This window comes from Eleutherodactylus coqui, chromosome 1 (genome assembly GCF_035609145.1).
Source record: "Eleutherodactylus coqui strain aEleCoq1 chromosome 1, aEleCoq1.hap1, whole genome shotgun sequence".
NCBI lineage: Eukaryota > Metazoa > Chordata > Amphibia > Anura > Eleutherodactylidae > Eleutherodactylus > Eleutherodactylus coqui.
The window spans coordinates 215,932,704-216,054,599 of record NC_089837.1 but is presented as its reverse complement, the minus strand read 5'-3'; the positions used below and the strand labels follow the sequence as shown (position 1 = coordinate 216,054,599).

General features: G+C 44.2%; 1 protein-coding gene across 1 annotated transcript; it reads right to left on the bottom strand.

Moving 5' to 3' along the window:
• Positions 1-7,859: 7,859 nt before the first annotated feature.
• Positions 7,860-61,096, bottom strand: C1H6orf58 (chromosome 1 C6orf58 homolog). The gene is made up of 6 exons (XM_066590825.1): positions 60,808-61,096; positions 55,902-55,991; positions 43,049-43,233; positions 25,084-25,217; positions 24,700-24,938; positions 7,860-9,274 (listed from the first exon to the last, which is right to left on the bottom strand). The coding sequence occupies exons 1-6, from the start codon at positions 61,094-61,096 to the stop codon at positions 9,111-9,113; spliced, it is 1,101 nt and encodes a 366-aa protein (XP_066446922.1). The 3' UTR covers positions 7,860-9,110.
• Positions 61,097-121,896: the final 60,800 nt, after the last annotated feature.

Sequence of the window (121,896 nt, the reverse complement as noted above, 5' to 3'; positions counted from 1 at the left end):
ACAGACACAGCTGTGCTACATGACATGCGCATGTTACAAACTCAGCTCCACTACATGACATGTGTTTCACAGCACAGACACAGCTCTGCTACATGACATGCACGTGACAGACAAAGCTGTGCCACAGTACATGCACATGTTACAAACACAGCTCTGCTACATGACATGCACATCACAAACACAGCTGTGCTACATGACATGCGCATGTTACAAACATGGCTCTGCTACATGATACCATCCATCCATGCTGACTATACATATTACATGCACAGCACATTAAACAAACAGACACTCGCAGCACTACTGCATTCATCCTGATTCCCACACATGACACACACAGCTCCTGGATACAGTGATGAACCCCTGATCATGTGATCCCTGTCTCCACACCACGATGACATCATTACAAGTCCTGGTAGTTTCTGTTGGCTTATCCAGTATACAGTAATACCAAACTCCAGAATGGCTCCTCCCACAGCAGTGACATAACCACAGGTCCTTCAGCCCGCCAGATCTCTGTGCCAGCAGTAGGTTGGTGTCTTCTCTCAGGAGTGCTGAACTGTGGTGGCAGTAGGTCGGTGTCTTCTGTCAGGACCGCTGATCTGTGGTGGCGGTAAGTTGGTGTCTCCTGTCAGGACCGCTGAATTGTGTCTGACATAATAACAGCTTAGTTGTATTCTCATTGTGTTAGGACCAGCTATGCCGGCACCAGGGAGCCGAACTATGACGGCACCAGGGGGTGGAGCTATGATGCTGCCAGGAGGTAGAGCTATGACTGTGCCAGGGGGCGGGGCTATGATGGCACCATGGGGCGGAGAATGAGAATCACTCACTCACATACTAACAGACAAGTGGTCATTAGTAGTTTGACAGCAACCAGAAATCTCTGCACAATGTGCATTAACCCTTGGCCTGCATAACAATTTGACAGGTCTGACCCTGCATCGCGGCCACCATGCCATGACGCTGTCACGACTGATGAGCCATGACAGTATTCCTTTTTTCTTCTTCCTGAATATAGCAGGAAAGAGAAACCCCGAATGCAGATGTGAAACTACCCTAACTGTTGTCTTTTAGAAACATTATAAAATTATAAGAAATTGTGACAATAAAGTTACAGACTGCTTTTTCAGGGATGAGAATAAATCATATATAGAGCCTGACATAATTTCATATTTGACTGTGGCTGGTTTCAATTATTTTCATATAACAGTAACATAAACCAGGTTGAGGTCACTTAGTATCAAAAACAAATACAAAAAAATGCAATTCGGGAGTTTCAGTTTCAAATTTAAAGAAAATTGTACCTGCTAACGATTTAAAAACTATGCAAATGTTGTGGAACAACCACTGCAAATAGACCTCAAACCCGATAGTACTTGTTTTGCCTTTGGGCTCTGACTACAACAAATCAGCATAATTTCTTTATGACCAAATCTGACTATGAGAAGGCAGCAGCAATATGTGAAGAAATTCATTATCAGAGTGTTACCACATCTACTTTCTCTTGTCACTGGTGGTCAGTGGAGTGGTCAGAATATTTTAACTAGTGGTTGGTGGTGCATTCAGCATCCTGTAACTGCGGTCGGTGGCATGGTCAGCATCCTGGTACTTATGTGCAGTATCTTCAGTGTTATGTAAACCAATACTGCCTTACCTCCAGTTAATAATTATTCATCTGTTCTCATTCATTAGAATCAGCTATGAGAGTTGTAATCTCAGTGGATTAACAATTCTGAATCAACATATTTAGGCCTCATTTACATGGGCAATTTTGCACAGCTACCGTATATTCCGCCGTATAAGGCGACGGGGCGTATAAGACGACCCCCCAACTGTCACCTTATACGCCGGGAATACAGCGGAGCAAAAAAAAAAATCATTACTCACCTCCCCCCGCATTCTGCGGCGCTGCTGCAGGATGTCGCTCCCTCCTGGTCCCCGGCAGAGCATTGCTTTCTGGACGCGGGGCTTGAAATCCCCGCCTCCAGAAAGCTAATACTGCGATTAGCTAACATTAGCTGTCATTGAATGGCTGTGATTGGCTGACGGCGTGTGTTAGCCAATCACAGTATTAGCTTTCTGGAGGCGGGGATTTCAAGCCCCGCATTCAGAAAGCAATGCTCTGCTGGGGACCAGGAGGGAGCGACAGCCTGCAGCAGCGCCGCAGAACGCCAGGGGAGGTGAGTAATGATTTTTTTTTTTTTGACACTTTCTTTTTTTTTGTATTACCGGCGTATAAGACGACCCCCGACTTCAGAGCAGATTTTTGGGGTTTCAAAAGTCGTCTTATACGCCAGTATATACGGTAATTACATTTGCTAAAAAATTGTGACTAATAGAGCCAATAGTTTCCTATGGAAACGTACAGATGAACGTTTTTAAGCTGTACAAAAAAAATCACACCAAAAAAGATAGGACATCAGCGACTGAAATTCCCTGCTGCATGAAAAAATAGGTCTTGACCTATCTTTTGGCAGAAAATCGCAGAGGCTTCCATAGACTCTTATGGGAGTCTATGCAAGCCGGACGGCAAAGGGAGATGAAGGGATTTCCACCTATTTTAGGTGATTATGTTCAGGAATCGCCTAATATTTCCTATTGGAGGAATACAGAAATCACATTACACTTGAATGTTATTTTCATGCCGGTGTGATGCAATTTTGTATTTTTGAAGAAAAGTAAATCACATAAAGCGGCCATATACTTACTAATGTACTAATACAAGAGGGCAGGTAAAAACACCACATCCCTCAAAATGCAGACAGCCAACCTGCTAAATGGAGAAGCCACCACACAGGTGCAAGGTACTGATGAACAACCACTCACACACCCTCGTTATACTAAGTGTGGTGGCTGTTTAGTACTATTTTTGCACACACTGTAGATATAGCATGCAAAGGGTGTCAGGCCAAATGATACATGTAGTGCACTATGTATGATTACGACCTGTTACTGATGCCATATTTTAATCCAGCAGGCTGCCCTGCACCTCATCAGTGAACCAAACTGGTACTGGCACGCTGGGCTCCCCCAGCATTCAAAGCCACACTGTATAGTCCCTTTTTCAGAGATTTTTAAATTGATATTAGTGTAGGGACTCACAAGAGGATTCTTGTTGCGGGCTTGTGAGCTTGTGTATTTTGGCCAAAATATTAACAAATACCTTGTATTTATTGACATTTATCAGTAACATGCAGTATAGCTTTCAACCGCACTGTCACTAGTACTCTGGGCTCACCCAACTTTCAAATCTCACGTATGAGGTGCAGGGCAGCCCACTGGATTAAACAATGGTGTTAGTAATAGGTTGTAAGCCTGCATGGTGCACTACACGTAGTATGTGGCCTGACACCCTTTTGTATGCTGTATCTGTGTGCGAGTATAGTACTAAGCAAACACCCCCCTCAGTATAAGGAAGGTGTGTGAGTGGTTGTTCATCATTACCTTGCATCCATGCAATGCTCCTCCATTTATCATTCTGGCTGTCTGCATGTTGAGGCATGTAGTGCTTCTACCTACCCTCTTGTATCAGTAGATTGGTAAGTATATGGCTTCTTTCAGTGATTTTTTTCCCCGTATGCTCCTTTTTTAATGATTTTTTACTATTGAAATATGTGATTTTCACACGGAGCGATGTGATGTGTTTTTCGCAGGAAAAATCACGTGTTTACAAGTGCGATATTGCACTCACCCATTTTAATATATACTTAGTATGAATTATCCCATTACCTTAATTTACCTCATCTAGTTTCTCTCCAGTACGGGGATAGGGTTGGCATAGTATTTTTTATGCTTATTGTAAATAAACTGCTGACACCAGGAAGCACTGCACAAGACATGCTAGTGCTCCTGCAAATAAACTCGTGCAATAATGAGAATGATAGCTATACCGCAGAGATATGGTAGGTGGTAAGAGCCAATACAAGCAATGCAGAGGATGCCTGGTTGTTCAAAAGTGTTGTGGGTAGCTGTTATCAACTAGAAAAGCTATACCCCACCGCAATGACAGCAGGCATGGGGTATCTATCTATCTAGATATCTATCTATCTATCTATCTATCTATCTATCTATCTATCTATCTATCTATCTATCTATCTATCTATCTATCTATCTATCTATCTATCTATCTATCTATCTATCTATCTCAGATCTAGCTATCTAGCTACCCACATGTGTAACTTGTAGCTTCTGGGCCCCAATGCAAAACCTGTAACAGGGCCCCCAATTATGATGCTTTATTCATAGTACTAGGCTCCCTATATGGAGAAGAGAGGCCTTATGGGCGCCCTAAGGCTCCTGGGTCCTGGTGCAATCGCATCCTCTGCATCCCCTATAGTTATGCCCCTGTAATCAATCTATCTATCTATCTATCTATCTATCTATCTATCTATCTATCTATCCATCCATCCATCCATCCATCTATCTCATATCTATCTATCGCAATAAGTTGTTAAGGATTCAGTGTAATTTTCTGTTACTTCTATGTAAAACTTTTTTGATCAGACACACTAATGAAATAACCGAAAGTTTGGTCTGTTTTGAACAGTGATGTATGCTTGCATAAAATCATTTACTTTATTCCTGTGAATTGTCTGAAGGTAATAAATACTTAATATATACTATATATTTTTTCATCAATGTTCATTTGGTAAGTAAAATGTTTTTTTCTACCTATTAGAAAATGTAAGTTTAGAAGAATTTCAGTTACGCTACTAGACTAAATGCTGGGTGCAACATTAGAAGTCATATAACCTAGAAGCACAGTATACTCCTATATAATAATTTGAATGATATTATAGGCCTACAAATGTCACCTTAATTTGATAACTTTCTATGAGGACATTTACTTTGGAAGTGCAGTGATGATATGATTCTGTTACATTTTTCAGATGCATTTGAAATTCTTACACTTGACTGACTGAAATGATTAAACTGGTGACAGCTGCAATACCTCTCTTTATAGCCATATGAGGCATAGTAAAGGGATATGTTATGCACTGCGTGATTCCTACTTCAAACTAAGAATTACATAAATAAAACAGGTCTAAGAAGTGTTGCATTAATTTTACAAAATAAATGTGTGCAGCAAAGTATTTAAGCTGTAATCAAATGTTGTGATGCTTTTCCATTAATGTGGAAATAACTGCAGAAACCTGGAGTAGAATCTAACTTAGTTTTACAAGTAGGCAGTAAACTAATAATTGGTTGGGAAAAACAACTGCTGTAAGAGCTATTAAATTGCTGGGGTGTACGCAATAAAATGCGAGCTATATGCAGAAGTCTAATACAATTAGGGCTCATGCGCACTCCTGTAGTTTGGCTCTATAAAAATTTCAGAGTTGCACGGAGCTGTGGACTGGACTATACTCAGTAAAAATACTATATGGAGACAATATGCAGATTATTGATCAATCTGTATGGTGCCATAGGAAAGCATGACAAAGAATGATTAAAGCATTTAGTGTAGAGTCACAGGGACTCTATGTGTCTCAATGCGGGCTCCGTGCACTTTACTATGTGTATGAGGCATTTTCCTAATTTATACTCCACTGGTTCCTATTTATTCCAGCAGGTTGAAGAGTCCTGAAAGTGAACTTGTCACGTGATGTTTGCCATAACTGAGAGCAGGTTATGATAAAAGCTGAGTTCTGTTGACATATAGGTTTATGCAATCTGAAGCAGGATTTCTGAGAAAAAATCATTAAGGATAGGACTCCTCGGAGATATAGTGAGGTTCCTGCTGACTCGGCACACACAGGGTGATTGACAGATTTTGTTGTATCAGTGTGTGTATAGAGAAGGCTGCAAATCGACTTGCATGTGCAGGGTAAGCAAGACACTTACTTGTCTCTTGTAGGAGTCCTATTAACCCTTTGCAATCCAATTTTAGATTCAGGGTTTCCTAGGGGGTTCTCTCTTTCTGCCATTATACAATGGCGCCATCTGCTGGCTAGAGACAGTACTGTGGACTGGGACATGCTGGAGAGCTCCCTGACAACTGAGCGGCCAGTAATATACAGTAAGAATACCCTGCCGGACGTCTTCCAACATTGGAGCTGTACAGCCTTCAATCAGAATGTCTTCAGACGTCAGACAGTGGATTGGAAAGGGTTAAGATTTACTCTGCTTTTACTTAGAAATCCTGTTCCAAATCATATACAGTACTGTGCAAAGGTTTTTGTCAGGTGAGGAAAAACGCTGCAAAGTTAGAATTAAAAAAAATAGAAGGTGTTGGCTATAAATTTATTCTACAGCAGAACAATAACCCTAAACATACACCCAACGCCATTAAGAACTATTTTCAGTGGAAAGAAGAACAAGGAGTCCTGAAAGAGATGGAGCCAAATTTTGGAAATCTAACATATGTCACTTTAACATAGAATAACTCCGTAAAGGTTTTGCATATCCAAGTGATCCTGACATTGTTTTTTCGCCACATTTGTACTTCATTTAGGTTGTAAAAATAGAGTAATGGAATTTGTGTATATTTATTGGAAGTGGCAAAATATCTCAAATATGTGCAAACATACTGTACACATTTTTGAAAAGATATATATTTCTATCTGTTTGTTTACTTTATTCTGGATGCATATTTTAAAAACTTTAGGTTTTTAATAGAGATGAGCGAGCATACTCGTCCGAGCTTGATGCTCGTTCGAGTATTAGGGTGCTCAAGATGCTCGTTACTTGAGACGAGCACCACGCGGTACTCGTCTCGATTAAACGAGCACTGACCATTGAAATCAATGGAGCCGGCAATACAGCCGGCTCCATTGAAAGCAATGGGCTGCCGGCGAGTGCGGGATGAATTGTCGGGAAGGTCTTAAATATATAAGCCCTTCCCTGCAATTCATCCAGAAATGTGTAAAAATAAAAGAAAAATATATACTCACCTGGTCTCGGCAGATATCACATGACCGGAGTGAGTGGGTGGCTTCCCGCAGCACCCTATGACAGCTCCACGTAGTCAACCACCTCTGGCAGCCGGAAGCATGGAGCTGTCTCAACCACAGTGGTTTTAATCCTTAGGGGAAGCATGTTTTTATGTCCCTGAGGATTAAAGCCCACTTAGCTAGGATGTAAAAAGGCAATGGGGCCATCACTAAGGGGTTAAGCAAGCCTACAACCACAGGAGATCTGTGGTTAGTCCTCCAAGATATTTGGAACAACTTCCCTGCCAGGTTCCTTCAAAAACTGTGTGCAAGTATATCACATAGCTCAGTTATCTGTGTGTTTTCCCCTGCCACATACTGCTCTTGGATAGGGCAGCAAAAATCACTTCTCAGGTTAGCTTCAAGTTAGTTATTTTACATGATGTTATTGCCATCAATCAAAAGCTCTAATTAAAAAGCAATATGGCTGGTCTCAGGACTTTATTATTATCATAGTTTAAATCAATAAGGAGACTTTACTACCTGAATGTTGACTTAGTAAATGTATCATTTCATAAGCTGTATTACTTTTCTCAACATTTCAAAAACTTTTTGGATTTTGCCTCTATAATAACGAAGTAATAATTGTGCTGTAGTGAGATTACACCCAACTCTTTACCATGTAGTCTGCACAATCCTCTGCACATGTGCTCATCTCTATTGAATGCTGCACTGTCCTTCTAATCAGCCTGTATATATAATGTTAATGACACAAATATCGCTTATGGCAAAACATTTCTTCCGTGAATTAACCTAATTATTCAACAGCTGGCAGCTGCAGTAATTACTTTAAGATTATAATACATGATATCTGTTGAAATATAATTACTCTGATCTATGAACCGAATAATTAAAAGAAAAAAATAGACTTCTTTAAAGCTCATTAATTTATTTCCTTTGAAAATTGTTAAATAATGACACCACATTAGAAGTGTATCCATTGAGTGACACCATGTAATTCAAAGCTGGATCTGGAGATATTAAAGGTCATAACAATACTTAATCAAATTTAGGATGAAAACTCCCAGTCATTTCTTTTATTGTTATTTTTTTCTTGTTTAGGAAAAAATTTCCAGATCTAAAAATATAATTATAGACTTGTAAAATTGATTGCAGCAAGAGCACTCACCAAGCATGAAATTGACCTGTTATGGTGAAAAAATAAGTAGTACTGTAAAGATTTTAATTATTCTCCGAGCCATGTACTTGTGGCATTACCCAATGCTCTCGAGTCTAGTACCTCATTCAGATGCACTTGAAGGAACAGAAAACAATTATTGTTTTTGAACTTGCACAATCACTTGTTATTGGCTGCAGCCTTGCCATCACAGTTCAATGAGGTGGGCTTAATAACATTGCTATTTGCTATTTCGTAAAGGCACAAATCAATTCATTCAGAGGAAAATAATAATTAGCTCATTAAGGCAAAAACACTTGTCCTATTACACTTTACTTTATGAAAAGTGATCACTAGGCCTTATAGCAATCTTTAAATGACTTGGAAGACTAATTAGTAAAGTTTTCTTTAGTACTGTCAATTAGATATGTCTTAGGGCTCTTCCACACGAGCGTATATGTTTTTGTGTACTCTTGGCTGTGACGTTAAATTGCATGAACAACCATATTTCCGCGATCACGGCCAGCGTTTTCTTATCCATTCACAGAAACAGGAGTGACGTTTTTAGCGAAAAATATGTTGCACCCCGGAAAACCCTCACTCTGCAAAAATCCTCACGATGGCTTCCAATGTCTATAAAGAGGTACCTGTAAGCTTTTTGCAGTGTTGGACGCTGCTAAAGTGCCTCCCCCTCCTTTTTTTTCTAGCTCCCACAGGAGTCTATGGGAGCCACAGCTTTATATCGGGCAAAAGATAGTTCCAGGACTATTTTTTTTAGCCACCGTATATATTTCAGTTGCGTATCTTCCATTTTTAACCGTCCGATGTATTTACACGCTGTATATTCGCCCATGTGAAGAAATGCATTGAAAACCAATGCCATAGATTGTCGCGTACATCGATCGTCCATAAAAATGTCGCTGTTTATGTGCTTGTGTGAATGAAGCTTTAAGGGGGTTGAATATGCTAAGGGGAAGCAACAACATTGCTTGATTAAAAGTATCATTTACACTATTACAAGTCTACTAAATATAATTCTAATGATTTTGCCTGTTTTTCTACACTTTACAGCCAGAATTTTTAACCATTTCTATAATAATCCTAGCTATTGTTTCGGGTGCCAGTTTTGGGTCTGTGATCATGTTTTGAAGAAGATTTCGTCCTGCAGCTTTTCCTTCCTCAGAACACATAGCTTTTTTCCATAGTTTCAATAAGTAGCCACCTTTGGGAGAGAAAAGGGAAAACAAATTATCAATAATAATAATAAAACTTTGTATGAGTTCAATTTCTTTAAAGAGAATATGTCACAGGAACAGTTCCAACTCTACCATTTTATGAACAGACTCCTTGAAATCATTGTATCTTACTGATGCCCACCTCCCCAAATGTACTTATAGGCATAAGGGCGCCCACCCACTGGCGATTTTTTTCCCTGCGAAATTCGCAGCATTTTTTTCTCTGCAGGGGTCTATGGGACTTGTAATGTTAAAATCGCGATCGCGCAAAATCGCGATTTCGCGGTAAATTGCGATTTTGCGCGATCGCGATTTTAACATTACAAGTCCCATAGACCCCTGCAGAGAAAAAAATGCTGCGAATTTCGCAGGGAAAAAAATCGCCAGTGGGTGGGCGCCCTAAAGGACACCATATATGCTGATCTGGTGCTGTGTCTTTCTTGCATTTTCTCTGCTGCTTAGAAGATAAGATAAATCATTCTGACTTTTTTCATATGCTCCTGCATTTGACACGAGAGACACTTAAAAAAATGCATAATTCAGATGTGTGAAAAAACACCAGCCAGAAAACATTTATAGGAAGTAAAAATTTATTTAAAAAATAAATCTACCAGTTAAAAAAGTTACAAAGGCATGGAATCAAGGAATGAGAATGAGAAAAACATGTACAAAAAATTGTAATGTTTTAAGGCTTTTCGTAACTATTGACCTACAGGTAGTATCTGGATACAGAGTTTTTTGCAGCAAAAATACACAATGAAAAGCACCTGAAAAATGCAAAAAGTGCAGTGTTGTTGCAAAAAAGCTGGGTTCTCACGGGACGGAAAACCCACGGAAATCTCCCGGCTTGACCGCACTGAAAAAATGTGAGATTTTCGCGGGATAAGCGCAACTTCAAAACCCCCGGCTGCAGCCGCAGGTTTTGAAGCGGCTTTCCTGCCTGCATGCATCTTACCTGCGGCCATCTCTCCCCATAGAGAGGAGAGAGGCCGCTACAGAAATGAAAAAAGAATTGACATGCCGCGTCTTTGTTTTCCTCACGGCATGTCAGTTTCAGTGTGGCTTGGCCGAAGAAAAGATGTGGAAAAGATTTTTGCAAAATCTCGTGCACTTTGCTGGCTAATCCCGGGATTAGGAGCCGCGGGCGGAATTGCCGTGTGGACATTCCGCACGGAAATTCTGCGTCAATTCCATCTCGTGTGAACCCAGCCTATGTGTGACACTTGCCTTCAGGTATTGTCAAAGCATCTTACAGATTACCTAAATAGGAAGTGGATTTCTATTGTCACATTGTCTCATCCTAAAAATGAATCCTCACTAATAAGGAGAGGAGTCCAAGCAATATATTAATAAAGTGAGAAGATAGAAAATGCCTGTACAGTGCCACCTATTGGAAGGTAGCATTCCTGCACATTAATGTCACACTTTTTAGCAAACCTTGTAACAATGACGGGGAATTATGAGCCAAAGGCAGAATCTTCTCCAATGGGAGATTATAACCATACACAGACAGCTGTTTTGAGGTTATTTCCCCTCATCAGTGTGCAGCAGGTTTCTGGCTTGGCTAGTGAGAGGCCTATAGACATGGGTCAGGAAGGGAATTGTTTCTGCTTAGGGGGAGCATCTTGAAGGTGTGAGGAAACTTAGAAGGCCATTCATGCTCTTATAGGTAACTAGCTGATATATTTCTGGCCTTGCCCAAGTTAATTTGATACAGGTGTTTATGTGTTGTTTGCACAGAAAATTTTACGAAGTCAACATCACTTTAGAGTAACCGCGGCATAAAATATGTATACACATAAAGGAGCATTAGATTCTCCTCAGGCTGCATGTACCGATGTCCCACTGCAGAATGTGCGACCCCTTCCACTCTCCTCATTTAGGACTTAAAGAATGCTCACGCATCACTGAGAAGTTACATCACATAGCGGTGCACTGACTTTTGCAATTAGCATTGAATAATCGAGTTGGGACCATTTTGATTTTCCTATTTAGGACCTAAAGAATGGTCATGCCAAATTTCATATTGGTATGACACCGAGAAGTTACATTACATATGGGTGCCAATACTTTTGCATTTAGCATTGAATAATTAAATTGTGACCCCTTTACTTTTTCTATTTAAGACCAAGGCAATGGTCGTGCCAAATTTCATGTTTGTATGACACTAGGAAGTTAGACAATTAGATTAGGTACATTACCTTTATTGCCATTATCTTTGCACTTAGCACTGAATAATCATGCTGTGACCCTTTTACTTTTCCTATTTAAGACCTAAACAATGGTTTTGCCAAATTTCATATTTGTACGACACAGGGAAGTTACATTACATAGGGGTGCCAATACTTTTGACCCATTTACTTTTCCTATTTAGGACCTAAAGAATGCTCCTGCCAAATTTCATGTTTATACAACATTGGGAAGTTAGAGAATTAGTGGTGAGTCAGTCAATAAGTCAGTGAGTGAGGGCTTTAACCTTTATATATATATATATATATATATATATATATATATATATATATATATATATATATATATATATATATATATATATATATATATATATATATATATATATATATATAGATGTGCAAATGGGAAGGTGGAACAATACCTTTGCAGCACCATCTAATGGAAGGCAGCATTCCATGCCAGATCTTGCCATGCCAATGTCAGATCTTTTAACACGCCTTGTAACAATGACTGGGAAAATAAGCCAAAGCCAGACTGTGCATGGTTTATAGTTAACCTTTGGAGAAAACTCTGGTTTTGGCTTATATTCCCAGTCATTATTACAAGGCTTGTTAAAAAGTCAGACATTGACTTGCATAAATGCTGCCTTCCAGTAAGTGGTGCAGTATAAGCATTGTTCTTTCTTCTCATTTGCACAAACGTCCCCATAGCAGAGTGCATGACCTTATGTCTCCTCACTAGGTGCTTTCCCTAAAGAGAAACTATACATTTCCCTAAAAACTGAGTAACATGGTTAGTATAAAATTGTATTATCTGTAATAATGTGGTGAAAATAATACATAACAAGGAAGACAGAGCAAAATAAATTATTGACATTAACGTAAGAACAGACCAAGAAGATTAGGGTGCACAGTGATTCCTCAAGTTGCAATTGCTTCAAGATACTATATTTACATCATATAATGGTCGTCCTGGAACCAATTAATATTGTATGCTGAGTGATAACTGTAATTGGTTTTGCCATATGAAAATGTGTGATAGATTTAACGTGAACTGGTCAATTATACACAGATCCTGATAAGTGAGATGTTCTTAATAACTTATTATAATGAATGCTGAATAAAAAATGTGCCAACTGTAAACAAGTGCAGACAGGAGATGAATATACTCATCACAACCTCTCCACCTCAGTGGAGACTTATCTTATAGATGAAGAGACGTCTGTGTGTAGAGTCTTAGAAAATATGATTATTCCAACAGCTTAGGCCTTAGGGTGGACACTCACTAGCGATATTTTCTCTCCTGTGCTGCGAGAGCACGAGAAAACTCTCGCCTCGCAGCGCAAGAAAGACGCCGATATAGAACCGGCATATTGCTAGTGGTGTCAATGGGGCCAGCGGCGGCAGCGCTAGCCCCATTGAAAACATAGGGAGAATGCCACGGACTTCTGCCACAGCTGTGACATCTGTGGCAGAAGTCCGCGACATTCTATCCCATTGCTTTCAATGGGATCGGCATTGAAAGCACTGCTTTGGCAAGCCCCGCATAATGATTATCGGGGAAGGGCTTAAAATGTAAGCCCTGCCCCGATAATCTGCAAAAAGTGTGTAAAAAAAAATAAATTACTCACCTCTCCGGCGCTCAGCCGCGTCCTCCTGGCGGCTCCCCTGCACTGCTATTAAGTTCTTTCAGCAGTGGGGGATTTAAAAATCCCCGCCTCCTGAAAGGGCTGTGCAGATTGGCTGAGAGCTCAGCCAATAGCAGCTACTGCTTAGCTATTGGCTGAGTGCTCAACCAATGACACTCTGCTCTTAGCTATTCATTCATGAATAGCTATATCTTAGCTCTTAGCTATTCATTAATGAATAGTTAGGGGAAATGTCTCATTGGCTGAGCACTCAGCCAATAGCTAAGAAGTAGCTGCTATTGGCTGAGCCCTCAGCCAATCTGCACAGCCCTTTCAGGAGGCAAAAATTGTGTGAATGAAAAATAGCCATGAACAAGTGCCGACCTAAATTAGCGTTTTCTTGTCCAGTCACAAGAGTGGCTGCAGTGTATTGCTAAAAAAATACGTTGCTGCGTGGAAATCCCTTAGTCAGCAGATATCCTCGACATGACTGCTAATGCCTAAATAAAGCCAGCTATCATCTTTTACCAGCGTTGTATGCCAAGTAACTCCTTTCCCCTCCCTTTTTTTCAGCTCCCATAGAAGTCTATGGGACCCTCCATCATATTTTGGCAAAAGATAGAGCAAGGCCTATCTTTTCACGTACTTTATAAAATCGGTCGCTGTTTTGGGTCATCGATACTCTACTATTCCCAGCGCAATTTTTTATGTGGTTTAAAATCGCATTTGTGAACGAATGCATTGAAATCCAATGCCTCACATGGTCACGATTTCTGTACGAAGTTACAAAAGCTGGGTATATACGGTCGTGTGACTAAGGCCTTGTACTGATATTTCCAGAATGGTCACTGCACTACTATATTATCTTATAGAATTTCAGCTTGTGACACTTTCAGCTTGATGGGCCAATTTGTGAGATAAGTAGTGATTTATCATGTGCCAATGTTTTATTGTCTATGTAAGAAGCGTTTCAGGCAAAACTGATTTTGTATTATGCCTAGTAGAGGGTCTGAAGGGAAGTGCATGGGACAGATATTCTTTTCTTCGAATCCTTGTTTCTTACACCCTCTTCTTCAGGCCCTGCATTAGATATAATAGTGTATTAGTTTGCAATCAAAGGAGTGGAAGCAAAAGAAAGAAGCTTGAGTCTTTCCTATATATTTACTTCCTTTTAGATCTATGCCTGTGTTGGGCTCTATAAGGCTGGGTTCACACAGGGCGTATTCCCGTCGGAAATCTCGCGGTTTGGCCACAGCAAAAACCGCAAGATTTCCGCCGGGAGAACCGCCGCAGAAAAAGCCGCGGCGGCTTTGAAGCGGCCTGGCCGCTCGCTTTTCCGTTGCAGCCGGCACTCCCATAGAGGAGAGCGCAGCCGCGCCGAAAGTAAATAATAAACAGACATGCTGCATCTTTTGAAACCGTGCCTGTGGCGGCTGCAGCCGCGGTTTCAGACGGACTTACCGCAGCGGATTAGCCGTCAGAAATCTTGTCCACACGGCTGGCTAATCCCGAGATTAGCGGCCGCGGGCGGATTTGCCGCGGCTGAATTCCGCGCGGCAAAACCGCGGCAAATCCGCCCCGTGTGAACCCAGCCTAAGTGCACCAAAACCGCCATGTGAATCCAGCCTTAACACTTAGCTGCTCAGATTGCTTTTAATCTTGTACACTAATCTACATAGTTTAAACTAAGTGTGCCAAAAGGACAAGGTGTCTAAATACATTATCAATCACTAAAGCTAATAACCTAAATGGCAAATATTGTTCTGAGCACATTATGAAAACAGCATATCCCTTGATGCTTTGGCAAGTTCCCTAGAAGAGAACCTTGAACTCTTCTACAGGGGTTTTTCAAAATAACATTCAGTAAAGGGAACCAATCTAGTAACAATATTCATAATGAACCTGCAGTGAATTACAGAACTAATTGTATTAATCTTTTTGTATAAAGTAAGCCATGGGAAGTTTGTCATTTGTTACATGATTCGGTTGTATTATTACCATATTTCACATCCGGCTGCACCATTATTTCACACCCGTTCAGGTCTTTGAGAGACTGAGTTAATATACTAAGCACGTTCTAAACATATTCTTTCATATGTACCTTGATGAACACTGAGGGAAATGAGACCTGCATGGAAATATTCTGAGAATAATTCTGGTGTAAGGTTTCCCGTTTACATAAGCATATTTGACTAAATCAATTCTGAAAATTACATTTGAAGTGAAGGCATTCAATTATTCATCTTGTAATATTAAGTCAGCAAACTCTACATTCAATTATCCATCAAAGTACATAAAGTTTGGCAAGCATTATTGCCATCGAAAATGTAAATAGTACATCTTCCCTAAGATTACATGTGACAGCTACATTTAATCAGAGCTACATTGTACACCGAATTTTATTTCTAAACTTAAAAAAATATCTGTTATCGTGCAAATACAAAGGAAATGTGGTCATCGCCTGAGCCCACCACAGAGCTCACCCAACACAGGATGTAGCAAAAAGAATGAAATGTTCCAGTTGTGTTGCTCTTTGTTCCTATGCTCTCTGTGATGTGCAGCATCCCCTCTATTTGTAAATAAATAATGAATGTTTAAAGGAGAGACCACTTAAAATAATCATCTGATACCGTGTAGCAAAAATATATGTTTACACAGGACAGTTGTCAGGTGCCAAAGTGCTTGACAGTCGTCCAAGTGATAATTGCTACCGTGCTTTCGCACAGGAGTGATGATCACTTTGTGAATAAAAGCAGGAGCGGGCTGGAGATTGCTGCGGCCACCCTCCTCCATTAACAGGAAACAGGCAGTCGTTCATGGATCAATGACCAATTGTCTTTCAGTTGTTATGCCTGCCTAAACTGAATGATAAGCAAATGAATTATAGTTCATTGTTCAGCCACAGGCAGCCTTTACATGGAAAGATTATCGTGATCCAGCGAGAATTCCGTAACAAACAAACGCGCCAAGTGAAATCGCTAATTAGTTCCAGATGTGTTGTTTTTCTAGATTATGCAAATAAAAAAGTTGGAATTACTACCTCTGCAACGCCATTTATTGGATGGCAGCATACCTTTATATCAAGGACAGACTCTTTATACGGGTCTTTATAACAATCATTGGGAATAAGAAACCAAGCCAGAAAACCACTGACTTGGTGAATACATTGTGCGGGGAATAGCAAGCGCCCGCTATCTTCCCACCTCTTTTTCCAAACTCCTGTGCTCTGGCATGGAGTTTGAACTGCCAGCGAGGGAGAGAAAATCCCCGTACTGCCAAGCTTAGTTGCACGCACGGCAATGTGTTTTCACTCTAAGACTTAGTCCGACTTTGCACGGATATATTTGTGTCTGCAGTATGCAGTGCAGAGAATCCATTGATTTCAATGGGTTCTTTCCCATGCTGCTGCAGAAAAAAAATAGAACATGCTTTATTTTCCTGCATATTTGCGAACCAAAGATCCCCATACAAGTCAATGGGGATGTGCAAATACACGCACAATATGTGCTGCAAAAAGAACACATCTGGAATTAATTAGCCGTTTCCATCGGTGCGTTTGTTTGCCACGCGCAAATGAACATGCCCTGCAGGCAGAGGAAGTATAGTAAAATACACTGATACAAAACGTGACAAAAATGTTACACTAAGGTGCGCGCAACACACGTAAAGCTGGCCTTATATGTTCCAGTGTTTGCAAGTTATGGATCCAAATCACTGTTGCACCTAAAATAACCTTTAATGGGATACACCTTGTGTGGACAATGAAGCTCTTTACCTTTAAAGGGTTTTTCCGGGGCTAATATATTGATGATCTATCCTCAGGATGGATCATCAATAGTTGGTCAGTGGGGGTCCGCCACCAGCACCTTGAGTTATTTGTACATGTATGCTGGAAAAGGGCCTATATCAAGTTGAAATGAGTCACATTAATCTTGAAGCCTCAACTCAATCATTGAAGATTTTTGCAAAGCTATACATGTATGTGCGTGCTGGTTTTTCTTTTTTACAAGATACATGTAAGGGTGACTACCCACTACAGTTTTTCTTCACTGCGAAATTCGCAGCGATTTTTTTTTGCAGGGGTCTATGGGACTTGTAATGTTAAAATCGCGATCGCGCAAAATCGCAATTTACCGCGAAATCATGATTTTGCGCGATCGCGATTTTAACATTAAAAGTCCCATAGACCCTTACAGAAAAAAACAATGCTGCGAATTTTGCAGTGAAAAAAAAACTGTAGTAGGTAGTCACCCTTAGAAGACACATTGGTGAAATCTAAGATGAATTAAAACCTTTTACATTAGATAGAAGATGAGATAGAAAACGTGAGTAAATGAAAAGCAAAACTGCATTTACTGCAAATCATTTTGTTTTCTGATTCTCCTTGTTTGCAGTCATTTTATAGCTAAATTTAATCAGATTTACATTATACTTTGAATATTACTAATAAGGTAAAAAAAATGTTATTGTGCAAATACAAAGGACATTTGTTAATTGTCTTGCTGAGCACACCACAGAGCTCACCCATTCACTGCAGGATGTGAAAAATAAGATGGCTGCAAACAAAAAAGGTTACAACTGAATCAAAATGCATCTGTAAAGGAAGGAGGTATACATTACATTCCTTCCTTACATAAATGACGTGTATGTTACTTTTAGAGAATTTTTGTTGCCATGTTTATTTGATGTGTTATGCGCTTTGCATGCTCCACATTTGTTTGTGCATTTTAGTTAGTCCTTGTGTGTATAGGACTTGCAAGTCATTGGACGCGTCAGCACTGGTAGTCCCTGCTAGCGTCACTGGAAAACATGCCAAATGTTAGCATTGGCTCACTTTACCAACTGTTAGCCTGTAGCTAGTCTATAAAAGCTATTAACCCCTTAACGACTGCCCCATCGGGAAACTACGTCCTCAGCAAGTGGGCTTTAATCCTAGAGGACGTAGTTTTATGCATCCTCTTAGGATTAATGCCCACTTGCCTGAGGACGTGACAGCTCCATGCTGTCGGTGCCCGCAGGTAGTCGACAGCATGGAGCTGTCATCCCAGGATGCGGGCAGTCACCCCCGGCATTGCGATCGGCGCTATTCAATGGATAGCGCCGATCGCAAAAAAGTAAATAAAACAGTGAAAAAAGTTAGATATTCAGCTGCCCTGATGGATCCGATCCATCAGGGCAGCTAAAAATATTCACCCGGCTTGTCCACGGTGTCCCCCAGAGATCGGGTCCTCCCGGACCCGCCGCCGGCCTTCTGCGCATGCGCGCCAGACGATGACGTCCCGCGCATGCGCAGAAGCCTGGGAGCCCCCGGAAAATTAAAAAACTCCTGGCTCCCGTCTCCTGAAGGTAGCCGGGAAGTAGGAGGTGTTACCGGGGACCGCTGTGAGCGCGAAAAAGTTTAAAAAAAGTAAAGTTTCACCTCCCCTCATGGATCGAATCCCCAGTCACGTGATAAAAAGGTAGCGCTCTAACATAGGTCGGTCTCACATGACCGGATAGGAATTACGGATTCCGCATGCCTCTGATCTGCGGTAATACGCAGATTAATCGCATTGGATCACACAATTCCACTCACATTAGCGGGTCGGAATTGCGTAATCCACTCGCAGAAAAGAGAACGCAGCAGGTTCTATTTTACCGCGGATATCCGCAACATAGAGCCCATTGTGCTCCATGGTCGTGGATATACCCGCAGCCCATACGCAACTACGTTGTATACGGGCTGCGGGTACCCGCGTCATCGCTAAGCGACGGTGCGGGAAATGCAAACAAAAAAAAGTACTGCGCATGACCGCCTGTGTGAGTAGGCAGTTATGCGCAGTACATTACGCGGCCATACGCAGGGTCACGGCCGGCTCACAGCTGGGATCCGCTGCGGGCCTCCACAAGCGGATTCCGCCTATGGTTGCGAGAGGCCGGCGTTATTCAGACTGCTACCTGTAATACGCAATTTACAAGAAGCCCCGGGAACGTTTGTCTTCCTGCAGTTCCAGGAGCAGCTTGTGGAGCGTCTTCTGTGTGAGACCGCCGCACCTCATCAAGCTTATGGAGACTCACGGAGCGCCACTTTTTACACCCCATACCCGCTACTGAGGTCATGAAATATTCCCCAAAAAGCATGAGAGGAGGGGGGATACACGGTTTTATTGCCCCATGTACCTATCCCAACCAGCCTCCGTAATTACCCCTGTTTTCGGAAATACCACACAGTTCACATTATTACTTTTATCTAAGATTTGGGGAACGCCGAAAAGGGCGCGGAGTGTGTGGGGAGGGGATATTTTTTTAAGGTGTCAATTTTTATTCTGTACAAGTGGGCAATGGGGCCTGGAATTTATTCAGTTGTGCCCTGCAATCCAACGGGCATTCCCTCCATTATGGGCCTAGCCATGTGTCCTGTAAGTAAATTAGGGCCACAATGGGTATGTTTTTGAACACGGGACAAACGGGGGTATCCATTTTGGGGTGAATGTCTTAGTTCCTATGTACACTGTACAAAAAAAACAGTTTTTAAATTGACGAAATTGCCAAAAAAATGAAAATCGTAATTTTTTCCTTCTGCTTTGCTTAGATTTATTCAAATACTGTGGGGTCAAAATATGCAGTACACCCCTAGATGAATTCGTTAAGGGGTCTAGTTTTTAAAATAGGGTCATTTGAGGGGGTTCTTTATTGTTTTGGACGCTCAATGGCTCTATAAGTGGGCAATGGGTCCAGGAATTTATCCCGTTGTACCCTGAAATCCAACTGGTACTCCTTCTATTATAGGCCTAGCCATGTGTCCTTTAAGTAGATTAGGGCCACAAGGGGTATGGTTCTGAACACGGGACAAACATGGGTATCCATTTGGCGGTGAAAGTCTTCATCCCTATGTGTCTTGTACAAAAAAAACCAGTTTTTAAATTGATACAACTGCCAAAAAAATGAAAATTGTAATTTTTTCCCTACTGCTTTGCTTAGATTTATTCAAAAATTGCAGTGTAAAAATACACAGTACACCCCTAGATAAATTCGTTAGGGGGTCTAGTTTTCAAAATAGGGTCATTTGTTGGGGTTCCCTGTCATTTTGGCCGCTCAAGGGCTCTACAAGTGTGCTATGGGGCCTAAATCACCTTCATGCTAAATTTCTGTTCTGAAAGCCACCGACTACTCCTTTCATTTTGGGCCCGTTGTGCATCCAAAAAAAGATTAGGGCCACAATGGTTATGTCTCTGAACACGGGACAAACAGGGGTATCTATTTTGGGGTGCAAGTCTTCATTCATGTGTGTGCTGTACAAAAAAAGCAGTTTTTAAAATGGCAGAATTGCCAAAAAAACTAAAATCCCATTTTTTCCTTTTGCTTTGCTTGAATTCATTCAAAAACTGTGGAGTCAAAATGAGCAGTGCACCCCTAGATAAATTCGTTAGGGGGTCTAGTTTTCAAAATGGGGTCACTTGTGGGGGTTCTCTTTGGTTTTGGCCGCTCAAGAGCTGTACAAATGTGCTATGGGGCCTAAAACTCCTTCAAGCAAAATTTATGTTCTGAAAGACACCGACTACTCCTTTCGTTTTGAGCCCCGTTGTGCATCCAGACATAAGATTAGGGCCACAATGGGTATGTCCCTGAACACGGGAGAAACAGGGGTATCCATTTTGTTGTGCAAGGCTTCATTCATGTGTGTGCTGTACAAAAAAAGGTGTTTTTTAAAATGACAGAATTGACAAAAAAACGAAAATCACAATTTTTTCCTTTTGCTTTGCTTGAATTCATTCAAAAACTGTGGGGTCAAAATGGGCAGTACACCCCTAGTTAAATTCGTTAAGGGGTCTAGTTTTCAAAATGGGGTCATTTGTGGGGGTTCTCTTTGGTTTTGGCCGCTCAAGAGCTCTATAAAAGTGCTATGGGGCCTAAAACGCCTTCAAGCAAAATTTATGTTCTGAAAGACACCGACTACTCCTTTCGTTTTGGGCCCCGTTGTGCATCCAGACATAAGATTAGGGCCACAATGGGTATGTCCCTGAACACGGGAGAAACAGGGGTATCCATTTTGTTGTGCAATTCTTCATTCATGTGTGTGCTGTACAAAAAAAGGTGTTTTTAAAATGACAGAATTGACAAAAAAACGAAATTCTCAATTTTTTCCTTTTGCTTTGCTTGAATTCATTCAAAAACTGTGGGGTCAAAATGGGCAGTACACCCCTAGTTAAATTCGTTAAGGGGTCTAGTTTTCAAAATGGGGTCACTTGTGGGGGTTCTCTTTGGTTTTGGCCGCTCAAGAGCTCTATAAAAGTGCTATGGGGCCTAAAACGCCTTCAAGCAAAATTTATGTTCTGAAAGACACCGACTACTCCTTTCGTTTTGGGCCCCGTTGTGCATCCAGACATAAGATTAGGGCCACAATGGGTATGTCCCTGAACACGGGAGAAACAGGGGTATCCATTTTGTTGTGCAAGGCTTCATTCATGTGTGTGCTGTACAAAAAAAGGTGTTTTTTAAAATGACAGAATTGACAAAAAAACGAAAATCACAATTTTTTCCTTTTGCTTTGCTTGAATTCATTCAAAAACTGTGGGGTCAAAATGGGCAGTACACCCCTAGTTAAATTCGTTAAGGGGTCTAGTTTTCAAAATGGGGTCATTTGTGGGGGTTCTCTTTGGTTTTGGCCGCTCAAGAGCTCTATAAAAGTGCTATGGGGCCTAAAACGCCTTCAAGCAAAATTTATGTTCTGAAAGACACCGACTACTCCTTTCATTTTGGGTCCCGTTGTGCATCCACACATAAGATTAGGGCCACAATGGGTATATTTCTGAACATGGGAGAAACGGGGGTATCCATTTTGGGGTGTAAATCCTCATTTTCATGGGCACTATAGGAAAAAAATATGTCTTTAAAATGACATATTTGCAAAAACATGAAATGTTATTTTTTCTCCTCTAAATTTAATTAATTCCTGAAAAAAACTGTGGCGTCAAAATACTCATGACACCCCTCAGTGAATACATTAAGGGGTGTAGTTTTTAAAATGGGGTCATTTGGGGGGTATCTATTATTCTGACACTAATGAGCCTTTGCAAACTTGGCTTGGTGCAGGAAAACAAAGTGTTCCTCAAAATGCTGAAAAGTAATGTTAAATTTGTACGTCATCTAAATGGTTAAAAAAACACAAAAGTTTTTCAAATGTGCATTCAGAATAAAGTAAACAGATGGAAATATATATGTTATTAAAAATTTGTACAGTATGTTTGGACATATTTGAGATATTACAGTTGAAAATGTGAAAAAAATGACAATTTTTTCAAAATTTTCCCAATTTTGGCGCTTTTAATAAAGATACACAAATTATATCGGTCACTTTTTACAACCAAAATCAAGTACAACACGTGGCGAAAAAATAATGTCAGAATCACTTGGCTATGTAAAGCCTTTACGGAGTTATGCTACATTGAACGACGCATGTCAGATTTCCAAAATTTGGCTACGTCACTAAGGCGCAAACAGGCTTTGTCACTAAGGGGTTAAAAAACACACCTGTAACATAGGTATCCCAGTTCTGCTACAGAAGTTTAAGAAATTTAGTGAGGTAAGCAATTTTAAGATAAATCTGCAAAAAACTGAAATTCTCAGTATCTCCCTGTGGCAGGCCGAGAGGTCACTCCTTCAGAAGCAATTCCCATTTCAGTGGCAAAGTACCTCCATTACATACCTAGGGATACAACTCCCAGCTGACCCTGCCGAAACATTTTCACTCAACTTCAAACCTTTCTTGTCCAGTCTCGAAAAGGACCTGAACAAATGGAATCCTCTCTTCTTGTCTTGGTGCGGAAGAGTTAACTGTAAAATGGACTCCCTCCCCAAATTTATTTATTTATGCCAAGCTTTACCAATTAGATTGCCCAGGATATACTTGCTCCGCATTCGAGCCCTAATAACCAAGTTTGTTTGAAAGGGCCACACGGCAAGATTAAAATATGATATCCTCACCCGGACGAAGGACTCGGGGGGACATGGTCTTCTTGATTTCTCCTTATACTACAAAGCTAACATTGCAAATTGCATATGGAACTTGCTCAAACATCGAGTGACCAAGCTTTGGGTTGAAATAGAATATACCACTGATCCCAGGTTAGCTTAGGGGTTTTTTTGGCTTCCAGGGAGGGGCACATTGACGAGTCTCTTAATTTGTACCCATTACTCTCACAACTAAGGTCCGCTTGGATATGCTTTGCCACACAGATTTCATTGGTCTCTATCCCTGGACCTCTCACCCCACTTCTAGCTAATCCACAATTTAAGGCCTTTGAAGACAGTACGCATCTCCTGTCTATGCACTCGGACCCCATTCCACGTTTGAGGGATGTTCTCGTACCTGGTGGGCTGAGGCCTCTGGTGGAGTTCTTTGAGAGAACTCGGATTTCTCCAGGAGAATGGCTGAGATATTTTCAGCTGCGGGGGGCCTTGGATTCCCTGACCCCCCATGCAGGTTTAAACACCTTTCGTCCTTCAAGGTAATTTGCACCTCCATAGATACTCCTAAACCCCTATATCGTACTTATATCTGCTGTCTCAAGAGGTGGGGGACGAACGCCCGGAGCATGCTGGGGCTTGGGAAAGGGAGCTGGGTCCGCACCTTCCCCGGGATCAGTGGCAAAAAGCTATCACTTTAACACACAAGGGGACGGTGTATTCTAGACTCCAGGAACTTAACTTTAAGATATTGTCACGATGGTACAGGACACCGGAGCACCTACACAGAATGTTTTCCCAAACCTCCCCCATATGCTGGAGGTGCGCTTGGAGTAGGGGTAGTATGAGTCGCATATGGTGGGATCGTTCCCTGGTGGCAGCTTTGTGGTCGGATGTCTTGGCTCTGTATAACAGGATATGTGGCACTCCCATTGTTCTCACCTGCGAGATGGCTTTGTTGTCTATGTTTCCAGGGTTCATAGCAAAGGTAAAGAGGGGTTTGTTACGATTCTTTGCCCAGGCCGTTAGGCAGGTCATCCCAAGATTGTGGAGAACCAATATTTCTCCAACCAGAGTTCAGTGGGTGGAGGCAACCAACACACTGGTGCGTTATGAAGAGATGAGAGCTGAGGAGGACCAAGATCTTAATGCATTCTATGTGGTATGGCAGCCATGGCTGGAATTTAGGTCATCTCCCAGAATGGAAGAATAGTTGTCTTTAGGTTCGAGCATGGCACAGTAAAAGCTATCTTTGAGCTTGACCCTGGTTTCCCCGGACTCACATGAGAGAATGTCAAAGATAGCCTGGGTTGCTCCCATTTCTACTCGGCAGGGTTGATTTCTCTTTTCCAACCTCCTCTGAGGCCCAGATGTCCCTTCCCACCTTTCCCTCCCCTAGATTTCCCTATCTTACCCTGTGTTCATCTATTTTACTTTGCGTTGTATTATATTGTCTGATTTGTCTGAAAATTTGTGACATGGGTGTACTCTTTGGATGCTTTTCAAGATCCATGGGCAGAAGAGATATGCTGTTAAATTCCCTTTTATAGAGCTTAACCTGCCAAAGTTATACAGCTATATATTATTATTGTTATTATGTTTTGTCACCCATGTCATAATAAAATATTTTTGAACAAAAAAACATACCTGTAATTTTGTTGTATTTATTTATAGCATGTAATGTAGCCAGAACCCTATTTTCTTCTTCCGAGAAGTCATCGATATGGGGAGCTTGATCATTCGCAAGCAGAACCCTATGTGGTAGAAATTTCTGAAAATTATTTGTACTCTGAAAATTAGTGGGGAAGTTAGTAGCTGCAATGAATTCAACTGCTGTTGCCCAATCTTTTCCAAAGTTTTCTTCCGGATTCGAGTGGTAGTGTAACCTATGTAGACATATGAGATTCAAATTAGAGATTCAAATGTTATCAGACTTTAAATCAATATTAATACATAAATACATTAATGCTTGTGAAACTTGCAGGGCTGGCATCAGTTCTTTGTAACAATTTTGCTTTTGAGGGACTCTACCTTTTTGAGCAACGTGGAAGTCCAACGTTAATAGAGTGGACATGAGCTGCCCACATATAGGATAAGGCTTTATCTTCCTCTTTGGATAAGGATGGTACAGACATTTCAACTTCTTTATTAAATGTCTTTATTAACTGCATTCAAAAAATAACAAAACAAATATTTATGATGTAGGAAATACGTATTTCTTCATTATACAACATAGATACAGCTATCAAAATATAGTAGATATTACAGCTATGTAAATTGTTGTTAATATTTGTGTAAACAGGATCCACTGGGTTTTCCAGTAATTTTGGTGGCAAGACTAATGTGGTCTGCAGAGCTATTCCTATGTCTAAAAAAATGCTGTAACGCTAATTGACCTCTATTAACCCCATTATCGCTGTAGATAGTTTTGCCCTTCCTAACCAAGCCCCATTTTTCAAATTTGACATGTATCACTTTATGCGATAATAACTTTAGAATTCTTTACTTATCCAAGTGATTCTGAGATTGTTTTTTCACGACTACTTTGTAATTTCTATTAGTGGTCAGTTTTCGGCAATACATTTTACTTTTAATTATAAAAAAAAACCCTACATTTATAGAAAATGTTGAAAAATTTGCAATTTTCGAAGCCTGAATTTTTCTGCTTGTAAGGCCTCATGCCAACAGCCTCGTCGGACTCTGCCAGCGGACTACTGCAGTGAAGTCCGACATGGCACCCCCCAAGGACCCCATACTCACCTCTCAGATCCGCCGCATGAATTCTGTCTGCTGGGCCGGCACGCATGCACAGTACAGCGCATGACGCGCCGGCAGTGGCGGTGGGGTGGGCGAAGATGTGTGCTTACAGCGGAAGTATAGCATGGTGATCGGCTTCCATTGACTACCAATGGGAGCCGGACGCGCGTTTTTCCGTGGCAAATAGAGCATGCCGCGGTTTCTGTCATGCTGCGGAATTCCGCAGCCTGAACATTTAGCTATTAGATTCAATAGTACTTAATAGCTGTGGGACAACGCCGCGGTTTTCTGCCGCGTAAAACGTGGCAGAAATCCATCCGTGGGCATTAGCCCTAAGATAGATGCTCATACCACATAAAATAGTTAGCAATGTGGGCATCATTTTGTCCTTTGATTTGTTTTAGACGTCAGAAATCTATAAGTATAGAGGCAATTTTTCTAAATTTGAAGGAATATCCAAAAACTATTTAGTTCTGAAGTCACTTTTAGAGGCCTGTATATTAGAAACTCCCATACATCAAACCATTTTAACAACTGCACCCCTCAATTAAAAAAAAAAATGCTATTTACATTTAGGCATTTTACAAGAATTAAAGCACAGAAGAGAAAAAATTAAAATGTTTTATTTTTCTTATAGATTTTTGATTTTAATATTTTCTTTGTAACCGGGCAGGGAGTAGCAAACAAAGAAAACTGTATTTATTTTATCCTAAATTTGCAGGTTTCAGAAAACTCTCACATGTGGCCATACTGTGTGCTATGACTTAGGCTGCCTCTCCACGGGCGTTATTGAATTGCGTTCCCAGCGGTGATAATCCGTTCGCGGGGATCGCAGTGAACGCTCTCTATACTGTTGCTATGAAGAGCGCAGTCCCCCTGTCCATGAGTGGAGAATCATTGCGATTCTCCTCTCGCGGCTGGCAATTCGTAGCATGCTGCGAATTGCCGCGATTCTCCGCGGTCAGCCTATCTGTCAGATAGGCTTACAGTGGAGATCCGTCTGCCGGCCCCTGCTTGCAACGCCTGTGGACAGGCAGCCTGACACGCTGGCCTCAGATGTGAAGGAAAACTTTGTGGATTTTGCAGCCTTCCTTTTGTTCGGACATTTTCCAGTAACCCACTTAGATATGCAGAGGGCTTATGGTGCTAAAGGATAAGAAATATCACTCAAAAGGTCACATTTTGGAAACTACATCCCTCAAATAAAGGAGTATATGGAGTATTTCATCCCACAGATGTTTTAGGTCAACTTCTAATGGGACAACAAAATCACGTGAGATTTGTGTGTTGCAAGACACACAAATATGAACCTCATACACATGAGTGATGTCTTCCCACATGGCACTGTGATGTGATTCTATACAGGAAACAAATGACGGTGTGTTCTATCATGCTGCGTGCTCTTGTATCGCAGCACTCATTGTGTTCAATGGGGCCGGCGGCAGCATTGCACCACGTGCTAGGTGTTTGCTATGCGATATGAGTTCTCTTATTGAAAACAAGGGGAGAAATTTTGCGATCCTCTGCCACAGCTGACAGCCATGGCATAGGATCCCTGCATCCCTGAAGTGATGCAAGGCTGTTTTGACATAAAAATGCTGCACATCCAGAGGGATTTCACATAGATAATGAGTGCAATATAGGGTAAAGCATTTAAGGCCCCATATTGCGCTCGCTTGTGTGAAGCTAGCCTTAGTATTGGGCTTTGAAAATGAATAACTACAATCTAAAATAATTGCAGGTTTGACCCCAAATATCAGTTTCACAAGGGGCAATAGGAGAAAATTCACACTACAATTTGTCACCCAATTTTTCCAGAGTATGGATTGAATCGCCTCATATGTGGCTGTAAACTGCTGGCTGGGAGGAGCATTATTTCTCTTTTGGATTGAAGATTTCGGTTGAATAATTTTTGGATACCATGTTGTATATGCAAGGCCCTGAAATACCCAAAACAGTGGACCACCCAATAAGTGACTCCTATTTTGTAAACTAGACCGCTCAGGTAATTCATCAAGGGTGTATTAAGTGTTTTCACACCACAGCTGTTTGGTGGTAGTTGTTAACATTGGGCCATGGAAATGAATAAATATTTTTTGTTTCAAAAAGACAGATTTAACCCCAATTTTGTTATTTTCATGATGGACCAACAAAATTTGCTAAGAGTATGGATATGTCTCATATGGGGACATAAAGTGCTGTTTGGACGCATGGCACAGCTCAGAAGGAAAGGAGTGCAGATTTTACTAGAATAATTTTCTACTAGTACAGTGGGACCCCTCAAAGGTGACCCCATTTTGGAAATGACATCCTTTATGGCGTTGATGGCTAATCTTTTAGAGACCGAGTGCCCAAACTGCAATCCAAAACCCACTTATTTATTGCAAAGTGCCAACACGTCAGGGGGCGGGGCTTATCAAGACGTATGATTTTACCTCCGTTTTTATAAAAAGAATAGGGCCACTTCAAAATGAACAGGAAGGAACACCCTGTGTTTTGGTCCTCGCTGAAGCACTGGAGTATCATTGGTGCAGATTTTGACTGGAAATTAGCTGCATGCCCGCAGCTGATTTCATACTACGCAGCACTCCTCCTTAGCTCCTCCGCAGGCTTCCTGTTGTCAGCACTCCCTGCCTTTTGATTCCTAGTGGTCTGTAGTGGCCTCACCTGACCAGCATCACCTGACACACAACGCCACACCTGACTAGGCTGCTGGGAACCAGAAGCTGTGGAGCGATGACAGCGGGAAGCCTTCGGAACAAATGAGGGGAGTGCCGCATCTAATATAAATAACCCTACATGCTTTTTCTTGCACTACACTTTGACCCCTTTGCTGTAACTTTGGTGTATGATGTTGGTGTCATTAGATGACACACACGCTCACCACCATCGTAAAATCATCAAATGTGAGTTTAATACATTCAGGCACCTGTCAGACGGGTTGAAAGTTACAATGTTAAGTCTATTGGTGGCGCTGCTGTGCCTCAGGCATGCACTGGAATGAGTGAAACGCTGCTAAACAATGCAGCATACACTGCTAAGCTGCACCATCCACTGACCAACCAAGAGCGATAGAGAGACAGAAAGAGATAGTGATAGAGAGAGACAGAGAGAGAGTGATAGAGACAGAGAGAGAGAGAGACAGCGATAGAGTGAGAGCAAAAGAGAGACAGTGAGAGAGTAATAGAGACAGAGAGAGATAGAGAGAGTGACAGTGAGAGAAAGAGCGATATAAATACAGACAGAAAGCGATAGAAAGACAGATAGAGAGAGATGGACAGAAAGAGAGTGGCAGGAGAGGACTTGCGGTCGCTGGTGGTGGTGCGCAGTGGGGGTGTGGCGTTGTAGCCCGGGGGTCGCCTGGGGTGGTTAGTGTCCGGGCCGGCATCGGGTGTAGGGGTCCGCGGCGCTGCTGGGTGGGGCCTCGGAGTTCCCCTGTTAGGGGGCGTGGCCAGAGGAGTGCCGGATTTCATGCATTACCGGCTGGCGCGTCCGACAGAGTGAGATTGATAGACAGAACGAGAGCAATAGAAAGACAGAGAGAGAGAGCGATAGAGAGACTCAGAGAAAGGGATAGAGAGACATAGAGAGAGCGATAGAGAGACAGAGTGCAATAGAGAGAAAGAGAAATCAATAGAGAGAGAGAGAGACAGACAGAGAGAGACAAACAGACAGACAGACAGATACAGAAAGAGAATGAAATAGACAAACAGACAGAGACATAGAGCAATACTGAGACAGAAAGAGAGAGAGGTAGACAGAGAGAGAGAGAGACAAACGGAGAGAGACAGACAAACAAACAGAGAAAAGACAGACAAACGGAGAGAAAGACAGACAAGCAGGGAGAGACCTGCAGGCTTTTTTATATTAGATATCTGCTCCAAATACAAAGTGACATTCTAAATAATCAACTAACCAAGCAGATTTAGAAGTTCACAACCACCAGTTTTGAAATATTTTATGCTCGTGTAGCGAACATCAGGGTCAATCTAGTCTAGCTGCCATGTGCAGAGTGGCCTCACTGGTAATAGTAAGCCCCACAGTGGCCTCACTAGTAATAGTGTCCCCAATCTTGGCCTCACTAGTAAAAGTGACCCCCACAGTGGCCTCAGTAGAAATAGTGTCCCACACAGTGGCCTCTGTAGTAATTGTGACCCCCACAGTGGCCCCAGTAGTAATAGTGTCCCACACAGTGGCCTCTGTAGTAATTGTGACCTCCACAGTGGCCCCAGTAGTAATAGTGACCCCACAGTTGCCCCAGTTATAATATTAATCCCTTAGTAGTTCCAGAAGTAATATTAACCTCACAGTAACCCCAGTAATGATATTAATCCCACAATAGCCCCAGTAATAATATTAACTCCATAGTAGCCCCAGTAGTAATGTTAACCCCACTGTGGCTTGAGTAGTATTAGCCCCCTAACCCATATAATTGCCTTCTCTTTGTAGTCAGCGCTGGTCCTCCTCTTTTTTGCACTGATCCAGGGTGCACATACTGTTGGAAGTGTGTGTACCTGGAATGCTCCTTCCCTTCTCATCTCCTGCGAAACCAAGGAGGAGAGGTCAAGGGAGTATAATCCCGGGCGCAAACACTGATGTCAGAGTGTACACCCGGGATCAGTGCTGCTGAATGATTACCATCCGGGGAGCCGCGACACCCTAGCCGGTAATGACTACCGTGGTGAGCACCCATCAGTGCGTGTGCCAGCAGAGCGGGCTCTGTGTGCCCCTTCCAGCATCCATGTCATTGTTTTTGCCACCATGGCTTTAGGACATTCTTCTAGGGTAGCATTGTAGCATTGTTTGGGGTTTTACTTATAGGTCACTTTATGATATGTGGATGCATGTGAACTGTGCGGAGTACATCAGGGCTTAATTTTGGGGGGGTTGGAGGGAATCAGTAAAACAGTAACTCCATCATTGTATTGATCTGATCTATATTGCAAGTTAACTTTTATTCTGCTGCTCAGTATTATAGTGATACCAAATTTATATAGGTTTTTAATGTTTTACTATTTTTGCTCAATAAAATAATTTTTAATCTCCATAGTTAGAGAACTTTGCACTCGTACCAGCTTATTCTACTTTTTCCTCCCGTAGGGCTAGTTCATTTGTGTGTGGCAAACAGGACACAAAGTTTGAAATGGCTAATTAGTTCCAGATATGTTCTTTTTCCAGCAGTACTACGCAGTGTATTGCGCACATATTTGCACACCTGTATTGGCTTCTGTGGGGACCTTTGATGCATAAATGCACAGAAAAGTAGAGCATGCTACTTTTTTTACACAACCAAAATGTGCATGCAAAATACTAGTGGTAATACCAGTAGTAATATTAACGCTCTCAGTAGCAATATAAATTTCACAGTAGTCCCAATAGTAATATTAACCACACAGTAGCCCCAGTATTATTAATTAACCCCACAGTAACTCCACTAATAATATTAACCCCACATTAACCCCAGTAGTAGTATTAACTCCATAGTTACCCGGTAATAATATTAATCCCACAGTAGCTCTAGTAAAAATATTAACCACACAGTAGTCCTACTAATAATATTAACCCCACATTAACCACAGTAGTAGTATTAACTCCATAGTAGCCCTAATAATAATATTAACCCCACAGTAGCTCCAGTAAAAATATTAAAATATTAGCCCAGTAGTAATATTAACCCCTTAGTGATCAAGCTTTTATCAGTTTTTCTATTTTCCTTTTTTCCTCCCCTTCCCTGTCTTTCTATTGGCCAGAAAAGCGCACTAACGTCTCAGAGATGAAAGTGAAAGTAACTCGAACATCGCGTGGTACTCGTCACGAGTAACGAGCATCTCGAACACGCTAATACTCGAACGAGTATCAAGCTCGGACGAGTACGTTCGCTCATCTCTAATAACAACACCTCAACCAGAAGCATGGAAGCTGGAGAGAACATACTGCAGAATATAACAGCAGTAAAAAATGTGCAGTTTTAGAGACAATTGAGAGTGGTAAAGTATTTACTTTGCTGGCTGACGATGAGTCTTGTTAAATAAATAATAAATCTTATTCCGTAAGGCTTTCAGTTAATTTATATATTACACCCCCCGGCAAGCTGGGTACTCATTTTACCGACCTCAGAAGGATGGAAGGCTGAGTCAACCTAGAGTCGGCATCCTGAACCACACAGGGATTAAACCTGCACTTCATGCAATTTGTCAAACTACTCCACACTGATTTTTGTTCAATTTTTCAAAATTTCCATTTTTTCTGGAAAAAAAAGGGAAAAAACTTTTTTTCTCATGGCTTCAAAGTTTCTAATCACTTGCTCAGCATCTCCTCATACATCAGAGCAACTAAAAAATCAGGTGCTCACCACACCCGAGATCCCTATACATACCCAGTGGAACTGAGAGAGAAGCAAGACTGAGTATGTGTGACCACCTTGGAACAATTACTGAGGTGGACACAGAATAGAAAGAGCAGATGGCCTATTCTAACATTAGTTGAGGAATATCTGGGGATTTAATCATTTTTCAATAAGTTTAAATACATAAAATGTTTATAATTATGTGTTTTTTATAATTAACGATAAATAATATTTTACGTGCAACTACCCTTTTTAAAGGAAAACTTGAGATTTTCTGTTAGGTATACTAGCAAAAGCAGCTTTTTAACATAAGTGGCTTCTTTGAGACCTGAAATATCATGCAACCTGCTGCTCATACATATAATGCACCAGACTATTAAAGGATTAAGTCACATTTTCAATAGCTTATCTATGAGTTTTTTATGTAGAACTATATCAAGGGCTTTACTGAACTCTGGATAGTCAATATATACGTTACTGCCTTCATCCACCACCTTTGTGACACAGACAAAGAAATCAATGAGATTAGTTTGCTATGATCTGCCCTTAGTAAAGCTGTGCTGATTAGGGTTCAACAGGTTGTCAGTTTTTAAGTGGTCAAATATCCTCTTTTGCAGGATTCTTGTCTACTTAAATAATAATGACAATTATATATTGCTTAGATTCCTGCGTGAATCTTTTGTCTATTTTCCCTTTCTCTAATTTTGAAAAGCTTTAATAAAAATTTAAAGTAAAAATAAAAAAAAATGAGATGACAACTGAAAAGTTTCTTCTACAAAACAAGACATTTAAATTTTCAGACTTAGTTTCCAGAAAGAATACTGCCAGATATCAGGATTTTTTAAGGATGTAGAGCTAAAATAGTGTGTTACTGTGTTAGCGAGAAACACATATGTGATGTTAAATACTCATATAAAAAGATAAACTTATTATGGAGATGATACCTTTATTGGCTTACTAGAAAAAATATATATACAAGGCTAGTAGGATTCTTCATAAGGCTGGTCAAAGAGGTCTAGTACCCTTGAAAGCTTATATATATAATTTTTCTGGTTAGCCAATAAAGATATCATCTCCATAATAATAAGTTTGCTTTTTATACGAGAGTAGTTAACATCAAGGATTCATTTTAAATGTACATTGTGACAACGAAAATACAAAAGTCATCAAAATTTGGAAAAAAACCCCTAGAATTAAACAATAGGTCATTTTTAGAGATGAGCGAACGTACTCGTCCGAGCTTGATACTCGTTCGAGTATTAGCGTGTTCGAGATGCTCGTTACTCGAGGCGAGCACCATGCGATGTTCGAGTTACTTTCACTTTCATCTCTGAGACGTTAGCGCGCTTTTCTGGCCAATAGAAAGACAGGGAAGGCATTACAACTTCCCCCTGCGACGTTCAAGCCTTATACCATCCCCCTGCAGTGAGTGGCTGGGGAGATCAGGTGTCACCTGAGTATTTAAATCTGCCCCGCCCGCGGCTCGCCACAGATGCATTCTGACAGAGATCAGGGACAGTGCTGCTGATGCTATAGGGAGAGCATTAGGAGTTATTTTAGGCTTCAAGAACCCCAACAGTCCTTCTTAGGGCCACATCTGACCGTGTGCAGTACTGTTGACGCTGCTTTTAGCAGTGTTGCACTTTTTTTTTTTGTATATCGGCCGTGCAGAGCATTCCGTCCTCAGTCTGCAGTAATTTTACATAGTATAGGGCCAGTAGTGGTGAGGCAGGGACAGTGGGAAAGGTGAAAGAGATATACTGTCTATATAGGCAGTGGGCTTTTTCAAACAAATTTGGGGAAAAAAAATATATTTGGACTGGCTGTGACCGTCCTCAGTGTACTGTGTCTCTGCTGGGGGTAGTAGTCCTAATTAATACGCAGCTAAGTGTTACAGCAGGCTTGCGCAAAATTCTTTCCTGGCTCTGCGTTGCCCGTTACATCACCGCCGTCATCCCGTCCAGAGGGAAACAGTCTGCAGTAATTTTACATAGTATAGGGCCAGTAGTGGTGAGGCAGGGACAGTGGGAAAGGTGAAAGAGATATACCGTCTATATAGGTAGTGGGCTTTTTCAAAAAAATTTGGGAAAAAAAAAAATATTTGGGCTGCCTGTGACCGTCCTCAGTGTACTGCGTCTCTGCTGGGGATAGTAGTCTTAATTAATACGCAGCTAAGTGTTACAGCAAGCTTGCGCAAAATTCTTTCCTGGCTCTGCGTTGCCTGTTACATCACCGCCGTCATCCCGTCCAGAGGGAAACAGTATACATATATACGCTGCCTACAGTATCTGTCTGCTGTCTCAGCTCAGCCTTTAAAAAAATAGAAGCAAAACACTTAAGGCCTACTAGTGGCCTTTGGACACTTGACTGCTTCTGCGCTGTGAATTCCACTAGCTCAGTCATACGCACCTACGTCTCACTACAGGCTTGTGCAAAATTCTTTCCTGGCTCTGCTGTGCGTTCCGTAAGCGAAGTCAGCCTCCAACCACAGGCCAATAAGCGGCACATTTAATTACAGCGTTCTGTTTCTGCACTACTGGTAATACACCATGCTGAGGGGTAGGGGTAGGCCTAGAGGACGTGGACGCGGGCGAGGACGCGGAGGCACAAGTCAGGGTGTGGGCAGCCTGGCTGAGCTCCTGATCCAGGTGTATCGCAGCCGACTGCTGCGGGATTAGGAGAGAGGCACGTTTCTGGCGTCCCCACATTCATCTCACAATTAATGGGTCCACGCGGTAGACCTTTATTAGAAAATGAGCAGTGTGAGCAGGTCCTGTCGTGGATGGCAGAAAGTGCATCCAGCAATCTCTCGACCACCCAGAGTTCTGCGCCGTCCACTGCTGCAACTCTGAATCCTCTGGCTGCTGCTCCTCCTTCCTCCCAGCCTCCTCACTCCATTACAATGACACATTCTGAGGAGCAGGCAGACTCCCAGGAACTGTTCTCGGGCCCCTGCCCAGAATGGGCAGCAATGGTTCCGAATCCTCTCCCACTGGAGGAGTTTGTCGTGACCGATGCCCAACCTTTGGAAAGTTCCCGGGGTCCGGGGGATGAGGCTGGGGACTTCCGGCAACTGTCTCAAGAGCTTTCAGTGGGTGAGGAGAACGATGACGATGAGACACAGTTGTCTATCACTCAGGTAGTAGTAATTGGAGTAAGTCCGAGGGAGGAGTGCACAGAGGATTCGGAGGAAGAGCAGCAGGACAATGAGGTGACTGACCCCACCTGGTTTGCTACGCCTACTGAGGACAGGTCTTCAGAGGGGGAGGCAAGTGCAGCAGCAGGGCAGGTTGGAAGAGGCAGTGCGATGGCCAGGGGTAGAGGCAGGGCCAGACCGAATAATCCACCAACTGTTTCCCAAAGCGCCCCCTCGCGCCATGCCACCCTGCAGAGGCCGAGGTGCTCAAAGGTCTGGCAGTTTTTCACTGAGAATGCAGACGACCGAAGAAGAGTGGTGTGCAACCTTTGTCGCGCCAAGATCAGCCGGGGAGCCACCACCACCAGCCTCACCACCACCAGCATGCGCAGACATATGATGGCCAAGCACCCCACAAGGTGGGACGAAGGCCGTTCACCGCCTCTGGTTTGCACCGCTGCCTCTCCCCCTGTGCCCCAACCTGCCACTGAGATCCAACACCCCTCTCAGGACACAGGCACTACCGTCTCCTGGCCTGCACCCACACCCTCACCTCCGCTGTCCTCAGCCCCATCCACCAATGTCTATCAGCGCACCGTCCAGCCGTTGCTAGCGCAAGTGTTGGAGCGCAAGCGCAAGTACGCCGCCACGCACCCGCACGCTCAAGCGTTAAACGTGCACATAGCCAAATTTATCAGCCTGGAGATGCTGCCGTATAGGGTTGTGGAAACAGAGGCTTTCAAAGGTATGATGGCGGCGGCCCCGCGCTACTCAGTTCCCAGTCGCCACTACTTTTCCCGATGTGCCGTCCTAGCCCTGCACGACCACGTCTCCCGCAACATTGTACGCGCCCTCACCAACACGGTTACTGCCAAGGTCCACTTAACAACGGACACGTGGACAAGCACAGGCGGGCAGGGCCACTATATTTCCCTGACGGCACATTGGGTGAATTTAGTGGAGGCTGGGACAGAGTCAGAGCCTGGGACCGCTCACGTCCTACCCACCCCCAGAATTGCGGGCCCCAGCTCGGTGGTGGTATCTGCGGCGGTGTATGCTTCCTCCACTAAAGCACCCTCCTCCTCCTCCTCCTCCTCAACCTCTGTCTCGCAATCAAGATGTGTCAGCAGCAGCACGTCGCCAGCAGTCGGTGTCGCGCGGCACGGCAGCACAGCGGTGGGCAAGCGTCAGCAGGCCGTGCTGAAACTACTCAGCTTAGGAGAGAAGAGGCACACGGCCCACGAACTGCTGCAGGGTCTGACAGAGCAGACCGACCGCTGGCTTGCGCCGCTGAGCCTCCAACCGGGCATGTTCGTGTGTGACAACGGCCGTAACCTGGTGGCGGCTCTGCAGCTCGGCAGCCTCACGCACGTGCCATGCCTGGCCCACGTCTTTAATTTGGTGGTTCAGCGCTTTCTGAAAAGCTACCCACGCTTGTCAGACCTGCTTGGAAAGGTGCGCTGGCTCTGCGCACATTTCGGCAAATCCCACACGGATGCTGCCACCCTGTGCACCCTGCAACATCGGTTTCATCTGCCAGTGCACCGACTGCTGTGCGACGTGCCCACACGGTGGAACTCTATGCTCCACATGTTGGCCAGGCTCTATGAGCAGCGTAGAGCTATAGTGGAATACCAACTCCAACATGGGCGGCGCAGTGGGAGTCAGCCTCCTCAATTCTTTACAGAAGAGTGGGCCTGGTTGGCAGACATCTGCTAGGTCCTTGGAAACTTTGAGGAGTCTACCCAGATGGTGAGCGGCGATGCTGCAATTATTAGCGTCACCATTCCTCTGCTATGCCTCTTGAGAAGTTCCCTGCAAACCATAAAGGCAGACGCTTTGCGCTCGGAAACAGAGCCGGGGGAAGACAGTATGTCGCTGGATAGTCAGAGCACCCTCCTGTCTATATCTCATCGCGTTGAGGAGGAGGAGCATGAGGAGGAGGATGAGAAGGAGGGGGAAGAGACAGCTTGGCCCACTGCTGAGGGTACCCATGCTGCTTGCCTGTCATCCTTTCAGCGTGTATGGCCTGAGGAGGAGGAGGAGGAGGAGGAGGAGGAGGAGGATCCTGAAAGTGATCTTCCGAGTGAGGACAGCCATGTGTTGCGTACAGGTACCCTGGCACACATGGCTGACTTCATGTTAGGATGCCTTTCTCGTGACCCTCGCGTTACACGCATTCTGGCCACTATGGATTACTGGGTGTACACACTGCTCGACCCACGGTATAAGGAGAACCTTTCCACTCTCATACCCGAAGAGAAAAGGGGTTCGAGAGTGATGCTATACCACAGGACCCTGGCGGACAAACTGATGGTAAAATTCCCATCCGACAGCGCTAGTGGCCGAAGGCGCAGTTCCGAGGGCCAGGTAGCAGGGGAGGCGTGGAGATCAGGCAGCATGTACAGCACAGGCAGGGGAACACTCTCTAAGGCCTTTGACAGCTTTCTGGCTCCCCAGCAAGACTGTGTCACCGCTACCCAGTCAAGGCAGAGTCGGCGGGAGCACTGTAAAAGGATGGTGAGGGAGTACGTAGCCGATCGCACGACCGTCCTCTGTGACGCCTCTGCCCCCTACAACTACTTGGGGTCGAAGCTGGACACGTGGCCTGAACTCGCGCTGTATGCCCTGGAGGTGCTTGCTTGTCCTGCGGCTAGCGTCTTGTCAGAGAGGGTGTTTAGTGCGGCTGGGGGAATCATCACAGATAAGCGTACCCGCCTGTCAACCGACAGTGCCGACAGGCTTACACTCATCAAGATGAACAAAGCCTGGATTTCCCCAGACTTCCCTTCTCCACCAGCGGACAGCAGCGATACCTAAACAATACGTAGGCTGCACCCGCGGATGGAAGCATTGTTCTCTATCACCATCAAAAACGTGGACCTTTTAGCTTCATCAATCTGTGTATAATATTCATCCTCCTCCTCCTGCTCCTCCTCCTGAAACCTGACGTAATCACGCCGAACGGGCAATTTTTCTTAGGCCCACAAGGCTCAGTCATATAATTTTTGTAAACAATTTTTATACGTTTCAATGCTCATTAAAGAGTTGAAACTTGCACCTAAACCAATTTTTATTTTAACTGGGCTGCCTCCAGGCCTAGTTACAAATTAAGCCACATTAACCAAAGCGATTAATGGGTTTCACCTGCCCTCTTGGTTGGGCATGGGCAATTTTTCTGTTGTACATTAGTACTGTTGGTACACCAATTTTTTGGGGCCCTCGCCTACAGTGTAATCCAATTAATTTTTTGCCCACCTGCATTAAAGCTGACGTTACATCAGCTGTGCTAGGAACTGCAATGGGATATATTTATGTACCGCCGGTGGGTTCCAGGGAGCCACCCATGCTGTTGGTCCACAGGGAGTTGTAACTGCATGTGTCCACTTCTAAAGAACCCCAGTCTGACTGGGGCATGCAGTGTGGGCCGAAGCCCACCTGCATTAAACATGACATTACCTCAGCTGTGATGGGCAATGCAATGGGATATATTTATGTACCGCCGGTGGGTTCCAGGGAGCCACCCATGCTGTCGGTCCACACGGAGTTGTAACTGCATGTGTCCACTTCTAAAGAACCCCAGTCTGACTGGGGCATGCAGTGTGGGCCGAAGCCCACCTGCATTAAACATGACATTACCTCAGCTGTGATGGGCAATGCAATGGGATATATTTATGTACCGCCGGTGGGTTCCAGGGAGCCACCCATGCTGTCGGTCCACACGGAGTTGTAACTGCATGTGTCCACTTCTAAAGAACCCCAGTCTGACTGGGGCATGCAGTGTGGGCCGAAGCCCACCTGCATTAAACATGACATTACCTCAGCTGTGATGGGCAATGCAATGGGATATATTTATGTACTGCCGGTGGCTTCCTGGCACCCACCCATGCTGTCGGTCCACAGGGACTTCACAATAGGGAGTTGTACCTGGCTGTGTCTATGAATTAAAAAACCCGGTCAGGTTGGGGCATGCAGTGTGGGCCGAAGCCCTCCTTCATTTAACATGACATTACCTCAGCTGTGATGGGCACTGCAATGGGATACATTTATGTACAACCGGTGGGTTCCAGGGAGCCACCCATGCTGTGGGTGCACACGGAATTCCCATTGCGGAGTTGTACCTGCCTGTGACTATTTATAAAAAACCACGGTCTGACTGGGGCATGCAGACACCTTGACAGAATGAATAGCGTGTGGCACATAGGTTCCCCATTGCTATGCCCACGTGTGCAGCTCCTGATGGCAGTGGCACAGGATTATATTTCTCATTGCTTCTGTACAGCATTGTGGGCTATCGCTCCGCCCCTTTTAAAGAGGGTCGCTGCCTAGCCGTGCCAACCCTCTGCAGTGTGTGCCTGCGGTTCCTCCTCATGGCAGACGCACTTATAAATAGACATGAGGGTGGTGTGGCATGAGGGCAGCTGAAGGCTGCGCAGGGACACTTTGGTCTGCGCTGTGGACACTGGGTCGTGCGGGGGGGGGGGGGGGGGGGTTGGGCAGCATGTAACCCAGGAGAAGTGGCAGCGGAGTGTCATGCAGGCAGTGATTGTGCTTTGTTGGAGGTAGTGTGGTGCTTAGCTAAGGTATGCATTGCTAATGAGGGCTTTTCAGAAGTAAAAATTGTTGGGAGGGGGGGGCCCACTCTTGCCGCTATTGTGGCTTAATAGTGGGACCTGGGAACTTGAGATGCAGCCCAACATGTAGCCCGTCGCCTGCCCTATCCGTTGCTGTGTCGTTCCCATCACTTTCTTGAATTGCCCAGATTTTCACAAATGGAAACCTTAGCGAGCATCGGCGATATACAAAAATGCTCGGGTCGCCCATTGACTTCAATGGGGTTCGTTACTCGAAACGAACCCTCGAGCATCGCGAAAATTTCGTCCCGAGTAACGAGCACCCGAGCATTTTGGTGCTCGCTCATCTCTAGTTGTTATCACAAAGTTGATGATTCCTTCTCCCCGAACATTTGCCTATCCATCTGTAAGTACTGCAACACATAGTGCTTCACTAATTTTTCCTTGTACAGATTCCATCACACGCTCATATTCCGACTCCTAAAGGGATTTGCTCAATGAATGTCTACTTGGCAAATGACATGATGGTCGTAATAATTTAATAGCTTCCTGCTAATATGCATTTGCAGTTATTGACAATGCTGATCCAGAAGCATATATTGCTCTTGCAAGGGCAAGATAAATTTTCTCCTGACTTTCAGGTGTCATTTTATCTATAAATGAAGGTATTGTGTATTTTGTGAGGCTGGGGTTTGCAACACTTCTTTACTTGAAGATGCTGCTGGTGAAGAAACACTTTGTAGTGATCCAGAAGCAGCAGAAATAGTGTTTCTGGAATTAGAACTCTTGAAGGAAAAGCTACTTGCCCTTTTGTTCTGGTCCTCATAATTTAGTTCCATGAAATATTTTTTGATGTCTTTAGGGCACCTCTGGCATGGAAGAATGTATTTTGTCATCCTTATAGCATTTGAAAAATAATATTTTTTGCACAATGTTTGCAAATTACAGTTTTGCTCTCAGCAGAAATTGCACTGGGGAAATGTTTCCAGACTCTAGATGTTGGTCTCACCATTTTACGAGAGGAGGAAAAGAAAAGCCTATTTACTGACCAGACTATAGGTAAACATTATGCTGTCATGGTGGAGAACATTAATAGGAATCAATTAAGAGTTACAAAAGAGAAAATAATTTGTCAGACAAATTTACCCTCTTACCTGTCAGTTAAGGCCAGAGAGGAGGACAGAAACTATTATCTCCTGTATACCAACAATTACTCAACTGCAGGGGGTCTGAGCAGGTACACAAGTAAACTAAACTGGAGACTTTTTCCTGCATTGCCCCCTAGTGGCACAAATGCATATTTCTCCTGTTTTAGAACTACATTGAGAATTACGGTGTTACTTAAATAATATTCCAGGAATTGCATGTCTTTAGCTGAGAGGACTTGCAATAATTTAAGACTTTACAAAAAGTCTCAGAAATCTTTCACTAAGCTCTTTATGTTATATAGTTTTAATACCATGTCATAGATATATTTATCATTGGAAAAGAACATATTCTACACACTTTTCTTTTCTTCAGTTTTTCCAGAAAAAAATACCTTTGGAAAAAAATACCTTTGGAAAAAGTTTTTTTCCCCCAATTTTTTTGTTTTTTTCCTGGCCTTCCAATCTCTAGGTGTCACCACTACAAAGATTTACCAAGATGGAAGGGAAACAAAAAGGCTCTTTAGTAGGAACATCAGGTGGTGCTATTCTAAGGTTAGTCCTGGAATAACTGGGGACAGAAACATTTTTTTTTAATAAAAGAAAACACAAAATATTTTTTAAAACTATGGGCTAGATTTAACAAGAAAGAATATTTTTCATGGGAAAACGCTTTTAATAAAGTATGTTTGGACTTGAAGGTAGAAATTAGTATACTTTGCACTACAGCACATCTTAAGTTTTATAGCAATCGTAGCTGAAGCAAATAGTTTCAATGAAAAGTAGCAATCTGCATATGCATTTTCTACCACATGCTATATGTGGAATTATGCTTACTGTTATCTAATGATTCTCTTTGAAAACAAAGGAATATGGCTATGTGATCTTTGACTGCACGGAGATACTTGAATGCACTAAAGGGCCTTTGACACTGACTGATTATCAGGCACAAGTGTTTGCCTGAATATTCAATTGCCTGATAATCTGTTTGAATGCTTGCTGATCACCCAATGCACAAACATTTGATCACTGGGTTATCACATCTTTTATGAGGCACAAAAATGGTCATTGTCAGCAGCACATTGCACCGTGTAAGTGCAGGATGTCCTGCTCGTAAGAATAATACTCTATGAGGATAAACGATCATATGAGCGATTGTTCATCTCCTAATAAAGTCTGAATTGTGTAAAGACCAAGCAAACAAGCTCCAATCTTGTTGATCAGTGCTCATCTACCGCAGCAAGTTGCTCTCTATAAAATAGGTGATTAAAAGTACGGTACTGTAAAAATTGTCATGTTGATCCATTATAACAATTTTAGCACATGCAGATAGCAATTATATAATTTTCAAAATATAAAATTTAGAAAAAAAATTTTTAAATTACTTTTGGCACAAGAACGGGCATTTGTGGGGGAGAAAGGTCTGTCAACCAAAAAATTGTATAGGAAGCAACTGTAAGCTGTAGTTAAATAAGTGCATGAACAGAGGGAAATTATTATCCATTCCATCATCCTTAATATTGCTGACCACTGCACAGCAATATGGACGCCAGAGAAGTTGCTATGTAAGGGCGCCCACCCACTGGCGTTTGCGATTTTCGTGCGTGAAAAACGCAGCGATTTCGCGGCGTTTTTTACCGCGTTTTCGCGGCTTTTCCATTAATTTCCATTGACTTTCATGGGTGCATTAGGAGAAAAATAAGGACACATATGCAACTGACAGTTCCTATGTTAAAAAACGCAACGCAACGCAAAAAAAAAACGCCAGTGGACAGGAGTACATTCAATTCTAATTGCTCTTGAGAAAAAACGCAAAACGCAAAGAAAAAAAAATCGCCAGTGGGTGGGCGCCCTTATACTGCATACCGTTTACAATTTATGGTATGTTATTGTATCCCTTTCTCACTGTATTGTTTTGTAACCTCTTTAGTAAATCGATTGTTATTGCTTACGTTGCTTAGCTAAGTGAACTCATTTTGATTAACTTGAAACATATAGAACCCTTTTTGACATACACATGTGTAACAAACGCAGTTACCTCAAAAAATGATTTCCATTTATCCATGAGTTCAGTAGAGAATGAACGGCACTCTTCAATGCTGTAGCAAAAGTCTGATTGAAATTCAACTGGAGGAGATATGACTATGCTATGATTAAATCTTGGAAAAAATCCAGCATCAATAGCTCCAAGAAATGGGATGACTGCCAAGTAGTAATTCATACCTACAAGAAAGGAAAATATATGGAAGTAAGTAAAATGTAAGTTTCATAGTTTTAATACTCCAATTAACGTTGAACTATCATGAAATATAAATTAGAAATTCATGGGAGTAAGCATTGAGCAGGGGGTTGGACCTGATGACCCTGGAGGTCCCTTCCAACTCTATGATTCTAAGGTACTTTACATAGGTTTTTACATAGAATTTTGCCCAAACAGCCAATTTTGTCTGCCACAGCTCAGCCAATTCATTAATCCCACCTCCACGACGTGATGCCTGTGATTGGTTCTTCAAGCGCTGCTCAGCCAATCAATGCAGTGCTCGATGAACCAATGCGATGGTTCCCGCAGTCCTCGGCAGCCCACACAAGACCACTTTTTCTGTTACGGAATTCAACCAATTCATAAATCCCACAGCCATGACGTGATTGCTGTGATTAGTTCTTCGAGGGCTGTTCAGCCAATCAATGCAGCGCTCAATGAACCAATCACAGCCATTGCATTCTGGAGACAGGACTTATGAATTGGCAGAGTATTTGGAAAAGAGATCTCTCTGGGTTAACTACAATAGAGTAGATGGGTCAGGTACTAAGGGACCAATTCATCATCAGACTAAGCAGCATCCCATTAGGCCAAGTGTTATGTGAATGAGTCTTGGTCGATCCTTCATTTACTTTTCACCATTTGTTAACAAAAGCTGTGGCTCGTAGCCAGGATTAGAGCTATAGTCCATATGCTGTGAGATCCCAAACTACAGAAGACCTTGCTGCAGTTGGTAAATAGGAAGGTTTGGAGAAGATGTGAGATTTACTATGTTGAGCTCCATCAGAGAGGAGTTAACTCAATTTGAGTTCTGACTGGGGCAACCTCCTAGTCAAAAGACCCTGTTATGAAGTGCCTCCATATCTGCTGAGACCACTACCTGCTGTAAGAAGCCAAAGCACACCTCTGTCCTCAGGGGCGGTGAGCCAAATGAAGAGGGTTACAGTGCTGACATTATAGGGAAAGAGGCCAATTTGCCCAGCAATCCTGAAGTCACGCGGTACACTGCCCTGAAGAATCTTTAAACTAGAAACCTCAGCAGTAGTGGGGCATGCTGCGGGGAAGGCGGGGAAAGGACTCACAAACAAAACTCCGAACACCTTGTTGCTGGATGTCTGATGATTCAGGCTGAGTTTGAAGGGGGGTCTGATTGCCTTGTGGATATGGGGTTTGAAACTAACAAGAATGCCGGAAGCCTTCCTTAACTGACATTTTCAGGCCTTGGTCAAACTAAAAATGAAAATTGTGATAAGCTGACTGCAACTAATCATTTGCCAGTCCCCGTCTCAGGAGTTGCATGGATGAAAGTGCAACTATACGGCCAAGATATCAGCAAGAAAGGCAACATTACAGTTCATGAAGCATATAGAGAGAATGTCCATGTCATCTTGGGTATGAATATCTTGCAAGAACTGGAACAGATTATGTTTTCATAATGTAATTCATAGTGACAAACCATAAGTGAGGTGCTCTCAACATCAATAGTAAGTGTGCACACTCAAGGCCTTAGTCATACGGGCGTTTTTTCACGCGATTTGTGCATGCGCATGCGTCCGGCGATTTTATAAAACCATTGCTTTGCAATGGTATCGGACACATGAGCGCTTTTTATGCGCTCGTCCAATGAATTATAGAACAGAAATCGCAGATCGCACCTATCTGCGATCTGCGATTCCTGTTCTCTTCTCTATATGCGCTCAATGGGGCCGGCGGCAGCAGCGCCGACCCCATTGAGAACATATAGAAGACAAATCATTCTTCTCTGCCACAGCTGTAACAGCTGTGACAGAGAAGAATGATGTTTGCCCATTGAATTCAGTGGAGCCGGCAATACAGCTGGCTCCATTGAAAGCAATGGGCTGCCGGCGAGCGTGGGATGAATAGTCGGGAAGGGCTTAAATATATAAGTCCTTCCCTGCAATTCATCCAGAAATGTGTAAAAATAAAAAAAAACTGTATACTCACCTTTCCGCTGCAGCTGGAGTCCAGCCGCAGCCGCCGGCAGTTCTCCTGAACTGCTTCTCTATAGTATTCAGCAGCCGGGGGTTTAAAATCCCCGCCTGCTGAATGAGCTGCCTCTAATTGGTCACAGCCTGACCAATCAGAGGCAGCTCTCACTCACACACCCATTCATGAATTCATGAATGAGTGAGTGACTGCTGCCTCTCATTGGCTCAGCGCAGGGACCAATCTGATTTCTGTTTTGTTAAATAAACCTTATATAGTTTTTGCAACTCTATGGGCTACATTGTATCTAGAGATGAGCGAACGTACTCGTCCGAGCTTGATACTCGTTCGAGTATTAGCGTGTTCGAGATGCTCGTTACTCGTGACGAGTACCACGCGATGTTCGGGTTACTTTCACTTTCACCTCTGAGACGTTAGCGCGCTTTTCTGGCCAATAGAAAGACAGGGAAGGCATTACAACTTCCCCCTGCAATGTTCAACCCCTATACCACCCCCCTGCAGTGAGTGGCTGGCGAGATCAGGTTTCACCCGAGTATAAAAATCGGCCCCTCCCGCGGCTCGCCACAGATGCGTTCTGACATAGAGGAGGGAAAGTGCTATCTTGGTGGAGCTGCTATAGGGAGAGTGTTAGGAGTATTTTAGGCTTCAAGAACCCCAACGGTCCTTCTTAGGGCCACATCTAACCGTGTGCTGTACTGTGGAGGCTGCTTTTTGCAGTGTTGCACTTTTTTTTTTTTGGTATATCGGCCGTGCAGAGCATTGCGCCCTGCAGTAATACTCCAGGGCCAGAAGTGGTGGTTAGGCAGGGACAGAAGACATATTGATTGAATATAGGCAGTGGGCCTTTGCAAAAACATTTGGGGAAAAAAATCAATTTGTGCTGCCTGTGACTGTCCTCAGTGTTCTGGGTCTCTGCTGGGTGTAGTAGTCCTCCAAATTCATATGCAGCCAGCTAAGTGTTACAGCAGGCTTCCGCAAAATTATTTCCTGGCTCTGTCTGGGCTGTTAAATCACCGCTGTATTGCAGTCCACAGTGCAACACTCTGCAGTTCTTTGACATACTCCAGGGACAGAAGCAGTTAGGCAGGGACAGAAGACATATTGATTGAATATAGGCAGTGGGCCTTTGCAAAAACATTTGGGGAAAAAAATCTATTTGGGCTGCCTGTGACTGTCCTCAGTGTTCTGGGTCTCTGCTGGGTGTAGTAGTCCTCCAAATTCATACGCAGCCAGCTAAGTGTTACAGCAGGCTTGCGCAAAATTATTTCCTGGCGTTCCGTAAGCGAAGTCAGCCTCCAACCACAGGCCAATAAGCGGCACATTTAATTACAGCGTTCTGTTTCTGCACTACTGGTAATACACCATGCTGAGGGGTAGGGGTAGGCCTAGAGGACGTGGACGCGGGCGAGGACGCGGAGGCCCAAGTCAGGGTGTAGGCACAGGCCGAGCCAGTGCGGTGGCCAGGGGTAGAGGCAGGGCCAGACCGAATAATCCACCAACTGTTTCCCAAAGCGCCCCCTCGCGCCATGCCACCCTGCAGAGGCCGAGGTGCTCAAATGTCTGGCAGTTTTTCACTGAGAGTGCAGACGACCGACGAACAGTGGTGTGCAACCTTTGTCGCGCCAAGATCAGCCGGGGAGCCACCACCACCAGCATACGCAGGCATATGATGGCCAAGCACCCCACAAGGTGGGACGAAGGCCGTTCGCCGCCTCCGGTTTGCACCACTGCCTCTCCCCCTGTGCCCCAACCTGCCACTGAGATCCAACCCTCCTCTGAGGACACAGGCACTACCGTCTCCTGGCCTGCACCCACACCCTCACCTCCGCTGTCCTCGGCCCCATCCACCAATGTCTCTCAGCGCAGCGTCCAGACGTCGCTAGTGCCACTGTTTGAGCGTGAGCGCAAGTACGCCGCCACGCACCCGCACGCTCAAGCGTTAAACGTGCACATTGCAAAATTGATCAGCCTGGAGATGCTGCCGTATAGGCTTGTGGAAACGGAGGCTTTCAAAAGCATGATGGGGGCGGCAGCCCCGCGCTACTCGGTTCCCAGTCACCACTACTTTTCCCGATATGCCGTCCCAGCCCTGCATGACCACGTCTCCCGCAACATTGTACGCGCCCTCACCAACGCGGTTACTGCCAAGGTCCACTTAACAACAGACACGTGGACAAGCACAGGCGGGCAGGGCCACTATATCTCCCTGACGGCACATTGGGTGAATTTAGTGGAGGCTAGGACAGAGTCAAAGCCTGGGACCGCTCACGTCCTACCCACCCCCCGAATTGCGGGCCCCAGCTCGGTGGTGGTATCTGCGGCGGTGTATGCTTCCTCCACTAAACCACCCTCCTCCTCCTCCTACGCAACCTCTGTCTCGCAATCAAGATGTGTCAGCAGCAGCACGTCGCCAGCAGTCGGTGTCGCGCGGCATGGCAGCACAGCGGTGGGCAAGCGTCAGCAGGCCGTGCTGAAACTACTCAGCAGACGGCCCACGAACTGCTGCAGGGTCTGACAGAGCAGACCAACCGCTGGCTTGCGCCGCTGAGCCTCCAACCGGGCATGGTCGTGTGTGACAACGGCCGTAACCTGGTGGCGGCTCTGCAGCTCGGCAGCCTCACGCACGTGCCATGCCTGGCCCATGTCTTTAATTTGGTGGTTCAGCGCTTTCTGAAAAGCTACCCACACTTGTCATACCTGCTCGGAAAGTTGCGCCGGGTCAGCACACATTTCCGCAACTCCAAGACGGACGCTGCCACCCTGCGGACCCTGCAACATCGGTTTCATCTGCCAGTGCACCGATTGCTGTGTGACGTGCCCACACAGTGGAACTCTACGCTCCACGTTTTGGCCAGGCTCTATGAGCAGCGTAGAGCTATTGCGGAATACCAGCTCCAACATGGGCGGCGTAGTGGGAGTCAGCCTCCTCAATTATTTACAGAAGAGTGGGCCTGGTTGGCAGCCATCTGCCAGGTCCTTGGAAACTTTGAGGAGTCTACCCAGATGCTGAGCGGGGATGCTGCAATCATTAGCGTAACCATTCCTCTGCTATGCCTCTTGAGAAGTTCCCTGCAAAGCATAAAGGCAGACGCTTTGCACTCGGAAACGAAGGCGGGGGAAGACAGTATGTCGCTGGATAGTCAGAGCACCCTCATGTCTATATCTCAGCGCGTTGAGGAGGAGGAGGAGGGGGAGGAGCATGAGGAGGAGGGGGAAGAGACAGCTTGGCCCACTGCTGAGGGTACACATGCTGCTTGCCTGTTATCCTTTCAGCGTGTATAGCCAGAGGAGGAGGGGGAGGAGCATGACGAGCAGGGGGAAGAGACAGCATGGCCCACTGCTGAGGGTACACATGCTGCTTGCCTGTCATCCTTTCAGCGTGTATGGCCAGAGGAGGAGGAGGAGGATCCTGAAAGTGATCTTCCTAGTGAGGACAGCCATGTGTTGCGTACAGGTACCCTGGCACACATGGCTGACTTCATGTTAGGATGCCTGTCTCGTGACCCTTGCATTACACGCATTCTGGCCACTACGGATTACTGGGTGTACACACTGCTCGACCCACGGTATAAGGAGAACCTTTCCACTCTCATTCCCGAAGAGGAAATGATGGCTGTCCGCACTAGGAAGATCACTTTCAGGATCCTCCTCCTCCTCCTCCTCCTCCTCCTCCTCAGGCCATACACGCTGAAATGATGACAGGCAACCAGCATGGGTACCGTCAGCAGTGGGCCAAGCTGTCTCTTCCCCCTCCTCCTCATCCTCCTCATCCTCCTCCTCCTCCTCCTGAATGCGCTGAGATATAGACAGGAGGGTGCTCTGACTATCCAGCGACATACTGTCTTCCCCCGGCTCTGTTTCCGAGCGCAAAGCGGCTGCCTTTATGGTTTGCAGGGAACTTCTCAAGATGCATAGCAGAGGAATGGTGACGCTAATGATTGCAGCATCGCCGCTCACCACCTGGGTAGACTGATCAAAGTTTCGAAGGACCTGGCAGATGTCTGCCAACCAGGCCCACTCTTCTGAAAAGAATTGAGGAGGCTGACTCCCACTGCGCCGCCCATGTTGGAGTTGGTATTCCACTATAGCTCTACGCTGCTCATAGAGCCTAGCCAACATGTGGAGCGTAGAGTTCCACCGTGTGGGCACGTCGCACAGCAGTCGGTGCACTGGCAGATTAAAGCGATGTTGCAGGGTGCGCAGGGTGGCAGCGTCCGTGTGGGACTTGCGGAAATGTGCGCAGAGCCGGCGCACCTTTACGAGCAGGTCTGACAAGCGTGAGTAGCTTTTCAGAAAGCGCTGAACCACCAAATTAAAGACGTGGGCCAGGCATGGCACGTGCGTGAGGCTGCCGAGCTGCAGAGCCGCCACCAGGTTACGCCCGTTGTCACACACGACCATGCCCGGTTGGAGGCTCAGCGGCGCAAGCCAACGGTCCGTCTGCTCTGTCAGACCCTGCAGCAGTTCGTGGGCCGTGTGCCTCCTATCTCCTAAGCTGAGTAGTTTCAGCACGGCCTGCTGACGCTTGCCCAGCGCTGTGCTGCCACGCCGCGCGACACCGACTGCTGGCGATGTCCTGCTGCTGCTGACACATCTAGATTGCGAGACAGAGGTTGAGGAGGAGGAGGAGGGTGCTTTAGTGGAAGAAGCATACACCGCCGCAGATACCACCACCGAGCTGGGGCCCGCAATTCTGGGGGTGGGTAGGACGTGAGCGGTCCCAGGCTCTGACTCTGTCCCAGCCTCCACTAAATTCACCCAATGTGCCGTCAGGGAGATGTAGTGGCCCTGCCCGCCTGTGCTTGTCCACGTGTCCGTAGTTAAGTGGACCTTGCCACTAACCGCATTGGTGAGGGCGCGTACAATGTTGCGGGAGACGTGGTCGTGCAGGGCTGGGACGGCACATCAGGAAAAGTAGTGGCGACTGGGAACTGAGTAGCACGGGGCCGCCGCCGCCATCATAGCTTTGAAGGACTCCGTTTCCACAACCCTATACCGCAGCATCTCAAGGCTGATAAATTTGGCTATGTGGACGGTTAACGATTGAGCGTGCGGGTGCGTGGTGGCGTACTTGCGCTTGCGCTCCAACACTTGCGCTAGCGACGGCTGGACTGTGCGGTGCGAGACATTGGTGGATGGGGCCGAGGACAGCGGAGGTGAGGGTGTGGGTGCAGGCCATGAGACGGTTGTGCCTGTGTCCTGAGAGGGAGGTTGTATCTCAGTGGCAGGTTGGGGCACAGGGGGAGAGGCAGCGGTGCAAACCGGAGGCGGTGAACGTCCTTCGTCCCACCTTGTGGGGTGCTTGGCCATCATATGTCTGCGCATGCTGGTGGTGGTGAGGCTGTTGGTGGTGGCTCCCCGGCTGATCTTGGCGCGACAAAGGTTGCACACCACTGTTCGTCGGTCGTCAGGCGTCTCTGTGAAAAACTGCCAGACCTTAGAGCACCTCGGCCTCTGCAGGGTGGCATGGCGCGAGGGTGTGCTTTGGGAAACACTTGGTGGATTATTCGGTCTGGCCCTGCCTCTACCCCTGGCCACCGCACTGCCTCTTGCAACCTGCCCTGCTGATGCCCTTGCCTCCCCCTCTGAAGACCTGTCCTGAGTAGGCGTTGCACACCAGGTGGGGTCAGTCACCTCATCGTCCTGCTGCTCTTCCTCCGAATCCTCTGTGCGCTGCTCCCTTGGACTTACTGCCCTTACTACTACCTCACTGCAAGACAACTGTGTCTCATCGTCATCGTCCTCCTCACCCACAGAAAGTTCTTGAGACAGTTGGCGGAAGTCCCCAGCCTCTTCCCCCGGACCCCGGGAACTTTCGAATGGTTGGGCATCAGTGACGATAAACTCCTCTGGTGGGAGAGGAACCGCTGCTGCCCAATCTAAGCAGGGGCCCGAGAACAGTTCCTGGGAGTGTTCCCGCTCCTGAGCAGGTGTCATTGTAGTGGAGTGAGGAGGCTGGGAGGAAGGAGGAGCAGCAGACAGAGGATTCGGATTTGCAGCACTGGACGGCGCAGAACTGTGGGTGGATGATAGCTTGCTTGAAGCACTTTCTGCCATCCAGGACAGGACCTGCTCACACTGCTCATTTTCTAATAAAGGTCCCCCGCGTGGACCCATTAATTGGGCAATGAATGTGGGGACGCCAGAAACGTGCCTCTCTCCTAATCGCGCAGCAGTCGGCTGCGACACACCTGGATCAGGAGCTCGGCCTGTGCCCACACCCTCACTTGGCCCTCCGCGTCCTCGGCCACGTCCACGTCCATGTCCTCTAGGCTTACCCCTACCCCTCAGCATGCTGTATTACCAGTGATTTGATTTCCCAGGCAGGAAATAAATTGGCGCAAGCCTGCAGGCCAAATATAATGTTTTCGCTTTTTTGCAAAGGGAAGACCCCACTGCGTGTATTCAATGAAAAACAAGAAGTTTAATATCTGTGGTGTGGCCCTCAAAAAGTGTCACACAAGTATAGTGTAGCAGAGTTATTAACTCTAGCAGAGCAGGTATTTGCCAGTCAGGAAAGACAATGGCGCTAGGCTGCAGTAAAGCGTAGCTGGTTGCGTCTGATTTTTGTACGTTGTACACGCAGCACACACGTACACGCAGACCTTAGGACTGACACAGGCAGGCAAAATATAATTTCTTTTCCTTTTTAGCTTAGGGAAGACCCCACTGCGTATATTCAATGAACAAGAAGTTTAATATCTGTGGTGTAGCCCTCAAAAAGTGTCACACAAGTATAGTGTAGCAGAGTTATTAACTCTAGCAGAGCAGGTATTTGCCAGTCAGGAAAGACAATGGCGCTAGGCTGCAGTAAAGCGTAGCTGGTTGCGTCTGATTTTTGTACGTTGTACACGCAGCACACACGTACACGCAGACCTTAGGACTGACACAGGCAGGCCAAATATAATTTCTTTTCCTTTTTGGCAAAGGGAAGGACCCACTGCGTATATTCAATGAACAATAACTTTTAGAACTGTAGTGTGGCCCTCAAAAAGTGTCACACAAGTATAGTGTAGCAGAGTTATTAACTCTAGCAGAGCAGGTATTTGCCAGTCAGGAAAGACAATGGCGCAAGCCTGCAGTAAAGCGTAGCTGGTTGCGTCTGATTTTTGTACGTTGTACACGCAGCACACACGTACACGGAGACCTTAGGACTGACACAGGCTGGCCAAATATAATTTTTTTCCTTTTTAGCAAAGGGAAGACCCCACTGCGTGTATTCAATGAATAATAAATGTCTTCTGGCCCTGCCTACACAATTCTATCCCTGTAGTATTAATGCCGGGTGCAATGCTCTGCACAGCCGGTTTTGAGAAAAAAAAAAAAATGCAACACTGCTAACAGCAGCCTGGACAGTACTGCACACGGATAGAAGTGGCCCTAGAAAGGACCGTTGGGGTTCTTGAAGCCTACACTAACTCCTAACACTCTCCCTGCCTAACCCCCACTTCTGTCCCTATTGCTGGGCGCAATGCTCTGCAGATCCAATTTTGGACAAAAAAAAATAAAAATACTGTGCTAACACAGTACTGCACACTAGTAGATGTGGCCCTGAGAAGGGCCGTTGGGGTTCTTGAAGCCTACACTGACTCCTAACGCTCTCCCTACAGCAGCACCAGCAGCAGCACTTTCCCTCAGCTAAGTCACAAGGCATGTGTGGCGAGCCGCGGGAGGGGCCGATTTTTATACTCGGGTGACATCTGATCGCCCCAGCCACTCACAGCAGGGGGGTGGTATAGGGCTTGAACGTCACAGGGGGAAGTTGTAATGCCTTCCCTGTCTTTCAATTGGCCAGAAAAGCGCGCTAACGTCTCAGAGAGGAAACTGAAAGTAACCGGAACACCGCTTGGTGCTCGTTACGAGTAACGAGCATCCCGAACACCCTAATATTCGCACGAATATCAAGCTCGGACGAGTACATTCGCTCATCTCTAGTTATTTCCCTTCCAAATAGTTCCCAAGGGCACTACAATCTCTTCATGCCATGAAGAGATGTTTTGCGACTGCTCCGGTTCTAGTGCAACCAGACTCATCTAGTCCTTTTCATGGGGGAGGTTGATGCCTCAGAAGTTGTGGCAGTGCTTTCTCAAGGAAAATCTTCACTTGTGCATTTTTACTATAAATTTTCTATTACTGAGCAAAATTATGATATTGGTGACAGAGAGCTGTTGGCAATTAAAAGGGCTTCTCAGGAGTGGTGCCATCTCCTTGAAAGAGCTTGGCATAAGGTGGTGATTTACTGACCACGAAAACCTGATCTACTTAGAATCAGCCAAAAGAGTTAATCCGAGACAGGCGCGGTGGTCACTATTTTTCTGGCGTTTCAACTTTATCGTTACATATCTTCCTGGCAGTAGAAATGTTAAGGCTGATGCTCTTTATAGGAGTTTTGTTTTAGTGGTTTTGGATGAACCTCCTGTGACCATTGTTTCTGAGGGGGCAGTGGTGTCTGTGAAGGTCTGTAAAGAGCAGGATTTAGCCCCGTCGAGCCTTCTGTCAGGAAAGATTTTTGTCCGAAATACATAGTTCTGTGTTAGCTGGTCATCCATACCCAAAAACTACTCACAAGAATTTTTTGAGGCTGTCATTATGATGAGATGTATTGAATTTTGTCTTTACTTGTGAGGTTTGTGCCAGAACAAAATCGCTTTGTAACCTTCCCTCCAGGGAGGTTGTTGCCTTTGCCTATATATGTAAAGTTTGGACTGATTCGTCTATGTATTTTATCATGGATTTGCCACCTTCTGAGGGTAATATTGTCATCTGGGTTGTAATTGATTTACTGAAATGTGTCATTTTGTGGCTCTCCCCAGTCTTCCTAATGCTAAAACCTTGGCTAGATTGTTCATTACTTATGTTGTGAGATTACACGGTTTACCAGTGAATATCATCTCCAATCATGGGGTTCAGTTTGTTTCCAGATTCTGGTGTTTTATTTCCTCTAGGTTGGGAACTCAGCTCTTGTTTTTCTCTGCATATCATCTAGAGATGGCAAGACAGAGAGATGTAACCAGAGTCTGGAACAATACTTGTTGTGTTATGTCTCAGAGAGTCAGGAGGATTGGTCGGGTTTTCGCTGAATTTGTTTTGAACAATTGGAATCTATGGGGGCATCGCCTTTCTTTTGTAATTTTGGGTTCCATCCATGTTTTAGTCCCTTTTCTAAAAAGGTCTCGGAGGTGCCAGAGGAGAATGAGTTCTCCTCTAACATTGAGGTGGTTTGGGAAAATATTCAGAAAAATCATTGAAGGATGGTTCAAAATTTCAAGCAGGTGGCAGATAAAGGGCGTTCTGAGGAGATGGTTTTCTTGATGGGAGACTTGGTTTGGTTGTCAACTAAGAGCATAAAACTCAAACAACAGTCCTTCAACTTAGGTCCACAATTTATCAATCCTTTCAAAATCATTGCAGAAATTTAATTCTGAATTGTTTCATTTGGAAATTCCCAGCTCTTTGAGAATAACTAATGTGTTTCATAAATCTTTTTTTAAATAGTTTGATGATTCAGGAAATATTTCACTGGAAAAAAGCCAAAAATGCAGTACCTGATAAGGTGCAGAGCAGGTACGATCGCCATAAGGCTGGCACAATGGCCGCAGAGTAGGCACAGTGGCCGTAAACCTTAACAAAAAGCAGCAAGCCAGACTATAAACTGGAGGAGCTAAATTGTTCACTGCAGACTTTTATGCAGGCACATAATTAGAGAACTTGAGAAAGCCCAGATCAGGGAGGAGTGACTGCAGTCAAACCTAGTCCGCAATGTGAACGATACCACAGAAGCCAGAAAATAGATGGGTGCGTCCCACAATACAGGATTACAGCTCACACTGACATAGCAGTGGGTTGCCCTGAATCTCAACAGTGGGCCACACTGGCTGACATCTTGGACTCCCCCAGAAGCCTATAGCAAACTGCATAAAGGAAATATTGATACACACTAATAAAATGCGAGTGTTAGTTCAGCATTTTGGCAAAGACGCATAAGCTGACGGGCCACAAGCAAGGCCACACCGCGTCCGTCAGAACCTACACTGTCTTACTGTAAACTAAATTAAAATGAGAGAGGTGAGAGGGAAAACAAAAGCATATTTCACTGGAAAAGAGCCAAAAATGAAGTACCTAATAAGGTGCAAAGCAGGCACAATTGCCATAAGGTGGGCACAATCACCGTAACGTAGGCACAATGGCCATAGACCCTAACAAAAAGCAGCAAGCCAGACTATAAACTGGAGGAGCTAAATTGTTCACTGCAGACTTATATGCAGCCACATATTTAGAGAACTTGAGAAAGTGTAGTTTACTTCTACTTGAATATCAATAAAACTGACGTGTTGCTACTGGATTCTCTATCAAAATTTGTATATGATAAAGTGTAGGTTATAATACGATGAAAGCTAGAATGACGTCTTCATGGTATCAATATCAAGAAGCTGACTGTTTGCATGGATAAACATCAATGTGATCAGACAGCATAATTTGTTAGACACAATTTTTCCAATTAATAACAACTCTTCCCTTCATCTAGCTTTATGAATGATCCGACATATGGCTATAGCTATCTAAGATTAAGCCCATTCATATAGTTTTCTCTCTATTATATAATATTTTAAAAAAAAATGCTAATACTAGTTTCACTGTAACAGATTCGCATTGCTATACTTACAAGCCCACCAACTCTTTGGTGAAATCGATTTTTGGTCAGAGTTACATTTCTGCCCACCCAAAGGCTGCTGAGTTGGATCGTCTAATCGACCTAATTTAGACAGAAAATAAAGTATTTCTGTTACTTTACATTGTAATATACATATCTATCTAATAATAGTTTTAGACCTTAAGGGCTCAGTCACACGGGGGCATGTGCACCCGTACACAGGCACCGATGCGCCCGTGTGACTGAGCCCTCACTGCAGGAAGAAGACGGCCATACCTCAAGACGGACGTCTCTCTGCAGCGCTGAAGAAAGAACACATGACCGGCAATGAAGCCGGTCACATGTTCTTTCTCCCGACACTGAAGAGAGACGTATGTCTTGAGGTACGGCCATCTTCTTCCTGCAGTCACACGGGCGCCGATGCGCCTGTGTGACTGAGCCCTAAAAGGGTATTCCAAGGCTAAAGTCAAATTAAAAAATAGTCATAAATCATTTCACGGTGCTATAGAATATGCACACATTCCACTGCTTTTACTGCTCTTTTTCTCATTCTGCAGCATCCATTGGGCTTTGTTGCTGTCTACATCAATAGCAACTAATGAACGATTTGGTCACTGTGCTTACACAAGACAACTTATCACTGAATATCGCTAAAAAAAACCCCAAAAAACGCATGCAGTTTATGAAAACAGCAAGCAGGTTTTTGATGCATTTTTTAATTGTGTGTAAAATATGCAATTATATACAGGAGATACCTTGGTTATACCAGCATGGTCCATAACTGTATATAAAGGGTATATAACTTATACCAGCTGTACATACACTACCGTTCAAAAGTTTGGGGTCACCCAAACAATTTTGTGTTTTCCATGAAAAGTCACACTTATTCACCACCATGCGTTGTGAAATGAATAGAAAATAGAGTCAAGACATTGACAAGGTTAGAAATAATGATTTGTATTTGAAATAACATTGTTTTTACATCAAACTTTGCTTTCGTCAAAGAATCCTCCTTTTGCAGCAATTACAGCATTGCACACCTTTGACATTCTAGCTGTTAATTTGTTGAGGTAAGCTTGAGAAATTGCACCCCACGCATCTAGAAGCATCTCCCACAAGTTGGATTGGTTGGATGGGCACTTCTGGCGTACCATACGGTCAAGCTGCTCCCACAACAGCTCAATGGGGTTCAGATCTGGTGACTGCGCTGGCCACTCCATTACCGATGGAATACCAGCTGCCTGCTTCTGCTGTAAATAGTTCTTGCACAATTTGGAGGTGTGTTTAGGGTCATTGTCCTGTTGTAGGATGAAATTGGTTCCAATCAAGCGCTGTCCACTGGGTATGGCATGGCATTGCAAAATGGAGTGATAGCCTTCCTTATTCAGAATCCCTTTTACCCTGTACAAATCTCCCACCTTACCAGCACCAAAGCAACCCCAGACCATCACATTACCTCCACCATGCTTAACAGATGGCGTCAGGCATTCTTCCAGCATCTTTTCATTTGTTCTGCGTCTCACAAACGTTCTTCTTTGTGATCCAAACACCTCAAACTTGGATTCATCCGTCCACAACACTTTTTTCCAGTCTTCCTCTGTCCAATGTCTGTGTTCTTTTGCCCATCTTAATCTTTTTCTTTTATTGGCCAGTCTCAGATATGGCTTTTTCTTTGCCACTCTGCCCTGAAGCCCAAAATCCCGCAGCCGCCTCTTCACTGTAGATGTTGACACTGGTGTTTTGCGGGTACTATTTAATGAAGATGCCACTTGGGTACCTGTGAGGCGTCTGTTTCTCAAACTAGAGACTCTAATGTGCTTATCTTCTTGCTTAGTTGTGCAACGCGGCCTCCCACTTCTTTTTCTACTCTGGTTAGAGCCTGTTTGTGCTGTCCTCTGAAGGGAGTAGTACACACCGTTGTAGGAAATCTTCAATTTCTTAGCAATTTCTCGCATGGAATAGCCTTCATTTCTAAGAACAAGAATAGACTGTCGAGTTTCAGATGAAAGTTCTCTTTTTCTGGCCATTTTGAGCGTTTAATTGACCCCACAAATGTGATGCTCCAGAAACTCAATCTGCTCACAGGAAGGTCAGTTTTGTAGCTTCTGTAACGAGCTAGACTGTTTTCAGATGTGTGAACATGATTGCACAAGGGTTTTCTAATCATCAATTAACCTTCTGAGCCAATGAGCAAACACATTGTACCATTAGAACACTGGAGTGATAGTTGCTGGAAATGGGCCTCTATTCACCTTTGTAGATATTGCACAAAAAAACAGTCATTTGCAGCTAGAATAGTCATTTACCACATTAGCAATGTATAGAGTGCATTTGTTTAAAGTTAGGACTAGTTTAAAGTTATCTTCATTGAAAAGTACAGTGCTTTTCCTTCAAAAATAAGGACATTTCAATGTGACCCCAAACTTTTGAACGGTAGTGTATATAATTATATATAGGAGATACCTAGGTTATACCAGCATGGTCGATATCACTGCTACATACACATGTCACACGCACACACCGGTATGCTACATGCGCCTGTCAACATCACACACAATTCTGCTACATGCATGTCACACACACCACAAACAGCTCTGCTACACAGGCTGTATGTTTCAGTTATGTGTACAGGTGCAGATGACAGCAAGATGTACAGTTTAGATATGGTTACAGGTGCAGATGACTGCAGGCTGTATGGTTTATGTATGGGTACAGGAACAGATGACAGCAAGATGTACAGTTTAGGTGTGGGTACAGGTACAGATGACTGCAGGCTGTATAGTGTAGGTATGGGTACAGGTGTAGATGACTACTGGCTGTATTGCTTTGGTATAAGTTCAGGTGCAGATGACTGCAGGCTGTATGGTTTAGGTATAGGTTCAGGTGCAGATGACTGAAGGCTGTATGGTTTAGGTATGGGGACAGAAGCAGATAACTACAGGCTGTATAGTTCAGCTATGGGTACAGGTCCAGATGACTGCAGGCTATATAGTTTAGGTATGGGTATGAGATCAGATAACTGCAAGCTGTGTAGTTCAGGTATGGGTACAAATGCAGATGACTGCAGGCTGTATAGTTTAAGTATGGGTACAACTGACTGTAGGGGTGTGGTTTGGGTATTGAGGGACAACTTTGAGCTGGATACTGATCTGGAAAATAATAATAAACAACAACGGATGCCACCAATCAAAGAGATGTCACCTGTGATCACTGGAGGTAAGGGCAGCTTTACATGGGTTGACTACTTGGCAAAAAAAATTGCTCTAATTGATAGTTGTCTTGTGTAAACACAGAGCCCAACAAGGTATTAAGCAAGAAATCGCTCATTAGTTGATAGTCGCTTTGTTTTGGCTCACTGAAACTACATGACTAATGAGTGACTTGTTCTCAGGGTAAACAGGTAGTTGTTCATCTTTGAAGAACATCCTGTTCACTTTGATTGGATGCGAGTGCCCAGATAAGATATCCTGCCCTGCTAGCGTCAATTCACTGAACTATTGTTGCTGTATGAAAGCAGAGGAACAATAGTCATTTGGACAGCTGTCATGTGCTTATGCTCCCAACAGTTGTCCTGTGTAAAGTAACCCTAAATGCAGTGTAATCACTATCAGTGTGTTGAGCTGGTGTCTGGCTATTACATGGTGACTGCACTATTTTTAGGTATTCTAGATTCTAAAGCTAAACAGCTGTATCTAACTAAGCCCATAGATATAAAAGTTGTCTTGTAGATATGGTGCCAGTGAGATGATAGACAGACAGAGACAGATAGATAGATAGATAGATAGATAGATAGATAGATAGATAGATAGATAGATAGATAGATAGATAGATAGATAGATAGATATGGGTGTGGATTTATTTTTTTCCTGTTGGAGGGCGGGGATGATGCATGAGTTTTGGAGCTCATGCCCCTAATCTATTCTGTCTTCAGCAATATCCCTGGTTACTGGTGTCGCACAGATAAGAAACTCAGTCATGCTGCAAAAAGTTTCAAGCAGAGTACAGCCAGCAGTCATCCAGTGTGGTAAGGAGGGGAAAGAACTGAACTTTTGCACCTGGGCCCTTGAGCCGTCAGCTTTTCCCCTGTATTTGATAGTAGTATTGATTGAAAAGAGGATTCATTGCACAATTAATTTAAAGGCAACCTGCTATGTTGTACATGCAGTCTTATCTGTAGGTTCTATGTTAGAAAGCTGAATGAACTGAGCAGATTTATATACAGTGTATAGTTTTGTGAGAAAAGTTTCAGTAAAACTTTTATTTCATTAATTTGCAGTCAATCCCTGCTGTTTTCATGCTTAATAGAGATGAGCGAACGTACTCGGTAAGGCCGATTGCACAATCGAGCACCGCGATTTTCGAGTACTTCACTACTCGGGTGAAAAGATGCGGAACAGGGGGGAGTCCTCTCCCTCTACCCCCCACTCCCCTCTGCAACCCCCCGCTCACCCACGGCGCCCCCCGAATCTTTTCACCCGAGTAGTGAAGTACTCGAAAATCGCGGTGCTTGATTGCGAAATCGGCCTTACCAAGTACGTTCGCTCATCTCTAATGCTTAAGTGTCTAGTGGGCTGTTTATTCAGTGATTGACAGTTATCTCTGTATGCACAGTAATACTGTTAATCACTGATAAGACCACTAGACCTCTAAACCCAGAATTAGCAGCGATTAAAGTTAATAAAATACAATTTATAGTGAACGTTTCCCCACAAAACTATGTATCAGTCTTCCCAGCTTATGCAGCTCTTGTAACACAAAGTCTGCAGATAGGGCTGCATGTAGAACATGACAACTTCTCTTTAAAGTATAACCATGACATGATACTATAAAGGCATCACAAATGACTACAACATTTGCTATCCCATGACATATACAGTATATCTGAATCTGAAATGCCTTGTTATACAGATTACTTTACCTGTAAGGCACTGCCATCCATTTTGCAGAGGTAATCCCCAGAGCACATTTTTTTTGTTGCCTGGTTCTTTCATATCCAAAAATTGTGCAGTGACATTCAGTAAAATTTTATACATTGCCAACCGATCCAGATAAAGCCAGGGGTCGATGACGGCTTTCTCTTCGCTAACGATGAAATCATCAAGGCTTTCAGGAACAAATTCCCACAATGGAGGGTATATCTCATTGTCACTTGAAACTTCAGGATTGGCACTGCCTAATGCCAATACCAGGCACAGAAGAAATAACATAGTGATTCCACTGAATATGTTGATCATGAAATGTGTTCACTGGGTCTGCTTATAAAGCTGGACTCACTGTTGACTGGTCTGAGCATCTGTTGCGTTCCCACACAGAACGCACCTATAAAACAGTCTATTCTAATCTCCTTAAATCAAAGTAAAGAATGTAAAAGCATGGGCAGTACATGACCTGCAGATAAAAGTAGTTTATATAAGGTTAGTGACCCATAAGAGAATAAGCACCACCCTGAAATATACAATTTAGCTTAACAACATTTCAGGCTTCAAGTCTTCATCTGGCTTAAAATAAAAGCTAGAAACATGGATCTTAAATAACTATAAGGCTGGCGTCACATGGGCATAATTTGCACACACAATACGCAGAGGATAGAACTAGAGATGAGCGAACGTATTCGTCCGAGCTTGATGCTCGGGCGAATATTAGGGTGTTCGGGATGCTCGTTACTCTTAACGAGCACCACGCGGTGTTCGGGTTACTTTCACTTTCATCTCTGAGACGTTAGCACGCTTTTCTGGCCAATTGAAAGACAGGGAAGGCATTACAACTTCCCCCTGTGACGTTCAAGCCCTATACCACCCCCCTGCTGTGAGTGGCTGGGGAGATCAGATGTCACCCGAGTATAAAAGTCGGCCCCTCCCGCGGCTCGCCTCAGATGCCTTGTGAGTTAGCTGAGGGAAAGTGCTGCTGGTGCCGGAGCTGCTGTAGGGAGAGTGTTAGGAGTGAGTGTAGGCTTCAAGAACCCCAACGGTCCTTTCTAGGGCCACATCTATCCGTGTGCAGTAGTGTGGAGGCTGCTGTTAGCAGTGTTGCCCATTTTTTTTTTTTCAAAATCGGCTGTGCAGAGCATTGCGCCCTGCAGTAATACTACAGGGACAGAAGTGGTGGTTAGGCAGGGAGAGTGTTAGGAGTGAGTGTAGGCTTCAAGAACCCCAACGGTCCTTCTTAGGGCCACATTTAACCGTGTGCAGTACTGTGCAGGCTGCTGTTAGCAGTGTTGCATATTTTTTTTTTTTTAAATCGGCTGTGCAGAGCATTGCGCCCTGCAGTAATACTACAGGAACAGAATTGTGTAGGCAGGGCCAGAAGACATATATTATTGATTGAATATAGTCAGTGGGCCTTTTCTTTAAAAAAAAGGGAAACATTCTATTTGGCCTGCCTCGGACAGTCCTCAGGGTTCTGGGTACGTGTGTGGTGGGTGGAGAACGCAAAGAAATCATACGCAGCCAGCTACGTTTAACAGCAGGCTTGCGCCAATTTATTTCCTGCCTGGGAAAAATCACCGCTCTGCTGTAGTTAATAACTCTGCAACCCTGCAGTTCTGTGACACATTTGCAGGGCCAGAAGACATATTTATTATTGATTGAATATACGCAGTGGGCCTTTCCTTGAAAAAAAAGGGAAAACATTCTATTTGGCCTGCAGGCTTGCGCTAATTTATTTCCTGCCTGGGAAATCACCGCTCTGCTGTAGTTAATAACTCTGCAACCCTGCAGTTCTGTGACATATTTGCAGGGCCAGAAGACATATATTATTGATTGAATATAGTCAGTGGGCCTTTTCTTTAAAAAAAAAGGGAAACATTCAATTTGGCCTGCCTCTGACAGTCCTCAGCGTTCTGGGTACGTGTGTGGTGGGTGGAGAACGTAAACAAAAATCATACGCAGCCAGCTACGTTTAACAGCAGGCTTGCGCCAATTTCTTTCCTGCCTGGGAAAAATCACCGCTCTGCTGTAGTTAATAACTCTGCAACCCTGCAGTTCTGTGACACATTTGCAGGGCCAGAAGACATATTTATTATTGATTGAATATACGCAGTGGGCCTTTTCTTTAAAAAAAAAGGGAAACATTCTATTTGGCCTGCCTCTGACAGTCCTCAGCGTTCTGGGTACGTGTGTGGTGGGTGAAGAACGTAAACAAAAATCATACGCAGCCAGCTATGTTTAACAGCAGGCTTGCGCTAATTTATTTCCTGCCTGGGAAATCAAATCACTGGTAATACACCATGCTGGGGGATAGGGGTAGGCCTATAGGACGTGGACGCGGGCGAGGACGCGGAGGCCCAAGTCAGGGTGTGGGCACAGGCCGAGCCAGTGCGGTGGCCAGGGGTAGAGGCAGGGCCAGACCGAATAATCCACCAACTGGTTCCCAAAGCGCCCCCTCGCGCCATGCCACCCTGCAGAGGTCAAGGTGCTCTACGGTGTGGCAGTTTTTCACAGAGACGCCTGACGACCGACGAACAGTGGTGTGCAACCTTTGTCGCGCCAAGATCAGCTGGGGAGGCACCACCAACAGCATGCGCAGGCATATGGTGGCCAAGCACCCCACAAGGTGGGACGATGCCCGTTCACCGCCTCCGGTTTGCACCACTGCCTCTCCCCCTGTGCCCCAACCTGCCACTGAGATCCAACCCCCCTCTGAGGACACAGGCACTACCGTCTCCTGGCCTGCACCCACACCCTCACCTCCGCTGTCCTCGGCCCCATCCAGCAATGTCTCTCAGCGTAGCGTCCAGACGTCGCTAGCGCCACAGTTTGAGCGCAAGCGCAAGTACGACGCCACGCACCCGCACGCTCAAGCGTTAAACGTGCACATTACAAAATTTATCAGCCTAGAGATGCTGCCGTATAGACTTGTGGAAACGGAGGCTTTCAAAAGCATGATGGCGGCGGCGGCCCTGCTCTACTCGGTTCCCAGTCGCCACTACTTTTCCCGATGTGCCGTCCCAGGCCTGCACGACCACGTCTCCCGCAACATTGTACGCGCCCTCACCAACGCGGTTACTGCCAAAGTCCACTTAACAACAGACACGTGGACAAGCACAGGCGGGCAGGGCCACTATATCTCCCTAACGGCACATTGGGTGAATTTAGTGGAGGCTGGGACAGAGTCAGAGCCTGGGACCGCTCACGTCCTACCCACCCCCCGAATTGCGTGCCCCAGCTCGGTGGTGGTATCTGCGGGGGTGTATGCTTCCTCCACTAAACCACCCTCCTCCTCCTCCTACGCAACCTCTGTCTCGCAATCAAGATGTGTCAGCAGCAGCACGTCGCCAGCAGTCGGTGTAACGCGGCGTGGCAGCACAGCGGTGGGCAAGCGTCAGCAGGCCGTGCTGAAACTACTCAGCTTAGGAGATAAGAGGCACACGGCCCACGAACTGCTGCAGGGTCAGACAAAGCAGACCGACCGCTGGCTTGCGCCGCTGAGCCTCCAACCGGGCATGGTCATGTGTGACAACGGCCGTAACCTGGTGGCGGCTCTGCAGCTCGGCAGCCTCATGCACGTGCCATGCCTGGCCCATGTGTTTAATTTGGTGGTTCAGCGCTTTCTGAAAAGCTACCCCCACTTGTCATACCTGCTCGGAAAGGTGCGCCAGCTCTGCGCACATTTCCGCAAATCCCACACGCACGCTGCCACCCTGCGGACCCTGCAACATCGGTTTAATCTGCCAGTGCACCGACTGCTGTGCGACGTGCCCACACAGTGGAATTCTACGCTCCACATGTTGGCCAGACTCTATGAGCAGCGTAGAGCTATAGTGGAATACCAACTCCAACTTGCGCGGCGCAGTGGGAGTCAGCCTCCTCAAATATTTACAGAAGAGTGGGCCTGGTTGGCAGCCATCTGCCAGGTCCTTGGAAAATTTGAGGAGTCTACCCAGATGGTGAGCGGGGATGCTGCAATCATTAGCGTCACCATTCCTCTGCTATGCCTCTTGAGAAGTTCCCTGCGAAGCATAAAGGCAGACGCTTTGGAATTAGAAACGGAGGCGGGGGAAGACAGTATGTCGCTGGATAGTCAGAGCAACCTCCTGTCTATATCTCAGCGCGTTGAGGAGGAGGGGGAGGAGCATGAGGAGGAGGGGGAAGAGACAGCTTGGCCCACTGCTGAGGGGACAGATGCTGCTTGCCTGTCATCCTTTCAGCGTGTATGGCCAGAGGAGGAGGAGGAGGAGGAGGAGGAGGATCCTGAAAGTGATCTTCCGAGTGAGGACAGCCATGTGTTGCGTACAGGTACCCTGGCACACATGGCTGACTTCATGTTAGGATGCCTTTCTCATGACCCTCGCGTTACACGCATTCTGGCCACTACGGATTACTGGGTGTACACACTGCTCGATCCACGGTATAAGGAGAGCCTTTGCACTCTCATTCCCGAAGAGGAAAGGGGTTCGAGAATGATGCTATACCACAGGGCGCTGGTGGACAAACTGATGGTAAACTTCCCATCCGACAGCGCTAGTGGCAGAAGGCGCAGTTCCGAGGGCCAGGTAGCAGGGGAGGCGCAGAGATCAGGCAGCATGTACAGCACAGGCAGTGGAACATTCTCCAAGGCCTTTGCCAGCTTTATGGCTCCCCAGCAAGACTGTGTCACCGGTCCCCAGTCAAGGCTGAGTTGGCGGGAGCACTGTAAAAGGATGGTGAGGGAGTACGTAGCCGATTGCAGCACCGTCCTCGGGGACGCCTCTGCCCCCTACAACTACTGGGTGTTGAAGCTGGACACGTGGCCTGAACTCGCGCTGTATGCCCTGGAGGTGCTTGCTTGTCCTGCGGCTAGCGTCTTGTCAGAGAGTGTGTTTAGTGTGGCTGGGGGAATCATCACGGATAAGCGTACCCACCTGTCAACCGACAGTGCCGACAGGCTTACACTCATCAAGATGAAGAAAGCCTGGATTTCCCCAGACTTCTCTTTTCCACCAGCGGACAGCAGCGATACGTAAGCAATACGTAGGCTGCACCCGCGGATGGAAGCATCGTTCTCTCTCACCATCCAAAACGGGGACATTTCTGCTTCATCAATCTGTGTATAATATTCCTCCTCCTCCTCCTGCTCCTCCTCCTGAAACCTCACGTAATCACGCCGAACGGGCAATTTTTCTTAGGGCCACAAGGCTCACTCATATAATTTTTCTAAACAATTTTTATACGTTTCAATGCTCTTAAAAGCTTTGAAACTTTAACTTGAACCTATTTTTCGTTCAACTGGGCTGCCTCCAGGCCTAGTTACCACTTAAGCCATATTAACCAAAGCGATTAATGGGTTTCACCTGCCATCTTGGTTGGGCATGGCCAATTTTTTCTGAGGTACATTAGTACTGTTGGTACACCAATTTTTTTGGGCCCTCACCTACAGTGTAATCATAGTAATTTCTATGTTCTTCGCCTGCACTCATGGTACAGAAAGGTGTGTGGGGTTGGCCTACACTTTAGCTACATAAATGTAACTGTGGCCTTGTCTATACTGCAGCTACTGAAATGTGAAAGAGACTGTTATCTCCCTAAACTGCTGCAATGGAAATGTTACTGGGGCCTGTCTTGAGTGCTACTATTACTGAAATGGAACTAAGACTGCGCTCCCCCTATACTGCTGCTAGTGATATGTTAGTGGGGCCTGTCCCTAATGCTACCGCTGAAATGTTAATAATTCTGGGCTCTGCCTATACCGCTGCTAATGGTATGTCACTGGGGTGTGGAAACAGAGGCTTCACAAAGACATGATGGTGGCGAGGCCATTTCCCACCAACGCTGTTACTGTTAAGGTGCATATAACCATGGACACGTGTAGAGGACACATAGTGCCTCCAAAACATCCCCCTCCTCCTCCAACAATGAAAACATTCTTGGCAAATACCTTTGCATTGGTTCGTCTGGTAGCAGTCCAAGAATTTCACCTTTAACGACACAACAAGAGAGCACCACCACCATCCCCCCGCCACGGCCCACTTAATCCTGGCCACATTCCGAAAACCAACTACATAAAACCGCGCTACCAGGTCCGCAGTCACCACCACATTACCACCAACGAGGTTACTGTTAAGGTATATATTACCAGTCAGACTGGGGCATGCAGTGTGGGACGAAGCCCACCTGCATTAAGCACGACATTACTACCTCAGCTGTGTTGGGCAATGCAATGGGATATTTTTATGTACCGCCGGTGGGTTCCAGGGAGCCACCCATGCTGTCGGTCCACAGGGACTTCACAATAGGGAGTTGTACCTGCCTGTGTCTATGAATTAAAAACCGCGGTCTGACTGGGGCATGCAGACACCTTGACAGAATGAATAGTGTGTGGCACATAGGTTCCCCATTGCTATGCCCACGTGTGCAGCTCCTGATGGCGGTGGCACAGGATTATATTTCTCATTGCTTCTGTACAGCATTGTGGGCTATCGTCCCGCCCCTTTTAAAGAGGGTCGCTGCCTAGCCGTGCCAACCCTCTGCAGTGTGTGCCTGCTTTTCCTGTGGCAGACGCACTTATAAATAGACATGAGTGTGGCGTGGCATGAGGGCAGCTGAAGGCTGGGCAGGGACAGTTTGGTGTGCGCTGTGGACACTGGGTCGTGGGGGGGGTGGTTGGTCAGCATGTAACCCAGGAGAAGTGGCAGCGGAGTGTCATGCAGGCAGTGATTGTGCTTTGTTGGAGGTAGTGTGGTGCTTAGCTAAGGTATGCATTGCTAATGAGGGCTTTTCAGAAGTAAAAGTTGTTGGGGGGGGGGTGCCCACTCTTGCCGGTATTGTGGCTTAATAGTGGGACCTGTGAACTTGAGATGCAGCCCAACATGTAGCCCCTCGCCTGCCCTATCCGTTGCTGTGTCGTTCCCATCACTTTCTTGAATTGCCCAGATTTTCACACATGAAAACCTTAGCGAGCATTGGCGAAATACAAAAATGCTCGGGTCGCCCATTGACTTCAATGGGGTTCGTTACTCGAAAAACGAACCCTCGAGCATCACGATAATTTCGTCCCGAGTAACGAGCACCCGAGCATTTTGGTGCTCGCTCATCTCTAGATAGAACCCATTAATTTCAATGGGTTTGTTCACATGTGCAAATTTGTTCCTGGTGCAAAAAAAGCAGCGTGATCTATTTTCCTGTGCATTTGCGCACCAAAAATCCACATAGACGTCAGTGGGGATGCGTGAATGCACACGGAATACCTTAAGAAATGCATAATACCCTATGTAATTGTGCTGAAAGCTGTGAGGACCTTATAAAGGCAGCAGGAAATTGCATAGCAGTCATGGCAGACAATTTGAAAGGTAGTATCTGATTCGGGTGATAAATGCGGTACTGTTGTATCTTGTCTTCACCAGAAGCTAGGGGCAGACCTTGCTTTGCTGCAGTGAACGCCCCCTCTCAATCCCCTAGATTCCGATTGGCTGTTTGTGTCTGTGCTGTTCCGTCCCCGGTCTGTCCCCCGAGCTGTTCAGTGGCCACAGTCACTTGCCGGACTGCAGTGCTTTGCCGTGGATGGAGGGTTAGGGTGAGGGTTAGTGTTAGACATGGTTGTAGCTGCTGCTGTTGCTGTCCCGTGCTGTGAGTGTTACATGGCTGTGACTCCCCTCCACAGTACCATCTCCCCTGCCTGCGGCCACTGAAATCTGTGTGTTGGGGCTGGCAGTCCCACTGTGACTGTTCCTAGGACCGGCCAGCCTGCTCCAACAGTTCTCTGCTGCTGCTTCGCTGTTGTCGGCTGCTGCCGCTAGAAGCTCTGTCATGGATGTCCGGCTCACAGCTCCATGCCCCTGCCGGGCCTCAGGCGCTATCGTTCGCTGCAGCACGTCCACGGTGCTGATGCTGCTCCTGCCGCTGAAAACACTGTCACAGCCGGAGCATTGTAGGGAGCCCAGCAGCTGTAGCCAATGAAATTGTGGGCATTCATCTTGTCTCCACCCATTCTTTATGGTGGAGACAAGATACAACAGTACCAATAAATGCCTATGGGGGTAGACATATAGAATTCATTACCGCACACGTTATCAGGTTTCAGCTAAAGGGTGCTATGGAAAAACTCTCCACTTGCTGGTGAGACTGCCAAAGACAAACTCCACAAAACAACTGGCATGTGTAAGTCAGTGTCCATGTATCTGCGTGCGTAGGAACACGGAACATAAGAGGTGTGTGTGTGTGTCCCTGCCAGCTTTCCCCAAACAGATTTTCTTCTCTTAAAGGGGTTGTCCTGCGATAGCAAGTGGGGTTATGCACTTCTGTATGGCCATATTAATGCACTTTGTAATATACATCGTGCATTAAATATGAGCCATACAGAAGTTATTCACTTACCTGCTCCGTTGCTGGCGTCCCCGTCGCCATGGTGCCGTCTAATTTCAGCGTCTAATCGCCCGATTAGACGCGCTTGCACAGATGGGTCTTTTCCCTTTGGCTCGGCAGCAGCGGCGTTCTGGCTCCGCCCCCTTGTACGCGTCATCGCGTAGCTCCGCCCCATGACGTGTGCCGATTCCGGCCTCCTGATTGGCTGGAATCGGCACATGTGACGGGGCTGAGCTACGCGATGACGCGTACAAGGGGGCGGAGCCAGAACGCCGCTGCTGCCGAGCCGAAGGGAAAAGACCCATCTGCGCAAGCGCGTCTAATCGGGCGATCAGACGCTGAAATTAGACGGCACCATGGCGACGGGGACGCCAGCAACGGAGCAGGTAAGTGAATAACTTCTGTATGGCTCATATTTAATGCACGATGTATATTACAAAGTGCATTAATATGGCCATACAGAAGTGTATAACCCCACTTGTTGCCGTGGGACAACCCCTTTAACTGATAAGAGTCCGCTAGGCTGTCAGCGCTGTGTGCAACCGAGGAGGAATGCTGCAGAGGGAGGAGCTCTGTCACCCCATGCAGGGAAGGACTCTGCCACTTGTGGTGGGAAGGAGGAATGTAGCAATGCTGAGACAGAGGAGGGGGGAGTAGCGCCCGCGCCTCGTGCAGGGAAGTGCTCTGTGAAGCGCTTGGGGAACACTTTCGCAGGCTTTCTTCTGGTGATGTCTCTGGTGGATCAACTGTGCTTCGGGCGGTGATTGATTGGCTGCCCCAGTGGATTTGTTGGAGAGGAGAACAGCTGCGAGCGGAGCTAATGGCTGTTCTCCTCATATGAACGTTGCTTAGCAATGCGTCACTCTCCGTAACCGCACGCCGCTACTCTTAGCCGCATGCCCATAGACTTAACATTGGGAAGTTTAAACTGCTCTAATAGGGTAGTTACTGTACCAAAGTCTAATTTTAGGACTTTACACTGGTATTGAGAATGACACCAAAATCAGCCACTAGAGGTCTCGCAAAGGGGTTAAAGAGTGGTGCAGGAAAAGACTGTAGGCTTATTTATATTAGATGGGCGAAGCATCTGTGAAACCCACATGTACAATCTTACATCCTTAATTGAAACATCCTTTACACAGGGGTTCACTTACATTTTTATCTCTGCCCTGTGAATATTTACTTAATGTGCTCAATAGAATACTTGGACAGTGTAACTCTTTGAATGTAATTAGTTTAGTTTAGTTTAGAACGTAATTGTGTTTACTTATATGAGTTATGTGACAAATAAGAATTATACTACATTTTCTTAGAAATCAAAGCAGAAGTTCACGTCATTCCAAAGGGTTCACTTACTTTTTTATTACAACTGTATCTTGATCACCCTCCTCTGCACCTACACTAGCTCAGCTATGTCCTTTTTATACAAAGGTGTACAAAATACTACCTAATATTCCAAGTATGACCTAACTAGTGATTTATGATAGAGGCAAAACTATACAGGGTGATCCAAAAAGAATTGTGCAAAAGTAAAGCTGATTTACTAATACATGAATTGACATATAGAAGCCAGAATGACATGAAACAATAGACAAACTCTTCAAGTTTGTAAATGCATCTTACAGATGTTCAATGTGGGTGCCGTTAACGGCACTAGATGATCAATGCATCTCGGCTGCAGTAGGATCGATAACAGAGGAAATGCTAGGACACACTGGCATACTGCTAGGGGTCACAGGGGTTGCAATTGCAGGCTGCTGAGTTCCCTGGCGCATGGTCCTTGCTTCAACTGAGAGACTTCAGTTGTGATTGGTCCCAACTGCAGTCTTTCAGTGCACTGCCAGCCACATGATTGGTCCGGTTGGTGGTGCACTTACAGTGTCGGGGAGCAGAGGAGGAGAACTGAGTCAGTAGGCCATGCTGACAGTATGCACTATATATAATCATATATGTATATCTGGTATAAGCTATACCAGTTGTACATATATAATTATATACAGTAGGTATCCAGGTTACACCAGCATGCTCCATTTCCTGTATATAGTGATATGGACCATGCTGGTGTAACCTGAATATCTCCTGTATATAATTATATATGTTCAGCTGGTATAACTAATACATTCTGTGTATAGTGATATGGAGCATGCTGTTATATCCTTGGTATATACTGTATATGATTATATATGTACAAATGCTATAAGTTATACATCTTTTTATAGTGATATAGACAATGCTGGTATCACCTGGGTATCTTCTGTATAAAATGATACCAGTAATTATTAGGAAATTATAGTACCAGTGTTTCTGGTGGTGCAATGCACCACACAGTCTGCTACATGGTACATGCATTATGATTTCCACACATCACACACACAGCTCTACTATATCCATCCTGACCCCTCACATTACATACACAACACATTACACACACAGCTCTACTACATGCTAGACACAGCTATAGTACATCCATCTTGATTCCCACACTTTACACACACAGCTCTGCTACATTGTACATTCATTATGATTCCCACACATCATACACACAGCACATTACACACACAGCTTTACTACATGCATGCTGACCCCACACATCACACACAGCTCTTCTATTCCACACATCACCAGACTCCTGGATACAGTGATCACCCCTAATTACGTGATTCCTGACTCCACCCACACAGGTGATCACATGACAGTAATGTCATCATAGGTCCTGGTAGTAGCTGCTGTCCGTTTATCGAGTATATAGTACTTTCTACCAAACTACACAATGGCTCCTCCTACAGCAGTGACATCACCGCAGGTCCTTCAGCCCACCAGGTCTCTTGGTGTCTTCTGGCAGGACCACTGAGTTGTGTCTGAGATGATAACAGCTTAGTTGTATTCTCATTTTGTTGTTTTTATCTTCCCCTTTTCAAGAGCCCTAACTTTGTTGTTCTTCAGTCTTTCCGGCTCTGTGTTTTATATATGTTGTAGGACCTTTCTTGATGTCACCAGGGGGCAGGGTGATGACGTCACCAGGTGTGGCGCATGAGAAGTACTTGCATACTAACTGACAAGTGGTCATTAGTAGTTTGATACAGACAGCTGGTATATGTTCTAATTCCCCCTGTATATAATGATATAGCCCATGCCAGTATACCCTGGGTATCTCCTGCATATAATTATATATGTACAGCTGGAATAGGTTATACATCTCCCGAATATAAGTTATATGGACCATGCTGGTATAACCTATATATAATTATACATGTATAGTTGGTATAAGTTATACATTTCCTGTATATAGTGATATAGACCATGCCGGTATAACCTGGGTATCTCCTGTATATGATTGCACACTTTACACACAATTAAAAAAATGAATCAAAAACCTGCAATTGTATTGTTTAAATAGACATATTTTTTTTCAATAGTGCATGCAGTTTTTAAAAAATGATTTTCATTATGGTTTCAAAATGTTACCAAAAACATGAACATTAGCCTAAGTTAGGCTACAAACACATTTTCATGTAGTGCAGGTGTGGGAGATGACGAAAAGTCTTCATTTTGTATGTATATTTTCATATTTTAAATTATATAGGTCTTAGGGCTCCTGCACACTTGCTTTTTTTTCACACGGTATCGCTGCATTTTTTTTCACGCGATTATCAATGGGACTTTCTAATGTTAAAAAGGCATCGCAAGTTGGTGCTTTGCAATTTTTGTGCGATGCTTTTTTAACATTAGAAAGTCCCATTGACAATCGCATGAAAAAAACGTAGCGATATCGCGTGAAAAAACGCGCAAGAAAAATGCAAGTGTGCAGGAGCTCTTAGATGAATGAGTGGGAGAGACGTTGTATTCTTCCATAGTTGGTTTTGTGTTTCAGTCTAAATCTGCTTACGTCAGAAAACATCTCTGATGTTTACATTAACAGGAAAAACTGGATTCTTATCAATCACATAAAACCAGCAAAAGTCAACAAAAGACAAGATTTCTATTAGCACAATTGAGTTAGCAGAGCTGAGTCAGTCAACAGAAATGTATCATTCTTTGCATTTCCAAAGAAAACCAGTTTGAACCAGATGAATGATCAGATGTGTTGACTTTGTCATGTGGCAAGACCCTCCTGAACATGTCTGCTAATTCCTCTCCCTTTCCTGATTACCTCACGAACCCTCCACATGTGAATGACCTATTAGCACATAATATGTTGTAATCTATTTGAATGTTCCAGCTTCTTTTATGTTGAATTACAATATTAAGTTTTTCGCAGCCTTTATTAAATCAGATATCCTTTGTTTTACACACCATACTGTGTGTGAAGGTCCTTTTACACGCAAAAATTATCGCTCAAAATTTATTTAAACGACTGCAAATGAGTGATAATAGTTACATGTAAATGCGGGCAGTTGTGCACTTTTCCTTTAACAATGGATTTCAGTCTGCACAGAATCCATCATTGAAGCCACTGATAGACTTGGCGAATTCCTTCATTTAAACGCATTTCCCTTGGTCTTTCCAAAGACTCCATGATGGATTTGTTTACCTTTAATACACAGATTCCAGGAGAGAATAATGGAAACCCTCTGGGCAGATAATCCCTTGCACTAAACACAAGTTCATGCTGTGGCATGACTTGAAAAGGTTTTTTCACACAAGGCATCCCAGAAATATTGGTTAACTGAAAAAAAAATGAAGGGAGGAATGGTGTAAAATTTCTCCCCAACATTGTGTAAATCCTATTATAGCTACAAGAAATGTTGGTGGAAGTGACTGTGCAATATGACACCAGCAGGCAGATCGTCGGGCAGGACCAGAGCTTAGCTCAATAGGCCAGAGGGATGTTGGGCTCTGCAGAGTCACTCAGTGCAGTGTTTTTCAACTCGAGTCCTCAGGGACTCCCCACAGTTCATGTTTCCAGGATACCCTTGTTATGGCGAAACCTAGATGTATAGCCACTAAAGGACAGCAGAGTGGACCTTGTGATTGATGTCCAGGTGGCCCATGCAGTAGGGCTGCTCACACCAAGACGTCAATACGTCATATGACAGAGGAGTTAGATGACAAAGCCCACACAGTCATGGATTCATCAAAGAATTCCTACCTGATGGTCATCAGCCATCTTTATTTATAGCCCCAATACATTGGGTGTATCACTGGTGATTGGACAGTTAACTTTGCAAGGTTATTGGTTAGTTTACAATTCAATATTTCATAGGATAATTTAAGACATTCTCGTGTTCATTGGTAACATCTAGAGATGAGCGAACGCGTTCGTCCGAGCTTGCTATTCGTGCGAATATTAGGGTGTTCGGGATGTTCGTTATTCGTAACGAACACCATGCGGTGTTCTGGTAAATTAAACTTTCTTCCCTGAGACGTTAGCGCTTTTTTTTGGCCAATATAAAGACAGGGAAGGCATTACAACTTCCCCCTGCAACGTTTAAGCCCTATACCACCCCCCTGCAGTGAGTGGCTGGGGAGATAAGGTGTCACCCGAGTATTGAAATCTGCCCCTCCCGCTGCTCGCTATGGATGCATTCTATATGCGCTCAATGGGGCCAGCGGCAGCAGCGCTGACCCCATTGAGAACATATAGAAGACAAATCCTTCTTCTCTGGCACAGCTGTAACAGCTGTAGCAGAGAAGAACGATGTTTGCCCATTGAATTCAATGGAACCGGCAATACAGCCGACTCCACTGAATGCAATGGGCTGCCGGCGATCGCAGGATGAATGGTCGGAAAGGGGTTAAATATATAACCCCTTTCCTGCAATTCATCCAGAAATGTGTTACACTAAAAATATATACCGGCGTATAAGGCGACGGGGCGTATAAGACGACCCCCCAACTGTCACCTTATACGCCGGTAATACAGTGGAGCAAAGAATAAAAAGCATTACTTACGTTTTTAGATGATCTGCGGCGCTCCTGCAGGCTGTCACTCCCTCCTGGTCCACGGCAGACAAGCTTTCTCCACGAAAGACTTTAAATCCCTGCCTCCAGAAGCACATGTGCCTTCAGCCAATCACAGCCAATGACAATGATGTCATTGAATGGCTGTGATTGGCTGTGTTTCTGGAGGCGGGGATTTCAAGCCTTGAAATCCCCGCCTCCAGAAACACAGCCAATCACAGCCATTCAATGACATCATTGTCATTGGCTGTGATTGGCTGAAGGCACATGTGCTTCTGGAGGCAGGGATTTAAAGTCTTTCGTGGAGAAAGCTTGTCTGCCGTGGACCAGGAGGGAGTGACAGCCTGCAGGAGCGCCGCAGATCATCTAAAAACGTAAGTAATGCTTTTTATTCTTTGCTCCACTGTATTGCCGGCGTATAAGGTGACAGTTGGGGGGTCGTCTTATACGCCCCGTCGCCTTATACGCCGGTATATATTTTTAGTGTAACACATTTCTGGATGAATTGCAGGAAAGGGGTTATATATTTAACCCCTTTCCGACCATTCATCCTGCGATCGCCGGCAGCCCATTGCATTCAGTGGAGTCGGCTGTATTGCCGGTTCCATTGAATTCAATGGGCAAACATCGTTCTTCTCTGCTACAGCTGTTACAGCTGTGCCAGAGGAGGACGATCTTTATGCTGACAGTGGGGGGGGGGGGGGCACTCTTGCCGCTATTGTGGCTTAATAGTGGGACCTGTGAACTTGAGATGCAGCCCACCATGTAGCCCCTCGCCTGCCCTATCCGTCACTGTGTCATTCCCATCACTTTCCTGAATTGCCCAGATTTTCACACATGAAAACCTTAGCGAGCATCGGCGAAATACAAAAATGTTCCGGTCGCCCATTGACTTCAATGGGGTTCGTTGTTCGAAACGAACCCTCGAGCATCACGGGAAGTTCGTTACGAATAACGAACACCCGAACATTTTGGTGTTCGCTCATCTCTAGTAACATCTCATTATTCTTAGTACAGTTTCTAAATTCCAAGAAAGATCATAGTTCATTGGACAGTTCTCAACCCAACATCGGATTGGTGAATTAATTTGCACTCATTGGATAAATTCTTATCCTTCATTTGCATACTTACAAGAAACCTTTAAGTCACAGTGGATGACATCTTGACAGAGTGCCAAAAGGCCAAGTGTAGAACATGTCCTTATCTTATATCACCAAATGTCTCTTAGTACATAGACAGGTTCCCACAAGTTGTTTTCTTGTATAATCAACGGTGTCTGTTATTGCGCAGTTTAAATTCATACAATATATTTATATATCAATTGTCCATAATGAAATATCTTCTTTTACACCCTATAGTAAGAACACCTGTGACAATGCCTGAGGCACCAACAATAATTACATCACCTGTACAACACTGAGGAAATCCTGAAAACATGACCTGTTGGGGGTCCCTGAGAACTTGAGTTGAGAAACACTGACTTAGTGGACCCAGAAAAGTACCAGACTCACTGTCAGTCAGAGGGCTTGGCCCCACCAAGACCAAAAACCAGAGGGCAAATGTGCCTGCAGGGCTTACCCAGTCCTCACAATTGCTGTTGGCGATTCAAAGGAAGAAGCCACCTAATTCTGGACAGAAAACATTGAACTTTTCTTAACAAGTACACTGGTCTCTTCTCTCTGGAGCAGTCCTGTTCATCTCAGTTGTGCACTTTTCTTTTAACAATGGATTTCAGTCCGCACAAAATCTGTCATTGGAGCCACTGATAGACTGGGCTGCTATTGGGTTTACTTAGCTAATGAGGGAAATTGAGTGATAATATGTGCGTGTAATTTTATGCCAAACCATTGCTAAAGGCCCACTTAGACACAACGGTTAGCGCTCAAAATTCACTCAAAAGCAATTTAAGCGATAATCGTTGTGTGCATTTACACAGCAAGATGGCCACTCAAAATTCGCTCAAACGGCAGTTTGAGTGACAGCTTTGAGCGTTCAATTTGCATAAGCTCTTAAGTAGCTAATTATTTACTTAAGAGCTTATTAGTGTGTAAATGAAGGCTCCCACAGTATACAGGAGACAGCAGGAGCACTGTTTTCTGTAAACAGCTGCTGTGCTCTCAGAGCGCCCAGCTGCTATACAGCTAAGCGCTCCGAGCGGGGTATGCAGCTGAAACGCTGTCTTCTGCATACTTCTGCTGTGTTCTCAGAGTGGGATAGCAGCTGAAACAATACTATTAGCGGTATCCCGCTCAGAACTCGGCGCATGGCACTGATAAAAGGCTCATCACTGATTTTTAGCTTGCTAAAAGTAAGCAATGAACGAATAGTGCATGATAAGTGCAGAATGGCCCCGCATTTAGACATAACGATTATTGATCAAAAGATTGCTTTTGAGCGATTTTTTAGCGATAATCATTGTGTCTAAATATACACTAAATCTTTCAATATTTTGGCAGTTGGAGCGATTATCTTTGCGTGTAAAAGGGCATTTATTCTTTGCTTTCTCTGAGCTCATAACAACCACACCTAATTTGGCACCCATAGTATATCTAAGAGCACGTTTGCACTAACACAGGAGTCATGTTTGAAAGCTTATGCCCAGGGGCTAGATCTTGTATGTAAATTTGCTTTGCAGCTGTATGCAGTGTGGTTTAGGTATGTGTACACATACAGGTGGAGGGGGAGGCCCGAGCCGAACTTTTAAACCCGGACCCCTGATCCTTTAGTTATGCCCCAGCTGGGACATGTCTGGGCAGGACTGGACTACCAACTTAACCTCTTAGTGACAGAGCTTTTTTGTTTTTTTCTATTTTCGTCTTTTCCTCCCCCCTTTTAAAAAATCGTAACTCCTTTACTTATCCATTGATGTAGCTGTATGAGGGCTTGTTTTTTTCGGTACAAGTTCTATTTTTTAATGTACTATTTGATGTACCATATAATGAACTGAAACTTTTAAAAAATTTTAAGTAGGGAAAAATGGAAAAAAAATGAAATTCCACCATCTTTCGGTGTGTCTTGTTTCTACAGCGTACAAACTGCAACAAAAATGACCTGATAACTTTATTCTATGGGTCAGTACGATTACTACGATACCAAACGTATATTGTTTTATTTGCTGTACTACTTGTATTTTGTTTTCAAAGATATTGAATTTTTTAAAAATTATTTTCTGCAGTCATCTTCTGTGCGCTATAACTTTTTTTATTTTCCATCCACATAGTTGTGCAAGGGCTCTTTTTTTGCATGATGTCCTGTAGTTTGTGTTGGTACCATTTTGGAATACATACAACTTTGTGATCGGTTTTTATTGCATTTTTTCTTGGAAACATGGTGGCCAAAAAAGCGCATTTCTGTTATTTATTTAATTTTTCTGACGACGTTCATTGTGTGGGGTAAATAACGCATTATTTTCATAGATCAAACTTTTGCAAACGCAGCGATACCAAATATGTATTTTTGATTTATTATTTAGATTCTTTTGAGCCTCGTGTGGCACAGAGTGTAAGCTCTCACCTACAACCTGAAGGTTGCAAGGTTGACTCAGCCTTCCATTTTTCAGAGGTCGGTAAAATGAGAACCCAGCTTGGTGGGGGGTAATAAGTAATAATTACCTGAAAGCGCTGCGGAATAAGTTGGCGCTATACAAATACCAAGATTTTATTTTCTTTTATTATACAGATGGCAAGAAGGGTTTTTTTTTTTTACTTTTATTCCTTTTTTTTAATAATTAGCAAAACTTTATTGATCTTATTTTTACAGTGGGGACAACAACTTGCGATGCTTCGATCGCTCCTGCAGTATGATGTAAAGCATTACATCATACTGCAATCTGACAGGCAGCCTATCAAGCCACCCCACGGGGATCGCTTGATAGGCATTCTGCCATGACAGTCCTAGGGCCTATCACAAGGCCCCTGGCTGCCATGACACCTACATGGGTCCCTGTGATCTTATCACGAGGGGTCCGAACGGGACTCCCGAACATCGTTCGGGGGATTGAAATACTGCTGTGAGAATTGACAGCCGCATTTAAAGGGTTAAGAGCCACGATGATCCGCGTGGCTTATCGGGGCTGTTGCCGCTGGGTGTCTGCTGTAAGAACAGCTGGTTTCGCAGTGTATGGAGGGAGATCACTCTGCAAACTCCCTTCAGGCATGTCCTGCAGGCGCAGGATGTAAACACTATCGGGCTGTCACTAAGAGGTTAACATCTGCCGTGTCACCAATATTACTTACATCGATCACCTGTAAGATGCATTAATAACTTTGAGAGTTCTATCTTTTCATGTTATTCTGGCTGCTGTATGTCAATTCATGTACAGTATGAATAAATCAGGTTTACTTTTGCAGCATTCTTTTTGAATCATCCTGTATTGTCCTGAGCATCAATGCTCTTTTACAGCATCTCATGATTTTATTTCTTATATTCTCTATTTTTCAGTTGCAATTTTATCCAATGTTTTGCTATTTTGTACATAATTATAGAACCTGTTTCCTTGCCCCAAGTGCATAACTTTACATTTATACATATTAAACCTAATTTGCTTTTTCTACACCTGAACTTCCAGCTTTCCCAAATCCCTTTGTAATATATTATTTTCCTCTGCAGGGTCAGATAAGGTTGTGAAGAAGTAAAGTGGTTTTTCTTTGTTTAAAGGGGTTGTCTCGAGGAAGCAGTGAATTTTTTTTTGCCTAGTACCCCTAATTAAGCATACATTACTAAGCCCCCCTGTAAATGACTTTTCTAGCTGGTTTGTACTTACAGTTCCAGCGTTTCAGCAACTTATAAAAATTTTCCCAAGATGGCCACCAGCTCTTTTCCCATCGCTTGCTGTAGCCCGACGTGCGCGCTCCCGAGACGCTACCAGCTGTGTCTCCCTGACAACCAGACGCCCCGCAGCCGCCGACCGGACCCCTGGATTGAACACGGCCGACCAGTCACCCACCGCCAGGCAGCAGGTAACCGGCGCAGCCCCCCCCCCGGCACAGCGACAGCCCCCCCATCGCAGTGACAGCCCCCCCCCGGCACAGCGGCAGCCCCCCCATCGCAGCGGCAGCCCCCCCCGGCACAGCGACAGCCCCCCCATCGCAGCGACAGCCCCCCCCCGGCACAGCGACAGCCCCCCCATCGCAGCGACAGCCCCCCCCCCCGACACAGCGACAGCCCCCCCATCGTAGCGACAGCCCCCCCCCGGCGCAGCGACAGCCCCCCCCGGCGCAGCGACAGCCCCCCCGGCGCAGCGGCAGCCCCCCCCCATCGCAGCGGCAGCCCCCCCATCGCAGCGGCAGCCCCCCCATCGCAGCGGCAGCCCCCCCCCGGCGCAGCGGCAGCCCCCCCGGCCCATCACTTACCTGGGCGGTAGGACGGCGGGACAGCTGGGCGGCTTCTTGGGACAGCTGGGCGGCTCTGCACCTTCCTCTGACAGAGGATGGTACAGAATGGCCGCTCCAGCGCGCTCCCGAGCAGTGACAGCTCGTCCGCGCATGCGCAGAAGAGCTGTAGCGGGGAGCACACTGAAGCGGCTCGTGCTGAAAGGAGAAGAACGGACTGCGCAAGCGCGTCTAAAAAAGCAAGCTGCCAGCGAATTTAGACGGAACCATGGAGACGAGGACGCTAGCAACGGAGCAGGTAAGTGAATAACTTCTGTATGGCTCATATTTAATGCACGATGTATATTACAAAGTGCATTAATATGGCCATACAGAAGTGTATAGACCCACTTGATTTCGCAAGACAACCCCTTTAATATTGGTGTTCTGTTTGTAACCTTAGTTGTAGTGCACGAGTTTCCCACTGTGTGAATGGGTGTGAATACTTATTTTTCCTTGCTATCCTTTTGGTCTGGCCACCTAATGCCTTATCTATTCCCTTCTTTGGGGAACCATGTATTACAACTGAGGAAATGTTCCAAAAACAATGTTTTGGTTTGTGTGATATCACTTACTCGCACTGGTGAAGTTGCAGCAGGGAGAGTCTGTTCTGAGACTTAAGAAGCAGACCAGTAGCAATTCAATCATTTTATAGAGAGACCCTGAAAAGGATTTTGGAGATTAAAAAATACGACAGCATCTCAGGACGACATATATTCAAAGAACACAGTTATAGTATGCAAAATGATTCACCTAGTATGAACACATAGACACAGATGGGAAAGGGACCAGGTGTCATACCTACAGTCTTGGTTTGCGTAATAAAATCCTTTTATGCCAAACGGGACATCCAGGGGAAAAGGGTTAAGAGCCGCAAAGAAATCCAAAAAGGCTCTAAAGGAGTTTTGGTGCACAAGAAAAAACTAAGTATAAAAAAACCTTTGAGCTTATAAGAGGATTAAAAGCATTATATTGTTCTCCACTGACTAAGGAGATGTTGAAAGGATGACAATAGGGTGTCACTTACTTTGAAGGAGGGGGATATGGATCCAACACACAAAAAAAACCCTCCTAGTGATAGCAACCAGTGATAATCCTTTGAACGCCTGGTCTGCAATAGGTATTTATTTGAAACATGCCAACACATAAGTCAATGGCAATGCATTTCAGTGTAATTAAAAGCACCCTTTTCAAGCCTAAATTAAATGGTACCATACAGATATATGGGATAGAGCAAATTAGCCTCGTTATCAGTGTTCGACTTCCGGTAGCAGGGCAGTCCCCCTGCAGTTAGTGGAACACATAGTGTGCGTTTCAGGAATTGGAACTGAACTCAACGCAGCGCTGAGGGCGCTGTGTCAGTGACTGACGTCATCACAGCGTGTACGTGGCTGACCTCTGGGTGCGTGTGCTGGGACAATGTTATAGATGGTAGCAAAGGTAAACAACCAGGTGCATGGGTAATAATAGCAGATTTCCAATTTAGATGGAAATTCAAATAATGCATAAATAGACAACAAAACCTTAAACTGCTTAGAAATCAATATATAATATAAATATATTAAGAGTATATTGCATAAAATATCATGTATATAAAAGGTACCATATAAAAATATGCAAATACATTTATGGTTAGAGAACTATGTTTAAGAAAGGGGAAATTTACTTCTCAATTATATTAAAAGGATGTTAAATTAACCTCTTAGCGACGGCCCCATTGCCTTTTAATGTCCTAGCTAACTGGGCTTTAATCCTAGAGGACGTAAAAACATGCATCCTCTTAGGATCAAAGCCCTGTTGGCTGAGGACGTGACAGCTCCATGCTGTTGGTCCCCGGAGGTAGCCAACAGCCTGGAGCTGCCATCCTGGGCTGCGGGAGGCCACGACCGGAAATGCAATCAGCGCTACCCAATGAATAGGGCCTATCACAATAAAGTGAATTAAAAGTCTAAAAAAGTTAAATATTCAGTTGCTCTGATGGATCGGATCCATCAGGGCAGCTGAGATTACTCACCTGCCTTCTCCGTGGTGTCCCGTGGTGAACTGTTCCTCCAGGACCCCTCACCGCTCTTCTGCGCATGCGCACCAGATATAAGACATCACACGCATGCGCAGAAGGCTGAGAGCCCCAGCAAATTTGAAATCTCCTGGCTCCCGGGCCTGTGATCACCGCTGTCCAATGGATAGCAGCAATCACAAAAAAGTTTCAGAAAGTAAAAAAAAAAGTTCAAGTTTCACCTCCCCTCACCCCAGATCCTCCGCAATGTCCTGGTCTTCCAGGACCTGAAGTCCTCTTCCCTGCATACGTGCCTGATGTCATTCAATGGGCGCGTGCACAAAGGGTCTTGCGCCCCGGGAACTTTAAAATCCCACTGCTCCTGGCTACCATGTGTAGCCAGAAGCAGAGAGATGTCACGGGAACTGCTGTATGTGGTTCCCGGTGACGTGATCACAGTTATCCAATGGATAACAGTGATCATTTAAAGTTTAAAAAAAAGTGTAAAAAAGTTTAAAAAGTTTACGTTTCATCTCTCCTTACAGATCATATCCGTGGGGGAGGATGAAATTATGTACCTAAGGCCCCCGGATTTATCCACGGACCTTTCCCCAGCTTTTGCGCAGACGCCCATCGCTGAAATGGCAGACACATGCGCTGTGAATTGCCAGAGTAATTTAAAATCTCCCTGCTCCTGGCTGCAAAACGTAGCTGAAAGCCTGGAGATTTCATAGGGGGAAACGGTGAGCGGTTCCTGGTCACGTGTTTGCCGTTATCCAATGGATAATGGCAATCATGTAAAAGTAAAATAAATTTTGATCAGTCAGAGGAATTAAAACTTTTTACCGGAGGCCTCCGTATTTGAACCCTGACGTGATCCTCCTCCATGAGCCTTCCCGGATTCTGCACATGTGACCTCAAGCAAAATGCCAGACACATTCACAGGAGCAAGGGAGCCCAGGAAATTTAAAACAACTTCCTCCCGGGAACCAACGGTCTCCAAGAGCCTGGAACAGAGTCCGTGTTGAGTGGTCCCCGGTCACGTGATAAAAAGGTAGCGATCTAACTTAGGCCGGTCTCACATGACCAGATAGGAATTACAGATTCTGCATGCGTCTGATCTGCGGTAATACGCAGATAAATTTTATTGGATTATACAATTCCTCTCACATTAGCGGTTTGGAATTACGTAATCCACTCATGCATCACCCTCTCAGGCACCGCACTAGGCACCAGTTTATCAGTTTTGCCCAAAGTGTTTCTTTAATGGGAAAACAAGGGAGATTAAAATGAAACTGAACAGTTCTGGGATTTATTTAACTTTGATTTCTCATTTTTTTAGGCCTCAATTCTTTTGCGCCACTTTAATCTGGTGGAATTGAAACATACTAAGATTAACAGTAGAGCATCATGCTTGGATTATAACCCCACATTTAAAAAATGTATTATGATTGGTAGCTTCACTATTGTGGTCTAAATGTCGGGGCCTACACTGCGAGTCTCACTTATCTTTAAGATGTGGCATAAAGTTCTGGAATTCTAAAATTTAAAAAAAGCTTTTAGAGTTCATTACAGTACAAGCTAAACCATCTGCATACCCAGGTGCTAGCTGTTTTAAATAGCTGACACCTGTCTTCAATAGCTGCAACTGGAGATAACTCTGATCATAGCTATTATAAGCACTTAAATGTTGCAGTCAATGCTGACTGTGGAATCTAAGCTATCAGACAGGAAGCTGGTCCATGGTGACGTCACAACATTAGCCTCAGCCCATGTGACTGCAGCATTGGTGTATGCACTTTGTCATTTGGCAGTGGACATTATCGTGAACAAATCATCTGCTGGTGTGGGGTTTGATTGATCAGCGGGAAGGTGGGTCATAGAATCACAGATTCATAGAATAGTAGAGTTGTAATAGACCTCCATGGTCATCGGGTCCAACCCCCTGCTCAGTGCAGGATTCACTAAGTTCTCCCCGACATATATTTGTCCAGCCTTTGTTTGAACACTTCCATTGAATGAGACCTCACATTTTCTGCTACCTTGTACTATTGTATTTACTGTGTATAATATCTAGCAATTGCTGTCCCCTTGTCACTACCAAGGGACAGCAAGGTAGCCTCAGATTCTGGATGTGGGGCATCCCCATGATGGCCCCGCTTTTAGATAGGGATTCCACGTATTAGTATGTTAGGGTGGGAATCCCCTTTTCTGCATTATTTTAAAGATTTATTTTTCAGATGTTTAGTTTTACTCAACTATTACATCTAATCCCTATGAGGTGTTTGGTGTCCGGCTCGAATATTACACTAACATTGAAAGGTACAATGCACAGATACAGAAATATTGCAGTACATTGTACTGTACAAGTGATCACATGTTCATGCAGCAGGATTAGCTAAAACATTAAACAAATTTTAATAAAACTTTTAAAAATTTAAAAAATAAACTAAAAAACCCCACACCATTTCCATCTTTTCACATAAATATCAAAACAAAAAATAAACAAATTGGTATCACCGCATCCATATAAATTTAAAATGTTGAAATATTGCATGATATATTCCACATAGTGAACACCATAAAGAAATATATACAATGCCTTAGGCCTAGTGCCCACGGCCGTGACGGGCTCCGCAAGCGGAATTCCGCAGTGGAGCCTGTCACGGCGCCCCCCGCAGAGACCCCATACTTACCTCCGGATCTGCCGCCCGACGTCCCGCATGATGCTTCGGCGCGCATGCGCAATAGAGCGCATGACGCGCCAGCAGCGTCATGGGGTGCGTCAGACGCGTCATATAATGCGGCTGGTGGTAGGCGGGGAAGCGTTTTCACACTATCTTCCGTTGTGCTACAGCGGAAGATAGCATGACGAACGACTTCCATTGACTGCAATAGGAGCAGTCCATGCGTACGCCCGCGCCAAATAGAACATGCCGCTGGTGAGGACGTGAGATTGCATGGTGCAGAATTCCGCAGTGGAATTCCGCACCGTGAGCATTGCTCTATTAGGTTTTTAATAGCATTAGGCTATTAGTTTTTAATTTCTTGACAGTGTTAAAACATCAACACTATGTAAACGTAGTATCACTGTAATCATGCTAATCCACAAACTAAAATTAATATTTTACCTCATCATGAATGCCATAACCCCTTCCACCCCCTCAAAACAGTGGCACAATTACTTTACCATTGAACCCTACTCAAACAATTTCTAAATGTTTTTTCAACAGATTATATCATTAATTGCACCATTAAATATACAACTCATCCCACAAAATAAAATTCTTCATATGGCTATGTCAAAGGAAAAATTCATTCAGAAAGTATTTCGAAACATTGTTATTCTTTGCATAATAAAAACTTATGCTTTTATTTGCTTAAATTAGAATCCCTTTTGAGCGTTTTATACTACCTGCTTTTATCTATTTAATGATTGCACATTTTAGTATATCTTTTGTAAAATGTATATTAAAATGCACTATTGTTAAAATAGATCAAAATAATTCCCTTGCACATGTGAACAAGCGAATTGCAAGCATCAATAAATAAAAACAATTTCATGGATTCATCTTACATTTCATCAAAATACACTCATACATATTCTTATTATTACTGTCCAGGCAAGATCTGATTGCTTTTGGGACTAAAGCCCCCTAAGTATTATATTGAACCTCTGGTGACTTTCTGGCTGCTTGCTATTTATAGAAAAACTGATACATATCGTGTGTCAAATGAATGAAAATATTGATTTGTGTTCCATTTCAATGCAGTAATAAAAAAGTTATGTTATTTTAGAAATCTTGCGTTTGAGTCAAATACTGTGATAGATAGGTAAGCTTTCCTTTACAGATGTTACACTAATGTTTCTCTGTCTGCTTTTAGCACAGTTTTTCAATTTCGTAATGTTTTTGTATTGATTATATTTCTTGACATAAATACATTTTCTGTTGGGAAAAAAATATACCAATAAAAGAAGAAGAAAATAGAGCTTGATATACTTTGGATTTGGGTCTACCTATAGCTATGGAAATTTGTTATTATGTTGGCACATTTCCATAGGTAGAATGCACACGTCCGGGTCGGATTCCGACTACGAGATCTAGCAGCAGAATCAGGCCCAGTGTCCTGGCAGTGACCCCTGTGTACCTGTCATGTTGCCTCTTCTCTGTGAATGTGCCGGCTGGTGAGCTGCCGCACATGCGCAGTGGTCTGCAGCGACTCTTCGTGGGATGGATGACTTCCATTGACTGCAATGGAAGCAGTCTGTATGAGGTTCGCACTAGAATAGGACATCCTGCGATTTCCCCACCCACCCTGCGAACAGAAAATCACAGTTGATTTCCGCTCGTGGGCATGGCGTTTTGCAAAGAATATCTATGGGCAGTTTCTTTTGCAGGATCTGGAGGAGAATGCTCGCTCCGAATCCCACAGTGCAAATATCCTCATGTGTATTGGGCCTTAAACATGCGCAGTATAATAATGGGTTTTCTGAGTTTTATATTATATTTTTATAATGACCAAAAATATATAAAATCAATAAACTTGCTGTAGTGCTGCGGCATTTGACAGGTGACATCCCATAAATTTGTCTTGTGGTCTGCTGATGATGTCCCTATCCGGGCACCTATTGTCTGCAGCAGTCACATTGGTAAACAGAAGACCGGAACAGAACAAAAGGGGGAGCAGTTTTTTTTTTATACCAGTGTCACCTGCCACCAATATTTAACCCATTGATGCCACAGGACGGACATTTACATCATGGGCGCATGGTATATCCTGTGTTTAAAGTGTTGCCACGGTGACAAATGTCGCAACACTGTAGCGATGGCTGCTAGCATAGCAGCCTATCACTATTTTGCCCTGGGGGACCAATCACAGCAGTCTTGCCCTAGTGACCATTGTGATTGGTCACTCAGCACTGACTGACCAATCAGAGCACAGCAGCCCTAGTTTGCCCTATTTACAATGTCAGCTCTCTCTCCAACCACTGCATCGTTATCAGGGGTTGGAGAGGGCTGAGGAGAGAGTGGTAAAAAAGAGAAAAATGTAGCGATTTATGTTATTGTAGGTGGTGTAGTGTGATCAGTATATTAGTGGAGTACAGTGTGATTAGTTAGTGGAGTATTATGGCCTATTTACACATAATGATTGTTGCACAAAATTCATTCAAGCGAACAAAAATGCGTGATAATCGCTATCTCAAAATGCAAAGCCCTCATGCACCATTTATTCATTTACTTTCCATTTGTCACTCAGTTCCAACCTGCATAAAACTCATCACTGGTTCACTCACATCTCGCTGCATCTATATACTGCCCACTCAGTGTTCGACATAGAATGTGAAGCACTGTGCATGAAGTTAGCGAGAAGGTAGCGATTCTCAGCGAGAATCTGCCTGTCTAAACGTTCTGCACCAGTGCGGACAACTAGTGGTGACTTCACTCGCTCGTTTAGACAACAGTTGTCCTGTGTAAATTGGACATTAGCATAGTGTAACATGTCAATATAGCAGTGTACTTAGTAAAGTGTGATCAGCATGTCAGTCTAGTTAGTGTAGTGTCTGATCCTGTCAGTGTAAATAAAAAAAACAAAAACAAAAAAGTTTCTGCTGTGTTCCCATTCCCGTCTCCCTGGCCCATAGTCAACCATCCCATGATAGGTCAGTGTAGTGTATGGTTAGTCAGTGTAGTGTCAGCATATCCGTCACTGTATAAAAAGAAGAAAAAAACAAAAAAAAAAATAAAGTTCCTGGTGTGTTCCTGACCCTGTCCTGTGGTCACCCAATCTCAGTGATCACCCAGTGTCCTGTGGTCACCCACCCAATAAAATGTATTTTATAGTGCTTCTTTTGTATGCATAATAAATGTATATACCTATAGTATGGCCCACAGGAGGTTTACTGTGGAGGAGACTTATACAATAATTGTGTAAAGTCAGACTCAGCCAGTGAGGATGACCCGACTTTTCTGGCATTATCTTCATAAAGTGAGTCTGAACCCCTGTACCCCAGAGAAGGCATCCAAGGACTGCCACTTCAGAGGACTCATTTATCTGATGTTCAGTGGATTACCCCAGAAAATTTCAGACCCAGATACCTGACTTTACTGGGACCTCAGGGATGCAATTTAATACAACAGGGCTCAGAGGGGTGGAATTGTTTATGTTTATTTTTCATATGATTTTATTACCCATTTTGTTACCCAAACTAATTTATATGCTTAGAATTTCATCTGAGAAAACTGCAACTGCAGTTTTACAAAACCTGGTAAATGGACCCCTGTGGTTGCATCAGAAATCGCAAATTTTATTATGTATGAGGCTAGTAAAGAAGCTGAGCATCAGGGCTTACTGAGGCACTGATATTTTGTACCACACCCCAATGTTCCACATGGCGGTGATATGGACACATTTTGAAGTGGTCATAAAATTCCTGCATTATACTGACAATATGCAGTACCCACCCAGCGACGACCCCAATTATGATTGCTAATCAGGTTGGTAATAGAGCATAATGCTAAGTTTTCCCAGGTGTACACCCCTGAGAAAAACATTTCGTAGATGAGTCCCTGGTACATTTCATAGGGAGGCTTTGATTCCACCAGTACCTACCCGGTAAGAGGGGCGTTATGGCATGAAAATGTACAAGCTGTGCGAGAGTACATCGGGGTACACCCGTAAGTTCAGGATTTATGAAGGGAAGGACACAAGAACTGAGCCCCCAGAATGCTCAACCTTCCTGGTAATTACAGAAAAAAAATGCATGGGAACTGGACTCACTACTAGACCAAGGTTGATAATTTTTACCAGCGTTTCCCTATTCCAGAGCCTTGCTTCCAGAAAAACTGTGCCATGTGCCAGTGTTAGAAAAAAAACAGAAAAACCTCCCTAAGTCGCTGCTTGGGCAAATTCTCAGAAGAAGTGAGAGCAGTAACAAAGTATTGTGTGTCAGGTATAAGGACAAGAGAGATGTCCTTATAGTGAGCACAATATGCGACCATAGCAGTACCCCCTGCCCTGTACAAGGCACCAGTACAGAGACTCACCCAAGCCAGACTGTACACCTGACTATCATAGGTACAAGGGAGGGGTTGACCAGTGTCTTCAACTACACAGCCATACAATGCCATGCGGAAAACAAGGGTGTGGTATAAAAATTGTTTGTGCGCATCATATAGGTGGCGCTGTATAATGTCTGTGCTATATCGCAGGCCAGAGGGCCACCTTTCTTGAATTCTAGGAGGAGGTCATCAAGGTCCTAATATTTGGGGACTAGCAAGAGTACTTCTGGAAGTAAGGCCATACATATTGTACTGGGGCAACATTTTCCTAGTGAAATTCCGTCCACTGGTACAAACGAGGGATTAGTGAGGACACCAATTATCACTATGAAACCTGGCCTGTATAACTCGGCCTGTGCATAGAAGATTGTTTCAAAATATATGACATGTCCCTCAAATTTTAATTCTATTATTGTGTTGAACCACCACTTTATTACTTACCTGGATCTACTCTGCACAGCTTAAACATAAAGCCACATGCTGTTCTTTCCCTTCTGAGCTCTGCCATTTGCCACTACAAAAGATAGTAATAATGCCACCTGTTGTACTCCACACGGTAGTACTCTCTACATTTTTGTGCCCCCTGTGGGCCACACAATAAGTGCTGCTTATACTGATCCTCATACAGTAAAACTGCATCTCCTGCTCGGAGCGCTCGGCTGTATAACAGCCAGGCGCTCCGAGCAGAGAACAGCTGTATGCAGAAGATAAGCGGCCCTGCTTATCTTTTGCATTCCCTGCTTAGACCACTCAGCTGTATAACAGCCGGGCGCTCAGAACAGAGAACAGCTAGATGCAGAAGACAAGCGGCCCGCTTGTCTTCTGCATCCCCAACTCGAAGCGCACGGTGATCGCTCAATGTTTGAGCGATCTTCCTGCCATGTAATGCACGCAACAATCATTGCTCAAAAGACATTTTTTGAGCAATAAGCATTGTGCCTAATGGGCCTTAACATGGAGGGCCATTAATTTGATATAGATAAATGGACAACCTGAGCTTTCCCTGCTGATAACAGCTGAACTTGTGAATACAGACTCTTGTTGACTGCACTATAAAACGGGGTTGCACTGATGAGACAACCCCTTTAACCACTTAAGGACATGATTTCTGAGTGGAGTGAAATGGAAAAAGAACGCAACTCTGCTTTTTATTTTTTTTTTGGGGGGGTGGGGGTGGTGTCTTGTTTTTACAGCAAAAATAATATGATAAGATTATTCTATGTGTCAATACGATTAAGATGATACCAAATAAATAGATTTTTTTTGCTGTACTACTTTTAAAAAGTAAAAACTATCTTTGGAAAAAAAATAAAATAACTTTCTGCCACCATCTTCTAGCAGTCATAACATTTTTATTTTTCCGTCCACATAGTTGTGTTAGGGCTCACGTTCTTTCAGGACATCCTGTAACTTGTATTGGTCCCATTGTTGGAGTACAAACAACTTTTTGATCACTTTTTATTCAATTTTTTTCTTGGAGCCAGGGTGATTAATTCTGACGTGGTGTATTTTTTTAATAATAAAACTTTTTAAAACTCATTTTCACTTAGCCCCTATAGGGGACTTGAACTTGTGGTGGTTTGAGTGCTCATTGAGTATAATGCATTACCATACTATTGCACTATACTGTGTTCTGGCACAAAATCTATCAAGCCACACCACAGGCAATCAGCCATGCCAGCCCAGGAGGCCATCAATGGTAAATCATCAGGGCTCCAATCCTGCTGCTCAGGACTCCACCGATCAGCAGTTCATCAGGCCATTGTATTTGAGAATTGAACTAGTTTCTGTGGGAAGCAGACAGCTCCATTCTCATTGCAGTGGCCTGGGGAAGTATTGCATGCAAAATTTATATTCACTTTAGTGAGAAGTTTACAAGTAATACCTAATCAGGCTACAGCAGTGGAAATTAAGCTGTCTGCTTCCTGTAGAAATCAGCTCAGTGCACAAGTGCATTGGCCCGGTGAATTACTATTGATAGCCTATACTGTTAACAAACCATAAATAATTTAAAGATAGACAACCCCTTTAAGGGTGATGCAATGAAAAAATTCTGGTCCCTATGCAATGGATGTAATTTAAATAACTCAAACATATATTCATCCATTCTAATATAGATATGATGTGATTCCTAATATACATAGCATTCTCATATGTTTTTATTAAGTTTACACTTTTGCCCTTCTTCTAAGTTCCTGTGCAAAACCAAAATGAAGAGTAAAGATAACCTTGGAAGAAGAATTTGTGGCATGCATAGTAAAATTAGAATCAATAATAGCAATGACATTTGTTGCATAGTTCAGAAAATTTCAGAGCTCCATTACTGATAAGAGAAAAATGTGAACATTTCTTAATTTCACTCTTGACAGTATTATTTAACAGACTACAGTTATATATTATCATCATTTAACAGACTACCGAGTTACTGTATATACTATTATGCTCAACAAAACTGGAAGAACATGTTTACAGCAGAGGTTCTAATGGAAGCACTTTCAGAGAATGTGACAGATTCTCAATACTATACTAGTGCAGTGAGCTGAAGTTGGCAGAAGGGTAGCCCGAGTGATTACGCCAATTCTAATTGTCACGGTGGTGGCTACTCTGCCTGTTATGATGGCTCTTGCAGCTCTTGCAATAGGGCCCCAGCCGGGGCCATCTGTAGTTAGTGTATGTTCGATGTCATGCCAGTGCCTTTTAGTGTTATGCTTTAGTGAAACTGAAGGCACACAGTTTACTTGCAACTTGGAAAACAGGTTAAAGTCCAACAAATGGTAACTTTAGGTATTTACTCCTCAGTTCTCTACTAGAGACAGAAATGAGGTGGCCAGGCTAAGTTATCTTGAGGCTGGACTGGGAGGTTATTAGTGGAGGAAAGAAGGGAGCAGAACAGACTCTTGTGAATACTCTGGCTCTTGACTGGATAGATTAAACTCACGATTGTGGTGGCTGAATTCCTTACCTCTGACAAGGTGACCTTCCCTGGCAACAATCCTTCAGGGTAAGGTTATGGATGACTGTAGAAGACTTCATCCAAGGCTTCCCTCCAGACCTAGGCCAGGGAATCCCCAGGCCTGGGGCTAGACTCTCCCCACTTCCCTCCATATCTGGTTTCCTGCCCCCCTCTACATCCACGTGCTACCTCTTATAACATCTCCACTGACCAATCCTGAGCTAAGAGGAAATCTCATTATCCAATCCCAGGGCTAGACAGGGGTGATGGACAGGCAACAGGAAGAATTCTACAAAGTCATGCAGAAACATACAAAACAGACATCAGACATTAACTGTTTAGTGACCAGAAATGGCCAATATGCAAAGACAAAACATGGGTATATATATACACACGTATACACATAGACAAACATATATACCACAGGAAGTAGCTAACAAAGTGCTGTGAGGGCCCAACTCTGGTGCACTACACTAACAAACCCTGGTTCTTCCTACAGTCTCTTAAAAACCTAAAATGAAAGACTATGTATACAGTTGCAATCAAAATAATCCAACCCCCATTGCAAATTAGGTTTATTTGTTATCATTTTTCCTCCTCCACACATGGGCTAAGATTCCTCAAGAAGACTGTCAGAATCTGTTGTGTGGCTATGCATCACATTTGCAGAAGGTCAGAACAGTAATATGGCGCTCTACTAAGTACTAAAGATGCTGGTCAAGAAGAGGTTGAATAATTCTAAAACTGTTGTAGTCATTAAAAGTGCTATTTTATGTTCAATTTGGAGAAACCGCTTGTCATATTAGTTGTGTTGAACTATTTAAATCGGGTGCACAACTCCAGTCCTCAAGGGACCCCAACAGGTCATGTTTTTTGGATTTCCTCCGTTTTGTACAGGCCATGTAATTATTGTCAGTGCCTCATACATTGCTGCAAGTATTCTTATTATAGGACATCCTGAAAACATGACCTGTTGTTGCCCTTGAGGACTGGAGCTGAGCACCTTTAATCTAATTTGTTCTTGTTTGTTTTTTGCACATAGCTGAAGGTCTGTAAATTTGGCAAATATACTTAATTTGCAGTGGGGGTTGAATAATTTTGATTGGTGCTGTATATGTGTAAGGCCTCCTTCCCACGAACGGATTTACGCCGCGTAATTCGCGGCGAAAATCCGCTGCGTTGCCCGCTGCTATTAGGTTCTATTGAACCTAATAGCATAATGCTCACGATGCGGAATTCCACCGCGGAATTCCGCACCGTGAAATTTCCCGTCCTCACCCGCGGCATGCTCTATTTGCCGCGGGTGTACGCGCTGATGGCTTCCATTACAGTCAATGGAAGCCGTCCGTTCACGCTATCTCCCGCTGTAACACAGCGGAAGATAGCGTGAAAACGCTTTCCCGCCTACCGCCGGCGCGTCATATGACGCGGCCGGCGCGTCACGTGACATGGCCACATGACGCGGCGGCGGTGGGCGGGGAAGCGTCTTCATGCTATCTTCCGCTGGTAAGTATGGGGTCTCTGGGAGGCGCCGTGACGGGCTTCGCAGCGGAATATTCCGCGGCGGAGCCCGTCACTCTCGTGTGAAGCCGGACTAAGATTCTGCTTGAATAGAAGCAAGAGACATTAGCTGTAAAGCTATTAACCTCAAGCACCTATCCAAAAAATTGTCCCTTCCAGTAAGCCTGCATTCCATAGATGCTGATAAAGCATTTTAGAGTAAATTGGGAGCTTCATGCATGAAACCCTCAAGTACATTGGATTGGGGTCCCATACTTTACACATCTCCCTCAGCCTCAGTGAACGTCAATGCCCACAAATCCTTTGCAGTCGACATTTCAAATGGTATGAGACAAGGATGCCCGCTCTTGTCCCTTCTTTTTCTTCTGCCTGGAGCCTATTCTTCGGCATGTTCGGTCCAAACCAAACATCTTCAGGAATACGATCAGGAGGAACTATGCACAAAGAAGCCGCCTAAGCCAATGATTTATTATTTTTTCTCTCGACACCACACATTTTGCTTCCCAACTTAATAGCCAAACTTTGTCGATATGCACAATTCTCCAACTTCAAAATGTATTACTAAAAATCTGCAGCATTTAACATTTCCTAACCCCAACCTCTAGTATCAGATCTGAAAGCATCCTATTCTTCTGATGGGATAACCATCACATAAAATGCCTGGGCATTCTTCTAACCACATATAGAAAAAACCTTTATTCAGCTAATTATTTAGAAGATTAGGTTAGATTTGAACACTTGAACACAGGGCTCATGGCTTGACAGATGTGCGATCCTTAAAATTAACATTCTCCCAAAACTTCTACTTCCTTCAGGCCCTCACAGTCTCTATACCAGTGGTGGCGAATCTATGGCACACATGCCAGTGGCGGCACACGAGCCCTCCATGCGGGCACACGCCTCCATCAGCTGCTCACAACGTTAATGAATGCCGGCAGGGGCCATGGCTCCCCTGCAGGTATCAACTCAGCGGAGCTAATCCCAGCACACTGTGAAATCAGTGTGAACCCGGGATCCTCCTCCCCTGACACCTCCTCTTTGGTTCTGTGAGAGCAGGGGAGGAGGCATCCAGCAGCACATACTGACATCACAGTATGCAACGTGTGCACCCAGGATCAGCACCAGCAGCAGAACCGAGCAGAGGAGGGGGTAAGTATATGGGTCTCTGGGGGGGCAATATTACTACTGGGGGGCCACTGTTGGATGTCACTAATACCACTGGGGTCGCTGTGGTATGTCACTATTACTGCTGGGGCCACTGTAGGGGGTCACTATTGCCGCTGGGGCAGCTGTAGGGGGTCACTATTACTGCTGGGGTAGGTTTACACGTGGTGGAAATGCTGCAGAATGTCCTCAGCGGAACTTTCTGTGGCAAATTCTGCAGTATTTCCACAACCCGAAAGCAGTTAAAATCTTCTCCCTGTCTATTTCGAAACAGCCTTGTTATTTAGGCAGACAAACCTACTCATATAGCACGTTCCTCACTTGTAAAACCTAAAGGTTGGGGATGGTTGGAATTTCCTGACGTAATGGCATATCCCCAAGCATGTCATTTCCTAAGAATGGTCGATTGGCATAAACATGGGGATACCAAGCCGTTGGTAACCATAGAGGGGGCAGTTTTGTCTGTCCTCTAAACAGCTCTGGCCTGGATACAAAGTGACCTCTTTTCCCCAGGCCAAAGACCACCCCACAATTGGACCTATTGTAAGGATGACTCATAGGATCTTTCAGACCCTCTCCTCTATTTCCAATATTAGGAAATCCCTCATTCCCACAGAGTCTGGAAAGCAGGGCCTTCCTGGTGATGGATAGCCAACAAAACATTTAGAACATGTTACTTGGCTATCAGTGGAGGCACTAGCTGAATCAATTGACCCAGCCTCTCTGTCATTGTGGCATATCATTCAGCTTCAACACTTTTTTTAAATTCCTACCCCATCCCCAAGTTTTCATTTTGCTCAAAGACTCCTTTTGAACAATTATGCATGGAAGGAGGCCCATCTAGACACACTTTTTCTTGCATTTAAAACCTTCTGAATTCCCAACCTGTTAGCCAGCTACCCATGTCTGCTGACCTCTTGCTGTTCCCAGCAGATGTGGACGTCACTCTGCTCCTCCTGTGTGAATAGCTCTTAGCTGGGTTCTTTCTACCAACACTGCTGGAGTTAATCCTCCCCAGTGCTCACAGCCCAGCTGCAGCTTAATAGCTTATCACCCTCCTATTGTGAGTTTGCCTCAGTCACCCAGCATAGGTCTCCTGTCTGTACTTATATCTGTATACATTTGTCTGCTGCCAAATCCGGTCTGACTTATTGCCTGCTCTTATCCTGTCCATGCATCTGTATACATTTATCTGCTGCCAAATCCTGTCTGACTTGTTGCCTGCTCTTATCTTGTACGTGTATCTGTATACGTTTGTCTGCCACCAGATCCTGTTTACAGTCCGGCCTGTTTTACAATGCCTTGCACTGATGCTTCTGACTTTTAGGAGTCAGCTATCAACCACACCAAGACTGTTCCAAAAGGTAGTAGCCTGCTCGGTTTCCCGCAGCAGAGTCCAGATCCTTATACAGGGGTTAAAGTGTGAATACTGGGGAACCGTCAGGGTAACACCCTTAAGTTTAGCCGCAAGTCAAACCAGTTGGTTGGCACAGTGGGTCCACACCCTTCATAACTACGTAAGTGGGAGAGAAACCTGTTGATGTCATTTACATTGGAACAGAGGTGCAAATTTTTACATTCATACATAAATCTATTTCTAGCAAAATTCAGGAATCTGGGTTCAAGATCCTCACTCACTTGTACAGGGTGCCCTCTCGCTTGCATGCAATGTTCCCTTCCGTTTCTCCTCTGTGTTGGAGATGTAGCAAATCACTTCCAAATTCACAAATTTAATGCTCAAAACGCCAATGCCTCACGATACTTTATTTACGACTCCACCCCTCCACCTGGGGTTTGGCATACTTGTTTGGGCCTTTGGTTTGTGTAACACACAAGTAATGTGAACTGTTTTTCACCATTTTTGCTATGACTTGGTAATATTTCTGCTCGACTAAAAGTCACCTGCACACGGCAGAGCCGGATTCCTAATTCAGAATCCTGCAGCGGTGTCCTGCCCTGACCGTGACTGGAAACCCTGCATACCACTCAGTTGTGTTTTTTTTCTGTATTGCAGAAGGTTCAGATAGCTTGCGGTCGGACATGCGAAGTACAGATTTTATCACGCCATTGCTAGGCGGAAGGGCAACGGGTCGGACGTCTTCCATTGACTTCAATGGAAGCTCTCTGCGCTAAATCCGCTCAAAGATAGAGTATGCTGTGATTTTTTCCTCCACGAGCGAAAATTGCAATTGATTTCCGCTCATGTGCAGGAAGAATCACTTTTCCATAGCATACTATGGGCGGTATTTGCAAATTTGGCCATGTGCAGGCGGCCTAACAGTGATAACCATATTGTTTTGAAAAATAAAAATTCATAAAGAAAGAATAAAAAAAAAAAAAAAGAGAGGGGAACCACAACAGCCTATCTGCTTTCTACGTTGACGGAATGCAGTGGTGTAAAAAGTATCTATATACTCCTGATGATGCATGGGAGAGCAGGCCAGGAAAATTTGATTCACTTGTTACTATTAACTCATTTAACTGTCCTTTTAGTTTCAATATACTTCTGTTAGCCTAGCTATTCTCACTAATTATTCACATGAAAGAATTATATTGGTGAACATTCAAAAAAATTCCCCCTTAATGTTAAATTCCTGTTCATACTAAAATACATTTTTTTTTATAATGAAACCATATTCATGTCCCAGAAGAGTCTATAGTGTATGTAGAATAAGGGCAGTGTATTTTCCTATGATACACCATAGAATTTTCTATGTGCAGTTCCTTCATAATAGATGTTTGAATAGAACATTTTCCTGTGCTCCATTTGCACTACAATTTGTAAATTCATATAATTCAAGGTTATGATCATAATAGTTTTCCAGTTGAATAAAGTCGTATGTTTAATCTGAAGTCAATTTTAAAGTCAATTCAATTTTAAAGTCAATTTTCTATGAATATCCACTTTATAGAATTGAAAACAAGAGGTGTTTTAGGACAAATGGGTGCAAAACATGTACTGCAGCCGAAGAGTGATTTAGTAAATCCACAGATACACAACACCCTAGGAGTATGAACAGGGAAGTTTCCCTACGAACGTGTCCATGTTTGAATGAGCTAAGATAAATATATTTTCAATCGCTTTTTTTGTTGTGTAAAGGCCTCCCTAAAATAGATGTTTTTGTACAGTGTTTAGTGCTGCGCTAAACGCTGTTCAACGCTCCCATTCATTTCAATGGGGCTGTTCACACAAGCTTCAAAATGCAGCGTTTTCAACGCCGTGCTTTGACAGCGATGCATGTTCTATCTGTGGCCATTTTTAACCCGCGCCGCCCATTGAAATAAACTTGGTGCCGTGTTTTAGGCAGCATTAACCACACACTGATTTTTTTTGGGGGGGGGGGGGGGCTTTAATAAAATCTCTACCCCCGAAAATCAGCCCTAGCTATACTAGATAGAAAACAAAAAGCAATACTCACCCAGCATTTGCCGCCGGGTCCCTGCAGCTGATCTTTGTCTCTGCTCCAGGCTTCCCCTGCACTGACAGATATCTATTGCTGGTGGCAAGGTTTGAGAACTCGATGGCTAATACTGCCTAAACCAGTCAATGAATGGCTGTGATTGGTGCATCGAGCCAGCGCCGAGAACCAATCACAGCAATCTCTTGTTGGAGGCGGGGTTGTCATACCTCGGTACCAGCAATAGATGATCTCTCAGTGCACGGGAAGCCTGGAGCAGTGCCAGAGATCAGCGGCAGGGACCCAGATGGCACCTGCTAGGTGAGTATTGCTTTTATTTTCAGCCAGTGCAGCTGAAACCACAGTAAACGCAGCATTGAAAAATGCTGCATTTCTGCAAACGCCTGTGTGAGGGAGGCGTAATAGAGTATTAGCTTTCCCAAGTTATCACAGTCAATTTAAATGTGGCTAAACCTGTAGGTCACCTCTGAATTATCCCTGTCCCGCTCATTGATAGCCCTCTTTTCTATTGTCCCACCGTGCTATCATTTTCTTACATTGTAATTAACTACTGGTTTTACTTTTCAGGATCTAGAATATGGAGGGATGTGTCCACGGTTGTGAGGCATGCAGGACCTACATTGATACACTATGCTGTGTATGACATTACATAGTAACATAGTATGTAAAGCTGAATGAAGACATTGTCCATCAAGTTCAGCCTGTTTAACCTCATTGTTGATCCAGAGGAAGGCAAAAAAGCTGTATGAATCATTTGTGTTTTCTGTTGTGATATCATTTTGCTATGCACTGGCTGATAAGAGAAGGCAATAGCACACTGGTAAAACAAAACAGTCTTTACTTAAAGGGGTTGTCCCGCGCCGAAACGGGTTTTTTTTTTTTTCAATAGCCCCCCCCGTTCGGCGCGAGACAAACCCGATGCAGGGGTTTAAAAAAAAAAACGGATAGTACTTACCCGAATCCCCGCGCTCCGGTGACTTCTTACTTACCTTGTGAAGATGGCCACCGGGATCTTCACCCACGGTGGACCGCAGGTCTTCTCCCATGGTGCACCGTGGGCTCTGTGCGTTCCATTGCCGATTCCAGCCTCCTGATTGGCTGGAATCGGCACACGTGGTGGGGCGGAGCTACGAGGAGCAGCTCTCCGGCACGAGCGGCCCCATTCAGAAGGGAGAAGACCGGACTGCGCAGGCGCGTCTAATCGGGCGATTAGACGCTGAAATTAGACGGCACCATGGAGACGAGGACGCTAGCAACGGAACAGGTAAGTGAATAACTTCTGTATGGCTCATAATTAATGCATGATGTACATTACAAAGTGCATTAATATGGCCATACAGAAGTGTATAACCCCACTTGCTTTCGCGGGACAACCCCTTTAACAGCCAAATTGATGATACAGCCTCTTTAACTTGGCATTCAGTTTCAGAATGTGGCAACACAGTTACAGTGCTTGGCAATGATAACTATAGAACTCGTCAACAGTTTCTCAGCTTCTCAGTCCATGCAGGAACAACCCCCAATGTCTTTAAATACTCAGCAGGCCTGACGTGACTCTGTTGACACACTTGGCAATTCACAGAGGTATGCACTCACAGTCTCTTAATGGTGTACTTCTCTCTTTCTGCAATACAGCAGGTCAACCATTTCAATGACTGTAGATCTGTAAGCGTGATCCAGACTAACTGCGACAAACTCAGTGCTGATCAGGGAGCTTTCAGGGCTTTCACACAGCATACTGTACACGGCTGCACCCAGCCCCAGCAGGCATTCTTGGGAACCAAGCAAACTCAGCCAGCACCCAACTTCTGCTCATACTTCTTGTATTGGCTTGTTCACTCAACCTCCCCATCTAACACAGCAATTACTTGCATGCCACACCACATGGTTTGGTGCCATTTGCACCAAACAGAAGCACCGCTATGGAGGGCGAGACATGCTCAACACAGTGACTGATTATGCAAACCTTTAGTGTGGCCAGTGCGACTGGAAACAAAACCTCACACAATGTGCACACAGGCCATGACAAAGTCACATAGTTAAATAGTGGGTAAGGCTGAAAAAAGACACTTGTCCCTCAATGAGATTACCCCCCAATGTTGATCCAATTTTCCCTATTTAAGTGAAAAAAGTTTCTTCCTGACCCCAATCGGGCAAATGGAATAATCCCTGGAACACCAATTCTTCTGAAGTAATTAACGATCATAACATATACCATGATTCCCCCATAATAAACCCTACCCTGATAATAAGACCTACCCCAAATTTCGGGCGGGGAGAGCTTGAAATATAAGCTCTCCTCTGAAAATAAGCCCTAGCTAAGCTACATTTAAAAAAACAATATTCACCTAGCAGCCGGTGTTTGGGTCCTCACACTGGGCTGTGGCACTGCTGCAGGCTTCCCTGTCCTCCTTCATGGCGACAGAGCAGCTCTTCCTGGAAGAGGCATGAATACCCCGCTTCCAGCAAGCTAATGCTTTGATGAAAGTTGGCGCTGGATTAACCAATCACATGAATGGCAGCGATTGGTTAGTCAAGCGCTGGCTCTTATTGGCTGACGTGGCGCACGATTAACCAATCAGAGCATTAGCTTGCTGGAGGTGGGGTATTCAAGCCCCGCTTCCAGGAAGAACTGCTATGTCGGCGTGAAGGAGGATGTGGCAGCCTGCAGCAGCTCTGAGGGCCATTGTGAGGGACCCGAACGCCGGCTGCTGGGTAAGTATTAGACACCCCCCAAAAATAAGACACTGCCTTCTTTGAGGCAAAAATTATATGACAGTGTCTTATTTTCAGGGAAACACAGTAGTATTGTATTCTTGAACTCTTTTATTGAATTTGCCATCACCATATCCTCATTCAGAGAGTTCCATAGTCTCATTGCTTTTACAAAAAATAAATCCCTTCTATGTTGGTGAAGAGTCCTTCTTTCCTTTAGACGCATAGGATGCCTCCTTATTACTGTCACAGTCCTGGGTATAAATAGATCATGGGTAAGATCACTGTATTGCCCACCAATATATTTATACATAGCTATTAGGTCTACTGTCAGCTGTCTATTTTCTAAACTAAATAACCCTAATTTTGATAACCTCTCTGGGTATTATAGTCAACCCATTCCATTTATTACTTTAGTTGCCCACCTTTGTACCCGCTCAAGCTCTGATATGTCCTTCTCAAGTACAAGTGCCCAAAACTGTACACAATATTCCATGTGTGGTCCTACTAGTGATCCTATTTGCCTTGGCAGCAGCTGCCTGACACTGGTTGCTCCATTTAAGCTTACAGTTAGCTAAAATCCCCAAGTCCTTTTCCATGCCAGTGTCACCCAGTGGTTTCCCGTTTAGTATGTAATAGTGACATGTATTTCCCTGCCCATGTGCATAACTTTACATTTATCGGTGTTAAACCTTGTTTGCCACTTTTCTGACCAAGCCCCCAGATCCTCTTACAAATGCCTTGCGTCCTCTCATGTTAATTTCTTTACATAGTTTTGTGTCATCTGTAAATATTGATATTCTACTGTGCTATCCTTCTACCAGAAAATATTAATGATCAAGCCCAAATATAAGAATCAACCCCCAAAACAACCCCTGTGTTACAACACTCGTAACGATGACCCTGTCAGAGTATGTACCATTTATAACCAGCCTCTGCTTTCTATCACTGAGACAGTTACTAACCCACGTACAAACATTCTTGCCCAGACCAAACATTCTTATTTCATATGCCAACCTTTTATGTGGCACAGTACTAAATTGCTTTGGAAAAGTCTAGAGACACAAGATCCAATGACTCTCCCTGGTCCAGTCTAGAACTTACCTCCTCATGGAAGCTGATCAGGTTGGTTTGACAAGAGCGATCGCTGAAAAAACCCTGCTGATACAGAGTTATACAGCTATTTTTCTTGAGGTACTCCAGGATAGCATCTCTTAGAAACCCTTCAAACATTTTACCCACAATGGAAGTAAGACTTACCAGCCTGTAATTTCCAGGTTGACTTTTGACCCCTTTTTGAATATTGGCACCATGTTGGCAATACACTAATACAATGGAACAGACCCTGTCACAATACAGACCTAATTCTCTTAGAACCCATGGTGTATGCCATCAGGACCTGATGATTAGTTTATTTTAATCTTTTTAAGACATCCCTGCACTTCTTCCTGGGTTAGACTAGTGACATTAGTGGAGAGTTTACATTATCACTTTCCATCTCATCTAACATTTGATTTTCCTTTGTGAATACACTGGAGAAAAAACAATAAAATAGATTTGCTTTCTCCCCACCAGCCTATGCAATTTCTCCTACATTATTTATTAAAGGGACAGCACTTTCAGTATTAATCTTTATTTATGTAGGTGATGAACAGTTTAGGGTTAGTTTTACTCTCTTTAACAAGAAGTCTCTCTGTCTCCATCTTGGCTGCTTTTATCTGATTTTTACTTAATTTATTTTTTTTTGCTTATAGGTTTTTAGTGCTTCTTCGCTGTCTTCTTGTTTTACTAGTTTAAACACTTTTATTTATTACTTTATTACTTTACTTGCCCAGTCTTTTATTTCTGAAAGGTAATAAGGTTTTTTTTAAATGTTTCCCATTTATTGTTTGTACTCAGCGCTGAGCCAATCAGGGGGCAGGTCTGACTCACACCCCCTTCACACCCACTGCAGGCCGGCCGCACGGAACTTCGGCTGCCGGGAGCAGGTGAGTATATATATATTTTTTATTTTAACACTTTTCTGGATAAATTGCAGGGAAAGGCTTATATATTTAAGCCCTTCCCGACAATTCATCCCGCGCATGCCGGCAGCCCATTGCTTTCAATGGAGCTGGCTGTATTGCCGGCTCCATTGAATTCAATGGGCAAACATCGTTCTTCTCTGCCACAGCTGTTACAGCTGTGGCAAAGAAGAAGGAATTGTCTTCTATATGTTCTCAATGGGGTCGGCGCTGCTGCCGCCGGCCCCATTGAGCGCATATAGAGAAGAGAACAGGAATCGCAGATCGCAGATAGGTGCGATCTGCGATTTCTGTTCTATAATTTATCGGACGAGCGCATAAAAAGCGCTCATGTGTCCGATACCATTGCAAAGCAATGGTTTTATAAAATCGCCGGACGCATGCGCATGCGCAAATCGCGGCAAAAAACACCCTGTAAGTTCACCGCCCAGCAGATCTGGATAGTTTATGTTTTTATAATGAATGCTTTTTATGCCTAGTTTTCATATGTACATTTACCACTTTATCCTAGCAGAGTACCTTAAAAAACTTCATGTTTTATACAATCCCTTTTGCCCAATAGGTTGTATGTGTACAGTGCTGAAAAAAACTAAATTATCTAGCTTAAAATGTTATGGTTTTAAGTATTAGGACAGGTGCTACTAATACAATGCCTTGATTAATTGCTCATCAGCAAGTGTGACCCCCTCTATAAAAGCAGAACTTTTGGTAATTAGCTGGTCTGCAGCATTCAGGCATGCATTAACACAGTGCTAGGGAGAAAAGACATCATCAATGATCTTAGAGAAGCAATTATTGCTACCCATTAATCTGGGAAGGGTTAAAAGGCTATTTTCAAACAATTTAGAGTCCATCATTCTACTGTGAGAAAAATTATTTACCAATGGAAAAAATTCAAGGCAGTTGACAGTCTTCCCAGAAGTGGACGTCCCTGTAAATTCACCCCAAGGTCAGACAATGCAATGCTCAGAGAAACTGCAAAAACACCAAGAGGTACATCTCAGACTCTAAAAGCCTCAGCGTGCTAAACGTGCAATTTCATGACAGTGCAATTAGAGAAAGACTGAACAAGTATGGCTTGCTTTTAAAAGGTTAATAGGAGAAAACCTCTTCTTTCTTAAAAGAACATGTTAGCATGGCTAAAGTTTACAGGGTTACACCCAAACAAACCACAAGATGTCTGGAACAATGTCCTTTGGACAGACAAAACCAAAGGGGAGGTGTTTAGCCATAATGCCCTACGTTTGGCAAAAACCAAACACAGCATATCAGCACAAGCACCTCATACCAACTGCCAAGCCATGTGGTGGAGGAGTGATGATTTAGGTTTGTTTTGTAGCTATGGGACCTAAGTACCTTGCTGAACACTGGGGCAATAAATACTGAAAATAATCATGCTCACCTTATAATGTTTACTAGTAAATATTAGTAAATTATAGTACCAGTGTTTCTGGTGATACCACACAGCTGTGCTACATGGTACATCACACACAGCTATACTACATCCCTCCTGACCCCACACACACTGCACGACACACACAGCTATGCTACATCCTGATTCACACAGACACAGCTCTGCTACATGGTACATCCATTATGATCTCCACACATCACACACACAGCTCTACTACATCCATCCTGACCCCACACATCACACACACTGCACATGACACTGTAAGCCGTGTACCGGGGTGGGCTCCCCAGGATACAGCGAAGTCACAGACAAAGAAAACGTCTGACACCAGTTCAGGTGCAAACCGAATTTTACTAAAGCACTGTGGCCCACGTGACCACAAACAATAGGTAACCCGACAAAATTCACATACACTCAGCCAGATGGCTGAGGCCCTTGTGCTGTACAGCGCTGTACTCCCCAAAGGGCGCTACTATAATAAACTATGCTTTTACTTAATGGGCAGGCCTAAAAAAAACGGACCCTTGTTACCTATTAATACCGCTACTAAGGAACAAAGGAAAGGGAGAGTGATCTGAGTACCAGCGGTGCAGCACAACAGCTTACAAACTTAACCACACTGACTCTATCCCCCGAAACCCAATACAATAAGGAACATGTATAAAAAACAGCGGCTATATAACCTGGTGAATGTTCTCCAGAAGCTTCTTACTGACAGCTGAAGTGTGGCCTGACACGGTCCCAAGTAACTTGGCGCCAAAATTTGGTGTCTTGCATGCAGGTAGACCGGTCTTTTGGCTGTTTGATCAGCCAAAAAGTCTAGATGGATGAGGGCCCTTCCAGAACAGCGTGCGGTACCACAGAGAGCCGTTACTCACTTCCTCAGCGGCATCCAGTATTGTCCACACAATATCCAGTCTCGCTCCGGTTGTTCAGCAACATCCCCGGCAGCAAGTCTTCTCCCATCCAGCGGGCATCTGGTCCAAATCTGAATCCGCTGCAGCTCTGGTCCCTTTCAGGAAACGACCTCCTTCCCTCTTTCGTAGCTCCACTCAGATGGCTTCCTCAACCAACTGACACCTCACAGTGTACGCACGCTTTTAATTTTCTCTCCTCCCGTGCGCACGCTGTAACCAGGCAACGGGTGCTCCAATCACAGGCTACCATGGTCCTGTCACCTCACAGCTTGACCAAAATCTTTTCTACAGAACAGTGACCTCTTGTGGACAAATAATAAACACACAGTAGTGGACTATTTACAGTAACAAGAACAATGTACACATATTGGAGGCTGTCTCACCCTCTCACAACACACACAACTGTACTACATTCTGATTCACACACACACACAGCTGTCCTACATTGTACATCCATTATGATCCCCACACATCACACACACAGCTCTACTACATCCATCCTGACCCCACACATCACACACAGCTCTACTACATTTTGATTCACACAAATACAGCTCTGCCACATGATACATCCATTATGATCCCCACATATCACACACACAGCTCTACTACATGCATCCTGACTCCCACACATCACACACCACAAAGCACACAGCACATGACAAACACAGTTCTGCTACATCCTGATTCACACACACAGCTCTGCTATATGGTACATCCATTATGATCCCCACACATCACACACAGCTCTACTACATCCATCCTGATCCCCACACATTATACACAACAAATGACAAACACAGCTCTGCTACATCCTGATTCACACACACAGCTCTCCTACATGGTACATCAATTATGATCCCCACACATCTCATGATAAACACAGCTCTACTACATTCTGATTCTCACACACAGCTCTGTTACATGGTACATCCATTATGAGCCCCACACATCACACACACAGCTCTACTAAATGCATCCTAACACACACATTCATACAGCACATGAAAAACACAGCTCTGCTACTTCCTGATTCATACACACACACACACACACACACACACACACCTCTGCTACATGGTACTTCTATTATGATCCCAACACATCACACACAGCTCTACTAAATCCATCATGATCTTTAAGTATCACACACAGCACATGACAAACACAGATCTGCTACATCCTGATTCATACACACAGCTCTGTTACATGGTTCATCTATTATAATCCCCACACATCACACACAGCACATGGCAAACACAGCTTTGCTACATCTTGATTCATACACATAGCTTTTAAAGAAAAGATTTGCCTTTGTGCCGCCACATTCCAAGAGCCATAGCATTCTTATTTTTCAATCGATGGAGCTCTATAAGCGGTTGTTTTTTGTAGGATGAACTCTAGTTTTTATTTTTAGTATTTATTTATTTTTGGGAACATATAACATTGTGATTGCTTTATATTCATTATTTCTAGAGGCAAAATAAACCAAATTTTTACTTTTAACAGCGTTCACAGTGTAGTATAAATGATATGTTAAATTAAATTAACTCTGCAGGCTGGTACGATTATGTCAATACCAAATTTTATGATTTTTTTTTCTTGCAAATTTTTCACACTTATTAAACAAAATGTATTTTTTCTTTATCGCTGCATTCAAAAACCCCTAACATTTTTATTCGTCAACAGTGCTGTAAAAGGTTTTTTTTTTTGCAGGATGAGTTGTACTTTTTAATAGTACCATTCATTGATCCTTGCGATGGTTAGGCTGTGCTCATGGAAACATGTACAACCACAGATCCCAGACGCACATCCTAACAGGTGAGGGTTAATTGAGGGTTAATTAAGTTTCTTCAGTCCCCAGGGCTAGAGCAAGTGCACGGCTATCATAGGACAGCCAAGCACCCGCTCTTCCTAGCACGATGGCACCCATGCCGACTTTTAATGCAGTGCTGTCATAAGACGGTGCTGCAGAATAAAGCCCCTTAATGGCTGCCGTCAAAAGATGTATGGGCAATCATTAAGGGGTTAAGAAAGCTGCCCATAAATAAATGCTTTCAAACTGCAATGAATTTAAACAATTTTGTAAACAAGAGTGGGCCAAAAATTTCTCCAGAACGATATGAGATGATAAAGTCACACAGTAAATGATTACTTCAAGTTATTGCTGCTAAAGGTCATTTTATAAGCTATTGATTCATGGGGTGTACTTAATTTTTTCACATTCTGCTTCTGCCTTTTGGCCCAGCTTTTGTTAAAATAAATAATGACACAATGTAATCTGTCATGTGTTCTAGTTCACATGAGATTGTATTTACCCAATTTTAAGACTTTCTAAAATGGTTTTTAATATGTCCAGACATAGAAAAAGGGTAGAATTCAAAAAGGGTGTGCTTATTTTATCTCATGACTACATATATACACATAAAGTTCCTCGGATGTGTGAAACCTATTTAGTTAGGTTGTAGAGATAGGATAAATAAAGGCTCATGTCCATGACTGTGTTTCTACCACGTATTATGCGTGCTTTGCACGGATGCATTATATGTGGTCAATCAAAATCACTGGGTTTTCCCTAATCTCTGCACATGAGCATGTGGACACTGCGTATCGGTACACACAAGAAATGGATCACAGCAAGCGCTATTTTTCTGCGCACCACGCAGCGTGAGCCCTTTACATTTGTATAGGCAGCATATGCAGCACTGTCCAAACGCAATACATAGCAGGGAATTAAAAAAATTTTCAAAAGAGTCACACTGTGCATGACGGGTGCATGTGATATGCAGACATGCACAGTGCACACGCAGCCAAATGTGGTCACTGCTGGCTCTCTGCAAGCAGAGCCATTGCTTACAAAATGGGTAAAACACTATGAAAAGACCCATAGCATTTTAAGTATACGCCTGTGGGCATGAGCCTATAGTGGTAAAGACAGGAGAGATGGGTGGTAGACTCAGTAGCAAATCTCTCATCCTCCTAACAAACTTCACAAATCAAAAGTTTTAAGTACAAACTTAGTGACCAAAACCAAGCTCATAACATAAATACATCAGAACCAGGCCAAAGCATAAATATAGCACGAGAACTAGGATCAATACATAAATAGAACCCCAGAACCAAGCTCATAACATAAATACAGCACTAGAACCAAGTTTCTAATGGAAATACAATAGGAGAATCGCAATGTCAGATTAACCCACTGCAAGGTGTGACCTTAAAGGGGTTATATCAAAATAGACTTTTATTACTTATCTATGAAAGTTTGATCAGTGGGGTCTCACCACTGTAACCCCCACTGATCCAGAGAATGGAAGTCCTGTGTTCTCCTCTTTTGGTCACTGTAGGCTCTCTGCACCTGCATGCAGTGATGTGAATGGATCGCACATGCAAAGTGCCAATAGGGTTGTCAAAAATACTAACCAGCCCACTGTAGGGCATGCTAAGTGAGTAAAATGTGAAGGTCAGCCACAACTTTATTCATGTAGGGAAAAAAGGACTATCGGTGTAACAATGGTCTTTCATGGACAGCTGCAAGAGGTTAAATACATACATATATACATATTGTATATATTAGCTGATATACCCGGCTTCGCCTGAGTTAATTTGGTACTGGTGTTTATCTGGTGTTCACACGGAAAATCTTATGAAGTCGTGGTTACTTTAGAGATACCGGAAAAACATATGTTCACCATTTTGCATAATTCTCTGCGTTACCCAGGAAACACCACGTGGAGGTAACCATGTGACGTTTACTTTATATAAAATGACATCAGGAAGTGAGAGAATTAGATTACGTAGATAAAATTTGGACACTAATTCTTTTGCGCATAGAATTGAATAATCAAGTTGAGACCCATTACCTTTTCCTATTTATGACATAATCAATGCTCGTGCCAAATTTCCCGTTTCTATGACACCGGAAAGTGAAAAAATTACATTCCGCACGTAAAATTTGGACGCTAATTCTTTTGCGCTAGAATTGAATAATCGAGTTGGGACCTATGAACTTTTCCTATTTATGACATAATCAATGCTCGTGCCAAATTTCACGTTTCTATGACACCGGAAAGTGAGAAAATTAGATTCCGTACGTAAAATTTTGGACGCTAATTCTTTTGCGCATAGAATTGAATAATCGAGTTGGGACACATTAACTTTTCCTATTTATGACATAATCAATGCCCGTGCCAAATTTCATGTTTCTATTACATTGGGAAGTGAGAGATTTAGATTATGTACGTAAAATTTGGACGCTAATTCTTTTGCGCATAGAATTGAATAATGGAGTTGGGACCCATTAGCATTTCCTATTTATGAGATAATCAATGCTCGTGCCAAATTTCCTGTTTCTATGACATCGGGAAGTGAGAAAATTAGATTCCGTACGTAAAATTTGGACGCTAATTCTTTTGCGCATAGAATTGAATAATGGAGTTGGGACCCATTAGCTTTTCCTATTTATGACATATTCAATGCTCCTGCCAAACTTCCCGTTTCTATGACACCGGAAAGTGAAAAAATTACATTCTGCACGTAAAATTTCGACGCCAATTCTTTTGCGCTAGAATTAAATAATCGAGTTGGGACCCTTTAGCTTTTCCTCTTTATGACATAATCAATGCTCCTGCCAAATTTCACGTTTCTATGACACCGGAAAGTGAGAAAATTAGATTCCGTACATAAAATTTCGACGCCAATTCTTTTGCGCTTAGAATTGAATAATCGAGTTGGGACCCATTAGCTTTTCCTATTTATGACATAATCAATGCTCGTGCCAAATTTCCTGTTTCTATGACATCGGGAAGTGAGAAAATTAGATTCCGTACGTAAAATTTGGACGCTAATTCTTTTGCGCATAGAATTGAATAATCGAGTTGGGTCCCATTAACTTTTCCTATTTATGACATAATCAATGCTCCTGCCAAATTTCAAGTTTCTATAACACCGGGAAGTGAGAGAATTAGATTCCATACGTAAAGTTTGGACGCTAATTCTTTTGCGCATAGAATTGAATAATCGTGTTGGGACCCATTAACTTTTCCCATTTATGACATATTCAATGCTCGGGCCAAATTTTAAGTTTCTATGACATTGGAAAGTGACAGATTTAGATTACGTACGTAAAATTTTGCCGCCAATTCTTTTGCGCTAGAATTGAATAATCGTGTTGGGACCCAATTACTTTTCCTATTTTGGAGATAATCTATGCGTGTGCCAAATTTCATGTTTCTACGACATCGGGAAGTTGGAGAACTTTTGGCGAGTCAGTCAGTCAGTGAGTGAGTCAGTGAGTCAGTGAGGGCTTTCGTCATATATATATATATATATATATATATATATATATATATATATATATATATATATATATATATATACATACATACACACACACATACATACAATTACTGGACTGTATACATGTTCCTGCTAGAGCCTTTAGAGAGGTTATATGACTCACAATTAAACACAAAAAAAGCTGCCCAGTTGGTTGGCTGAAGGCTTGATATGAAAGGCAGGTCCTGTTCCAGGGCTCTGACGTGACTCAGCTGAGATAGAGGGATATTCATGTTTCGGTTGTGTGTAATTCTTCCCAGGTAAAATAGATTGTTTTGACTTTATGACTGTACATTAAAGATGAGCGAACACCAAAATGTTCGGGTTCGCGTTATTCGAAACGAACTTCCCTCGATGTTCGGGTGTTCGTTTCGAATAACGAACCCCATTGAAGTCAATGGGCGACCGGAACATTTTTGTATTTCGCCGATGCTCGCTAAGGTTTTCTTGGCAATTCAAGAAAATGATGGGAACGACACAGCAAGTTCTCCTCTGCCACAGCTGTAACAGCTGTGGCAGAGAAGAACGATGTTAGCCCATTGAATTCAATGGAGCCGTCAATACAGCCGACTCCACTGAATGCAATGGGCTGCCGGCGATCGCGGGATGAATTGTCGGAAAGGGGTTAAATATATAAGCCCTTTCCTGCAATTCATCCAGAAATGTGTAAAAATAAAAAATATATATATACTCACGTGGTGCCGGCAGACGGAGTTCAGCGCGGCAGGCTGCAGTTCTCCTGAACTGCTCTGAACAGCTGTGAGTAGTATTCAGCAGCCGGGGATTTAAAATCCCCGCCTGCTGAATAAGATGCCTCTGAATGGTCACAGCCTGACCAATCAGAGGCCAGCCCTCATGAATGGGTGAGTGAGGGCTGCCTCTGATTGGCTTAGCGCAGGGACAGTTGAGAGCTGCCCCTGAGCCAATCAGAGGCAGCCCTCACTCACCCATTCATGAATTCATGAATGGGTGTGAGTGAGGGCTGGCCTCTGATTGGTCAGGCTGTGACCATTCAGAGGCATCTTATTCAGCAGGCGGGGATTTTAAATCCCCGGCTGCTGAATACTACTCACAGCTGTTCAGAGCAGTTCAGGAGAACTGCAGCCTGCCGCGCTGAACTCCGTCTGCTGGCACCACGTGAGTATATATATATTTTTTATTTTTGCACATTTCTGGATGAATTGCAGGAAAGGGCTTATATATTTAACCCCTTTCCGACAATTCATCCCGCGATCGCCGGCAGCCCATTGCATTCAGTGGAGTCGGCTGTATTGCCGGTTCCATTGAATTCAATGGGCAAACATCGTTCTTCTCTGTCACAGCTGTTACAGCTGTGGCAGAGAAGAAGGATTTGTCTTCTATATGTTCTCAATGGGGTTGGCGCTGCTGCCGCCGGCCCCATTGAGCGCATATAGAAAAGATTTCTCAGGGAAGAAAGTTAAAGTAACCCGAACATCCGAACATCGTGTGGTGTTCGTTACGAATAACGAACATCCCGAACACCCTAATATTCGCCTGAGCATCAAGCTCGGACGAGTACGTTCGCTCATCTCTACTGTACATCCTTCTCAAAGGTACTGTACTAGCAGGGCAGGTTTTAGAGAAAGTGTGGCCCTAGGCAAAAAAAGAAATACTGCATTAACAACAAAGTCACATTCAAGGTATTCAGGAGGCGGTGTGCTGAGTACTGCAACAATGAACGCTAGTACTTCCAGGGGTGTTACTAGTGTTTTACAAAACAAATTATTCCTGTATATTTTTAGTTATCAAATACCAGGACTAAATATTACCATATAGTGATTACATATTACCACCCTACTGTTTTTGAACAAAATGCACTATATAATATTACCAATAATATAACACCACGCCCACTGCCAGTACCACTACATAGTTAGTAGTATCAGAAGAGTATGGAAGAGAGGAAAAAAAACAGCTTGAGGCCTCATGTCCACGGGCCCGCATGAATTCTGAGTGGGGAATCCCTTAGCGCATTCCTGCTATGCCCACAGATATGAGGCAAAAAGACAAGAATTATTTCTTACTGATAATTCCTTTTCCATGAGTCCATCATGACAGCACACATGGAGGTTGCCCCGCCTGTGTTCCTTGGGACAGGAAGAGGAAGAGTTCTTTAAAAGGCCACCTCCCACCGCTTGACTCCAGTGATTTCCAAATCATCACAATGGATACGTGGCCCAACAGTTTTTTTATTAGCACCGAAAGACATCAATTCATGTACAAGCATTATAAATCGTACAAGGGTGGGAAAGTATGTGCTGTCATGATGGACTCATGGAAAAGGAATTATCGGTAGAAATAATTCTTGTCTTCTCATCACGTCCATCCTGACAGCACACATGGAGGTATACCAAATCATCAAACTTTTAGGGGGGTGGTGGTGGTGGTGGGGAACTACTGCCTAGAGGACCTTCCGCCCAAAGGCCAGCGCCTATCAGTATAAAGATCCAAGCGATAATGCTTAGACCATGTGTGGATCTTACATCATGTTGCAGCTTTACAAATGTTCTGTAGAGCTTCACTATGTTCAGCCCATGAGGAAGCGAAAGCCCTTGTAGTGTGGGCTCTCAACCCCTCAAGGGAAAGCAGATCTTGGGCTTTAGATGCTCCCTGAAATGATGTTTTAATCCATCCAGCGATGGTATCCTCAGATGCTGGTTTTTCCTCCCTTCTGACAGTTAAAGAATAAGTTATCTGATTTTTTTTTTCTTTTCCTTTTTTAAAGGTTTTTGAGATCTGTGAATAGGTCAGGACTGCACGTCTGATGTCCAAGATGTACCAGCGCCATCCTTTGTTATTTTAAAAACCTGACAGAAGGAAGGCAGAATTATTCCGTTTCATGTGGAAGGTCGATACCGCATTAGGAAAGAGAAATAAGTCTAGTCTCATGATTATCCTGTCGTCAAGCACCTTTAGGTAGGACAATTCCTATATCTCACCAATCCACCCAGGGGTTGTAATAACTACCAGCAAGGCTAATTTGATGGATAGATGTTTCCGTGATACTGAATGTACAAGCCTCAAAGAGATGTTTATAGAGGCTGTCTAACCCTAAACAAGGATCTCAGATCTTGTAAGGTACCGGCTGCTGGGATCTGGACTATCTGCTCCATACTAGTTGCAGAATTTTCTCCAGAGTCTCGTATATACCAGAAGTAGATTTCTTTCAACCCTTCAGAGTGTGTATTATCTTGGACGATAATCATTGGTGTCTCAGTCTCTGCCGCTCAGTAGCCAGGCCATCAGCTTCGTGCAGAGGGTCTCCTGACAGAACACTGGACCTCAAGACAAAAAAATGGGTCCTGCCTGAGACCAGCGGAATCAGCGGGCGTATCGTCTGGCCGTTCTGGCTTTTATGCAAAGTCTGGGAATTTAAGGGAAAGCGGAAAAAGATATGGCAAATCCATGTCCCATACTTGTGAAGATGCATTTGGCGCCAGGGGATTGTTTGTTGGACTTAAGGAAAGAAATTCCTGTATTTCGAATTTATCTTTGATGCAAGAGGTCTATCTGGGGTTAGCCAGATCAACAGATTGAATATGTATAGTTTTAGAGACCCTTTCCCTGGATCTAACCTTCCCCACAAAAACTGCAATAAGGTTTTGAGAGCCTTTTAGATGAATAGCCGATAAAGACTATCTAGTTCTCTGTCCAGGAGAATATTCTTTTGATAGACATTCGAAGATGGTTTCTGGTGCTGAATAAGACACCATTGGCCAACAATATTTTTAAGTGTTCCAATGACTAAAAACCCTCGTTTTATTTGAGGAAAGGAGTAACCCTTCGAGAAATCAAAGAATACCGCGAGAATTTTTGGGTGTCTGGGTTCAGGCTGAAAATAAATTATTTAAAACTCATTTTAACAGTCATATAATAGATTTTTTGTATGCCAGGTGGATGGAAATATGTAGTATGCGTCTTTGAGTTAAACGTGCAAACGACGCTGCCCTCCTTAACCCGGGGAATCAAAACCTGATAGAATTCATTTCAGACAAAATTCAGCAATGTACTGATTAAAGGGACTCTGACTTAAGTATGGTTAAGTTAGCAGCCCAAGCAAAGACGAAAAATTACCATTGCAGGGAAAAAAGGGGCAAAAATAGAGATTCTATTTTGGATCCCGGAGATACGGTCATTCAGGGGCAAAGAGAGACTATTACACAAGCCATCTTTTGATAGGTTCATCTATCTGTTTTCCCCTTGCTGTGTTTTTCCCCAAAAAAGAAAAAAGTTTCCTTAAAAAGTATGGCTCTGCTGCGGCACCTGCCAGCTTCAGATAGTCTCCTAGCTATGAGGGCCACAGGCACACTAGGCGTGCCATCAAGGTGGCTACTATAATGGTTTCTAGAAGACTACATGCAGTCTTCATACGATTTTTATGAAAGCTTGCCAGCCTTTTACAAAGCTGCTCCTTTCCACTTTAGCTGTTGAATTTTAAGTTTTGTCCTTGTATCTGTGACTCTAGTATCACAGATATCAGTTCTACTAGCTGAATCTTTATATAATATTTTCCCTTTAGTGTAGAAAGTAAGGAACTGTCGCCCTCAGGGTGCTCATAAGTAGGGGCCCTTATTTGCTGGTCTAGAGGGACCCGGCTGGGGTTAGAGACTAGTTCTCTGACCATCTGGCGGAGATTACTTTAGCTCTGCTCTGATTAGCCTTCCCGCAGCCTTGACTATGGATTTCCATCCTGCAAAAAAACAGGTGATTGCCATTATATCAATCATATACCATGTGTTCCTGTTCCAGAGAACTACTCACCATGGCTTTACTATGGAGTTTCATCCTGCAATAGCAGGTAATTGCCATTATATTGATCATATATCATGAGTTTCTCTTCCAAAGGACTACTCACCATGGCTTTGCTATGGAGTTTCACCCTGCAATAGCAGGCGATTGCCATTATATCAATAATGTACCATGAGTTTCTATTCCAGAGGACTACCCATCATGGCTTGACTATGGAGCTTCAGCCTGCAACATTCAGGTGATTGCCTTTATATCAATCATATACTATGCTCACAGTTTGTAGATTTCCTCTGCTACTTCCATGCTGTCGATAGCGTTAGGAGGATATGCAGAGCTTGAATCCCGTAGGAAACATTCTCAGGGATTCAAATTCCCTACTTTGAATTTGGTGTGCTGATGCCACTAGAGTGCATCCATCATCACGTACGGTGCAGCGCTGCATCCCCTCGGAGCCAGCTGCTAGTCACCGGGACCTAGGCGCAGGATGCAGAAGCATTTGCCGCAGTTCCCATATCTTCATGGGGACGCCACCGCAGCGTGCGTCAGACGTCTTTGCATACGATGTGGTGCCATGTCATCACTGGGAGCTGGCCGCCGCTGGCCGCCAGGACCTAAGCGCATGATGCATTTGTACCTGCTGCAGGTCCCACGGCCTCCTGACCGCTTTCACCTTTTGTGCAAAGACGCTGCCAGGCGCACGTGTCTGATCTTATAGCATACGAAGCAGCGCCGCTTCATCACAAGAAGCCACCGCTGCTCCTGAGTAGGCTGGATCCTGGACTCCTGGTGTGAAAAAGAAAGTCTTTGTCCAAGCTTCGGCACTGAGAACTCTGTGTCCGTAGCGTGCATCATCGCGCACGACAAGGCGCCGCTCCCTCACAGGAAGCCGGCCGCCGCTAGAAGCCGGGACTGATGCACAGGGTCTCCCTACTGCTGATCCGGATCGTTGGTGCCGACTCCTGGATGGTGCCACCCTTGACCGCTCAGACCTGGCCGGTTACCCGCACCTCGGTGAGTAAAGCAGTCTGGTCACAGACTACTCCTAGCTTCCATCCTCGGCACGGAGAACTCTCCTCTGTGCCCGTTTGGGACAGGAAGAACACTGGAGTCAAGCGGTGGGAAGAACTCTTCCTGTCCCAAGGAACACAGGCAGGGCAACCTCCATGTGTGCTGTCAGGATGGACGTGATGGAAAATACATTTACTCACCTGTTCAGACATTGCACCAGTCTCCTCTGTCGCGGCAGGATCTTCTTTCTTCTGCTCGGTGGATGCATGCATGCGCCGTGCCTTTTTTCTTTTTTAAATCTCCTGCTTTCCCGCAGATCCGCGATACGTGCGCAGTGTCAGTTGCAGGCGTGACGCGGACCGGACAGCTTCTATTGACCTCAATGGAAGCTGCCCCTGTGGGATACGCAGAAAAATGGAGAATGATGCGTTTTTTGCTGTGGATCGCACGCCGGAAAAAATAAGACATCCGCAGGTGTTTAACCCCTTAGTGACCAAGCCTGTTTGTGCCTTAATGACCAGGCCAAATTTTGCAAATCTGACACGTGTCACTTTAGTATGGAAAAACACCAGAAAGGTTTTGCATATCCAAGCGATTCTGACATTGTTTTTTCGCCACATGTTGTACTTCATCGAGGCGGAAAAAAAAGACCGATAGAATTTGTGTTTATTTATTAAAAGCACCAAAATTGGGAAAATTTTGAAAAAATCGTCATTTTTTCACATTTCCAACTGCAATATCTCAAATATGTGCAAACATAATATAGAAATTTTTGTTAAGATATATATTTCCATCCGTTTACTTTATTTTTGGTGCACATTGGAAAAACTTTCATTTTTTTTAACCATTTAGGAGACGTACAAATTTAACATTACTTTTCAGCATTTTGAGGAACACTTTGTTACCCCTGTTTGTCCCGTGCTCAGAAACATACCCATTGTGGCCCTAATCTTACGTCTGGATGCACAATGGGGCCCAAAATGAAAGGAGCAACCAGTGGCTTTCGGAACAGAAATTTTGCTTAAAGGAGACTTAGGCCCTATTGCACACTTGTAGAGCCATTGAGTAAGCAAAACGACGGAGAACGCCCACAAGTGACCCCATTTTGAAAAGTAGACCCCTTAATGAATTTATCTAGGGGTACGATTACTTTTTTGACTCACAGTTTTTGAATGAATGTAAGCCAAGCTGAAGGAAAAAAAATTACGATTTTCATTTTTTGGGTAATTCTGTCATTTCAAAAGCAGTTTTTTTTGTACCGCACATATATGAATGAAGACTTGCACCCCTAAATGGATACCCCTGTTTGTCCCGTGCTCAGAAACATACCCATTGTGGCCCTAGTATTACGTCTGTATGCATAATGGGGCCCAAAATGAAAGGAGCAACCGGTGGCTTTCGGAACAGAAATTTTGCTTGAAGGAGATTTAGTCCCCATTGCCCACTTGTAGAGCCCTTGAGTGACCAAAATGATGGAGAATGCCCACAAGTGACCCCATTTTGAAAAGTAAACCCCTTAACGAATTTATCTAGGGGTATGATGACTTTTTGTGACTTCACAGTTTTTGAATGAATCTAAGCCAAGCCGAAGGAAAAAATTATGATTTTCATTTTTTTGGCAATTGTGTGAATTTAAAAACAGTTTTTTTTTGTACAGTGTTCATAGGAATGAAGACGTTCACCCCAAAATGGATACCCCTGTTTGTCCCATGTTCAGAAACATACCCATTGTGGCCCTAATCTACTTAAAGGAAATATAGCTAGGCCTATAATGGAAGGAGCACCAGTTGGATTTCAGGGTACAACGGAATAAATTCCAGTCCCCATTGCCCACTTGTAGAGCCATTGAGCAACCAAAATGATAGAGAACCCCCACAAATGACCCCATTTTAAAAACTAGACCCCTTAACAAATTCATCTAGGGGTGTGCTGTGTATTTTGACCCCACAATATTTGAATGAATCTAAGCAAAGCAAAAGGAAAAAATTACGATTTTCATTTTTTTGGCAGTTTTGTCAATTGAAAAACTGTTTTTTTTGTACAGTGTACATAGGAATGAAGACTTTCACCCCAAAATGGATCCCCCCGTTTGTCCCGTGTTCACAAACATACCCCTTGTGGCCCTAATCTACTTACAGGACACATGGTTAGGCCCATAATGGAGGGAATGCCCGCTGAATTTCAGGGCAAAACTGAATAAATCCCAGGCCCCATTGCCCACTTATACGGAAAAAAATTTGACTTCCTAAAAATAATCCCCAACTCACCCCCCCACCATCCCCATTTTTTGGCATTCCCTAAATATTAGATAAAGGTAATAATATAAACTGCGTTTTCTGTCCGAAGACAGGGGTAATTATGGAGGCTGGTTGGGTTGGGCACATGGGGCAAGAAAACCGGGTATCCCCCCTCCTATTTTGGGGTGTATTTCGTGACCTCAGCGGTGGGGATGGGGTGTAAAAAGTGGCCCTCTTTGTAATCTTGCTGCAGTGCGGCGGTCTCACACAGAAGGCGCTCAACAAGCTGCTCCTGGAACTGCATGTAGGCGAGCATTCCCGGGGCTGCTTGTAAATTACGTATTACAGGTAGCGGTCTGAATAACGCCAGGCCCACACGGCCGTAGGTGGAATTCGCTTGCGGAGGCCTGCAGCGGATCCCAGCTGTGAGCCCGGCTGTGACCCTGCGTACGGCCGCGTAATGTACTGCGCATAACTGCCTATTCACACAGGCGGTCGTGCGCAGTACTTTTTTTTTTGTTTGCATTTCCCGCGCCGTCGCTTAGCGATGACCCGGGTACCCGCAGCTCATACACAATGTATTTGCACATGGGCTGCGAGTATATCCGCCGTCATAGAGCACAATGGGCTCTAGGTCGCGGATATCCGCAGTAAAATATAACATGCCGTGTTTTGTTTCTGCGAGTGGATTCTGTAATTCCGACCCGCTAATTGGGGGGAATTGTGTGATCCAATGCATGTGATTGATCCGTGGATTACCGCTGATCAAGCGCATGCAGAACCCGTAATTCCTCTCTGGTCATGCGTGACTGGCCTAAAGATCGCTACTTTATCACGTGACCGGGGACCGCTCAGGGAGGCCGCCGGTCACTGCTCCAAGCACTCAGCGACCATTGGTCGCTGGGAGCAAGGAGATTTAAAATTTCCTGGGCTCCCCGGCTCCTAAGAATGTGTCCAGCATTTTGCCGGCGGGCACATACCCAGTAGCTGGCAGGATCCATGGAGGATAATCGCATCTGGATTCAAATGCGGAAGCCTCCGAGAAGATGTTTCATCTCCCCTCACCGATCGCATCGGTGAGGGGAGATGAAACTGCCACTTTTTAAAGAACTTTTACGTGATCGCCATTATGCATTGGATAACGGCGATCACATAACCAGTAACCGCAAAGCGCGGCTCCCCGTGACATCTCCAGGCTCTTGGCTACCTTTGGTAGCCAGCAGCAGGGATATTTTAAATTTCTTGGGCAATTTTTCACTTTTGCGCATGCGTCCGCCATCATGCTGACAGGCGCATGCGCAGAAGCTGGGGTAAGGGCCGCAGATGAACATCCCATCAGGGAACAAATCCGGGACCTTGGGTACATAATTTCATCCCCCCTTATGAATATGATCCGTAAGGGAAGATGAAACTTTAACTTTTTAAACTTTTTTTTAACTTTTAACTTTTTTTTTTTTTTGACTTTTTAACCGATGGATAACGGTGATCATATGACTGGAAACCACATACAGCGGTCCCCAGTCATATCTCCCTGCACTCGGCTAACTGTGACAGCCGGGTGCAGGGAGATTTTGAATTTGCCGGGCTCGCCGGCCTTCTGCGCATGCGCGCCACATCGGCACATCGCAGAAGCCAGCGGGGGGTCCCGACACCGGCCGGAGGACATCGGCGGACCTGAGGTGAGTTTTTTCACCTCCCCTCATGGATCCGATCCATGATGGGAGGTGAAACTTTTCTTTTTTTACACTTTTTTGCACTTTTCCGCGATCGCCGTTATCCATTGCATAACGGCGATCACGGTCCCCGCTGACATCTCCTGTAGGTAGCCGGGAGCCAGGAGATTTTAAGTCTCCCGCGCCGCCGGGCCTTCTGCGCATGCGGCTGACGTAATGCCGCCTGGCGCGCATGCGCAGAAGGACGGCTACGGCGCTCGGAGCATCGGGACAGCGGGGAGTCGTGCGGCGGACCTCGGTGAGTAATTTCAGCTGCTCCGATGGATCCGATCCATCAGAGCAGCTGAATATGTCACTTTTTTTGCAGTTTTATTTACTTTTTTGCGATCGGCGCTATCCATTGCATAGCGCCGATCACAATGCCGGGTGGGGGGGTCCGAACAGCCTGGGATGACAGCTCCATGCTGTCGGCTACCTGCGGACACCGACAGCATGGAGCTGTCACGTCCAGAGTCCGAGGGGCTTTATTCTCTGCAGTACACATGTTTTTACGTCCTCAGAGAATAAAGCCCACTTCGGGAGGACGTAAAAACACTATGGGCTGGTCGTTAAGGGGTTAATGACCAGGCTAAATTTTGGAAATCTGACATGTGTACTTTAACATAGAATAACTCCGTAAAGGTTTTGCATATCCAAGTGATTCTGACATTGTTTTTTCGCCACATGTTGTACTTCATTTAGGTGGTGAAAATAGTCCAATATAATTTGTGTATATTTATTAAAAGTGCCTATATTGGGAAAATTTTGAAAAAAATTGCGTTTTTGTAATATATCGAATATGTGCAAACATACTGTACAAACTTTTGCTAAGATATATATTTCCATCTATTTACTTTAATCTGCATGCACATTTGAAAAACTTTTGTTTTTTTAACCATTTGGGAGACGTACAAATTAAACATTACCTTTCAGCATTTTGAGGAACACTTTATTTACTTACAGCAAGCCAAGTTTGCAAAGGCTCATGAGTGTCAGAATAATAGATACCCCCACAAATGACCCTATTTTAAAAACTACACCCCTTAATGTATCCACTGAGGGGTGTCATGAGTATTTTGACCCCACAGTTTTTTTTCAGGAATTAATTCAATTTAGCAAATTTTGCAAATATGTCATTTTAAAGACATATTTTTTTTCTATAGTTTACATGAAAATGAGGATCTACACCCCAAAATGGATTCCCCTGTTTGTCCT

Excerpts from the sequence above, each read along its gene's own strand:
- C1H6orf58 (XM_066590825.1), bottom strand. The coding sequence starts at position 61,096 with ATGTTATTTCTTCTGTGCCTGGTATTGGCATTAGGCAGTGCCAATCCT. Across the intron at positions 43,234-55,901 it reads ACCAAAGAGTTGGTGGGCTT|GTATGAATTACTACTTGGCA; the intron begins GTAAGTATAGCA and ends CCTTTCTTGTAG. Across the intron at positions 25,218-43,048 it reads AATGGAAATCATTTTTTGAG|TTAATAAAGACATTTAATAA; the intron begins GTAACTGCGTTT and ends TTTTGAATGCAG.